Below are 121,896 nucleotides of genomic sequence, written 5' to 3'. Positions count from 1 at the left end.
AAAATTGTAATACAAGATGAATTGGCTAACTTGCTAATTGAAACCAAATTCAACTTAAAGTACGGGACACATAAAACGTTCTCAAGGATCAAATTGGGGGACAAGACAACTTTGCCAATGTGAGTCACTTGTGCTACGGATCCATTCGGCAATTCCACTGTGTGATTAGTGACAGGCCTCGAGGTGGAGAACATGTCGGGATCATAAATCATATGATCTGTGCAGCCACTGTCTAAAATCCAAGTGCTTTGTTTTCCATGAGAGTTGAGTGAAAAGGCTTTACCTGAGAGTTCTTCATGGGTTGTAGGATTACTAACATGATTGGCAGATGAGGATTTATTGTGTAGCATACTCAAGATTTGTTTGCACTCTTCAGCAGTAAACGGGAACTTCATCTCCTTCCTGTCTGTCAAACACGTTGCTACTTGATTCCCTTTGGAAAGCACTGCCCCAAAATTAGCCTCAGCCGCTGCTTTCTTCTTGCGGCAGTATTCTGCCGTGTGACCTTTCCAGCCACAAAATGCACATTTGAGGTGTGCCCGACAAGTCTTGGCAGTGTGGTTTGTCTTGTTGCACTTGGTGCACTTCAACTCATCTTTTTCTCCTTCGGATTCACGGTTGGCCTTCTTCACGGCAAACACAGCCGCATCCGGTTGTGTCGAAGCTTTTCCTGCTGTTACTTCCGATTGCTTCTCATGCCTTAGAACAAGGGAGTACGCCTTGTTTACTGTGGGTAATGGATCTTGCAGCAAGGTGTTGCTGCGAACACTTGCATATGAGTCGTTGAGGCCCATGAGGAACTTCATAGTTTTCTGTGTGTCCAAATATGCAGCCAGTTCCTTGACTGAGCCACAGGTGCAGATCGGAAAAGTGCAGAGAGAGTCACGGGCATCCCAGAGTCCCTTCAATTTCGTGAAGTAAGATCCCACAGACATACCTCCTTGCACACAATCATGAATCTCGTTCTCGATATTGAATAGTTGAACCACGTTCACATGCGAGAATCGCTCCTGCAGTTCCATCCACATCTGCCTGGCGTTCTTGCAATTGATAACGCTGCTAGCGATGTCTTTCGACATCGACCCTAGCAGCCAAGTCTGGACCAGATTATTGCAGCGATTCCACTGCTGCCATTCATGGAGATTCTTTCCACTTGGTTCTTCGATCGAACCGTCTACGAGTCCAATTTTGTTCTTGACCGTTAAGGCCATAGTCATGGATTGTTTCCATGTGCTGTAATTGTCTTCGACCAAGGGCTGCGGCACAAGAATAGCACCGGGTTGGTCTGAATGATGAAGATATAGTTGATGAGTGGGATTATCCCACTGGGTTCCTGAAGCCGTGCCTGATGCTTTGTCGTCTGCCATGGAGGTCGGCTAGGGTTTTGTTATGTTTGTTTTATTGCCCAGATCAATGCTCTAGTACCATGTAAAAGAATGATGTATAATTTATTTGATATGATTCAAGAGGCAGAACAGCCTATTAGTAGTTACAATAATGCCTAATATGGTTCCTACAATCAAGCCAAAACCATTCACAAATAAGGAAAGGAATTATTTACAATATGAACAAAGTCAACATTCCTATTCTAAGCTTGATCTTCTTCAACACAGTTTCTGTACATCTCATGTAATTTACAGACAATTATCGATACACAGCGATTTATTGTATTGTTTTTCCAACCACTACTCTGTAATCTGTATTTCTCTGAAATGCCCTAAGAAAATTGACTAAACTCAAGCCAACTCCTACCACCTTCTGCGTAATACTAAGTTCGACGTCCAAGCATAGATAGCTAAACCAGAACCTTTACTATACCCATTGTTCCCAAAATTGTTTTGGGAGTGATGGCAATGGCTTTGAAGAGCACCCGGGCGCCAATTGTCATTACACCAACTCTTGTACTAACGTCCTCTAGTGTCGTCATTGAGAGCAGCAATCACCGCTGCAAGGAAACCGATCCCCTTGTTTCTGCTTCAATACTTGTCTCTTCACTTCCACAGATCCACTTTCTAGTAAACTTGGCACCTCCAGCATCTGTCAAAACATTAGGATTATAACGAAGTTAAATGAAAGCCTTGAAGCATGCCTTGGGTGTAAGGAAATTATTCCTGCAAACTCGACAGAAAATCAATTGGCTCGTATGCCTGAAGTCGAAAAAATGCAAGCCTTTCCAAAAGTATATTACCTTCAGTGTGAGATCTTTAAAGCATTGTTGAACATTTTCTTTAGTTTTCGCACTGCATTCAAGAAACAAACCTTTATGCTCCTGTGCAAGAGCCAAGCCCTCTTCCCGAGTTACAGCCCTCTCATTTTCCTGGAAAGTGTTTAACAACAATATAGGAATCAGATATCAACAGCGGCTTCGAAAAGCATAAAAACGCCTATCCAAAAAGAAAGAGGAAGTATGGAATCCATGATTAAGAAACCACAGCACACACTTACCTTGTCAACTTTATTCCCTATTAGAATTTTGATACACTCAGGATTAGTGGAGTACGTCTCTACTTCCTTTGCCCAGATATTCGATAAGTTTGTAAAGGTTTCTCGCCGTGTCACGTCATACACTAAGATTGAAATCAAATGGCAAATCGGTCAGATTTTGATGCGTTATAAACTTTTAAGCCACCTCTATTGTGAAAAAAAAAAATGATATCAAAGTGCGACGAAATAGTATGTTTTCAATGGCCAAACACTTTTTTTCCGTTTTGATAATTAAAAATCACTCAAAAGATGTGCACTGCAATGTTTCCATAAACGCAATGACATACACGTACCAAGAATGATACCATGTGCACCTCTGTAATAAGAGCTTATTACTGTTCCAAACCTCTCCTGTCCAGCTGCAAAACCAAAAGAAAAACATTGACGATTAAACAAGGAGAATATTGTTTTCGATCCTGGAAGTCGAGTATCAAATCAACAATTCGCTCAAAAGCCAAGTAAAATCAATGTTTTAGTATTCAAAGAAAACTAAAGAGGAGAATCTATTCCCTTCTTGAAGTCACAAGGAAGTTGACAGAAAATAGTTAGGTCCATTTAATACCTGTGTCCCAGATTGTAAGCTTCAGTCTCTTTCCACCAACTAAAATCTGTTTGATCTTGAAATCCACACCTTCAAATGGTTGGTTAAGCACATCAGCACCAAATACAATGACAATCAGAAAATTAACAAACAAATAAAAATTCATAGTTCGCCTCAGAAATTCCACACGAGTTTATAGCGCAAACTTGTTTCCTATGCCTAATTTAGTCACAAATTAGTCTCCCTACAACACATATATGATCGATTTCACTACCAATACAACGACGAAGAGCAAGGCATATGCCAGAAACCTAACAGTTGTGTGGGAATCACAAGGAGTTCTGCTCCATTTAGGAAAGTGAGTAAAGAAATTGAAATCGGTACTCAGTAGATGCAAACCAGATAAAATTTATAAATGACCCCAACTACAATTGTATGATAAATGTTTTGAGGAAATACAAATCTAGGCAGATATACGTTCTAACTATATTTTAACCATGAATACAGAAATTATCTTATGCAAACCTTTGCTATTTCCCACGAAGTAATAAATCAACACCCCAATTCCTTTTTTTTTTTCTTTGTTTTTTTTTTTAGTGGTAACCTCCTCCCACCCCTCAGAACAAAGAAATAGAAGAAAAGTAGACAAATTAAACTTCATATACTAAAATTGTTTCAAAAAAATGCATGTCACCTTTATACTTCATACAAAAATTCAACATGTAATTTGCAACATTTTTCTAAAAATAATTTACACTAAACTCGTCAAACTGCGAAGAGGAGGGGAAGGGGGGGCGGGGCGGGGGAATATGAACTTAGATGCAAAGGGGAGTACGCTACTCTTGCCAACTAGGCAAAGCTCAAATCGTGATGTTATTTACAACATAAAGAAACAAAAATTGGTGTTTAAGAAAGAGTTAAATAGAACCAAATCAAGCACTTGAACATGTCACTGACTCATGAATTTCAAAAAGAACATGCAAGAATTAACCAACATCAAAAGAAAATCTTGGGAGATAAATTTAAAATAAAATTACCAATGGTGGGAGGCAAGTCCTGAACAAAATTGGAGATGAAGCTGAGAAGAAGGCTGCTCTTTCCAACACCAGAATCACCAGTCAGCAGAATCTTGAATGAATAATCATTATTGTTGTTCCCTCCTACTGGTGAAGAACCCTTCATTCTTAGATTCTAGTTTTAACTCAATTTACAGTCATAAATTTAAATAATAGCAAAAGCTTTCACTATTTCTCAACTTTTTTCTTGCTAAGCTAAGTGAAGGTGGTTCTGTTTTTCATAAACACAAGAACTATAGAGAGAGAGAGAGAGAGAGAGAGATGGAAAACCAAATGGGAAACTTCCTGAGGTAGGAGGAGGCAGGTGGATTTGGCGGGTAGCAGTGTGTAGCATACGTGTACACTGTATATAAAGAGACATATACATCTGCTTATGTTGTACATATAGCTGAATCCTATATAAAGTATGTAATAATGTATTAATCATCAGAATCTCTAGACATTAATATTTATTAACAAAAATTATTAAATCAAACTTTTTATCTAACTTTGTACACCTCACCGTATTACTATTAATATGTATTTCATGTGTTTGGATGTTGAATAAATAGATAAGAAGCATTGTAAGAATATACAAGTTTGTAACAATAAATGTCAAACGAATATACGTTCAAAACAATTGTAAGCTACATAGTAATGTACTAAAAAATACATATGGATAAATTCCATGAGAAAAAACAAAAAACTATTATAAGCAATCTTTTAATATATAATGTGAGAAAATTAAAACATTACAACCCAGTTTAAGAATCACACCAAACCAAAATGGTGCAAATCTACTTCAAGAGTGACACCAAACCAAAAATGACATAAGAGATCTGCGATGAATACAATACAATTCTTTTTCCTCTAAAAAAACAAGAACAATACTTGACTACTTAAAGATGAGTAAGAACTTCTACTCAAAATTTATCAAAATTGTTCGTTGTCAATTTATAAAACTTCATGTTTATAATCAGAACCGTTCATATTATAAATCATCCTATAAAGATTGCCTCTGCAAATAATCAATTAAAACTAAGGCCATTTAGTTATCAAACTGTTTAAAAACAAATGAACAAAATTGGTAAAAACATTATGAACAGTATATGTATTTACTATAATAGATTGACTAAACGACCTTAGTTTTAATTTATTTTTTGCAAAGATAATCTTTACAGTGTGATTTATAGTATGAATGGTTCTGATCATAAGCACAAATCTATGTGATTAAAACATTAAGAATTTTGAGTAAGAATTCTTACTCATTTTTTAGTAGCCAAGTGTTGTTCAAAAAAGAATACAAAACAATTGGCAGGGATGATGCCATGGCGGGACACGTGTTGAGCATGCAATGCAGCATGCAGCCAGCACGCAATCACACGTAGCCTGCGTAGCTAACGTACCCACACCATCGCCCTGCGCTTATCTTCATGTCAAATTCAATCTCAACGACCACCCCAATTGCTTTTCAACTCAATAACAGTGTCAATCGGGCTTGTTAAATTTATCAATTTTGATTTGGTGTTTCTTGCGTATCAGTATGTTTCACGGTTAGATTATTAGTCGAATATTCAGTCACTAGATTTACAAGAAAGAGATCTTCTTCGGATCTTTTCCATCAAAGTTATCGGATTAAGTAATTTGGATTTTTGAAATTTCATTCAACTGTGAAAAATTATTATAGCTTTTAAGGGATCAAAACAGGTGAGTCATTTGATGAAATTTCAAAAGTTCGGATTACTTAATCTGCTTGCCTTGATGAAAAAACTGAGTTTAGAGTAACACCTTATAAGCACTATTAAAATAAGTAATTAACATCAAGTACGCAATAATCTATTAATCAATGATTCAATGCACAAGTAAGCATTATAAACTTTCAACCAAAACCAACACTAACCAATGGTCAAAGAATAATAGATTGTTAAAAGAGGTCAATTTCTATTAATTGTTTAGAAAAAATTAACTTGTACGAAATACAACAAGAAGAAGCGCCCATGGCCTAATGGATAAGGCGTCTGACTTCTAATCAGGCGATTGTGGGTTCGAGTCCCACTGGGCGTGCAATTCCTATTCCTCCCTTTTTTCTTCTTTTCCTAATTTTCTTTTTTATTTCTTTTTTTTTTTTTTAATTTTTAAATTCTACAAAAATAGTTACCAATTTTGGTTTGCTTTGAGGGACACAAGAGAGGAGAGGACATCATCAGCATCATACAAGATTATTTCCAAATCATAAAATCATTCCATTCATCCGTTTAACCTCGTTTACAAAATCTACCACCCAAACGTACGAGATTCCACACAAAAGGAAAAGAAAAAAATGATCTAAACAGGACACACTACTCTTACTGCTACAATGTGTTTACGCCAATAACACGGGTTCCTCTATGTTAATAATCAGTACTTCCATGCACATTCGTCTTGCATCCATCAACCACCGGGTCAAAGTGCCTCGGAAAAACGCAACTCAGCAGGGCCAGGACCCAAAATCCCTTTCTGTTCACTAATCTTGCCCAGGCCAGGAGGCGGCTCTACAGGCACGCTCTTTTCATCATCTCTCCAGATAGTTGTCACTGGCACTTGCCACTCTCTCTGCATAATCAAAAAGCTTCCATTATAACTATCCATCTTATATCTTAAACAAATTGGTTGTTATGACTAAAAAAGTTTTGAGCATTCAGTGACTAGTAGATTAGTCATGATTCGTAGGCCCAATTTCTTCGTAATCTTAGCAAACTTTAAAATACTTGCCTCCTCATCTTGAATGTAAGTTACATCGTGCAGCACTGGTGTCATGAGCGGTGGAGTAATATCGGGGTCTGGCTTTTGGAATATAAATGTGGTATACAAACCTGAAAAGAAAAATAGCAACCAAATGAGAAACTACAAATAAAGAGAAACTAAGCAAGTTGCAATAGACAACAACGTAGAAAGAAAAGCATCACCTAATACATCATATGATCGAGGAAGAAGTCTTCCTCTAGGATCCACAAGGTTTGAACACGAACTCATTATCATACCTGCAAATTGTGCTCTTACAGCAAAAATCATATAGGAAAAAGAAAAATTCAGCCATGATAAGTTAAAAACAAAAGTAACGCGAAACGATTAGAAGTAATAAATATGGCTTGAAGGTTCTATTTGCAGGTTTCGTTAAAAACTACACTGGAATGCTTGTGATAAATTTAAGAAGAGAACAAGAATTCAAACCTGTTGTCATCATAAAATTCAGTTAAGTTTTGAATCTCCACATACTCGAGACCAGCTTCTCTGGCTAACCTAATAACATACAATAGAAGTCAATAAACAAGATCAATTGAAAATCAACATCTATGGCATTAAACTAGTAAAAGACAACCAATCAAAGAGAGTGCTTGAATCTGTATGCCACAGAGGTATCAGCTAGAAAACCATCTTAAAAGAAGGTTCCTCGATATATGCAAGTATTAAGCAAGAGGAACTTTGGTAACTGCAAGAAAGGAATATGTATGCCACACGAGAAATACAGCAGCCTGCATTCTTATCAAACTTTGAAGCAGCAATGAACCTGATGAAGCTTGGGAAATGAACCAAGACATGATTTTCAGGAGAGAAATCATTGGCAAATTTCAATTGGTATTTCTTTCCAAATATAGGAAACCTGAAAGTAGAACCACATTCACTCAGGAAAAAAGGGTTGAACACTAATTACCAAAATCATCCACGAAAACAAAATCTCAGAGTGACATGCTTAAAATCTCAAGCTTATACGTACTTCTCTTCCTCAACTTCAACGGTGATCATGTAGTTCTCTGATCTAATGCAATTGGGGACAATATTCGGTTTCATGCCACCACTTCTGTTGTGATATGCTTCAACATTCTTCTGGTACTTTGCCCTGTATGACCATAATGTCAAATTAGCAATAACTATTTCCCTGCCCCAAGGCAAAGATGTACCATGTAAAACAAGATCAATACATGTACCAATTTAACCAATTCAATGCTTCAAATAGAAAAAAAAACAATTAACCAACAGGTCTTTGCCAAGCATCTTCCATACCATATTGTAGATGAGTCAGGAGTAATACCGAAAAAATATCCCCTCGGTTTCAATAAGGATGACACATTAAGCAAAAGTTTCCTTGCTTTCTCCTCAGTTTGGAAACACAGCTGCAAGTGAAATGCTTTTAAGAAGGAACATGCAATTCTTAAAATATTGGAATAAAAAGGAAAAAAAAACATGACCGCTAAAATGGAAAGAAAATACCAATCTTTAAAAAATATATTAGAAACCTGCAAATTCTGCAAGCAGCAAACTAAATCAGCTGTGTTTGCCTTATCTTTCAGATGCATCTCCACGTCTTCCTGTCAAAACAATCCAATGTCAAAGAATGAAGGATTGAGGAGACCAAAAGTTATCCAAAGAAACTACAAGCACCTAAAAGTTTCAACCCACACATAAATTGCTGATCTAGATATTTCATATTAGATGAATCCTGGTTAAATGTCAATCAGCAACCATTATTTGATACAGCTTAAGCCTGAAACTTATGCCCAAATTTTATACTAACAACTAAGACAAAATTCCAATTGTTAGTTTATTGAGAAACAGTCCACCTCCAAAATCAAAACTACAGAAGCAGAGGAGAGAAATCTATATTTTCGATCAGCACACTTAATATATATGGCTAGTGATAATTTGGGTTCCAAACGATGAAAAAATCTGCACTTTCACATTTCATAGAAAACTCTTTTAGACACTGCTGAAAAGTTCATGGAGTTGAATTTATCTAATTTGCCGCTACAGCGAGTTATAAGATGCATGAGTTGCTCAACCATATGGCTTAAGAGATCAATTCCTTTCAAACTATAGATTTGGTACTTCATGTGACCAGTTCCAAAAATCGTTATCCTTTCATTCAAACCCTACTCCTCTTACAACATACATGTCACAGATACACATATTTCTTCAAAGTCTTAAAAATGGCAGACAGCAAAACTGAGATCCAATCATCTACAACGCAAGAATTATAAAAAGGAAGAACACCCAATTCATCCTAAAACAAACCCAAAAGAACCCTGGTTCGAGATTTTCGAGTCGACAAAGCAAAACCAACAAAGAGAAAGACCAAATCATGAACAAAGAAGGAGAGGCTAGGCTGCCTTACCATGCAAGGGTCAAGCTCAAAGAAATCAGCAGTGTAAGCCTTCCTCTGGCTCTCCCACGCTTCTCTTCTCTGGCTTATTCCCGAAGAAGAAACATCTACCAATTCCAACAGCAAGCTCCGCCAATGTTAACTCTCACAAACATACACACAAACAAAACAAACTTGCAAGAAACCAGAAATTGAACGGTACCGATCCCGATGTAATGGCCGATTTGAGCATCGTCCCATTTCTCGGCGTCGACTCCTCCGCCGCAGTACAATTCGCACACCTTCAAAAATCACCATGAAAAGTCACAGAATTACATATAGACACGAATATCTGCGAATTTGTGTGCGGAGACATTGAGATTTCTATAGCGGAGACGAACCGTGGCGTAAGGGTGGACGAAGATTCTGGTGAGTGCTGATTTTGCGAACTCGTAGAGCCGGTGGTGAGTCGACTCGGCCTTCGTGCCCCCGTGCAGACTCGTCATCCCTGCGAACTGCGAAGCTCGAGTCGCCGAAGCAGCAGGCGCACGCGGACGATTGTGCAAAAAATGAAATTACCTCCAAGCTCAGGTCCTGATTGGCAAATTAATTGGTTCAGAGTTTTGTTTTTTTTTTTTTTTTTTTGACAAATGATATTATGTACGTAGATGTGGAATGAGCAAGTCTCACAATGGACTAACTATAATAATATGGTTCAACTTCGTTTTTAACGAAAACCAAACTTAAGACCATTCACTACAAATGAAGATCATTAAATCGTAATACTAAAAACTAATTTGGGGTTGCTGTGCTATGGAAAAATATGTTGTTTTTAAAAATAAGAATAGAGCTGATTTTACTTTCTACCGTTAACATTTGTTTTTTATTTACCAAACAAAATTTTAAGCAGAACTTTTTCAAAAAGCTGCTTTTGAAATATATCAGCAAACCAACCCTAGGTGGCTAAGTTTGGAGTTTGTTTAAATTCAAAAAATTCGTTTTACGCTTAGGCCCTCTCTGACAAATAACAAGGAGTATTGTCATTGATATACTCATTTTTACTTCTTAACCTCCATTTTAATTTTTAATCATCAAATAATTCTCAAGTTTTATTCGTCGATTTCTTTTTATTTTAAAAAAATTAATGAAAAATGTTTAAAAATTTTAAATTTTAACTATAAGGATAAAATAAAAAGTAAAATAAATAATATCAGAATTAATTTTTTAATGTAAAAATATGATTTTTCGTTGAAGCAAACACTATCGAAAATTTTTCATTAAAATTTCCTCTTATTTTTTATTGTCAGATATTATAAATTATAAATTATAAATTATGTGAAAAGTAAAAAAAATGTGTGAAGCGCTGCATAAAAAAAAAAATATGAGCGGAACCGAGAGCTTAGTGGAAGCGGCGATAAGGGTATTGAACACAGCGGACCCGTTCGAGAAGGCCCGAGTCGGTGACTCGGTGGCGGCTCAGTGGCTGGGAGGGACCATCACTCGTGCGTACGATTCGTCCCTGGACCTCTCCGTGCCTGATCGACCCTCCAGGCTCAGCAATGTGCGTAGGCTTTTTATGATTACAATGTCGAATTATCTGTTTTTAATTATTTGCGGCGCCAAATGTTTGATGAAATTGCCGTGTGTGTTTTGTGGCTGTGCAGGTTAAGTTGGTGGCGCCGAGTTCGATGCCGAAGATTGGGAAAGGCGGGAGCTTACGGAGTAGGCAGGCCATAGTTCATAGCCTCACGCACACTGAGAGTTGGGCTATCGACTTGTCTTGGGTACTCACTCAGTACTACTAGTTAAATGCAATTTAGTATTGTTGGAATCAATAGAAAATGATGGGTTTGTGATACCGTATCAATGACATCCCTAAAGGTAGGAAGTGATTCTCCTCTAATGCGGGATGAATGCGGTAAACAATTGGGTGAACAATCTCGCATCCTTCATCCCGCATTGGAGAATAAATGCTGTAAATCAGGCTTCTCTCTCATTTTTTTTGTTTGGTGTTTCCGTTATGTTAGGATAACAACAATAACAAAGTCTTATCTCATAAAATAGAGTCGGCTGTATGAGTTCTACAACATCACTGCCCTTGGTTTTGCGCCTAAGTCTTTTTTTTAGCTTAAGTACTTCATATCTCACTTGCACTCCCTATACTCTGTCTTTGACCTACTTAGGCGAAAACTATTAGAATCCAACATTTCTGCCAAAAGTTAAGCTTCACATTTACTCTCTCTTGTATTTCATCTACACCAAGGGATATCATCTTGAATATGTCCCCGTTAACTCGTATATTAATACAAAAAGGTAAGGATTTAAAGTTGAGCCTTGGTATACTCCTTCTAGATCCTCCTAAGAATATCTCTTGGGGCCTATTATACGTTCTTTTCCAAATATATAAAGATCCTGTGCAAATCCTTTTGCATATCTTTACATTCATTACATCGATTTCTATAACAGATAGATTACCTCCGAAGTCAAGCACACATGCATGAAGTTGAATTGATTGTATGAGACTTGTGTCTCTTGTCTCAGTCTATGCTCAATTACTCTCTCCCAAAACTTCATTGTATAACTCATTAACTTAATATTCATTCAATTTTGTATTTCGCCCTTCTTCTTGTAGAGAGGTACCTAAGTGTTTTTTTGTCACTCATTTGGCATCTTTTTCGCTTTTAAAATCTTATTGAAAGTATTTGTAAGCCATGCTATACCCGTCTCTCCTAAGACCTTCTACACTTGGATAGTTTTACCTTCAGGACCCGTTGCTTTTCTATGCTTCATTTTTTGCAAAGCTACAACCACTTCCCTTTTTCTTATTCGATAGTAGAAAGAGAAAATTCTACATTTTTCCAAGTTACTCAACTCATCTTTGATGCACCTTACTTGTTTCGTTAGTTATACTATAATTCTAATAGCCTATTTGTGTTAAATATTGAATGTTGCAGGACATAATTGCTAGGTTCGGGAAGCAAGAGGCAATGCCGAGAGAGTTCTTCACGGATTTCGTGAAGGTGGCGCAGGACGAAGGTCGTCACTTCACTCTGCTGGCATCTCGCCTGGAGGAGATGGGTTCCTTCTATGGAGCTTTTCCAGCCCATGACGGCCTCTGGGACTCGGCAACTGCCACTTCCAAAGACCTAATGGCGCGCCTTGCAATCGAGCATTGCGTCCACGAGGCAAGAGGACTCGACGTGCTCCCAACAACCATCTCTCGATTCCGCAGCGGAGGGGATGACAAAACGGCTGAGTTGCTGGAGAGCGTGGTGTACCCGGAAGAAATCACTCATTGTGCTGCTGGTGTTAAGTGGTTCAAGTATCTCTGCTTGAGGGTGGGGGATAGCGGTTCGGATCAACGGAGCCTGACGAACTTGGAGGCTGATGAAGAATCTGAAGTGATTAAAAAGTTTCATGGAACTGTGAGAAGGTATTTTAGGGGGGTTTTGAAGCCTCCTTTCAATGAAAAGGCGAGGGAAATTGCTGGGTTTGGGTCTCAGTGGTATGAGCCTCTTACTGTCAAAGAGCAGGATACGCAGCATGCAAGAGAGACCATTGTTCGTTTTCTTGTTGATCAAGAAATGAGCTTATTTTTTAAGCAGTAATTGATTTTCTTTAATATATTTAAATTAATCAGATTTAGCAGCTTATCTAGCTTGAAGGACACTAATTGAATACCAAAAAGGATCATTGATATGAAGAATTACGATTTTAAATAGAAAAACTCTAAATATAAAAGAAAAATAAGAAAAAAATAATAAAACTAGTTTGAAGAGTTAAGGATGGGTTTGTGTTGGAAGCACTCACAGCACCATCTTCGCTTACCATTATTACATTGCAACATACAAGTCACTGTTTGTTCAAGATGACTCTAGTATATTATACAACACAACGCTCAAGTCACTGTTTGTTCAAGATGAGTCTAGTATATTATAAAATCTCGTACCCCTTTTTTGATCACCTGAATTGGTGGAAGTATTGGTCTTTTTATTGGCACTCATGCCTTGGGCTTCTAGTTCCACTTTCCTTCTATTTTTCATGTTCTATATTCCATTGAAGTGTTTGATCATGTTTGTTTGTTCTAGTCCTAACAACCACCCCCACCACCACCATCACCGTTCAAAGTTTAGGATTCATTGAATATGGCTAGTTACTTGACCCTTAGTTTTTTTCTCCTACACCGTCTTTTCTCTCTCCAAACACATGCCCTTTGGGTTTGGGGAGAGAAAATGTTTGTCATAAGTTTAGCCTTGATCTACGAGCATATGGTATTCAACCACGAGTTTAACCTTCGATTCCGAATACACAATTTTCGATCATGAGTATGATTTTCGGCCATGAGTTAATTTGGCCATTGGCCATTATTGTGGTCCTCGACCTTGAGTTCGTCTAATACGAGCATGCCCCCCACCCCAAAAAATTAGTGATATGAGTTTTATGCAAAGATTCGTTACATTCTTATATGCAAGATCTAACTGGTAATATTTTAGACTACTTGACAATACGTATCGTAGAGGAGAATGGTGAGTTTATGTTCAAACAATTAAGCAAATGCTCAAAATTTGACCAATTAAATACTAAACACAACGGACAGTTAGTTAAAATAATTTGGGGTATAACTGAATGCCAGTGCCACAGAAAAAAGGACCAAATTCTGCACATTAAGAAGGGAAATTTATTGTTGAAATATCGTCATATTTTCTCTGGCGATGTTTGTACATTATTCCCTCGTACTCGAGGGACGGTAACATTCGGAATTAGACGGGAAGTCATGCAAAAATTTTGCAACTACTCGTACCTCTGATAATTTTTCTGTGACGATGGAAGAAGGAAGTTGAAATTCTAGAAACCAAGATGGCACAACAAATGCGAAAGCACAAGCAAATCATGGGAAAAAAATATTTTGATTCTCTAGAACGATTTGAAAGAAACCTGTTACAGTGGTCATTTGGGCAAATCTCCTAGCTTAGGATGAGGCCGCGGCTTCTTTCCTGTCATCACAAAAGAAGCCTTCGGATATCACTGAAGTTTGAACGTAAAGCTGAGAGGAACGAACCTGCAGGATAGATTGGATAGTCTCATAAGCAAATGTGAAGAAATCAAATGCCTCAACACAAATTACATAACATTTCATATCTATTTTTGTTTTTGATGTTTCAGTTTGGAAGAAGATTGTAGCATTACATACCTCCAACTTTGCCATCAAAAACTCGATGATCAGCCGATAATGTCAAGTTCATTTTGGTGACAACTGCAGGCCTCTCAATTCCTATGGTGGGGGGAAGAAAAATTCACTTTGTTATCCCATTCCATAATGCATCAAATTTAGACTGCTAAATATCTTACCGTCGCTTCCTATTACTGGTTCAACGACTTTGTTGCCTCTGCCAACAGCAAGGATACTGGCCTGAGGTGGGTTTATAATTGCACAGAAAGTATCCACTGGAAACATCCCCAAGTTTGAAATGCTGCAGAACAAATGAGTAGTATTCCATAACTACTGTATTTGACAAAAGAACTATGGCAAAAAGCAACTAAGAATGCGACAAATTTCACCTGAAAGTTCCTCCTTGGAATTCATTTGGCTTAAGCTTTCCCACTCGTGCCTTTTCAGCTAGTTCCTTAACCTGACATGAAAATATCAACAAAAGTGAAATTTGAAGACATGTTAATATGATTATGACATCACTTCCAAAGGTAAAGATTCTAAACAAACAACATAAAAAATATCATAGACAAGGTTAGATTTTCAACTCAATATTCTACATAGGGATGAATATCATTAGACTTCACTGCAAATTTCTCAATACTCCAATTTTCCATAAGCATACAGAAAGCCAGAGGGGATCACACAAAGTAATGCGTTTCTTAAGTGCTAGCATCTCCTCGGAAACATAAAAGGAAACGGAAGTGACGGAATCAAGAATGGAAAAATGAACAAAAAACTCCTTCAATTACTGGAAGTACCTCTGCAGAGATTGCTGATATTGATTTCTGATCTGCATTCTTCACAATTGGAGTCATCAGGCCCTGCAACAATACCCAATCATATGAATGGACACTGCACAATACTATTTTTTGTTCGTATAAGCCTATAAGGTGCTGTATAATAGTTTAAACACTAAAAATCAGTAAATTACCTTCTCAGTGGCCACAGCAATTGATATATCAATGGAATCACAAAGAAAGACTTCTCCTTTTTCAGCATCCCAGTAAGCTGTTGGTATTAAAATAACAAATGTGTTATGAACGTCTACGATTGCTTTTTCACAACAAAAAAACGTCTAATATTGCTTACAAATCAGTTCCAGAATATGAAATTAAAATGAGAAACAAACTCATTTAATTTAACAAATTCCAATAACCAAATTATATAAGTAGAACAACAAATGAAAATTTACTTTAAAAAACTTCGAATATTAATGGAGGAATTCTCTAAAAGAAATATACTCAATAGAAGTGAAAGTGTCTGGCACCCAGTACCCAGAAAACATGTGATGCCAGCTCTTCTCAATTAATTTCCCTTAGAAAATTCTTTTAAAGATATGATTTTTAGGATGACTGTTTTATAAAAAAGAACACGTGCCCACCCCGACTCACCCCACAAACTGTATGCCTAGTAAGTTGTTTGCAGCAGAATATATGCTCATGTGCCATTACCATTTGCTTCAGGTACATTTCTCAGTGCAACAGCTACAGCTTTGATGACAATGTCATTAACTGAAACTTTAACATTATGCTGTTCTGCAATTAAGGGAACACATAAAAAGAAATGATTTGCTAGATTCACGAAATCTAAAGGTCAAGAATAAAAACAATTTGAAGTTCATAATCCATACCTATAAGATCCTTCCTAAGAGAAAGAAGAGGGTCCAGAAGAACATCTGAATGGAATAAATCAACAAATTTTAGGAAAAAAAAAAAAGAATGGTTGATAAATTTCAATTAACAAAAGGCTTCAAATAGTTACATGACCTGATGATAAATATAAGTGCGGTATGTTTTGTTTTGATTCTTGCAATCTAGTAGCTATCACCTGCAAAACAAAACAGATATATTCAACTACAACTTGAACAAAGCAGACATGTAACAAATAATATTTGAGACCAGGCTTATAGCAAAAAACCATCAATGCCAGCAAGGTGCAATCCAAATTTTCCATTTGATATGTTAAGTCAACGAAACCTACCTTGCGGATTTGACTATTGGGAAAATCTTCAAAAGAATCTGTCTGTTTTGAAGGCTTTGACTGTGCTGATATTGGAGCATGAGTACTTGACGCCTTTAACAACGATGGAGTTGTCTTTTCTTTAGATGAAACTTTTAAAGATCCTATTCCTGACTTGATTGCAGCTAAAACATCCCCTTTCAGCAATGTACCATGAGCACCTGATGCCTGCAGCGATGATGTATCCAATCCATGTTCTGTGACAAGCAACTTTGCTGCTGGACTGATCCTTAAAATACTGGTTTTTTCTGATCTAGTCACATCTCTAGTATCCTGACGGACTGGTTTTTCTTCTTTAACAGTTGAACCACTGCCAACAGCATTCTTTACAGTTTCCAGATCAGCTGCATCCTCAACCTTGACAGACAGACAGACAGAATCAGCATTCTCATGTCTTAAGACGCTAGGATAATTGGAAGTTAAGAAATTGGGAAAGCTTTTCATAAATTAACCATCTGATAGACAGAAATAATAGCCATATTACAATGGCATTAGATGTAAATTATCCTCAAGGGCGAATGAGAGATGGGTCTACAAGTATCTTTGTACTTACTGTTACTGCAATTGGTTGGCCAACAGCTATGTCCTTTGTACCTTCTGGTGCTAGTATCTTAGCCAAGTATCTACAACAAACATTTCATTAATAAGAAATTTTCAAGACCACCCACAAAAAGAGCTGCTTCATAAACAATAATATATTCATTTTTCTAAAGAGATTCACCAACGCAGAAGCAGAATGATCAGGAGATAATGTTTTAAAACATAATGTAAAAATGAAAATCCCCATTCCTCATGTTTCCTCCATCAGTTACTAGTTGGTCATTTTAATACTAGTTATCAAAAGAGATGGTTCCCAATCCTATTTAAAATATTGAACACATATGGGCTATGTGAATAAAACACTTCATCCAAGTAGCCGCTATAAGGCATTTCAGCTGATAAAGCATGCCTCTACGATTTTTGTTCAATTGAAATGTAGACTACAACCAAACAAATAATACAGTTGAGATCAAGTGACAATTAGCATAAGTGAAATTTCATGTGTTCTCAAACGGAAACTCCGCATGTGAGAGGAAAAAAATTAAAAAATTACCCCTCTTCAAGAAATTCATATTCAATGGTTGCTTTGTCCGTCTCTATCTCACATATTATATCACCCACTTCTATCTGTTAGACATGTGATCAAGAAAACAATTCATGTTGATACCGTCAAAATTGTTAATGAATTCAGATGAAAAGTATTCCAAAGAAAATTCAAAACCTTACATCAAATATAACTAACCTTATCTCCTTCTTTCTTTCTCCACTTAAAAATGTTTCCCTGGCTCTGAACAGACACACAGGAATAGCAGTATTAAGCTCCTCTGGGAGGAAATTCATCTATAATCAGAGCAGAAAAACTGATTGAAACTTCCTTACCATTGTTGGTGATAAAGCTGGCATTTCAACGACAATGTAAGGAGGAAGTTCGGATGTGTTTATGCCCATGGAACTTGTATCTTGTACCCCCTCTTCATTCTTGACATTCTGAGGTACTGGTATATCCTCTTTGACCTCAGAGCCACTGACCACATTAGCAGGGAGGTTTTGGATATCATCTGCATCCTCAACCTTGAAAATGCACAAAATGTCTCGACAACTAAGTGCTTGAGTTGTAATAAAAGTAAATGCTTAACATTAAACCACCAATTAAAGTGTGAAAGATATAGGTTAATAATTTGAATAAAAAGATGTGAGAAACCATGATGGAATAACAATTATTAAGCAGAAAGCATATGTGTTGCCAAAGTTTCAGATAGCGGAGCAAGTCAACTTAGCATTAGATTGGCTCTTACATTGTACTGTGGAATGTGATTATGGGCTTTAAAAATTTTCACTTTACAGGATTAGTTGGATAACGCTTGGCTCTCATTCCAATTTGCTCATAAGGAAATATGGAGACACGACCCATCGTGTGTTATGGACCTCATGGCTTGAAAGGAATGAATTTTCAGAGTAGGAATCTCAAAAATGGACTTAAGGGATCCATTAGCCTGACAACTCTTTGAATGGCCACGTAGGAAACCTGCACATTTATTGCATTCTTTATTTGAGTTTTTTTTTTTTTTTTTTTTTTTCATTTGTAGAACTATGTATACATCTTGTATAATTGGGTAGCGTCCTGTTTGACGCTTTTCAATTAAATACTTAAAAATAAAAAGAAATAAAAAACCTTATTACTAGATTGACTTGGGTGACTGTAATTTTTCACAAGTGAATTAAATTCCACCTCATAGGTTTGGGTGTGTGTAACTGGGCATGGGTCTCCACAAAAAAACAAAAATAAGGGGATCATGGTTATAGAATAATCCACACTACCGTTATTGCAATAGGCTGTCCCACTGGCACATCTTTTGAACCTTCAGGTACCAGTATCTTGGCTAGAAACCTTCCAAACAGAAGAACAGAATAAAGAAAGGTACTACCATACTAGTTCAAAACAAAATGCGCCAGAGTTGCATGATTCGAAGTTATAAAAAAGAACATTATAGAACATAACTACAGAGTGAAAAAAAGAAATGCTAACAGAACCCTTTGCAAAGTTTAACATCAAAGATGGAAAATAATGAAAAAAATAAAAAAAACACAGAAAAAATATTCTAGTAAAATAACAATTTCAATGTCTATGCCAAAACATTGGGAGTGAACATTGGAACTATCTAATGGATTACACCAAGGCTAAATTAGATCATGCATCATTTACTCCACAAATTTAAAGAGAATACAATATATAAAATAAGAATTACCCTTCTTCAAGACTTTCAAATTCAACGGTAGCTTTGTCAGTTTCAATTTCACAGAGTATGTCGCCCGGTTCAATCTGTCAGATTAAACAGAACTCAGGAACAGAATTACAGCGGCCATATTATTGTTAACTGCTCTGCCGTAAGAAAGGATATGTCCTTCTGTACTTACTAAACTGATCACATGAAACATGACCTAGAACCCTCATTTTATAAACTTTTTGGTAGAACTTACCTTGTCTCCTTCTTTCTTAAACCACTTTGCAATGTTACCTTGAGCCTACAAGTTAAAATGGTAAGTTAGTAATAGTCATACGAGAGACAGGTAACCTACCACTGCTAATAAAATTACGAGGGGAATTTGGCACATGCTTGAGTGAATATAGTTCCCACAACATTACCATTGTAGGAGACAAAGCCGGCATCCCAATAACAGTATGCAAAGGATCTGTGATATCAATCAACTTAGTGTTAAAAGAAAGTCATTCATAGATTTATATAAACATCATCCACATGATAAGATTTGGAAATTCCTCTCGGTCAATGATAAAAGGAAGAATGGCAAATAGGTTGCTAACCTCAGTTTTTTAATTTTATCTACCGACATCTTTTCAGTTTGGACTGAACTGGTAAATTTAGTCAGTGTAAGAGGAAACTCCGTACCTTGAGTTGAGTAATATTTGACACATGTCCAAGGCTGAAAATGATAAAAGCGTCCATAAATACTTTACCAAAGGGAAGCTGTGTGCTTAAATATACATTTCAGACACTAACCTTCAGCTTTGATGGTATATCATGAACTCCAGTGAACATGGACAAAGATGCTGGCCTGATCAATTTAATTCTCAGTGAAAGCCAGCACAGAGAGAAGATGAAAATAACTAGGGAAGCAAGGTATAGACCGAACCGACAAGACCTTGCTTGAATAAGCATGTACATGTACACTGTACTTGATAGTAGGCAAGAATACTTAGAAACAAAATATACATGTTTAGATGAAAATCTAAACCAGGGTTTATAGTTTCAACTGTAGATCCTAAAATGTTAAATGCAAACCAAATTCCCCTCTTTTGGTAATGAAAACAAGTGGTTATCTAAACGAGCCTTATGTCATTGAAAAATGGCAGGCCAGTAGTCCTCAATTTAAACATCTACAACTTAATGCAGTATAAATAACCATCCTCCCATGCTGGTGGAATAAGGGTGACAGAAGTATCTATCCATAGCTCAACCTTTGCCAAAACAGTGATGTAAAAAGTCAAGGACTACAGACCTTAACAGCGTATTATCACCAAGTGCAGTAGAATTTTGCAAACTGAAAGTTCTGCACCATCAAAGGAGAATAGAGATTATAGAGCTTGGACATGCAATTTGTACAAAAGGTACTATATTAACAATGCCTCATAAGCTACAACAGAATCCAGTGCCCAAAAGAGCAGAGGAATCAGCATCCAAACTTAGGTTAAAATCAAGGGCCAAAAATACGCTAGCACCATCTACTAGTCAGGAAAATAAAATGCTAAGATGATGCTTTAAATTATTTTCTACATGTTTCATATGATTACAGCATCATGAGCATCTCAATTATACATATTCTTCGCACATGTAATAGTAGTGGTGAAAATGTTTATTTCTAGTGTATTTGGTTGGTTCATCTTTCCGAAAGTCACAACGCTTAGGTATTGAAGCTAAAGAGCATGAGTGACCAGTTCAGGTAAGAATGCTGAAGTTCGGGACCAAAATTCTATATCACATTCAATCGGCAACTTCGTCAAACAGTCGGATTCAACAATTAACACTCTCCAATTATCAAAATCACAAAAACCCAATACCATTTCATAAACCGAGATAACACAAAATCATCAATCAGTTAAAAACAAATGACGTTTCCAAATTTTTTTTCAATCACAAAAGGTGTTCCTCAAGCTCAAAATGATAAGTATGTCAGTATTGAAGCCACCCCAACACTTGCCCACCGATCCCAGCACCCCAAATCTAAAAATTATCATAATTGCACTCCCAATTCAATCAAATACCAAATCTTTCAACAATTTCCCACCAACCCAATTCACAAAAATCAATACTTTACCTCAAAAGCCATTTCATATAATTCAGAGACGAACAAATGTATCGTAAGTGATTGAAAAAGAAAGAGAGAGAGAGAGAGAGAGAGAGAGAGAGAGGGTACCGAGTGAGTGATCTGGTGGACGAGGAGAGAAGGCGAGCTCTCAGCAGAGATGGAGCGCGGGAGATCACTGGGTGTCGAAGCCGCGAGAGCGCCATTTTTGTTTTCGTTTTACAGCGAGGCCCTTGATCTACCTTTTTCCTTTAAATTTTGCTCAATGCATATGTTAATTAGTGAAAGATAACTATCAGTGTGTCCGTTAGGACCATTTGGTACGTGGGACGGGACGGAACAGAGTAGGGTAAGACGTTCCGTTTCACATTTGGTGCGCCTAAAACGGGTGGAACGAGCTGTTCCACGGGACGAGTTTTGGGTGAATTTTCGTTCCACCTCACCCCTCTAGAACGACTCGTTCCACATCCGTGAAACACAAAATTATAACCTCTGTTTCCTTCTTCTTCCTCCTTGTTTTCATCCGAGGGCATCTTTGCTCCCGCTCCGTTCCGTTCCGTCCTGTCCCGTCCCGTCTCGTCCCATCTCGTTCCGTCCTGTCCCGTCTGCATACCAAACGATACCTTATTTTTGATGGGCTGCGAATTTTACAAAAGTCGATAGGAAAATATTTATACACGTACTCACTTGTAATCAAAGTAAATTATCTAATTAAAAAAAATAACTCACGTAATTACATATCTTTTTTTTTTTTTTTTTAAAAAAACTCTCATCTTCTTTTATTTTTTCTTTTTTTTTAGTACATTTTTACATTAAGGGAGGAAAGTTCAGTTAATCCACACTATGAACAACCTAATTTGGTATCAAATTTTTTAGTACATTTTTACATTAAGGGAGGAAAGTTCAGTTAATCCACACTATGAACAACCTAATTTGGTATCAAATTCGCTATTCACGAAATTCAAACTGAATATTTTCATTTATAAGTGAAGAAAAATATCATTATACTATAAAAAATTTAAAAAAAACTTAAAAAATGAATTGTAGGTAAGCATGGTGTGCTCCCTCTTTTAACGACTGTTGCAAACCCACATAACCTCCCTAACACACACTATACACATTTGTTTTTTCTGGTCAAATATAAACTTTTTTTTTTTTTTGGTTAATTTATAGGATTTCTCCACCTCAGTTATAAATTTTAATTCAAGGTGTTCACGGGGTAAGGTTTCCTGATAAGTAATCTCCAATCAAATGAATTAAATATAGTCTCATTCAATTACAGGTTGTATGATCATTCAAGAAATTAATTTTAAATGAACATTATCAAGTCATATTCATATACTATCTCTAACTAAAGCGACTAAACATCAGTAAGATAGTATGCAAGGTGAAGAGGATGTGAGAATGATATAGAAATGGAATAGGAATTTATAGAAAAAAATTAGAACTTTTTTTTTTTTTTTTTTTAATTCTGCCTTAAAAATATCTAACAACTAGCTAAGGTTAGCTAGCATTTGCCCTTCCCGGTCGTTGGATTTGAAAGTGCATATGTAGCTCTGCTGTTGGGCCCCAAAAAATGGGTTGGGATGAGGGCCAAGCTAGGCCAACTCAATGTTCTTTCGGCGGAACTTGGTTTGGTAGACTTTATTAAATTATAGTTCCACTATCCATGAAATATGAGTTATGCGACAATTCTGGTCATTTTTTTATTTTTGGACCTTTAGCATGGAAATGGCCTTAAATAAATGGAAATACACGAAAATAGAACTATTAAATTTTCAATGTTCTCTCCAAACAAATTGGTTCTCATCTTCGCTTGTCACCAGCAAATCATCCTCAATCATACCGAGTGACATGGACTGATACGACTTCTATTCCGATCACTTAAAGATGTCAAGTTCCTATCTAGTTATCATCTCACACATACAACGTTGGGTGCGATGTCTTACCTATGAATGCAAATCATATTCTTTTGGGTAGGTCACGGATTCATGATCATGATGTTACTAATTTGGGTCGACAAAATTGTTGTTCATTCTTTTTTTTTCTTTTTTTTTTTTCCTTAAAAAGGGACCAGTCGGTGACTTCACTACGGTAACCTTCTCTCAGGCCACCATCATGTGATTCACCAACGCCAAGAATCTAACCTAAGACATACCGTGAACGAGCCTAAAACTCATTCCCCGACCACGGCCACCTCGTGGTGGTTGAAAATATTTGTTCATTCATCCATGAAGGAAAGAAGATCACATTGAAGCCTCTTCAACCGAAGCCTATAGCTTGTTTCAAAAGCTAGTAGAGGAGGTCAGCTTAAGGCAAGTAAGTTAAAAGCTCTACACATCATTAAGCCAAGCATATTCATGAAGAAGGCAGAAGATATTCTATGTGTTTGCGCACTAATTCTGACATTTTTTGAGCAATGCAACAGTCTTAAACACATTGGAGTCGAGTTCTTCTCAGCCGGAGAGAATTGATGAGGACATCAACGTCAATCGTTTAGGGTTTACTGATGAGAAGGATGAGAAGGAAAGAAAATAATGCAGCCACTGGATTAAGGCTTTAGAGCTGATCTTCCTCAACTTTCATTAGCTTTGTTGACATATTACCTTCATTAGCCAATTCTTGTAACCATGTTGAGAGGCCCACTACACCATCGTCAGTCACCATCAATAAAAGAGGGAGGGAAGTTCCTGCAAAAAAACTCCAACAATCAAGTTAATAAGTGCTTGATATGATTGCAAGAGAATTTTAGAACAACTTCACACCTTTTTCTACATCAATGCTGGTGGGAGTATTGGCCTTTTATAGGCATTGAAGCCTTGGGTTCAATGGAAGTATCTTTTACTCATTTTCAATAGGGAGGCTAGTTGATAATTTCTGACTTCACACCTTCCAACTTTGACCTAAGTGAAACATAATAGAAGCACAAAAGTTCAAATTTAAGGAAAGAAATCAAGGGAAAAACTTGCAACAAATTTAAGAAAAGCGAACAAATGGGAAAAGCTTCCACTCTTAATAAAAACACAAAGATTGCTTGGTCACCAGGTAATCAAGAAATGCGTGGTTACTAGGCACCCACCTTAGATTGAATATCAAAAATGGAAAAGAAACAGATGTGCTTTTAGTGTTTTAATGTCGATCCTTGATACTAAATTTAAAGGTGAGTAATAATAAATCAACAACTATCGACCAAGAAAACATGACTCCCAAAAAAATTTGATTAATTTGAAGTTGAAGAAAAAGAATGGAATAGAAGCATTTTGTGCGCATGATTTCTTGGCTTTTTGAAGTGGAAAGATTATAAACCAACGAGGGAATAAATATAGATTTGTAACTATATATATCATGCATACGACCCACAAGAATCAAAATTACGCAACTAAACATTCATGCAAGTTGACCACAAACACTACTCTCCTAGCAAAGCAGGTCTGGAGTGTGTTGGAAAACACTAATGATTTTCGGGTTCGTATTCTAAAAGCTCGCTATTTTCCCAGGGTGATCTTCTCACTGGCACTCGTGGATCCTGTCCCTCGCGGGCTTTGTCTAACTTACTGGAAGGTGTGAATATCATTCGGGAGGGCTGTAAATGGCAGGTTGGTTCTCGCATTCGTATACGGAGTGATAATTGGCTTCCTCCTATCCGCTCCTCTCGCTTAACTCCTACAACGATTGAACCTTATTATCCCATCATTTCTAATCAGAGAAGTCATTTCCTCTATTCCTCTTCACCTTATTGAGAATGAAGACCGGCTCATTTGGCCTTGGATTAGAAATGGGGATTACTAAGTTATTAAGAGTGGATATCGGTGGGCCACCTAACCTCCCTAACACACACTATACACATTTGTTTTTTTTTGGTCAAATATAATTTTTTTTTTTTTTTGTTAATTTATAGGATTTCTCCACCTCAGTTATAAATTTTAATTCAAGGTGTTCAGGGGGTAAGGTTTCCTGATAGGTAATATCCAATCGAATAGATTAAATATAGTCTCATTCAATTACAGGTTGTATGATCATGCAAGAAATTATTTTTAAATGAACATTATCAAGTCATATTCATATACTATCTCTAACTGAAGCGACTAAACATCAGTAAGATAGTATGTAAGGTGAAGAGGATGTGAGAATGATATAGAAATGGAATAGGAATTTATAGAAAAAAAATTAGAATTTTTTTTTTTTTAATAAGTTCTGCCTTAAAAATATCTAACAACTGGCTAAGGTTAGCTAGCATTTGCCCTTCCCGGTCGTTAGATTTGAAAGTGCATATGTAGCTCTGCTGTTGGGCCCCAAAAAATGGGTTGGGAGGAGGGCCAAGCTTGGCCAACTCAATGTTCTTTCGGCCGAACTTGGTTTGGTAGACTTTATTAAATTATACTTCCACTATCCATGAAATATGGGTTATGAGACAATTCTGGTCATCTTTTTATTTTTGGACCTTTAGCATGGAAATGGCCTTAAATAAATGGAAATACACGAAAATAGAACTATTAAATTTTCAATGTTCTCTCCAAACAAATTGGTTCTCATCTTCGCTTGTCACCAGCAAATCATCCTCAATCATACCGAGTGGCATGGACTGATACGACTTCTATTCCGGTCACCTAAAGATGTCAAGTTCCTATCTAGTTATCATCTCATACATACAACGTTTGGTGTGATGTCTTACCTATGAATGCAAATCATATTCTCTTGGGTAGGCCACGGATTCATGATCATGATGTTACTAATTTGGGTCGACAAAATTGTTGTTCATTCTTTTTTTTTCTTTTTTTTTTTTTCCTTAAAAAGGGACCAGTCGGTGACTTCACTACGGCAACCTCCCCTCGGGCCACCATCATGCGATTCACCAACACCAAGAATCTAACCTAAGACATGCCGTGAACGAGCCTAAAACTCATTCCCCGACCACGGCCATCTCGTGGTGGTTGAAAATATTTGTTCATTCATCCATGAAGGAAAGAAGATCACATTGAAGCCTCTTCAACCGAAGCCTATAGCTTGTTTCAAAAGCTAGTAGAGGAGGTCAGCTTAAGGCAAGTAAGTTAAAAGCTCTACACATCATTAAGCCAAGCATATTCATGAAGAAGGCAGAAGATTTCTATGTGTTTGCGCACTAATTCTGACATTTTTTGAGCAATGCAACAGTCTTAAACACATTGGAGTCGAGTTCTTCTCAGCCGGAGAGAATTGATGAGGACATCAACGTCAATCGTTTAGGGTTTACTGATGAGAAGGATGAGAAGGAAAGAAAATAATGCAGCCACTGGATTAAGGCTTTAGAGCTGATCTTCCTCAACTTTCATTAGCTTTGTTGACATATTACCTTCATTAGCCAATTCTTGTAACCATGTTGTGAGAGGCCCACTACACCAGCTTCAGTCACCATCAATAAAAGAGGGAGGGAAGTTCCTGCAAAAAACTTCAACAATCACGTTAATAAGTGCTTGATATGATTGCAAGAGAATTTTAGAACAACTTCACACCTTTTTCTACATCAATGCTGGTGGGAGTATTGGCCTTTTATAGGCATTGAAGCCTTGGGTTCAATGGAAATATCTTTTACTCGTTTTCAATAGGGAGGCTAGTTGATAATTTCTGACTTCACACCTTCCAACTTTGACCTAAGTGAAACATAATAGAAGCACAAAAGTTCAAATTTAAGAAAAGAAATCAAGGGAAAAACTTGCAACAAATTTAAGAAAAACGAACAAATGGGAAAAGCTTCCACTCTTAATAAAAACATGAAGATTGCTTGGTCACCAGGTAATCAAGAAATGTGTGGTTACTAGGCACCCACCTTAGATTGAATATCAAAAATGGAAAGGAAACAGATGTGCTTTTAGTGTTTTAATGTCGATTCTTGATACTAAATTTAAAGGTGAGTGATCATGAATCAACAACTACTGACCAAGAAAACATGACTCCCAAAAAAATTTGATTAATTTGAAGTTGAAGAAAAAGAATGGAATAGAAGCATTTTGTGCGCATGGTTTCTTGGCTTTTTGAAGTGGAAAGATTATAAACCAACGAGGGAATAAATATAGGTTTGTAACTATATATATCATGCATACGACCCACAAGAATCAAAATTACGCAACTAAATATTCATGCAAGTTGACCACAAACACTACTCTCCTAGCAAAGCAGGTCTGGAGAGTGTTGGAAAACCCTAATGATTTTCGGGTTCGTATTCTAAAAACTCGCTATTTTCCCCGGGTGATCTTCTCACTGGCATTCATGGATCCTGTCCCTCGTGGGCTTGGTCTAACTTACTGGAAGGTATGAATATCATTCGGGAGGGCTCTAAATGGCAGGTTGGTGATGGTTCTTGGATTCGTATATGGAGTGATAATTGGCTTCCTCCTATACGCTCCTCTCGCTTAACTCCTGGACCAATTCCAACAATGGTCTCCTCCTTAATTGACACGGAATTTATGTCTTGGATACTTGATACCATATCACATCATTTCTAATCAGAGAAGTCATTTCCTCTATTCCTCTTCACCTTATTGAGAATGAAAGACCGGCTCATTTGGCCTTGGATTAGAAATGGGGATTACTAAGTTAAGAGTGGATATCGGTGGGCCATTGAGAAATCTTCGCATGGTTTATCTGCTCCTCCCCACTCTTCCCACCAGATTGAGACAAGAGTATGGAAATTGAATGGAAGCTTAAAATTGACAGGTGGTTTTCAGCTGTGAAGCATATTGATTCTACTCCAATCTCTCAGAATCACAAGGTGCTTGCTTATGTTGGGAGATATGGAAAGAAAGTTCACACGTCACCTGAGGGATCTCTTTCTTCTCCCATATGGACTGCCCTACTCCCCCTTTTTTCAAGATTAATGTGAATGGCGCCTGGATGACTCCTTTTCAGGCCAAGGTGGGTATTATCTTTCGAGACTCTCAAGGTTTGCTGATTGGTGAGGATGCAAAATGTCTAGTTCGGGCTTCTTCTGAAGAAAGAAACCGAGGCTGAAGCTATATTGGCAGGGATGGAGTTGGCTCGTGACCACCACATGGATCATGCGCCATTATCGAGAGTGATCCTAAAGCTGTTTTTGAGATTCTTTCTAAGCGCACGTGCAAGGGTTCTTGGCGCATCTGCCCTATCGTTGATGCATAGTTGGCCAACTCGAGGGTGAGCTCCTAAAGTTGGCCACGTTTGGTGATGGTTTTATCTCATGACGATTTACCATGCCCTCCCGTAAATGAGGTTTGAGGTTGGTGGCTTTGTCCCTCCATCCTCCTCTTTCGGTCGCCTTTTTGCCTTTTGGGTGGTACTTCCTTGTTTGGCTGAGAATCTTGCATTTCCTGTATATTTAGTTTGTATCGCATTTCTTCCATGCTGGGATTAGGTTGGCCTCTAGTGCCTCCTACAATGTGTTGGAATATTCATGTGGAAATTGCAGTAATATGCGTGGCCTTTCTATATTTTTATTGTGTTATTGTCATTACATTAATAAGAAAAAGGGGAGGGCCAGGGCTGGCTTTCTTATAAATGAAACAATGAAACTTACAGCATCATGACTTTTTATGGTCGTATGGTAGTAACAAATTTAAGTGAAGATGCAACAACACCATAATCTAATTAAACAAGAGGTGACAAGTGACTTATAGCTCAATTCGTTAAGAATTTTCATATTTGTACTCGAAGTCACAAAGTTCGATTGAATTTTGAAAAGCTAAAGCCAAAAAAACAAAAACAAAAAAAGTTGCTCATGACCATGCACTTTTCAATCAAGAAACACAAATTTAACATTTTCTTTAACAAAATAATTAGATCAAAGTCCATATATTTCCATAATATTGGTCAAGATGAATCTAAAGAGTAGTGTTTCAATTTTGAATGGTGGTATAACAGAAAAGTTATTAAAAAAATAAAAAAGAGTTGATAATTCACATCAAGTTGACCATTGATCATATCAACTGTGGAGTGAAGAAATCACTAAAAAAAATCTTAATCATTATTTTAGTAATGACAATCCACCAAAATTTGTGCTCTTAACCTTTCTTGCTGCTGCTGTTCTTGTTGCTGCTGCTTTGATGCAAACACAAACTTGGTTTCTCTGTGGTGATCATCTTCTGAAGGTGCTGGAAGGTTGAGATCCAAATCCAAATTCAACATACTTTGTTGCTTCTTCATGGGCAGCCTTGGCTGCTGCTGTTGTCGCTGTTGATGAGATTCAAAGGCCGCTGAGACTGGCGGAGACGTCAACGACAAGGTTGTGTTGGTGGCTCCAGTCGGCGCCCTGTGGCGCCTCATGTGGCCGCCCAAGGCCTGTCCGGACGTGAATTCCGCGCTGCAAATTGAGCACTCGTGGATTTTAGAAGAGGACTTGTTGGAGCTCAAAACCAAACCCCTATTGCTCAAATGGAGAGAAAGTGGAGATGAAGATGTCATGATGTTCTTGTTGTCGAAACTGTTGTTCTTAAACAATTGCGTATCTTGATCTTCATCCGACGGCAGCAATGACCCAATTCCAAAGTGTTTGTTTTTGTGATCGTCTCCTATATTCGCCTTCGGCTTTTTGTGGCTCGCCCTGTGACCCCCTAATGCTTGGAAAGAAGGGAACGTTCTGTTACAAGTCTTGCATTCATACACATAATACCCTGCCGCCCCCGCCACCTTTCCCGCGGGGGTAGTTGTTGCTTCCAGGAATCTTCGACTACTGGTAGTAATATGCTTGTGGGGTTGGTGTTGGTGATCGGGGGAGGAAGAAGCCGCCCGGGATTGGCCTTGCGCCAAAAGAATTAGGCAGTTTGCCATTTCCTCCTCTTCTGATGTGGTGCTGTCTTGGAATAATTCAGCTGATGTGGTGGGGGACAAGTTGGTACTATTGATGCAATCATTGTTATTTTCGCCGCCATCACCACCTTGACGGCCGCCGACGCCACCCTCGGGGGAAGATGAGTTTCTTGGGATGGCAAAAGGGATTGGGGATTGGGGCCTCAGGCGTTTTGTGCGCTTACCCTTCATAATATTAATATTGTTGTTGTGTTGTTCCTTGCACCCCAAGATCCTGACTTCCTCTTGATGATGATCACCACCTGCTGCTTCTGCTTCCATGGCTGGTTCCTCCTCCTCTACCCTCAAGAGACTTGGGAATTAGTGCTTAGAGAGAGAGAGAGAGAGAGAGAGAGAGATTTAATTGGTAGGGAGGAAGGAAGAAGAGGAATACTGTTATTACATTATATATATATATATATATATATATATAGTGAATATTGACATGTTGGAGGAAGTCACAATTACAAGGCCATACCCCAATACAACAGTAACTGTGAATTTAGTCTCCCCAATCTTTTGTTGAGCTTCCAAGGTATTTATAAAGGGAAACGATTTATACAGACTTCTTTTCTTCTTGTACGTTGCCATTTAGTTTTGTTCCTTAATTATTTATTAATTTAATCAATCTTACGGTCAGAAAAAAGAAACAAGGATGTGCACAAGGAAAAAGCGGGTATACAGAAGTCACTTTCATTTATAAAATTGAAATTGTTTTTAGAAATTGAAAAACCAACAAATAATTTTAGAGAGTGAGGTTTTAGTAAATGTGTGTGGGATAGATAGAGATTTAAGGCAGGGAAAGCCAAAAACAAAAACCAGATATAACGGAAAAGAGTTGCAAATTTAGAGAAGTGAGGTTGTTAAACGCAAAGTCCGTTTCATGCTCTCTTTCTCACACTTTGCCAACCACGCACTACTTCTTCACCAATTGCAAATTTGCAAACACAAAAACAAACAAACCAAAGCTAATGAGGTTCCACCATATACATTACCATGCACCTTCATAATCTAACCTACTCTCACCTCCAAAGCGCGTGTTCTTCATCTTCCAATTTCCCAACACACACTACCAAGTAATTGCCACCTAGGTAATTAAGCTCTTCATTCAAACAAGCAACTTGTACTAGTCCCACAAATTAGGTGCAAAGTCTAAGATTGTATTAAACTATTAATTAATAAGTGCCCTCAACTTGTTGATTGAGATTTAAGGAAGTATGACCTTTTAAATCACTTACCAACTGTACCAAATGTATGTTTTTGGCTTTTCCTTTCAGTTAGATGTTAATATTAAACTAATTAATTAATTATTGTTATGTAATCCCAATTCGACATAAAGACCGTTAATCCTTGATTCCTAAAAATTCAACCAAGTTAGGTTAGGTAGTCAAGACTTGAATATATATATTTGAGTTGATTGTGATATATTTTTTCTTTATTCTATAAAAATAATTTAAAGAGAAAATAAACTTAACGATATGGTATCTCACTGACTATTTCTTTTTCTTTTTCCTTTTTTTTTGGAATTGCTATTTGCACTTCAAATTTTTCATTTTACACTCCAAACTTTCTATATTTAGAAAGAAAAATACACCTGTGAGGAGTGTAAAATAAGATTTTTGGAGTGTCAATAACACTTCCTTTTTTTTTTTTATGTAGAGGAACTATATCACATATATGTAGAACGAGAGTTAATTATACAGTCTCCTTTAATAAAGTAAGAATAAGTGTTCTATTAATGAAACTTGTATCTGTATTGTAATATTTAATGACAAATAACGCATGCAAGCAAAATTTAAGTGATTTGTCCAAATATGTTAGAGAAGTAAGCACATTGCAAGTCTAAAACTTTTGCAAATGGAATTTCACATTAACATAGTACTATGTTCTTTGTGTTTTATTGATCAAAGTTGAAAAGGAGTACTATGTTCTTTGTGTTTTATTGATCAAAGTTGAAAAGGAATGGTGTTTGAGCCTAGAGCTTTGTTAGGCGCGTGTGAGTTTACACTCCCACACTTACTACTAACACGTCTTGTTGAAGATACTTCAAAATACAGGCTGCAGTTCCACATGTACATGTGTACATGTTATTTTAGTATTGAGAGAGAGAGAGAAAGAGAGGGAGAGGGAGGGAGGGAGAGAGAGAGAGGATTGGAATTTACAAAGTTTGTTGAAGGGAAGCAAGCAAAGCAAAGGCAAAGGCAAAGGCTGAAAGGCAAAGCCCCATTACTTTGCCTCAACGATTTGTGTAGAGACGATGATTGGAGTGCAAGCCTGGAACCACGGAATCTGCGGTGCTCCCCTCACTCCCACTCCTCTCAACATTTTACCATCTTTTTTTATATATTTTTTCTTGTATTTTAATCTATAATTTCTATTATCTATTCTATGTATGACAGTTTATGTTGTCAAGTGTTGTCATGCTTGCACGACCACATATTACATGCAATTTTTGAGTGTCTTCTTAATTTATTGTTGTTGGTTGTGAAAACAAAAACTTGGTTACACCAGTTTTATACACTGATTCATCGTCACGTAATGTGAGAGACAGACACCACCGATGTATGAAACAAGAATATGAGAGTTTTTCTCACATTTTGGGACTAAATTTGGCAACTTGTAATTTAACCCTCCTATATTTAAGGATTTTCTTTTCCTTTTTTAAGGGAAATTACATCCAACTAAATTTGAATTCCTCTAAATTCATGCTTCATGATGATCAAGATCTATGGGACAATTAGATGACAACAGAGATATATGGTACATCATTTTTGTCAGACTTGCAACTCAACCACTAAATATGTACTGTATTAGTGATCAATCAAGAATGGAAATTTCTCAATCACCATTCAAGATAATTAGGTACATTTTACCTTAAATGTCAATGAATCTCTTCATTTTCTGTGCCATGTAATAGTTTAATATCAGCCCCAACTTGAGAAATTTTCAATGCCCGGAATAAGGGGCAATACGCCGGCACCATACGTTATTATACAAGTGGAAATTTTTTATTCAAGTGTCCTTCCAGTTGTATAATAACGTATAGCATAACTTCCTGTATTCCGAGCACACTAAAAAAAACTCTCCCAACTTTTAGGCAACATTGTCACATCCCGGTCCGCATAGTAAGATATTGTTAGCTTTGGGTCACGCCCTCACGGATTTGTTCTGGGCTTCCACCCAAAACACGTCTTACTATAGGGAGGTGGACATGTACATATAAGGCACATCACCTCCTCTTCCCTAGGCGATGTGAGATCTTACAATCCACCCCCCTTAGGGGCCCAACACCCTTGTCGGCACACTTCCGGCCATGGAGTGGTTCTGATACCAAATTGTCACATCCCAGTCCGCATAATAATATATTGTCCGCTTTGGGCCACACCCTCACGGATTTGTTCTTGGGCTTCCACCCAAAACGCGTCTTACTATAGAAAGGTGAGAAATGTACATATAAGGCACATCACCTCCTCTCCCCCCGGGCGATGTGGGATCTTACAATCCACCCCCTTAGGGCCCTGACGCTCTCGCCGGCACACTTCCAGCCGGGGAGTGGCTCTGATACCAAATTGTCCCATCCCAGTCTGCATAGTAAGATATTGTCCGCTTTGGGCCACGCCCTCACGAATTTGTTCCTGAGCTTCCACCCAAAACGTGTCTTGCTGTAGGGAGGTGGGCATGTACATATAAGGCACATCACCTCCTCTCCCTAGGGCAATGTGGGATCTTACAAACATCGTCACCCATCTTCTTCGGTTCAATTGTTTTGGTTAAGTGTTGAGCATTGTTTGACTCTTCTCTGTGATAGGGTTCATAAATTGAAAATTAGTCTAGTAGTATGTGAAACTAATTGTTCAAATTATATGGGATGAATTTCGTACACATATTTTAAAGAGTAATGTTAGAAATATCATATATTTATATCACATTTGTGTATTATCTGATATGGCAAGCGAGGCATACAACTAACAATGTTACATCCCACATCGCTCAGGGGAGTGGATCATGTAAGCCTTATATATATATATATATATATATATATATATATTCTCATCTCTACCTAGCACAAGGCCTTTTGGGAGCTCACTGGATTCGAAGATCATCGGAACTCCAAAGTTAAGCGAGTTCGCGCGAGAGCAATCCTTGGATGAGTGACTCATTGGAAAGTTCTCGTGTGAGTTCCCAGAAACAAAACCATGAGGGCGTGGTTGGGGCCCAAAGCGAACAATATCGTGCTACGGTGGAGTCGAGCCCAGGATGTGGTGGGCGCCCAGGCCGGGATGTGACAATTTGGTATCTAAGCCAATCCTTGGCCGGAAGTATGCCATCAAAGACGTCGGGCCCCTAAGGGGGGTAGATTGTTACATCCCACATCGCCCAGGGGAGTGGATCCTATAAGCCTTATATGTATATTCTCATCTCTACCTGGCACGAGGCCTTTTGGGAGCTCACTGGCTTTGGAGATCATCGGAACTCTGAAGTTAAGCGAGTTCGGGTGAGAGCAATCCCAGGATGGGTGACCCACTGGGAAGTTCTCTTGTGAGTTTCCAAAAACGAAACTGTGAGAGTGTGGTTGGGGCCCAAAGAGGACAATATCGTGCTACTGTGGAGTCGAGCTCGGGATGTGGTGGGGACCCAGGTCGGGATTTGACAAACAATATCTAACAAGATCAAAAATGCGATTCAATAATATGTGATTCAAAAATGCGTACTCCCTAATAGCTTATTAGAGTCATTATACAAGTAGTCATGCATGTATGTTCCATCTGTTTTTAGTTGAAATTTGAAAAACTTTAGATTGCCTTAAATATCAGTTTTCTTTTTTGGAAAAAGCCTTAAATATCAGTTTTCAAGTCATTAAAAATATATATAAATCCAACAAATAAAAATGTCACCAAAATAAAGGAGGAAAATTAATAAAACAAGATGCCTTTTTATTTTCCTCGTTTTCCCTTTCTTTCGATTTCATGGGTTTTGACTTATACAATTCATACCACCATGTGCGAGGCAGCGAGTGTGATGTCTCGTAGCCTAAATCCTCGTTTTATATACCAAGCCAAAGATTAAAGAAAATGATTTATATGTCTTTGGTTGAATAATAAATTATTTTCCAAAGAAAAAAAGAAAATAATTAATATGTATTTTGTTTAAAATAGAGTAATTTTGCTTTTAAATACAAGTAGCACGAAATATAAATATTTTTGGAGTTAAGGGTAAGCTGGTTTGTTTCTCAAACTGCACTTCATGATAAAATTAATTAATGGAAACTAAACAATGCTGCTAATTAAATTTTAAATTTTCTTTTATCCAACAAAATATGAATTTTAAAACGTAGTAATATGGATAAGTATCTTTGTGAGTATTCTTGGGAACACTATTTGTTTGTAATCAATCAGTTCATGTGTGCTGTTGACCCTGCAGCAGCCAGTCATATTCCCCAAGTACTAAGCCGGTTTAGTTCTATGATTATCAACTAATTAATCCTGTTCTGCATATATTCTATGTAGAAGCTGATCATCATTGAGGTTCACTTAAAAATGTTGAAATGGATGGAAATAATTATGGTTATTAACAAACCTTATTTTAAATGCTTAAATAGATTTGAAGTAACTGATTACTAATAAGAAAAGAAAAATTAAACAGAAGTTATATGTTAAAGTGCTGAAGTCATTGATATTGTGCACCAGAATTATGATACAGCTTATCTTTGGGATGAAGATCTCTTCTTAGTGGCGAACTACTACTTGAAGTTGTTCAAGTTATAAATATATCGTATGCACTTTTATTAGTACGTATTCGAGTACCCTTATTTTTTAATACCAGATATATGAGGGAAAGACAATTGAACTTGGGATTGGTGTATGGTCGGGTGAATGCTCTTAATCATCTAAGTCATTATTGTAACATCCCACATCGTCTAAGGGAGTGGATCCCTGTAAGCCTTATATGTATGTTCTCATCTCTACCTAGCATGAGGATTTTTGGGAGCTCATTGGCTTTAGGTTCCATCGGAACTCCGAAGTTAAGCGAATTCATGCGAAAGCAATCCCAGGATGGGTGACCCATTGGGAAGTTCTCATGTGAGTTCCCAAAAACAAAACTGTGAGGGCGTGGTCGGGGCCTAAAGCGGACAATATCATGATATGATGGAGTCGAGCCCGAGATGTGACAATTTGGTATTAGAGCCAATCCCTGGCCGGAAGTGTGCCGACGAGGACGTCGGGCCCCTAAGGGGGGTGGATTGTAACATCCCACATCGCCCAAGGGAGTGGATCATGTAAGCCTTATGTGTATATTCCCATCTCTACCTAGCACAAGGCCTTTTGGGAGCTCACTAGCTTCGGGTTCCATCGGAACTCCGAAGTTAAGCGAGTTCGGGCGAGAGCAATCCCAGGCTGGGAAGTTCTCGTGTGACTTCCCAGAAACAAAACCGTGAGGGCGTGGTCAGGGCCTAAAACGGACAATATCATGCTATGGTGGAGTCAAGCCCGAAATGTGGTGGGGGCCCGGGCCGGGATGTGACAATTATTCAGTTAAAAAATATTGTTTAATTGAATGACTTAGGTTTAAGAATGTATATGTTTTTTATTCCATAATGTTTAAGAATGTACTTATTTTTTAAAGTAATAAGTATTTCATTAATTAAATAAACCGAATTCCATCATAGTTCTTTACCAGGCGAACAAACAACAAAACCACAACTAAAACAAAGAAAAAAAAAAAAAAAAAAAACATCACAACATAAAATAAACTCTTTTGAGGTACAATTCCTCAATCATGCGAGACCTACAATTAACCAACCGCAAGATAAACTCAGAAGGCCTTAGCCCTACGAGCTGAAATGAACACCGTCAAGACACACAAGGTAAATATTATACCATCACCTGAAGACTTTGCGACAAGAAAGCATGATTGTGGATCCCTCAAAGCACTGCAACGACCCCACAAAGGAAAGATGGGACCAACTTTGGTGATCTTGCAATCGTCGGCAAAACCCTGTTACGAGTCACCTCCAACAAAAGTCATACTTCCTCCACATAATCCTTGCCAAGCATGCAAACCACAAAAATCACCACCTCAGATTCGGCTCGCTTTAAGATTCGGGGTAGAGCAATAAATCACAACCGTTACAAAAACTCTCCTCCTCAGAAAGAGAGAATGACCACAACCACGATCACAAAGGCCCTCCTTTACAAAGCTAGATAGCGACCACTACCAAAAACAAAAACAAAAAAAGTGAAGGAAGGAATCAAGAGAGATTGCCACCGACCCCAAAACCAAAGACCGGAGTTGGCGTCAGCAGGTTTTTCTTTGGTCTTTTTTTCTCCTATTGCGGCTAGGGTTTGTCTCAGCCGCCTACCCCCGAAGAATTTTACCGTTTAAGAACGTATAATAACTAATGTATTTGTATGGGGATACTTCAGATTAAGGAGCGTAAGGGTTAGAGAAATGAAGAAGGGTGAAAGTTCAACTTTTAACTGTGAATTGCATTTCATTATCAAATCATTAGAACTTTTGACCCTTCCATTTGTAGAATACATGCACAAACGTCTTCCTTTAATTTCACTTTGGCAATTGGATTGGCCAAGCCAAGTCATGCATATGCTCAAAACTACCAATACATTAATTGAAATTTCAAGAAATGGGAAATATTGTTGTATTAATACGACTACTTGCCTTAAATACTGGTTTAGAAACTAATATGGCAATTATGTAATATAATTTATTACCAAAATCTACTTTATTATGTATGCATGTATATATGTACAATATCCGCAAAATCTACTTTATTAATAGATAATTAATTAATTAAAGTAATATAATTTATTACCATATATGTCAAGATGCCAAGCGTCAAGGTAGGTTTGTTAAGTTATAATTTATCAATTAATTCTTGGCTTGAAGAGTTATCTGGATGTGGTGTGGATAATATACGTTGTGTCCAGCACGTAAGATTCCAAAAACCAGCCTTAGACGAAATTTAAATGTAGAGATGAGAGTAGGGTTTGGTCGTCCTTGGAGAAGCAAGGGATCACTTTATTCTGCTGATCATGGGTTCCTCTCTCCTGTAAGGTTCCTCTCATGACTTCATTTTTACGTACTACTACAAGACAAGATAACCATACATATAATAATATCAAATTCCAACCATATAATATACATACATATGGTTCATATAATATTACACTATAGCTAGCTTGGACTAAGAAATTGCTTGCTAAGCAGGGAAATATTGAGCAACTACGCCAGTCAATAACCGAGTTTTCCATTTTTTTATGTTAATATTGTATATGCATACTATCTGTCTGCTCTACTTCACAAGTCACCCATGAGAGAGAGAGAGAGAGAGAGAGAGAGAGAGAGAGGGATTTTGTAACTTGTGAGCCACTCAATGGAACATGTTTGTTGCAACTAAGCAACCCAAAACACCAAAGTAGTTGAATAGGGTTTCAGTGTGTAACAGATGAATGAGATTGTATATCTATCCAGATATAAACTATTCAGAACACAAGTCACATGGTTTATTATTATTATTTTTTTTCAAAAAAAGGATCATGTTGGTGGTTTTGCCACGACAATCCACCTTTTCAGGAGCCGAGAAGATTCATGGAGGCATTTCAACCTCCCTCTGGCCACCATCATGCGATTCATCAATGCCAGAAATCAACCCAATAAAGTGTCGTGTGGAACACGAGCCTGTAATTCGTCCCCAACTATTGGGGCACCCCCGGTGGTTTAGTCACAAGGTTTATTTGCACAAGTCGACTTAGGCAGCAGAAAAACATAAGATTAAACAATATTGGGATCCACCAATTTAATTATCTATGTTATAGAGATTACAGACACATGTAGTGATCGTATATGCGCTAGAGGCCACTTCTCTCTCAGACACATGAGTCTCATCCATAATGTGCCATGCTTAATGCCACACTAATTACTTTTTACAGAGAAAGACATCCTTATTTCCCTCTCCCTCTCATGACAGATACTACAACAAGAAGCTCAACCCCCCTAATGTGTTTTTGCTGAGCTTGTGGATATGACTGATGAAACTAATTAATTAATATCTTTATTAAGAGATGTGTTCCAATATTCCAAATTTTGATACTATAATTAAGGGAAATTCTAAGATCAGTCGCGTTGGCAGTCGTGAGGTGATCTACTGATCCTATCACTCCACCATGAATGATTAGTAATAATAAAGTTTTTTTTTTTCGTTTTTGTTTCGTTTAGTGTTTAATTAAGATTGAATTAGAATGATAACTCATAAATTAACTACATTTGGAATTGATTATTACTCCTAACATAAATTAACTACATTTGTCACGGTCATTAATTACATTTGGAATTGATTATTAATTATTACTCCTAAGTCCTAACATAAATTAACTTCATCTTCCGTAGATCTGAATCTGAGTATGAATACGACATCATAATCTATCAGAACCATACTTTGCAGTTGGCACTTCTCTTGTACGTACTTCGTGATTCATGCCTCCACAGTGTACTGACCTAACCCAACTATTTTCTTTTCCTTTTTTTATTTCCTCCTTTCCCTCTGCATTAGTCATTTGCTTTCAGTAATACAGAGAGTACACGAAACCAATACTTCGGATTAGTTTATTTAAATACCTTTTTATATATTTTAACAAACGTATTATCTATCCTAAAGGGGAGTGAGTGTGTTTACCTTCATAAGGGATAACAATAATGTGGTTCACCAACTTTGCTGAGAATCAAATCTAAGACCTCTTACTTACAAGCGAAGAGAAATATCACTAGACAGTAATACTAAGTCACTTTTGCATGTATACTTAGCGGTGCTGACTTGCGAGTAAAATTATTTTCAAAAAAAAAAAAAAAAAAAAAAAAAAAAAAGTTAAAGTGTGAATAATTTAGAAGTATGATAAAAATTCAAGAGGAGCCAAGATGGTGTCACCAGCAGGAGACCAAATTTACAAGTATTTTAATTTTATTTTTTTTATTTTGAAAAAGGGGACACACTAGTGGCTTAACCACAGTGGTCCACTTTTTTAGGGGACGAGAAGACTAACAGAAGACGGGGCGTATAATTTACCAGAATCAAATATAGGACATGTCGTATGAAATACGAATCTAACATTTGTCCACAACAACTGGACCATCCGGTGGTGGTTGACCAAGTTTACAAGTTTGGTTATGTTAATTTGTGTATATTACACTATACGTGTGATGTTTTCTTTTAAAATTTGCATTATATCAACTTGCATTCATCTGTATATACGCCAAAGTCATTGTCCAAACTAATTTGAGTGGTACAATATGAAATTAGAGCGTGTTTACGTATCCGTAATCGGAATAAAAAGTCGGAATGTGATTCCGATTACGGGTTATTCTTGTCTACTAAAATTTGAAGGAATCAAACTGGATAGGGTCCACTCGAAAGATAGGAATTGAACTCCGAATTTTGGAGGAATTGAACTCATGAGTAGGAGGTGTCATTTGAGTTCCGGGACAAAGGAGGAATCCGGAATACAATTTTCTACCCATTATAACCCCATCTAATTCCTGAAAAACTCCAAATCTGCCACTCAAATCAACAAGCCCAGACCTCTCTGCCTGCCTCCCTTTCACCTCCCTGTGCCCAGCGAACCAATCTCAAGAATCCTAGGGCGTCTTCAGATATCGTAGTGAGCTGGTTGTTCTTTGGTTGTGGCATCGTGGTTGTGTGGGGATGGAGGTGCGACGCGCAAGAGAGATCAATGGATGCACAGGAAATGATGATGAAGGATCCACAGAAAATAAAATGGAGGAGAAGGAGGAAGAGAGTGGTGGCGGTAGCCGCTGGTGAGGACTGAGGAAGGATACTGGGAAGAAGAGAAATGACGTTAAAATTTAAGTTCCAAACGGTAGAAAACTTGGGCTGCTGGCTTGGGAAGTTATGGGGTGGGTATAAAAAATTAGGTTTGAAAAGTTCAAAAAAAAAAAAAAAAAAAAAAAAAAAAAAAAAAAAAAGTTTATAAATTAGTTTATAAAGAGATAGAAAATTCAATCATTTATGGGTTAAGATTGTATGAAAATTAAATTATACTAATTATCACATAAAATAATTCATTTAGACCAAGGGCAGTTTAGTAATCAAATGGTTTTGATTCCAATTCAGAAGTGAATTGGTAAACAACTTGTATGAAACCAACATCAATCCTATTCTGTTTCTAACAATTTGGTAAACACCTTTCATAGGAATCTGATTTTGATTTCTCCTCAATCCAATTCCACGTCAATTCAATTCATCCTCAATTATATTCCCCCCTTTTTATTACGGATTAGTAAACGAGCCCTTAGTGTTCACTATTGATTTAGAGTGGGAAAATAACACCTCCACCATTGTCATTCTCCAATTTCAGAATTAACCAAATATGAATTTAGTGTTTGAATATGATTTTCTTCTATTTATAATTTGCACTCACTCTCTCTTTGCTAGCTAATAGCTATGGGTTACTAATACATGGGAGTGGTGGTGTGGTGGATGTGATTTGAATTAAATGGAAAGATTATGACTTAATTAATTGTGATCTTGAAGTGTATAACAAGGACAAATTGGTAGAGGGCTGAAAACCAATATGGTGCATGTTGATTGCTCAGAAAGGGCATGAGAATACTAACATAGAACACAGGTTGCAAATTGGTTCATCAGAATACGACACGAGCTTTATTAAGCAGCACAAAACATGACCTTAATTAAGCTAAACTTGCTAATAAATCCAATCCAAAGATAATTTTTTTCATATTATTTTTTGGGAATTGTTATTGGCATTCTAAAAATCTCATTTTGCACTCCAAACTTTCCGTAATTTAAGGAAAAATATACGTGTGAGGAGTGTGAAACAAGATTTTTAGAATGCTAAAAACAGTTTCCTATTTTTCTCATTGTTTTTTTTTTATTTACTTTTGATTTTGGTGAACCTTTAAAAAAAAGACCATGAGCCATGAAACAGCCAAGAGATAGAGGAAGCCAAATGATTTTTTATCCATTAGATTGGCAAGTTGAAAAAAAATAATATTTTCTTAATTCGAAACAACCATTTCCCCTACTGTTGAGTCGTCCGCATTGTTAAAAAAAGCGAAAAAATATCCTCTTCGGATCTCTTCCTCCAAAGTCTATGTATCAAATGATCCAGATCCTTGAAATTTGATCTAACAGTAAAAAATTATTATAACTTTTAAATTTTTTTACTAACTTCTCTAATTTTAGCCGTTGAATCAAATTTCAAAAGTCCGAATCACTTGATCTAGAGGCTTTAGAGAAGAGATCCAGAGAGGATCTCTTTCCAAAAAAAACTGCTAATGTATCTTTCCAACAGGATCCTCTCCGGATCTTTTTAATGATGATCATAAGAATCTGTAAATCGTGTTCGTTCATCGTACATCATGCGTTCAATTTTTGTCAAGTACTGTTTTTTTTTTTTAATTTTAAATAAAAATATTTAAAATCATTTTTGACCGCACAATGTACAATGAATGAACACAATTCACAAATTTCCAAAATTCTCGAGGATCCGACAAGTATCCGAATTCCTTTTTTTTGGTACCATGACTGCATTTCCGTTAATTAGAAAACTGACCCAACTGTCATTACGCTGCTTTGAAACAGCAACGCAGTTCTAGGAAACAGAAATCACTGTTTTTTTTTTTTTTTTGGTCGAACATAAAATAAAATAAAGAGAGGTAGGAAAATGTTAATTTACTATGCTTTCTTGCTTTCAATTTGCCATGGAACAGACAACAGAGTAAAATATATGAGCGCATCGAAAACCGTTGAGTTACTGAACTAATATATGTATATATATACATATATATATATATATATATAGAATTATTAGAAATTATAAACAAAATAATAAAAAGAGTTTTTTTTTATAACTTCACTCACAAAATAAAACTCTCTTTGGATCACTAATCACTCTGGAATAAAATTGGAAAATAAGTTTGATTGGGTTTTGCCTCTCTCCCTCCTCAACTGCAGGAAAAAACCATGCTTTGGTCGACCATGGCACTCAACTCTTATGACATCCTTGGAACAACATGTCTACAGCTGAGCTACTCAAACTCGCCGAGGTTCAACAAACACAGATGTAGTTCTTGGGGGCACAGTGAAGCATCCTGAGGAACCATCATACGTAGATCTCTTAACTATTTCATCCGTTGACGTGACCTGCAACAAGTGGATATTTAAAGAACCAGTATAAAACAAATCAAGCAGGTTTATCTTTGAAGCAACTTCAAGTGATCTGAGCTCATCTGACATTCAGAATCTTTCTTCTAGGCTTGAGATGTTATGCAGAAAATCTCTGGCGCTCCCTTCGATTATGCCAAATTTGAGCAAAGAAACAACATGAAAAAACAGCGGTAATTGACGTCAATCGTTTACCTGCACAGGATGCAACTGAAGAGTCCTAGACCGAAGAGGGGGACTGGCAAATGACACCTCAGTTGGACACGCATTGATGATAACCACAATGTAAGAGAAACTGTGCAGCACAAAGGTTTGTCAAGTGAATTATTTTCCAATCGTTGGTATCATGGATAAATTAAAGTTAGAGATATTTATACCGACATTGGATCAAGCTGAGATAACCCTGGCACGCCTTCATGACCATCTTCAATGCTCATTACTATGACTCCAGGGACTAATGAAGGACCAGTGTTATGGAAACGTACCCGTTCCTGAACAGTGAATATTATGTATTAAAACTTGGGTGCAAATTTGGTTTATCTCTAAAATAAATGGTTCATCTCATATCTCTAAAATAAATGGTTCATCTCATAGCGTTTGCTATACAAGAAGCCCATCACTTTTTCTTGGTAAAATCAATTCCAAGAAAAAACATTACTATTGTAGTGGAACGTAAGTATAGATACGAGGCTTCTCACCTGAATAGCATTTGATGTCCTCAAACGAAAAAGTGGTGAAGAGTACCTAATATGTAACAAATTAGAGAAGTTCTCCACAGCAGCGAGGATGTGACTCTTCTGAGGCTTAAAGGATGGATCTGCTAATCTTGGTTGCATTCTGAAGAAAGAAAACATAACCATAAAAATTATGACTTGACATTTTATACCAGTCATTATAAACTTTCTGATGCCAGATACACCTTTCTACATCCCATGTCATCGTCACTAAGAAATACGCAGAATCAAATGATTGTGGAAACAGACGAGTGCTTACAGCGGCCAGCTGTGTTCGTTCTTCTCTTTTGGAGGAAGGCCAACACCCCAATTGTTAGAGCTATAAGTGAAGTCCAGCCTGGAAATCATACCAACAAACGTTATGCTTGAGAAAGACAGACGTTATAGCATGCATGGGTTACTCAATTAGAAAAGATGAAATGGGACTATAGGAGTGAGATTTATTCTTGAACACACAAAAGATCCAACTTGTAACTCGAAAGTAGCAGATAATGCAGAAGATCATATACTTATTCGAGCAGTTAGATATAAGATCAGCTAAAATTGTGAAATCTTATGTAACAACTATAACTAAGACTGTAACTTGGGAATGAGATTAGCAATTGACCTATTGAACCAATCACCAGAATTGTATGAGTCACGATCAAGTGATTTTGACCGAAGCAGCTCATCGCCGGCGTGGAAAAATGGTATCCCCTAAAATTAGGAAATCATTTATAACTGATTGGTCATACAATATCCCAAAAAATGAACAATATAAAAATGAATTAATAAACATTATAAATAATCCTAGTAGCCTGCCATTTCATACATGAAATTTTCGTTAAATCAACATTAAATACGATTTAAAACCTGTCCGAGTGCTATTATACTCGTCGCCAAGTGATTTATCCTGCATCTCTCCTCTAAAGAAATTTCCATCGAAGTCTACACGTAATGGATTGAGTTAGACAAGAAGTTACAAATCTGAAGTCAAACAAATACTGCAGAAGTACATGTACCTTCAGAGCCACAATGTCGAACAGAGTTTCGTTGTCATGAGCAGAAACATAATTGATCTGGAGAACAAACGTGGTTGTCAATTGTATGGTTTTTCTATGTTAATATTCGTCATTCTACCTTTAAAGCATCAATATGAAGTTATGAACAATGCATTAACATCCCGAGCAAAATGCATTAACCGAAGTTCATTAACTGCCAATACTCAGATTTGCTAAGCCCACTTGACAGCAGGTTCTCAACCTAGCATCTAAAATTATACATTACATTACATCGGTTAAGGGTATAAAATATGGCTCAGAAAACATCAAGTACCTTCAAACAGGTGGTGATAGGCACAAAATCACAAGAACCAAAATTATGAATCCTGATATAGATACTTACAGTTTCAGTAGGAGATAAAGTATATGCTACAGGTGTCCCGCCATAGGTCAAAACTTCTGCTCCTTTTACCTGAATGAATCATTGGAAATGTCAAGGTAATGCATTTCAGCTAAAACATCAACAGCGGATATTGATACTTATCCCTCTGGAAATTAATGTATACCTCTTTCCCTTCACAATCGGTTAGCACAAAATCCCTCAGGTTTGCAGCCATTCCAACCTGCATTACTGTACTTCATTAGATACGATCACAACTAAAAGACTAAAGGAATTATGGCTTATGAAACCTTTTGCAATATCACTGTTTTACAAATAAGATTTGGATCCAAAGTCAGTTAATATTTAAAATGGGATGACAATCAAAACTTCAAATAGATGAGAAAATGAAACGTAAAAGAAACTTCAAAGTGACCATCCCTAGAGAACTTCGTTTTTTATTGAAAATTCTTATCCCCTAGGTGAAGCGTATCAGTTTTAGTCTACCAATGCAGCTCATTCCGTCAATACAAGAACAATTTTCAGTTTAATTTCAGTTGGCATCCATCAATTTTCATGATTTCATTTGTACATGGACTAAGGAGACAAAGGAGTCCAGCATCGGGCCAAAAACAAAATGCTAGATATACAAAAATGCATTAAAATGATAAACCTGAATGTGATCCTTTGATTCAGCAAGCATGTGTTTTGCAACACTTTCCGGACCATGATCGTGACCATTAGGCTACAGAAGAAAATAAATCCATTAACTATGATGAAAACAATCATACAATATTCAACATAAGAGATCACTTTCACCCTTAGCATGAGTCAAAACTGTAGTGATATACATATTACTCCTTCAATGATGCAAAACAAGATATATGTGTAGAGTGATGGTCTTTCTCCGTATAGTCTAGCTCACAATGTTGATCATGCAAATTTCACTTCACCTTATTATGGTCTTAAGAGATTGCGGGACACATAACATGTCAAAATGTTTCAGTACAGAGCACCCACTATACTCATACAACACATATATAGCATATGCATGCAACTTATTAGCACACGAAACAAAATTCATAGTAGTCTCGCTAAATAATCAACTAATATATAAAGAGCTCATTTTAAAGTCATTATATACCTGCAAGAGTAGACCGGTCACAAATCCTTGCTGAAGAGGATGGCCAAATGGAGATCCACCAAGTATTGCATCCCGTATTCGATCATTAAAACTGATAGATAAATCAACACATAGCTATAGGCACTCACTAGGTAGTGAAGAAAGAAGTGGAAGAAAGGAAAATCTAGTATATATAGTTCCCACTGAGTTCGCATTTGACTAGAACAAGACATTCCACTACAAGGTTGAAGTTCAACCACCGTACATCTTTATTTGTGTCTCTTTTGAATCTCTTATAAGGAGAGAAAAACTAAATAAAAAGCAGGTGCCAGTATCATCCTTTCAACTGTCAGTAAGTGATAGACTATTTTTAATCAGACAGTCCTATATCATGCAATCCTATTTCCTAGTTCCTCAACATAACAAAAAGAAATGTTGGACCCCATTTAAAGGAAACGAAAAATAGTACCTCCCAATTCCAGTTCCACGAAGATTGGACTGTGACGCATTTATTCCACGTCCATTATTGGCAACTTCACCAAAATCCCATCCTTCGCCATATCTTGATAAAAGTGATAAAACAAGAATATTGAGCCAAAATCATGCTAAAGATTCAAGAATTGTAAACAAAACAACAGATCCATAGGGAAAATTCAAGCATCGATTTCCAAAGCTACAATAATAGTGTGTTAAATGAATATAGTGAGTAATTACATATAGATACTTGAGCCATCAACTCCATCCCTTTCCTTTGTTAGGCTGCAGAGTGCATCTTTTGCTTTCTCCTGTGCACAAATTAGTATCTTTTAGGCATTTGGCTATTGAACATCCACTCAATGGACTATGCTAACTGGCTGAGAGTATCATACCATTGTTCTTCTCATTATATGACCCATAAGATCGAACCGGAACCCATCAACCTGCCAAAAGATTCATATGATTCCAGAAACCACCTTTAAGACTTACAAGAATACATGCGATGATGCATACAACTCAAACCCTTTCAATCTAACAATAAATCAGTATACACTTTATAGATGAAACTACGTGAGGCTTCTTTGAGGTATTCAAGCACCATTTGACGAGTGACATCTCACCTTGTAATCAACCGCCCAGTGCAATAGATCATCAACAATTAAACGCTCAACCATAAAATGCTCACTAGCAGTGTTGTTCACACATGTACTATTCTCGATAAAGCCATCCGTATTTCTTCTTAAGTAGTATCCTGGAACAATCTATAAGTAAACTTTAAATCAAAACAGAAGAACGGAAATCATTCAGGAAGACTGTAAGGCAGGACAACAGTCTATATATGGTGGGATCTTATGAATAATAACAAGTCATAACCTTATCAAGAACAGAATTCACACTAAATGGCCCACTTTCGGACAAATGATTGTAGACAGCATCCAAGACAACACGAAGGCCGTAACGGTTAAGCGCCTGCAAGCAATATAACCGCTTTCCCATTATTTTTCACCCAAGTAAACAGGAGCCATACGAGGGGACACTAAAAGCAGAAAACAGGAAAGTCTGAGGAGAAGAGGGTGGGTGGAAGGGATGAAAAGAGAAATCAAGTAAATAAATTGCTAAACAAAAGGAAAGAGAATAAAGATCCAGTTAGGACAATGGAAGAAAAACTTCAACTGACTGCAGATAAGATAACTTGTTAATCTAGTATATCACAAGATGCATTAAACACAGAATTTGGAGAAGTGACAACCTAATATCCATACCTGGACCATCTTCCTGAACTCAATTGCACGGTATGTACCATTTGCATTACTTGCATAGCTTCCTTTAGGGACCCCCCAGAGAACAGGGTTGTACCTTCAAAAGACATAAAGATCAAGCCATCAAAAAGTACTTAAGCTAATAATGTAAAACAAACTGACAGAAGCATACCCCCAGTTATATCCATCATCATTTTGGATAGCTGTAATAAGAGCTTGTTGCTCATCCGAATCTGGAGCAAACTTTTCAAGTATCTTGAAATCTGGCCAATGTCACACAGAGGAATGGTGCAACCAAGCAAAAGTCAATTTAGCTTACATAAGACCACAACATTTTGTTTCTGAAACATCAATGTATATACACAACTCATACATCATATTCCGGTTTGCATCAACATCAATGGGAAAGGTTCCTTTGTATTTGAAGTTCAAATGGAAAGGACTGGTTGTTTTGCAATGCCTAAGCTCGTATATTCCCTTACCTACACTCTTCCAATTCTCCTTCTCATCATCAACCCCTGAAAATTGGTAGGCTGGCAGTAGATGAACATGAGTGATACCAGCATTTGATAATTTCTTCAAATGAAATGCACCCGCTGAATCCTTCAAGCAGTCAAGTACGTATTTTTAATTAGTACAGTCTTATAGAATTCCCCTTTCCTTTCATCCATCATGTAAGATCCACGTGGAATTGAATACTTATAGTTCTAAGTTAAATTAGTATGCTTCAGGCATACTTGGGTTTTAAATTAGTACGCGTCAGGCATACTTGGGTTACACCTCTTAATAGAATAATAGAACTACCTGCAAAGTGAAGGCAAGATATCCACCACGAAATTCAGAATGCACAGTCTGGTCATTGGCACTGCAATGGCAGCTGAGTATATTACGAGTGTAATGCAATACCAAAACAATAACCATATTTGGAGAAACAGACACAGATTACTCGTCAAAAGTTAAACATAGCATACATCACTTGAGATCTCTTTTTTTAGATAATTGGCTGAAAGTGTCATTATATGTTATTACCTGAAATCCCTGATGTGTAACTCATAAATACTTATGTCGGAGAAAGAAATTATATCAGGTTTCTCATCAGCCAATTTATCCCATCCTTCAGGTTTTATATCATCAGAATCAAGATTAACCAGCAATGTCCGCCTGCCATCTGATGAAAGCCTGCTCCAACAAAAATTAAAAGATATTAAATCTGGGAAATGTCAATAAGCAGGCATGTACATCAATGTTCATGACTAAATACATACTAGTGGATAGCAGTGATGCATAACTTTAGAATATGGAAACACCTTAGCTATTTTCCGATAACTGTTGGCTAAATTAGACAACCGGCATACCCTCTAGCATATGGATCGTTTGCATAGCACTTTTCAATTTTCAAGGTGCTAGGATGATATACAGACACTTCATACACGTAATAGCAGCCTTCCCAACTTTTTGGCCCTTTAATACACCAAACGCCATTAACCTCCTCAAGTTGCACAACTTCTTGGGGATTCCCCCCACCTAACGGTTCCTTATAGATGCAAACACATACTTCCTGTTTTGTAAAAAGAAAATGATTGCTTCCATAAGTAGAACTGAGAGGGCAACTCTAGTAATTAATAAAAAAAACTTTTCACATATAAGTTATATACCCGAGCCGTAGGCGCCCAAAGGTACAGTGACACTGATTCTTCTGAATAAAGTGCACCAAGGGGACCATTATACAAGAACAATTCATCTAAAATACCAGGTAACTGCAGACCAGTGGCATCACTGCACCTTCCATTAGCTGTATAATATGAAAACAGATAAACCATATATTCACTGGCTGAAATTAAGAAACTGCATATCGATGATTTATGCTGGTCTAGATTCGCACAAAACACACTCACGGTAATGACTATGTTCCGTCATAAAAAAATTGTGTTTTCAAGATTACCAAGCTTACAAAGCAGTGATCCCATCTGACTGAAACAAAGAAAGTTAAAATACTGATCCAAGATCAGAAAAAATTAAACGTAAATGAACAGCTTCTATATTTTGCAATATAGCACCACAAGTATTTAATGTTAAATTAAATGGTTTACCAGATGGACTGCTACAAAAAATTGTCAACCAATGAAACAATATATGATGTATGTCTAAAGGATTGGAAATAATTAGTCAGGATTCTGATGGGGGTGTTTCATTATATATTCAATCTGAAAGATAGAAGATAATACAAAATATGATGTATGTTTAAAGGATTGGAAATAATTAGTCAGGATTCCGACGGCGGCGTTTCATTATATATTCAATCTGAAAGATAGTAGATAATAGTTCTATGAAAAAGCAATGCAAGAACGCTAAACACTTTAAATGGTCCGAGAATAACTTTTAGCACAAACGGGTGACTACCCCAAAACATTAAATTACAAATAACTAAGAATATTCAAAACGTAATTCTTTAGAAATTGTGAGTTTTATCTACTTCAGCATTCTCAATCACATGCACACCCTCAACAAAAGGTAATTGATCAGAATTCGTTGTATTTCACCACTACTAGTCTAGGGAGACAAAATGGTTTATCTAAGGGTGCGTTGATAAAAAAAGGTAATTGATCAGAATTCGTTGTATTTCACCACTACTAGTCTAGGGAGAGAAAATGGTTTATCTAACGGTGGGTTGATAAAAACTGACTGGCAAAGAACAAATGCAAAAACATTCTTACCATCGAAAGTAGCAACTGCCAGTTGGCATTTGAGAAGACGTTTGGCATCCAAATCAGGGGGCACATTAAAAGCTCTGTAATCTTTGATATGTGGAAATTTTTCTTTCACCTAACAGAAATCATTTTATACATGGGTCAGTTCGAAGCAGTTTCAAAACTTCTCCAGAAGTTACACTAAGAAAAAATAGCAACAAGAGGCTCCATGAAACAGCTTCTACAGATTACATAACATAGTACATTATCCGGAAGCCCATGTTTATCTTCTTCAAGCTTTACTTTTATATCCTCACCTGCTAGCAAAGAAGTCTCATTACACTTAATTTCAAGATTTGAAATAACCACGAATTACATCACTCAAACTCGAAGTATGAGTCAGGAAAGTCCTTACCTAGAATTCCATCACTCGAACAAGATAAAGCCGCGGTTTTACTAGCAAATAAGTAGCAGGAACCATTTCCAACATCGACATTCCAGGCAATCATTGATTCACTAACCCAGAACGCCCTCGAATACAAGAAGCCACTCTGCAGCTGTTCACCCCTCTACACACATACAAGGTCATAACTTAGCATCAACACAAAAAATTGTTCGAATCCCCCTCCCTCCCGTAGTTTTGATTAGATTAGAACATCGCTTGAATAAAAGAAGAAAAAAAACAAGAGAATTGGATTCTATAAATTCATTCGTATCTACCAAAACAGTAACAAAGTTTAATCTTTTAATCAAAACCCACAACCAACTCGAACTTCTCCATCTTATTTTTACTCAAATTTATCATCTCGTTCCGAAATTCACGGAAACCCAATTTCGAAATTCCTAACAGGTTTTGGGAGCGAGAGAGAGAGCGGAAGAAACCTGCGAGGTCGAAGTGGGCTCCTCCTCGGCCGACATTGATAAGGAGGACGACGACGAGCACTGCAAATTGGGGTGTCTGAAAACCCTGGCGGAGCGGAGTGGGAGCGGCGGGAGAAGGGGTTTGCGCTCGGTGGCGAAACGGCGCCGTAGAGAGGATGAAGGACACGTGGCGGGGCGTTGAGGAGGGAAGTGGTGGTTGGTCGTTGGAGCCGTTGATGGTGGCCGGTAAAGAAGAAACGGAGACGAATATAACAAAGGCATCGAATTTTTAACCAATAAATAAATAAAATTCAGAGAAAGAGGGTGTGATTGTGAAGCTCTGAATTTTGCTGCTTTTCTTCAGATCTTCTCTGCCCCAGATTCTTCCATTTTTTGTTGTAAACTATTTTGTTGTCCGTTTTTCAATTACCGCTGACGATGTTATTTCAAAGATTTAACAAAAATTTACGGTAATATTTATTTTAACGAAAATTATATTTTTATAATAAAAATTTAATTTTAATACTATTTATTTTACTTTTTATTTTGTGTTTATTGTTAAAATTCAAAATTTTCAAGTGTTTTTCATTAATTTTCCTTATTTTAAATTACCGTTTCATTTTTGCTCCGGTAGGATAATGAGAGAAATTTTTCAATATCCTAAAAATATGATCCAATACACTCAAGTGTTATAAAACAAGTAGTTAAATATTTTTTTTTTTCAAATATCCACTTATATTATGACGTTTGATATACCAACGCGTGTTCCTAACATGTTGAAAAGTCTCTACAATGATAGACTTTACGACTATCTAGCTCATATAAAAATGAATTTTTTTATTTTTACTTTTAAGGAAGAAATTGTACTCTAAAAATTTGCACACGTCAATTGCACTTTACATGACAAACTAATGATTTTATTATGCCATTTTAGAATGCTAATAATGGTTTCTAAGTAATCATATTCGTTTTAGTTTCATTAGGGTTCGATGTAATTTTAGCTCGTAAAGCTACATGTCAGACAAATAAATAAGAATTTTGTATTTTGAAGAAAAATACTACACCCTAAAAATAGTTTCTAATGCACCTCTATCTTGTCTTCATTTCGAACTATCAATATTATTATGTTATTTCTGGAAAGCTAACATTAGTTTTCTAGTTATTTCATATCGTTTTCGCTCTGTTTTGATTATGTACTGTTTAACTAATGAATTTTAAGTACAACATGTGTGCAAAGTGTGTGATCAAATGCCAAATCACAAGGACTATAGATTGAGGTGAAATATATACAAATAAAACTGGCTACTTATCTTTAATCAAAAGTGGAATTGGACGAACATATAACAAAATAGCACTAACTGGTGGTTTATATACAACTTACTATCATTTTAGAGTTCTCATTTCTTGTTTTAATTAAAATTAATATTTGCTATCAGTTTTATTTCTGCGTAATTTTTTAAATTGATGTAAAAATAAATAAGAAATTTAACTTCAATTTTGAAGAGAAAATGTGATACGTTGTTCAATGGACCATTACCCCCTTCAAAACGTGTGGGACCAACTATTGTTAAATTTCTCACTGTGCATGTGAGTTCATGATGATCATATGACTCATGATCAATGGTTTCAAACTAAAAAAGCAATGTCCATAAACATTATATTATTTCTTCCTTTAATTTTATTGACTTGCTTCATTAGTCTAAACCAAACCCTCCAGTGGAGCAGTGAGCTTAGTTTCCTGCTAAAATTGTGCAGGCTATGAAGGTTTTCTTTATGAGAAAAGATCTCTAGTATCAATATCTCACGATATGTTGTCGATATTATTCCATTGTATCGATAGAAAATAATATTAATATAGCATAAATAAGTATTAATATGCGATTTGCTACAACAACAGTGCGACTTGAGAAAATTGCTATCGTAATACTGTTATTTGAGATCATTTCTCATTCTCTCTTTCTATTTTTAATTGATCGGGGGCATTATGGCAGACACTCACAGTGAAGGTGAATGGTGGGCGTGCATGCTTCAGAAAAAGAAAATTCTCTGGGAGATTTATGATTATTTGTCACAATTATTACGCTACTTTTATGTAACAAGAAAAAAAGCAAAAAAGTGAGAAGAAATAGCACGAGTACTTTTTAATTGGAGGCTATAGCTCCCACTAATTTTACATCGACTACAGAATTAGAGCAACTAAATTCAGAGAACAGAAGATTGAATCCCTCTGAGTTAAAGACTAAAAGCGAAATAGTTATTAGACGGACCTAAAGAAGCTATGAATTTTCATTTGTAAGACTTGTTTGAAAAATTCTAACTGATATGGATTGTAGCAATCCATTCCATGCTGCTGCCTTTGCATGTTTGACAGTATGAAAAGGATGTGCAGCCTTAGAAAATTATGTAACTAAAAAGCACAAAATGTTGGTCAATGGAGAACGGTCCTTTGGTGCTTGGTGTTGGGCGGAGAATCAGAACCAGAACCATCAGAGCTTACCAGACTTCTCTTGTTACTGAAACAACTAGTATTACTACTACTAATGCAAGAGTCTTGGTTTAGAAGTCGCCGTGGTGGAGGAGAAATGGCAACCGGTGGGATCTCAATGGACTTTAGTTGGGGAGGAGGGTGCTGCCACTGAGGCAACGGTCCAGCCAGGAGAAGGGTTTGAAGCAGAGGTCCGGCTTCAATCACTGCTTGAAGTAGCTTCCCTTTTTCCGGCAACGGCTTCTCAGCTCCCAATTTCAAAGCAGCCTGTGGCAGTGGCGGCGGTGATGACAATGGCACCGGCGGCATCTTAATAGGGTCTGCATTCGGAGATGGAACGATGATCTCGGAGTCAGAAGAGGCAAAGTGTTTGTTTGATCCATTATCCTCATTTTGTTGCTGCTGCTTTTGTAGCTCTTGTTGGAGCATGAGTTTGTCCAAAACTAGGGTTTGGCATTTTGCTTCTGCTTCATCTCTCTCTTGGAGGGCTTTGCTTAGGAGATCTTTGAGACGAGCAATTTCTTCTTCTCTTGTCGAAATCTTCTCTTTTGCTGATAAAATTGTCATCTCAAGCTCCAAAGTTGTGCACGAAAGAGAATGCTTTAGCTCTTCTATCCCCTGCAAAAATAAGAACATTACTTAGCCATGCCTATAAGAAAATAGAATTTGAGAAATTGAAAGCTGAAATAGTTATCAAACGAGCTCGAACGAGATCCGGTACCTCTTCCTGATAGAAGAATTCCCAGCTAAAGGGGCTGCACTGAACCTCCATTACTGGTAGTGTCGGTTGCTTACAAGTATGTAGTTTGGTTTGTAGTTCTTGTGATATATATGATGGACGTTGAACAAAACACTCAAGGCCAAAAGCATTTATAGAAGGTGAATTGCGCGCCGAGTGCATTTTCTGTACCCTACACATGCACACAAGGACTCAACTTTTGTAGGAATGTGAATGTGAATGTGAATTCTGCAGTTCGAGAGACCTTAAGTCTTCGTCAGCAGCACTTTTTGCCCGTAACTAAGCCGCATAGCATGTGCATATGTGAGTAACGTTGGAATTACCAGATTTGCTAATTACATTGTTGAACCCGCACTGTATATTTATTGGTTACATTACTAATCAAATCATTCGATAAAATTGATTGATATTGATATTGATATGATATTTGGTAAAGAACAAGAACATCTGGAATTATAACCAACAGACAAGTCATAAACCATTACCTCTGTGTTGGAGAATTTTCTTAGTCAGATAATATAAGTAAAAGAAAAAAGTCATATTTGAAGAATTAAAGCCAATTTATCGACAACACTTTTCTCATTTATAGTTTAATCTCAGGTGTTCTTTTTGACTCATACAAGGAGAATATTTTGTCTTTGTACGTATTTCATTTAGCCGCAACCCTTGCTCAAATTTAAATGTATTTTTTTTAGTACATCGATATTTTTATAATATGGAGATGAAGAGTTCGGTTGAGTCACATAATGGGTAACCTAGTTTGGTATCGAATTCGTCATCCACTAGATTCGAACCTAAGACATCTCACTTCTGAGCAAATTAATTGCTCTTCTCATACAGCTTCAATATCACATGATGAGGCCGAAGCATATTTTTAGCTCATGCGTCAAAAGGCATGCTAAAGCAGAGTTGTTAACCACGAAGAATTCGTCTGTGGATTAAGTCGCTTTCCAAACTTCTGCTCATATATATCCCACTAGACAACACTTGAGGTTAAAATTTTGAGTCTACTTATATTGGCAGTGGTGACCAGATCAAGAACAGTACAGAATCTTCATGGAATAGGATGTGTGATTTGTGGATAATTGCATGGTTTTGAAATTACTTAAAAAATTAAAATCTTGCAGATGATGAATGAAAAATTATTGTATAATATTATGACACCACAAATATTATATTTTAACAAAGGCACGCAATGTTCAAGTATCATATAATAACTCGTAAGAATGTTACGTACAAATGACAGCTCGATATTACTTATTAATTATTCATTACCTGACTTAACTTAACCTCCACCGTAATATCGTTGTATAAAAAGAAATTAGTGATGAACTCAAAATTGAAAACAACAATGACATGTATGAAGTTATGGTGTGTCCCAGAATTAAAATGAATTATTTTCTCCAACCACATGTCTGCAAAGATCTATGATACATATCTTGTTCATATAGTTCAACTAAAAGATTCAAGGAGCTGAACCAAAAGTAGTCTAAAAAATTAGGCAATCCCAATTCATCAACTCATCGTAATACAAATTGTTGGATTCTCCGGAAAATGGCAAAGGAGATAATGGTAGGGTTCTTGAAAAGATACAATCCTCCTATTTGATCCATTGATTCAGATTTCGTGAGCTCGTCGTATTGGAAGAGTTTTCCAACACTGCCTTGCGCGTGGGTCCTCCTACATCTTGCATTAGATGATGACTGAATCCACTCCGGACCTTAGTGTCCGGAGCTCAGGAATCAGAAAATCTTAGTCACACAAATTGAATCCGATGATTTTCATTAATTTATTTCATTGGCTCACTTTACACAAACCAATAACTCTGATTTCTTTTCCGCATAAATTAAAGGTTCAGATTTTTTTTTTATTCCTAAGTTCAGGACACTAAGTTACGGAGTGGATTTAATTCCATGATTGAAGAGTCCACATCTCCGATTCGTCATTTTTCATGGCTCACTTCTACCTTCACATGCACACACATGCACACACATGCAAAGTATATGGTATGTTCCACCAAAAATTAAACTATGAGAAACGTGGGCTCTCATTTTTGGTGCAATAAGAATGTGACACTCCATAAAAGATTTAAACATATGAATGCACTTCAGAGAAATACAAGACAATTATGAATCCTATTTTAGCAAAACAGAAAAATTGACACGACCAAAAGTGTGGCACATGGAATATTTTCAAATGTTGCGCTTTAGAGAAATATAAGACAATTATTAATTGTTTTTAAATGAAACAAAAAAATCGACACAATTGACATGAAGCGTGGTACGTGAAATATCTCAAATGTTTCTTTATATACACCACATAAAATAACACAATCTAAGAATTTTGCATTTGAAAGATGAATTGAACTAAAGATTGTCGGTCGTGTTGATTGATCATGTAACTTTAATTGATATGTAGGAGCATTCGAGACATTTTCTGTGTTAAACTTTGTTCTTATAGTGTCAATCCATTGATTTTTCCCTTTCAACAAATAGAGTTTGTAATTGTCCTATAACGTACATTTTCCCATCACTTTTTCTTAAATATTATGTTTCAACTAGTACAAATTTGAGTATCTTTCACTTTCTAAGTTGAATTTGTACGTAAAATTGTTAATGACACTTCAAACTTGTACGTAGAATTTGTACGTAGTTCTTCTCTATTCCTTAAGGAGAGAGATCTTCATTTTTTTTTTAAAAAGGATTAGTTGTGGGGCCAACACCATATCAAACTTGTAAGTGGCTCTTTATTACAGTGATGGAGATGAGTGTTGCCCTTGCACTACGACGTAGGTTCACGTTGGCTCTCCAATCTAACAAATCTATTGTTGACAACAAAAAAAACGTCACATCAAATTTTAACGATCCGAACCGTCTATTTTTTAAGTTATACCTCATAGATTATTCTTTCAAAATAAGAGTCAAATATAAATATTTGAGACATCTAATTAATTCAAAGAAATTGATGATCACTATATTCTAAGAAACATTAAAATTTCATCGTAACAATTAAATGAGCAAATGGTTTCGGATTGAATTAAATTTCTGCATAGATGATCTATGAATTGAGATTTACAAAATAGACAGTTATGATCGTTGAAGTTAGATGTGGAATGAGTTTCACAACTAATTCCTTTTTTTTTTTTTTCCAAAAAATAAGAATACCCTTTTTTGAAGGTCCTGTACATTTACATATCGAGAAAAACTACCATAACATGTGAAACTAGCTAAGGTTCAATTAAAATATGCATATTTGTTTAGCTTTTTCTCAACCTGGACTCACAATTCCAACTTTGAAGCATATTTTTTTGTTGACAAAGACAAAAGACAAGCTTTTTCCTCAACATGGTTTATTTACCTAGCTTTCTTCTTTCCCTATTTCGTTCGTGCAAGAACGCGGATTGGAGTTGTAAAGGATGATTTGATCATGATGCAAGAAAGAAAGAAAGAAATCACGAATCGACCTCTTTTGTCACTTGCGTCTCCTCTTTTGCATGTGAATACGTGATACACTCATATGCTCATTGGTGCTATGAGCCTTGTCAATGGCGAATAGACTTTCAAAATATAAGAACATATTTGGTACTCTACTTGAATCCAACTTTTTAAATTCAAAAATAATTTTCAAGTTTTAGACCTTAAAAACTTGTTTGGTGGAATTATTTTCAAAAGCTGAACCCAAGACTAACTCAAAAATATAACATATTCTTTAAAAACATAAAAAGTGAGTTTTTAGAGTTTTTAAACTTAAACTTACTCATTTCTTTTTTCTTCCTCCTCCCCTCTCACTTCAGATCCATCTCTCTCTTTTATTCTTTCTCTCTCACCCTTCTCTTTCTTTCTTTTTTTGCTTTTTTCGTCTCACCTCCAATCTGCTATCTTCATTCTCTCGATTCTTTTTCTCACTCCTCTTCCTCTCTATCACCTCCGGAACTCTCACTTTTTTCTCTTTCCTCCAATCATCTCTTACTTTCTTTCCTCCTCTATCCTCTTTCTCTCTCAGCCCCCATCTTTTTGGATCTCTTTGTCTAGTTTAAGTTGTAAGATTTAGAATTTTTAAATCGCACACCAAACAAGTTTTTTTGTCTTAAAGAAAATTGTTGTCAAAATTTTTTTTTAAGAAATGTTTTAAGAAATTATAAAAAAAATTTAAATAAGATACCAAACAAGTCCTAAGGGGCCTCCGAATTTTTTTAATCTAATATATAAAAGAGCATTCAATCTGAGTGTAACCGGAAAAAATTGTGCATAGTTAAACACGAAAACAAAAAAAATTAAGCTGGACCTACAATTACCTCTTTTCCAACCTTTCCATGTTTTTTTGGAAACAAAAAAAAAAAAAAAAAAAAAAACTTCCCACTTTTCTGTTTTTTTTTTTTTTTAAATTTTTTCTACCAATTTAATAATACTTTAGTGGCCCTTCAATTACAATTTAATTGATGATTTTGCAGCAAACAAGGCATGAAGAACCATCTTTAAGTGAAGCTTCAATGTTGTACTTTTTAAAGGTTTAGTTCATTCGGTTTCGTAAAATTGAACTGATTATTGATTATTTAGTAATGCTTATTTTTATAGCTTTATCTGCTTATTATGTAATGATATTTGAAAATTGATATTTAGCGTGATCTTTAAAGTTTGTTTCAGTTTTAGTTATTGCTTATAGCATCAATATATTGTAAAAAAAAAATTGGAAGACTATCTTAAAAAGACTTTCTTTATAAATTTCGCACAGGATCTCAAAATTTCAGAAACAATCCTGAGCCCTATACTCACATTATCATAACTTCATCACATTAATTTATTCAAGATTAGTCAGATCAGAGTATCTAACATGTACAGACAAAAGAGAAGGGGAAAAAAATTCATAAAATCCCTAAGATTAATTGAACAATTGGTAGGAAAAAATCAACAAAAATCGTATTTTCAATGATCACAATACCTTTATAGAGAGAAAGAGAGAGAGTCGAGTTTTTGATACAATAGTAGGTAAAGAGGAATTAAACATAGAACATCAAGTGCAATGGTAATACTCTTTAAAGCAAGTCCATCCTTAAAAAAAATACGCCAACATTCAACCTATTTAATTCATTTAGTGAATAGTGATAGTGTGACATCCCGTCCCGGAAATATCGAAACGCACATTTGAAATTACAATTTTACCCCTAGTTCGTTACTTTACGTGTAGTTTTGTGTTGTGTGGTGTTGTAGGACCACACACACACTCATACACCCCGTCTCACTCTCCCGTGTTTTCCTCTCCCTCTGTCTCTTTTCTGTCATTTCTCTCTCTCTCTCTCTCCCAAGCTCCGTTCTTCCTTCTTCTTTCTTCAAAAACGTACGGACGACACCCAAATCACCCAAACCTTGATGGATCGAAGGAACTAAGGACACCATCGAACTCGTGAAGCTCGTACGAGTGCAACCATACCATTTTCAGGTGAGAAATCCTTCGTTTTCGCGTCGATTCGAGGTAATCCGTTTTGAACACTGTTCATGCGAATTTAATCTAGCTTGTTTTTGGGATTTTGAAGCTCATAGATGTCTTAGTGAGGTCCCAAGGAGCCTCGGAGTACTTCGTTGGAGAAGTTTGGACGTCGGGATCATCGTGGTCAAAGTTGGCCGGAGCTTTCGAGGGGTTTTCCGGCGAAACCACGGCGAGTTAGGGGTCGAGACAGGTATGGATGTGTTCGTCTCGTCAATACCTTCATTTTGATATATAGTACGTCGAAAATGGTTAAGAAATGAAGAAGTTATGACAGTTTGAAATTTACCCAGAAATTCCGGCAAAACACTATTTCCGGCGAAACCAGTCCGGCGACGCGAGGAAGAAGACGCGCGCGTGGGCAGCGCGTGAACAGGGCGCGTGGGGGCGCGTGAGAGCTCTAAATTGAGTTCTGAAAATTGTCACGCGTTCGTGACGTCGTGTAGATCACCGTGGTATATTTATACACCCAAATTGAGTAACGTATGAGAAAGTTATGGACGAATGTTTGGTGTATGCGCGTTAAATAACGTCAATTTGGTTACTTTTTGTATAGGTGAAAATTATACAGAGGAAGGATGTAACCAAGCTAGGGGAGGTTCAAGGACCTATGAGACGTCGATGTGATCAGTGAGTGGGCAGTTATTTTTCAGTATATATATATATACGTATGCTTGACGTATTTCCCAGAAACGTATTTTAAAAGAAATACGAATTAATTATCCTGTCATATATGCATCATATTTGAATATGTGCATTACTATAATTATGCATACTGTTGCATGGTGCTGAGGAGGCCCAGGTAAGCTACGATTGAAATACTATCATCACATGCATTAGTAGTGGCATACATTTATATATGTGTATTGGTGCTGTGGACGCACAGGTAAGTGCCAGGTAAGTGGTATTCATGTTGTTATGCAGTAGTAGTTTGAGAGGATTAGAGAACTCATAATCTGCACCCCCGGTGTTAGTGCTCCCGTCCAGGGCCAGGGCACAGCCTTCACGTGTATGTTCACCAGCACCGCATGCTCGTCTTGGATCCAAGTTAGGTGCAAGCCTGTCGTGGAGACCACATTAGGTGGTTCCGACTTGTAGGTGACCCGCGATTTATCGCACAGCTTCACGTGATCGTAGCACTAGAGCATATATATATATTACACCCAGCCTGTCGTACAGACCACGTTAGGTGGTTCCGACTCGTGTGCAGATTCAGATATTGAGTTGAGAGTGGAGCTCTAGATGCAGCCGTACAGGTCACGTTAGGTGACTCCCGGCTGCCAGATTATATGTTATTGATGTGAATTACGCTTGAGTACTTACATTTGATTATGAGTTTCTGTTGTGGCATATTCTCGAGCATAAATGGCATATTGTGAAGCATGAATGGCATATTATAGAGCATGAATGGCATATTCTTGAGCATGAATGATATACCCTTGAGCATGTTGGCATATCTATACATACGTATATATGTTATTTTCTGGGAACCTATACTTGTTTTACGGCGAGGGGTTAGTATATGCAAAAAAAGAAAAGAAGGTTTTGAATGCGTTCGTTTTGCTGACCCACTCAATTTTGTTTTGCGCCCCTCCAGGTTCAAGAATTACAAAGGTGTGGTGACTACGAGGAAATTCAACGGTGTTCTGACAGAATGGACCAAATAAGGACTCACCTTCGGGTGTTGCATTTTAGAAGTAGTATATTTTTAAAGCTTCCGAACTGTGCAAATGGTTACGTCACTCTCACGTGACGGCCAGCATACCCTCCTTCGGGACGGGGTGTGTCAGTTGGTATCAGAGCCTAGGTTTCAATCTTGGACATCTTGAGAAGTTCTAGTGAATTCTGTCAGAACTACACCGCCTCGTAGCAAACCACGTAGTTAGAGGAACTTAGTCTCCCTGATTTAGCTATTAGGGGAAACTATTATGTTGGTGATTCAGTATATTATCAAAAAGGGACATTTTAAGATGGGTTATGAGTTGAATTTGAATCACCTTATGGAAAAATGATGGACCTAAGGGAGCAAAGCGATGGCTTAGTCATTTGGAAAAGACGTTTTGGATTATGCAAGTCAAAGGAATCTTCCTTTTGACAGAAGGGTTGAGACGACTACCTGGTTTGAGTTATGAACTTGTATCCTGGTGGAAACAGGAGTATAATTCGTTGTCACCAAAGGAAACAGCCGATTGAGAATTGTTTAAGGACTTGTTTAAAGAAAAGAATTATTTCCTTTGGCATCTTACGATGGTAGAAAGCAAGAGTTTGTAAATGTGAGACAAGGAAAGCTGACGATCAATGAGTATTATAGAAAGTTCTCAGACTTGCCTCGTCCCATTCGAATATTGCTGCTATTTTGATTGAAGTGTTATATTGTTTTAGGCTGGGTGGCATAAGGCAGTGGTATTTTGGGTGACCACTATCCATTGTAATTTTTATCAGGAGTATACAAGATGTTGTTGAGCCTTAAGGACTCTGAGAACATGTTCAGCGAGAGTAAAGAAGAATGATAAAAGAATGGGAATCAAAAGAGGACGATAAAGTTAATGATTCGTCATATCAAGAATATAGAAAGATTCGGAACTTCAAAAGAAGTGAAGCTAATTCTAGTTCTTTTGGCAAAGGTTTTAATGCCATTGACTAGAAGCGAAGTGATAGATGTATTGGTAATCCCAGATCTCAGAGACAAGGTGATTTTGGTAAAAGAAATGTACCTTTGGGCTGTAGGTACAATAATGGACACCTTTGAGAATGTAGGCGAGAAAGCAGTGGACGCTTTACAAGTGGATAGATGGGACATAGAACTGCAAATTATGTCCAAAGCCAACAGAATCCCTAGCAGTCTTCTTTGCCACAACTAGCGCCGATCCAACAAGTTCCTGGATCTATTAATTATGGTCAGTTAGGCAGTGGTGTACATGAGCGAAGTATTTACACTAATAGAGGTTGTGGGAGACAACAACAAGCCCAGGGATGTGTTAACCACACATCACTGCAAGATACTCAGAATTATTTGGATTTGATTAGGGGTACGATAATTATTCTTAATGACTTAGCTAGAGTCTATTTGTTAATAATGTAGAAATTTTACGTTATTAATGTTATTGCCTAGAAAGTAGTAATTAAACGCGGTTGAGACGTGTGTATGTATTTCCCAATGAGTGGCAAAATAGTAATATTACACCCTCGAGAGTTGTTGCTTACTTATCGAGACAACGATGATTTATCAGTATTGCGGGCTGCAGACCGTAATATTAATAATTTATTCGTGGATTCGTTAAGCAAGTAAACCGGTAGGTTATCCTATGTTAGTATCGTACTTATTTAGAGTGCTCAGTAATAGTAGAGTAGGTATTAATGCCAGCTACTTTTGTTCCATTAGATTGTGGATTTCGATGTTATTCTAGAGCATATTATGTTATATACATGATATGATGAGTTGATTATGAGTTATATATGCAGCCGAGGGCTGAGTTGATTAGAATGAAAGAGTATGAGCTATGTTTATAGCCGAATGTTGAAGTGATTATATGTTATTTTCCATCGGTCTGGATGACTAGAGATTACCTTTGTAAGTATGCAAAGTGGAGTGAGGCAGGCCGTTATTTATGCTGTGAGAGCAAAGAGATTATTATCAAAAGGCTGCCAAGGATATTTATATCATGTGGTGTTAAGTGATGTCACTTCTAGTAGCGTGGAAGAAGTGGGAGTAGTCAAACATTTACCTGACGTTTTCCCTGAGAATTTACCTGGATTGCCGTCAATTAAAGATGTAGAGTTCACTATGGATTTGTCTCCAGGTACAAACCATATATTATAGAATGTTGCCTTTTGAACTAAGAGAATTGGAAATTGGTTGATAAAGGTTCTTATTCAACCTAGTACATTACGTTGGGGGAACCCCAGTTTATTGGTGAGAAAGAAAATGGACGTTAAGGATGTGCTTTGATTATAAGCAGTTGAATCGAGTAACAATTGAAAACCGTTATTCATAACCTCACATTGATGGTTGTTTGATCAGCTTTGAGGTGGTTGTATATTTTCTAAGATTGACTTGAGGTCTGGATATTATTAGTTGAAGATTATCGGTGAGGATGCCCTTATGATAACTTTCAGGACTCGTCAAGGTCATTTCAAGTTTTGGTGATGCCATTCGGAGTGACGAATGCATCTACTACTTTATGAATTTGATGAATGAAGTATTCCAATGATATCTAGACCGATTTGTTGTTGTTGCTATTGAAAAGATTGATAAGACTAGAGCAAAGTATGCTAAACATCTTAAATTGGTATTGCAAAGATCGAGGGAACGTCGATTATATGCTAAGTTTAGCAAATGCTAATGTTGGATGAATCAAGTAGCATTTTTGAGATATATTATATCTGCTTCAGGTATTCAAGTGAATTCATAAAAGGTAGCAGAAATTGAGAATTTAGAACAACCACGAATTGTGATTGGGATTCGGAGTTATCCTAGCTTAACAAGCTATCATGGACGGTTCGTGAAAGATTTTTCAGTCATTGCTTTGTCATTGACGAGATTGTTGAGAAAAGAGGTTATGTATGAGTGGGAAGGAAATTGTGAGCAAAGGATTCAATAACTGAAGCATTTCCTCACTCATGCACGTAATTTAGTATTCCTAGAGAATAGTGGTAATCATAAATTTTTAGTGATGTTTCTTGAATGGTATTGGATGCATGTTGATGCAAATGTTAGGGTGATTACATACGTTTCACGGAAAAAGGAACCACATGAAATGAATTACCCTACTGGTGATTTGGAAGTCATGATTACCATTCTTGCTGTAAAGTTATGAAGACATTATTTGTGGTAAGAATGCAAGATTTTTACGAATCCAAAAAGTCTCCAATATCCATTACTTGGAAGGATTTTTGATATAAGGCAACGAAGGTGGATTGAATTGTTTAATGAACATGATTGTACGACCAGGGTGATCGTAAAATTGTTCTAGCTGATGCACTTGGTGAAAATACGGTGGTAAGAGTTGATGTCTGGCACGCTTGCCAAGATTGTCTTCTTGTGGATTGGAAATCAACTGAAGTAAAGTTGAGAATGGAAGTTTGAGAAGAAGTTGTAATTGTTAATTTTCAAGTTAAGTCTTTTTAGTAAGGTCGTACTCAAGACTCAAATGGTTAACGAAGAAAATTAAGAATCAACCAAGGCAAAGAAAGAAGGGAAAAAGAAAGATTGCTGAGTTCGAGAATAGGATGGTTATGATTGAACTTGAGGTGATAGTTGATCAATGTACCAAGTTAGTACATTTACTCCAGTGTTGAGTAACAACCACAGTACAACAGTACTTATAAGTTTTATGGAGAAGAGATTTGAGTTACGGAACTGCTGAGTTTCTTAAGTATGTTGGTTGCACAGTTTCCAAAGTAACGCCATAAGGACCGTGAAATGTGTCGATTTTTGTTGAATTGTGGAAGAAATACTTCTGGATAGAGAAGATTCGATCACGAAAGAGTTTTGGTAGGCCCTGAAACTATGGATGAGTCTTCTCAAAGTATTCAGGTGATTAAGTTTAACCTGAGAGTAGCCAGGAATGGCGAAAGAGATTAATAGTTGAACATGTCACTAATCGAGTGTTTAACGTAGATGATCTTATAATTTTGAAGTTTTCACTTTAGAAAAGTATGATTCGGCTTGGAAAGGAAAGCAAATTAAGTCCTAAGTACCTCGGACTTTATGTGATCATCGAAGAGTAGGTGAAGTTGCTTGATTTACTTCCAGAGTTTGTAAGAGCATGATGTGTTTCATGATTCAACATTTTTAGAAATTTCATCACGAAAAGAAATAGTGAGATTTGGAAAGGAGACAAAATAAGACTTAAACACATCGGACCGTTTTTGACCACTAAAGGAATCGATGAAGTTGCATACAAGTGGTGATGTCTTCAGAATTTGCTAAGGTGCATAATGTATTATATTTCGATGCGTTGTCACTAGGTGGCAGATTCGTCACATGGATTTCCGGTGCAACTATTGAGAATTAATCCGGATTAGACTGGTTGAGGAACCAAGGACGACATTGGATTGGAAAAAGAATGTATTGAGAATTAAGACAGTGTAATTGGTGAAAGTTTTGTGGAGAAATCAGTCAGTCGAGGAAGTTACATGGGAGACAGAAGATTGGATAAGGGATTTGTATCCTAGATTGTTCTTCGATCACTAGGGGTTATATTTGGTTGTTTTGAATTTCGGGACGAAATTCTATTAAGGAAGGTAGGTTGTGACATCCCGTCCCGGAAATATCGAAACGCACATTTGAAATTACAATTTTACCCCTAGTTCGTTACTTTACGTGTAGTTTTGTGTTGTGTGGTGTTGTAGGACCACACACACACTCATACACCCCGTCTCACTCTCCCGTGTTTTCCTCTCCCTCTGTCTCTTTTCTGTCATTTCTCTCTCTCTCTCTCTCCCAAGCTCCGTTCTTCCTTCTTCTTTCTTCAAAAACGTACGGACGACACCCAAATCACCCAAACCTTGATGGATCGAAGGAACTAAGGACACCATCGAACTCGTGAAGCTCGTACGAGTGCAACCATACCATTTTCAGGTGAGAAATCCTTCGTTTTCGCGTCGATTCGAGGTAATCCGTTTTGAACACTGTTCATGCGAATTTAATCTAGCTTGTTTTTGGGATTTTGAAGCTCATAGATGTCTTAGTGAGGTCCCAAGGAGCCTCGGAGTACTTCGTTGGAGAAGTTTGGACGTCGGGATCATCGTGGTCAAAGTTGGCCGGAGCTTTCGAGGGGTTTTCCGGCGAAACCACGGCGAGTTAGGGGTCGAGACAGGTATGGATGTGTTCGTCTCGTCAATACCTTCATTTTGATATATAGTACGTCGAAAATGGTTAAGAAATGAAGAAGTTATGACAGTTTGAAATTTACCCAGAAATTCCGGCAAAACACTATTTCCGGCGAAACCAGTCCGGCGACGCGAGGAAGAAGACGCGCGCGTGGGCAGCGCGTGAACAGGGCGCGTGGGGGCGCGTGAGAGCTCTAAATTGAGTTCTGAAAATTGTCACGCGTTCGTGACGTCGTGTAGATCACCGTGGTATATTTATACACCCAAATTGAGTAACGTATGAGAAAGTTATGGACGAATGTTTGGTGTATGCGCGTTAAATAACGTCAATTTGGTTACTTTTTGTATAGGTGAAAATTATACAGAGGAAGGATGTAACCAAGCTAGGGGAGGTTCAAGGACCTATGAGACGTCGATGTGATCAGTGAGTGGGCAGTTATTTTTCAGTATATATATATATACGTATGCTTGACGTATTTCCCAGAAACGTATTTTAAAAGAAATACGAATTAATTATCCTGTCATATATGCATCATATTTGAATATGTGCATTACTATAATTATGCATACTGTTGCATGGTGCTGAGGAGGCCCAGGTAAGCTACGATTGAAATACTATCATCACATGCATTAGTAGTGGCATACATTTATATATGTGTATTGGTGCTGTGGACGCACAGGTAAGTGCCAGGTAAGTGGTATTCATGTTGTTATGCAGTAGTAGTTTGAGAGGATTAGAGAACTCATAATCTGCACCCCCGGTGTTAGTGCTCCCGTCCAGGGCCAGGGCACAGCCTTCACGTGTATGTTCACCAGCACCGCATGCTCGTCTTGGATCCAAGTTAGGTGCAAGCCTGTCGTGGAGACCACATTAGGTGGTTCCGACTTGTAGGTGACCCGCGATTTATCGCACAGCTTCACGTGATCGTAGCACTAGAGCATATATATATATTACACCCAGCCTGTCGTACAGACCACGTTAGGTGGTTCCGACTCGTGTGCAGATTCAGATATTGAGTTGAGAGTGGAGCTCTAGATGCAGCCGTACAGGTCACGTTAGGTGACTCCCGGCTGCCAGATTATATGTTATTGATGTGAATTACGCTTGAGTACTTACATTTGATTATGAGTTTCTGTTGTGGCATATTCTCGAGCATAAATGGCATATTGTGAAGCATGAATGGCATATTATAGAGCATGAATGGCATATTCTTGAGCATGAATGATATACCCTTGAGCATGTTGGCATATCTATACATACGTATATATGTTATTTTCTGGGAACCTATACTTGTTTTACGGCGAGGGGTTAGTATATGCAAAAAAAGAAAAGAAGGTTTTGAATGCGTTCGTTTTGCTGACCCACTCAATTTTGTTTTGCGCCCCTCCAGGTTCAAGAATTACAAAGGTGTGGTGACTACGAGGAAATTCAACGGTGTTCTGACAGAATGGACCAAATAAGGACTCACCTTCGGGTGTTGCATTTTAGAAGTAGTATATTTTTAAAGCTTCCGAACTGTGCAAATGGTTACGTCACTCTCACGTGACGGCCAGCATACCCTCCTTCGGGACGGGGTGTGTCAGATAGACCTCAATGAACAGTAATAAGTCAAATGCATATTCATCCCTAAAAAAGTAGCCTATTCAATTATATTAAAATATTATTATTTTTTATAATAAAATAATAATTTTATTTTTAATTTCTAACGAGCAAGCAAGTAAACATCGAGCAACTATTTTGCTTTCTCATCTGCTTTCCATGGCTGCAATTGTTTCGCTCTCTTTCTCTTTAGATCCACATCAATACCACCACCACCACTGCCATCTCTTCTCCTCCACCCACCACTTCAAACCCCACCAAAACCTTCCCCTCACTCCCTCTACCTCCTCAACTATTCTCCCTGCTTTCCCCAAATCAGACCGTTTCGCCTTCAAATCCTTCTCCTCCCCATCTCATTCTCCCACCACCGTTGCCGCCACCACCACAGTTGTTGATTCCACTACTACTGATTCCACCAACACCACCACCACTACTGATTCCGATACTACTACTTCAACAACTTCGTCATTTCTCGAATACCCTCTTAGAACAGGTAAGTTTCTGAGCAGTGAAGAACTCGAGCAGCTCAAACTCCTCAGGGATTTCAGGTACTACCAGGAATTGGAATCTGGGTCAATGTGGGTTCTAATGATGAGGCCAGAGGAGTTGGACATCACCGTCGGGTTGCTCACCGAATCATTCGTGGAGTCGATGCTTTTGCCTCCGATGCCACGTAGGTGTCAGATGGACCGGTCCATGCCTCTATCGATCCTAGGCTGGCCTGGAGACCAGCTTGGGCTGGGTGCCAGCCTATCTGCTGGGTTGGAGTGGATTGGCTGGGTGTTGGGCCAATAATTTGGCTGGACGCCGGCCAAATGTTCCCCGGTGGAACTGCTCTTAACCACTTGAGCTATAAGCGGCTTTTGGGTATTTCAAGTTGAGTTTGTCAAATTTAGCCCATCATCTGCTGATGCTATTAACGGAAACTAGATTAGCATTAAACTTTACAAAGTTAATAGCTATTTCCTGAACCGAGAGTAATTTTACAAAACAACTACTTAATACCAAAAGGCACAACAATGTAGTTACTCTTCTGAGCATCAACCGACTCATTCTCTGCGCATCTTCACATTAACTGGAATTTCCTTGTATGACTGAATCCTCTGCGTTGCTCGGCGCAGTGGCCTGGCAGATGATTTTCGACATTCCTGGCCTTCAGATATGCGGTCAATGTATCCGCCATCCTCCTTTTTCACTGAAGAACAAGTCAAACCACTTTCATGAACCACATCGTCACTTAGAGAAGAGGCATGGACTCTGTCATCGTTGATCTCAAACGATGCTCCAGTTGCTTCCCGTTCTTCAGTTTTAAACTTTGTGGACTGCCTTGCCAAACGTCTATTAGGAAACGATAAATCATTTGTAAATATAGTGAAAATCTAGTGAAACATGTACCTGCTTAAGGAAATCAAAGTCAAATATAGACAAACCTTTTGTTTTCCGCCTTCTCTTTATCATGGACTGCTTCAGTACTAGGATCCTCTTTTTCCGCCATTGAGCATGTCGGAGCACTTTCATGAGCAACATTATGACACAGAGGAGAGACGGGAAACTCTTCGCCATTGGTCTCAAACAACACTTCAGGTGCTTCCTGTTCTTCAGTTTTTAACCTTGCAGATTGCCTCGTAAAACACCTATTAAGTAACCATAAAGCAGCTGTAAGTAATGTGAAAACTACTGAAAACACGTACTTTCCCAAATCAATCAAACCGTGCACAAACAAACCTTTTGTTCTTGGCCTTGGCCTTCCCTTTAGGTTGGAGTTCTTCATTCGTAGGATCCTTTTTTTCCCCCAGTGAACATGTAGTCTCACTTTCATGAACCACATTGTCACATAGAGGAGAGACGGGAATTTTGTAACCATTGGTCTCAAATATTTCTTCATTTGCTTCCTGTTCTTCAGTTTTTAACCTTGCAGACTGCCTTGTAAAACGTCTATAAAAAAATCATACAGCAATTGTAAGTAATATGAAAACCTACTGAAAACATGTACTTGCACAAAGCAAACATACATGAACAAACCTTTTGTTGTTAGCCTTCTCGTTAGCTTGGACTGCTTTAATTGTAGGAGCCTCTTTGTCCACTAATGAAAATGCCGTCTCACTTTCATGAACCACATTATCGCATATAGGAGAGACAGGAATTTTTCCACCATTGGTCGCAAGCATTTCTTCAGTTGCTTCATGTTCTTCAGTTTTAAACCTTGCTGCCTTCTCAAACGCCTATGAGGAAACCAAGGAGCACATATAAATAGAGTAAAAATCCACTGGAAACATGTATTTCATATAGCAATCAAACATACACAAACAAACCTTTTGTTGTCAGCCTTCACTTTAACTTCGACCGCTTCAACAGTATGAGAAGCCACAGCTGCATGCAAATTATATCTCAAGAATTAGCACAGAAACAATAGACCAGAAAAACAATGAGATGTCAACTTGGTATTTACGTGGGTTTTTTGGATGTCGTTCCCTTTTGGTATTACAAGGCCCATCCTCATTATCTGCTTGCAAGGACTCCCCTGCTTCAACACACTTAGTTGAACCTTCTACCTATGGGTAGTGAAAAGAAATATGTAAAGAATACAAGAGTCCAACAAAACAGATCACTCCTTCAAAGTTTAATTAAGAAACCAGAAGTAATGCGCTAACTACCTGATTTTCTGTACTTTGGCACGTTACTCTTTTCACTCTCCCCTACGAGCACCCGGTTTACAGTTCAACAACTAAGTCTATAACATTACAAAGCAGATTAAAGTCTTAAGTAGTTATACTCACCTCAGTCTCCAGTTTTCTCACATTCAGCAAACCATTTTTGCATCCAATTTCATGCTGAAGTGCTTTTAGCTAATAGTAAAAGCAGAATGCTGTTAGTTCATACTTCAACACTTAATATGAAATAGAAAGTGAAATCATACACTATTCTGACTTCACCAGTCGAAACTTAACTTACCCTATCTTTACCTGAATTGAGTTCCTGCAAAATTGGAGTAGAAAGTCGATTTTATATTGGTTGATGAAATTACCAGGTATCGGCAAGATTAGAATAATCTACAGCTAAAATATGTAAAGAAATACCCCTACGATCTGGCTATTTGCTTGGGCAAGTTGCAAATTTTGTTGTTGTACTTTCTGCAGATTGATTCTCAACTTCTGTATCTCCACTCTGCTCAATTCTATGATTTTGCTACCAAATGGCATTAAGAAAACCGAAAAAGCAAGACATGCCAAACCAGATTAGGAACATCAATGAGAGAAATACACAATGAGTAAAATAGATAGCCAAAAGGATACTTTCTGTCAGTAAGAAGTTTCGTCAGTGTCCTATTTTCCTGTAAACACATTCAACAAACCCAAAATTAGTTAAACCAACTACATCATCAACATACTTAGACATATGAGATTAAGAGAGATACAACCGAGACTGTACCTTCTGATGATTGTCAATATACTCTTTATTTGTATCTGAATCAAATTGCTGCTTCTCCTGTTGAACCGATGGTTTCGGCCACTGCTGCTGCAAGTTGCTAATATCAGCAAGCCTCTTCCGTGAGCTACTTCCAATCGACAATCCTTTAGAAATTTTCCCTCCCTTTGCCTTGTTGTCTGACATCCACACCAAACATTCTGTCATTTTCAGCAAAACCCAACCCCAAAAAATCCCAATAACTAATTGGCTACCAATTCTACCATCAAAACAAAGAAGATGTACACAAAAATTTCCAAATAACGGAATGCTCCTGCGGGTTGAATCGAATAGCTATACTGGTCAAAATTAAAAATTCCCCTTTTTTCCTACATTTCTCAGCAACCAAACAGAGCTTGAAACTAGTTATGCGTCTCAAATCCAACAAATTTCCACCATATCCTACACAAATGTTACCGGAGAAAACCTCGATAGCTAGCAATAACGAAATTTTCCAAACTTTAACGAACCCTAGCCCTATGAATCCCACACAAACAGCACCAGCATTCGTAATTGCAATTTGTCCTAAATTATGAAACCTCAAACATTAATTCTAAATCAAGAAATGAATTCATACAGAAAAATCAAACACTAGTTCATGAATAAACACAAAAAATAGTAGACTATCGATTTCAAATGACCTAAAGAGAATCAAATTCTGTGAAATTTACCTCCGGCGGCGCCGTTCTCCGTATCGAGAATGATGAGACCTTCCATCGTGATACCCGAGCTGAAACCCTAACTTCTCTCTCTCGATCTCGATATCACTCTCTCTCCTCTCACTTTCTCTCTCTAAAATTTCATTGCTTCTGAGACCGTGAGATTAATGGAGGGAAAAACGCCGTCGTCGATCCGTACGTATTGGATGAATAAGGAGTGAAACGGAAGGGACAGAGGGAAGGGTAGATTCGTAAATATGCGAGGCTCGGGACACCTGCGGCTTTCCAAAGCTAATCCCAGACCCGGAGCTATGGCTGATGGTAGCAATTAAATCTTATTGGGCCAATGGCCCAAAGCAAAGCCATTGGGCTAACCCAACTCCATTTGAGACCCAACATGGAAAAATGAGCGATATCCATCATCGTATGTATAGGTAATGTAGGAGAAATTCTAGGGTTCGACTACCTGGTCACATCACCCGTCCGATTGACCTCACAACATAGCAGCATCATTTGTATTTGGTCTCATCCAACATCATATTGATCTCACGTAATTGAGTGTGTTGTCTATACGAGCGGTCACACACAAGGACTCCTCGTGATGTAGGCATTGTTTAACGAAAATATATTAGAAAAAAATAAACGGGTTGTTTCTTGTCGAATTAACGGATTGTGAAAGGAATTGCTTGGATACATGATTTTGATTCTTGTGAGTCCTATGCATGATTATATATATTTCATAACCGTACATTTCTTCCTCGTTGGTTTAGAATCTTTTCCACTTCAAAGGGCCAACAAAATCATGCCACAAAATGCTTCCATTCCCTTCTTTTTTCCAACTTCAAATTATTATTATTGTTTTTTTTCGAAATAAATGATATTATTTACACTAAGGGAATGGGAGAGTTGGCTAAGCCTCACAATGGGTTAGCAATAATGTAATTCAAATTCGTCTTTAGCAAGAATCGAATCTAATACCTCTCATTTACTAGTAAAGAGGAATATCACTAGACCGTAGTACCAAGTGGCTCAAATTATTCTATTTAATTAGTAAGTTAATACATTTTGTTGTCTTTCTTAAATTTGAATTTTTGTGTTTCTGTCTTTTGTTTATGTTTTTTAACCAGAATAGTCATTGAGGTAGGCATAACTCCTCATTTTGTGATTTAAAATCAATATAAGTAGTCCCTAAGATTGTCTATCATTAATCATTTTGATTATTATGTAAAAAATCTCCATTAAATTGAAGAAATCACCCGTTTAAGTGGGGGGGGGGGATTGATTAGACAAAAGTATCCTCAATTTAACAAATATTTTATACAAAATGATTAACAGTAGAAAATTTCAAAGAACAATTCTATCGATTTTAAATCCCAAAAATAATTAAACCTGACAAAACCCTAACCCTTGCTTTTATGTGAAGGAAAACTTTTACGATGAGTCATGCAAAATAGCAAAAGCATATATAAACCCGCCTAATTTTTCGTCAGATTTCTTTATCTTTACATAAAGGATCGTACTTTTTCTCCCATAAAAACAAATACAAGTAGATTGAGCACAATACTTTTGATCCCAATCGCAACTTGCATCATCTCTTTATCTGATGGAAACCCTAACTGTATTCATACATGAATTAGACATTATATATTAACCTGCAGTCGGAGTATGTTTCAAGGTATCGATAAGCTTTATCGTTGTAGTTTAAATATGTTCTTTCCTCCTTTTCATGTATTTATTTGCGATTGCCATGCAGTAATGCATGACATACATTGATGATTCAACAAAAATTCTAATTCTAATATAGAAGGTAGAAGTTAAACTGTCACATTTGATAATTAAAAGAGTTGATATGTACAAATTATATACATTGTTTAATGATAAGACTTTACTCAATTTTTGTTGTTGTTTTCACTTTGTGTGATATAGAGAGGAAGTACATCATCGGCGATGAGGAAGAGTGGACGAAGGATGGTGAGAGAGATGTACAAGAAAAAACACACATAATTACTACTAAAAACCAAAAACTATTTTAAGTCGTTTGCATTTCCAAAATTTTGTTCTCTTTCATTTCTCCTTATTTCTTCCTTTCTCTCCCATCTTTGTTTTTCGTCCCTCTATTTGCCTATATACTTTCCTCATACCTCAAACACAAAAAAATAAAATCAAAACTTAAAAAATAAAATAATCATCAAACAAAATCGTATTTTCAACTTCTTAGGATCATTTTGTGGAATTGTATTGGGATTATTATGACATTATGAAAAGTATAATTATCTTGAGCATTTTTTTATGAGTATTATGAACATGTTTCTTATATTAATGCACCACTTTGAAGACAATAACACCATGAGCATTTGTTAAATTATTAATTTGTTAGAGAAAATAAAAATGTTAGTACATGCTTCAAGAAAAGACTAATTTAGCTACTTATGAAGACAATAACACCATATGTCATTTCTCATGCATAGAAGTGAGAGGGAAAAATAAAATTGAGGATAGGAATTAGTGGGAAAAAATAGAGGGAAATTTTTTTTTATTTATTTATTTTCAAATTTTTAATCATTTTTAAGAGTGAAATGACTTAACTACCCTCACATGTTATGTACATGGTCTCACTTAACAGAAATATGGATGGAATATATGAAAAATTAACGGTAGGGGGCAAATTGGCTAAAAAACTTAGTTTGAGTCCTTAATTTTCCAATAGAAAAGTTCAGGAGGAAATCAAAAGCTAGGTGAAAGTTCAGAGAATTAATTACCAGTTTACTCTAACCGAAATGCAATCAGGTGCCATTTACCTATCAATAATTAGTGGCCCTACGATGATGACATGCTTTTAATAATCAACGACTATGAGTTTACATTATCTTCAAAATTTGCATTTGTCTTGTCACCATTTATGTGCATCGTCGGAAGTCAACATTTACTGCCTAATTTCAAAAAACTCTATATGTTACGAATTATAATACTGTCTTTTTTTCCTTCTTTCTTTATCATCAATCAATCGTAGAAAAAAGAAACGAACTTTGAACATTTTCTAACATGTGAAAGAGCAGTATTATTGTCCTAAATTAAAGCTAGTTTAGTTTCAGTACTCTATTTTTTTTTATAGCAAATGTTATTATGTGGTTCAAATTCACCTTAGGCGAGAATCGAACCTAAGACTTTTTATTTACTAGTAAAGAGAAATACTAATTGACTGCAACACTACTACAAAGTGACAATTTCAATACTCTTTCTGAATTGAAGTTTTTGACAATATAAGAATGTTGCTAAAAGACACTAGGTGCTAGTCGAACTGCGGGCTGGGGACTGGCAACTAGGCGGCGACCTAGGCAGACTAGGCAGATTTAAGTAAATTTATTATATATTGCATAAATATGAGTCTATTTATACTTTAAAAACACACATAATTATATTGGGATATATAAATTGCAAAAAAACACTTTATGTATTAGTTTTCAAACGCCTAAGCAAACTAGACTAAGCGAACGCCTAAGCAAGCCTAGGTGTACTTTCTTAATTTTCAAACGCCTAAGGACTAATCCAAGCAGTAGCCAGGAGCCTAGTGCCCAGACAGCGCTAGACGAAAAATTTTAAAACAGTGTTATATATTAGTTTGCGTTTCATTTAAAACGATCACAAATTGGTTAAATGTGAATGTTGTACAAGTGGAAAATTAAAATAGTATTATAATATAGGGTTAAACTCTGTTTACTACCTTGAAGTTTTGTGGTTTTTAACATTTAGTACATCAAGTTTTTTTCGTTCCAGAGTCATACCTAAAGTGTTAATTTTGGAACAGTCTCATACATCCGTTAGTCAAACTGTTAAGTCTGCCATTAAGTGATGACGTGGCGCCTATGTGGACAATGACGGGGCACAACAAGTCATTAAGGTGTCCACGTGGATTTTTTTTTTTTTTTTTTCGGAGAAGGAGTTAAAAAAAATTCAAAAAAAAAAAGGCAAGCCCCATCTTCTACCTCCCCTTACCCTCCTCACCATCTTCTTCCCTCATCTCCCCACACCCTCTCCCTCCATTCTCTCTTCTGCAACCCGCACCCATTCCCTCCCTTCTCTCTTCTACAACTTGCACCACCCTCCCTTCCCTCCTCATTCCTCCATTATCCCTCCATTCTCTCTGCAACACGCAAGACCCTCCATTTTCACCTCTACAAACTGCACCAAATCTGCTTTGGGCCTCAAGGGGGTTCCCCGCCGGTCAATACCTGACGGATGAGGAACTTGGTGGTGTTGTGGGTGTCAATGAAACCCTCATTGCCGACGCCGATAGCTTCCATCTAGGTGTTGGGGTGGTAAGCGATGACGTTTAGGGTGCGGGGGATGAGGGAAGGAGAGGGTGAGGAGGGTAGGGGGAGGTAGAAGATGGGGCTTGCCCTTTTTTTTTTTTTTTTTTTTTCTGAATTTTGAATTTTGAATTTTTTTTAACTCCTCAAAAAAAAAAATCCACGTGGACCCCTTAATGACATGTGGCGCCCAGTCATTGTCCACATAGACGCCATGTCATCACTTAACAGTTTGACTAACGGATGTATGAGACTGTCCCAAAATTAACACTTTAGGTATGACTCTAGGACGAAAAAAACTTCATGTACCAAATGTTGAAAACTATGAAACATGAGGGTAGTAAACAGTGTTTTGCCCTATGATATATGTTTACTCTTTTTAAAATGGAAATATGTACAGCCTGATCAAAAAAGCACTTTTATACTTACATTCATATGGCTCGTTAAGCACTTTTCGAAAAAATATTTTTGAATTTCAAAAGCAATTGAAGTGTTTTCTGCAAGAATCACTAGTTATGTACTTGCATGAAACATGTTAAGTGCTTTTATAGTATTTACTTGCATTTTAACTAAGAATTAGCTCCCAAAATATTTTCACTTAAAGCACTTTCAGTAATTTTAAAAGCACTTCCAAACGAGCACATAGTCTCATATACTTTATTATCTTCTAGCCCCATTTTGCTTTTAAGAATATATTATGTTTGTAAGTCAGGTCTTTCAATTTGAAAATCCAATGTCGTACAGATTTTCATTACAACACATCAATGTGGTTCCTACCGTTAAAATTCGTTAAATTTTCTGTTAGTTTGATGACATGGCACACATAGAGTTTACATAGATAATAACTTGGTGCCACGTAGATAAAATAAAAAAAAATCGTTTAAAAATCTTACCCCATCTCCATCCGCCTATCCCTTTCCCTCTCCCCCTAGACCACCATCTTCCACAACCACCGACCAAAACGATACCATGACATAAAAAAAGTTTGGAAGAAAGAGAAGGGATTTCAACTAAGGGGTCCATATCCACGAATCTAGATTCTCGCCAGATCCTATGTATGTGGATCCTGAAGATCCATGAACCGTATTCGTTCATCATATATCGTACAGTTAGAAATCATTTTAAATATTTTTATTTAAAATTAAACACAAACAGTGCCTAACAAAAACGAACCACACAATGTACGAGTGAACGGACACGATTCACGGTTTTCTAAGATCCTCACCAAAAGAATCCTGTTGGCATATCGGCCTGGTTGCACAGAATCAATCTTGATCACCGGTCCTTCACCTCTCCTCATCATTCTACGAACCACAAGTGAACTGCGAATAAATTATTTTATTTGGTCACGTTATCAAATTAATAGAAAATTTAACAAATTTCAATATGAAGGATCACATTAATGTGCATGGATGAAATTCAATGACGAGATTAATTGATTTGCAAATTGAGGGAAGAAAGTGATCCGATAGATCAGTTTCTAAAATTATTTGTGATAAGGAAACTTTGTAATAATACTAGCTATAATGACATTCACTGGTTGAGGTTAATAGGTTCATAACATAATATCTCAAATTTTCTTCATCCTGTTGTCTTCCATTACACATACTTTCATGGTCACCGTTTACAGCCGGTTTATTTGAAATTTTGAACAAGATCAAATAGAATTTGAATTTATTTTCCCGGTATAAAGATGTATGCCGATTCTGGGGTATTTCGTTGAATACTTAGTTGGTTTATTGTTGTCAGCCAAATCAAGTTGCACACATGTCAACATATATCGACATATGTTGATGCAATCCGACGAGTGATATAGAGAGAGAATTTGTTTGGTGTTGTTGACACAATATGTCGAGATATGCTTAGTAGGCGTTACATCAAACACTTGGTAGACCTTCACATATATATTTTTTGAACTTCGTATGGTCTTAGTGTTCATCCGCCCCTATTAGAGAATATTCATTTTAGTTTTTTTTTTTTAATGTTTTACTATTTTCAAGAGAATGGAGAAGAGTTCGAAATTATTATATTAGGCCAAATCGGATAAATGATCCCTGTGGTGATAAGGTATTCGGAAGATAGCCCCTGTGCTAAAAAAACTTGGATTTAAATCCCTGTGGTGTACTCCGTTAGCAAATTTAGTCCAAAAGTGATTTTTCCGTTAACTATCTGTTAATACATGGGTAAAATTGTACTTTGACGTGTACACTTTCTTCTTCCTGCATCTCCCCTGCACAACCCCCAAACTCACTTCGCACAAGAGAAAAAGGAGAGACCATTTTCAATTTTCCACAGAGCTACCACTGCAACCATGGCGGCCACCGTGTCTCCGTGGGCCAAACTTGACGCTTGGGCCCTCACCGCCGATGATACATCGCCGGCGCTGGCGATGACATTTCGTTTGAGTCCAGGCACAGCTAGCTTGACGGCGTCATCTCCCTGCTGATGAAACAAAAATTAACCTGAAAAAAATATGTTTCGGTTCGGAGAAATTGAATGGGGAAATTATGATGAAGGAATGAGAAGTGAAACATGAATTTATTGTTGGTGATAGAGGTGTGGAGAATGTCGTTTCGAAACTCTTGGCCTGCAAACGGTGCAATGAATTTTGAAATTTAAATTCAAATTTGTTAAACATTGCAATAAAATCTTAGAAACGCAAAATTGAAGGATAATGAAGAAAGAGAGAGAGAGAGACAGAGAGAGAGACAGAGAGGAGAGAAAGAGAGAGAGAGAGTAAGCGTCTATTTGTTTCCTGAGAAAATCCTAACGGAAATGAGAAAAATCAACTATTACAGTTTTCCATTGGCCCACGGAGACACGGTGGCTTGCGGTGGTAGCTCTGTGGAAAACTGAAAATGGTCTCTCCTTTTTCTCTTGCGTTGAGTTTGGGGGTTGCGTAGGGGAGATGCAGGAAGAAGGTGCACACGTCAAAGTACAATTTTACCCATGTATTAACATATAGTTAACAGAAAAATTACTTTTGGACTAAATTTGCTAACAGAGTACATCATAGGGGTTTAAATCCGAGTTTTTTTAGCACATGGGTTATCTTCCGAATACCTTATAACTACTTGGATCATTTAACCGATTTAGCCATTATATTAATTTAAGAGAGGAGAGAGCTTCGAACTCGAGATGCATGAGTAGAAACTTAACACATGCATATGAGTTTTTAGGGTTTAAGGTTTAGGATTTAGTTATTTATATGGTATATGATCATAATAAACTAGATTAGGACTTCTGTCCAATTCATTTGCCAAATATTCCCAGATTCATCCTCAATTGCTTCTATTAGCAGGGTGCTTTTGATTGGTCTAATCTCTGTCCCATGTAGTTCCTACATCGAATTTCTAAGATAGCATTTCATCTACATTCGAGTTCGAATTCGCCTCACAATAATAAATTAGATTAATTAAAATATTGTGTGAATAAAAAATGTTATAATTTACCTTGGATTATCTTAAGCTTTTGAGTTTGACCCCAAAAAAAAAAAAAAGAAGCAAAACTAATAAAAAATGTTTGAAAACTTTGAATTTTAACGATAATGACAAAATAAAGGGTAAAATGAATAGTACCAAGATTGACTTTTTAGTTTAAAAATATGGTTTTTCGTTAAAAAGAACAGTACCTGAAGTTTTTCATTAAAGTTCCAAATAAAAAAGGGGTCCTATTAAGCTTTTGATTATTGTTCGCTCCGTGAGTTTGGCTTGCCGTCACTAAATTAAACCTGTAATCCATTTGGCGCCAATGCAATTTTTATTTAAAAGTATACAAAAAAAAAAAATTTATTTCGCTAAGTATGGTCAGTTGTATGAATCTTAAAACGACATTGAACTCAATTTTGCGGTAAGTATTCTGTTAGGATCAAGTATTCCATATCTTTTTTTAAAGTCTATTTTCAATTCTTCCTAAGTATTTCTCTATCCCTTTCGCCACGAGTCTATTTTATAATAGCATCTTCCGTTATTTTAAAATCATCATTGAATAGAAAAGGAGATACGCACTTACAAATTATGAGCATAGCCAAATAATATAAAAACAATTTTCTACGGGTTCACCCAATAAGATGCCCAACAAGAACAATAAAACACTCCAATGGAGTGCTATGCAAATAAAAACAAACTCCATTCAACAACCAAAACTATTTAATTTAAAAAAATTATAAATTGTGTTACAATATTCTATGAACTCAATCAATAGCTGATGACACTCCAATTTAATTTAAGGTTAAAAACATCTTTAATCGGAAAAAAGGTTCTAAAGATGAAATTTTGGCTCCTCAAACTGTCAATGCATGTAAATAAAAGAGTTAAGATTGGGAGTGATTTTCTAAATGGGTATCAGGTTCTAATTTTTTCACATTGCACTATGAGATTTTGAAATTGTATTAATTTACACCTTTTGTTTCTTTGAACATCAAATCATTCATTACATTGATGAATTTTTATGTCAGTGTTGTCCAAATGTGGCATACACGTTAATCATATAAGAGTGTTAAGCTCGCCACATTATCAATTTAACGAAGTATCATAAAATCAATATGATCGAAGGGTTCAAATTGATACAATTTCAATACATTAGAGTGTAATATAAGAAAATTGAAACTTCATAACTTATTCTAAAAGCACTTTATACATGAGGAGTGTAAAATATAATTAATCCTGAATAAAGGTACAATTTAAAAAGCCATATTAGCTTCTTCACCTGGAAATGCTCTTATTTGTTTATAGTTTATTTGTAGAATAATACTTTGCTACTCAAAATATGAGTACCTATTCAAATATATTTATTGCCGATTCATATAATTAGAACTATTCATATTATAAATTACTTTATAAAGATTGCTTCGGCTAAAAATCGATTAAAATAAGGTCGTCTAGTCATTGAACTATATAAAAATAGATGAATGAAATTAGTAAAAGTGTTACAAACCATCTATATATTTTCTACAATAGATTGACTAAGCGATCTTATTTTTAATTCATTTTTTGCAGAAATGATCTTTATAGAATGATTTATTATACAAATATTTCTGATCATAAATACAAAACTCTATGATTTGCACATGAAAAGTTTATATATAAGTTCCTATCCATCCTTGGGTAACAAAACATCATTGTTATTTGTGCAAATAAAGTTGGATAATTTAATTTTAAGGTTTATCTAAATTAGGGGTAGGCACGGTTCGGTTTGGTGCGGTTTTGAGTGAAACCCCAACCGAAACAGAAAATTTTTGCAATGCGGTTCGGTGCGGTTTTGAAGCCAAAACCGAAATGAAACCAAAACATTTGGTTTGTTTGGTGCGGTTTCAAATGGTTACGGTTCGGTTTTTGTGAAAAAATGTATAATTTAAAATGTACACCTATTTACGCATAATATGGCCTCATTTTCTACACAATATATTAACCAACCCACACCACATGAGAATTCTTTTCTTTACTGCTCTCCCCACTCTCTCAAGTACATTTGATCACATCAAGAAAATGGTAGGGAAGAATGATATATAATAAACTAGCTTAGCCTAGCTAGCTAATTGCACAAATGATAAATTTTGTGAGCAGTAAATAGCACCCCAAATGGAGTGCTATGGCTTATTATTTGAAGGATTGAAGATGACAAACTTGATGAGGGTTATAACTTGGGAAAAATAATCAACATGTACATATGTATAAATGTATCCTCATTAAATGAATCATCTTTCTAGTTTCAGCAAAGAGTTGATCTATTAATATAATTAAGCATTTTGTGTGTTAGGGTTTGGGTGTTGCAGAGCTTCTGTGAAAGGGAAGGATATTTAGAGTTTTTGCTGAAATCGAGAGGGATACAAGCAGCAAGCGAGAGCAGTGCACCGAGGTCATCGAATCTTAGATGAGTTTTGAGATAGAGAAAGACCGATGAAGATTGAGGGATAATTTGAAAGTCTGTCGAATAGGGGTGAAAATGGATGAAATTCTAGTGTGGCAACAAACAACCAATTAAAACATGACATCTAATTTGAGGTGCGGTTTTCCAAAGCCAAAATCGAAACCAAGCCGTTTCTTACATTGCGGTTCAATTGCAAAACCGCAAAATCAAACCGTTCGGTGCGGTTCAATTTGGTTCGTGTTTCGGTTTCGGTTTCAAGTGCCCACCCCTAATCTAAATGGAAGAGGATTCGATCTAGATCTCTCCCATCAAAGACCTAGGATTAAGTGATCCGAGGCGTTACAATTTGATCAAACAGCTACAATTATTATAATTTTTAGAGAGACCTCCTGTTTGTAGCCGTAAAATCAAATTTCAACAATTCAGATCATTTGATCTTAGACCTTAGAGATTCGGACCGGATCCTCTTCCTAACTAAATTCGTAGTAAAAGCACCGGAGGCATATGAGGAACAAAGGCAGGTCCTTTTGTGTAAACACAACATATTTGCTTCTTTTCATGAAAAAAAAAATATATATATAAATAAAATATCACTGTTTATGTGGACAAATTTGTTTGCGTTTTTCCCCAACAAAAGGGCGCTTTTCATAACAGCAGCTGAGCAGCGCCTCCGTTTTTCACCCGGCAAAAAAAAGAAGATTTTACTGAAAGCCTGCAAATTTGTAATCTACCGTTAATTAACCTCCAAAACCTTTTCTAATCACACCACGTAAACCGAAAAGGGTTCTTATCCACACTCGAACGAGAAAGAGATTAAAACTTAAAATGTCGGGAACAAGAACATTCGTAACTTTCAGCAAAGAATCTTAATCCCAGCCGAAAATCTAAATTTGGTATAAGGTCTCACCCTAGATTAGCACACAAGGTAAGAATGTAAGTTACTGAAAGAGTCTGCAAGGCAGAATTCTAGAGAGTACAGAGAGACTTTCTCTCTGCGACTCCGACTCCGACTGCGATGGCCTCCTCGGCTGTCCCTATCAGAACCAACGGCAGTAGCCATTCTTCCTTTCTTTTCAAACCCTAGCTGACACCGAAAGTTACCACATTTTCTTCCTTTCTTTCCAAATTTAATTATTGGAATAATCCCATTAATTTAATCATTGTTTATATTATATAAACCCACATCACATTTTCCCAGATTTGCAGCGTCCTAGGTTGTTTTTGTTATTGTTCAACAATGCTTCTTCCTACCAGCTGCATTCTCTTAATTTGTTTCTTTCTCTCTGCTCTCTCTAGAGCTTCTTACTCCTTCAACCTCTCCCTCCCTCACGAGCACCCAGACCCTGATGCAGTTGCTCATGAAGTTCAAAGGTAAAGACCCTAATTTTCCCCCAAATTACTCAAATCGCCATCTGGGTTCTGCTCATTTTTTGATTTTGCAAACTGGGTTTTGCTCATTTTTTTATTTTGCAAAAAGGGTTGGCTTTCGTTCCCTTTTTTCAGCTAGAACCCCCGTCTGAGTTTGGTACATTTTAATGTTTAATGGTCTGGGCCACTCTGTTTTCAATAATCCCAGCTGGGTTTTCCACAAAGCATGCATTTTTAGCTTTTAGCCCAAAACCCCAATCTGGGTTTTGCTAATTTCCCCACTAACTAAACAGGGCACTCTGTTTTTTCTGTTCAGGAGTGTCAATGCGTCTGTTTCCAGGCGCCAAAAGCTGTCCATTGACGTCAAGGACCAAAGCCAGTGCCTTGTCGGCAACCCAATCGACGATTGCTGGCGCTGCGAGGACTGGAGCAACAACCGCCAAAAGCTCGCCGATTGCGGCATCGGGTTCGGCATGGACGCCATGGGAGGTAAAGGAGGCCTGATCTACATAGTCACCGACTCGTCGGATTCCAACCCGGCCAACCCAACTCCGGGCACGCTCCGCCACGCCGTCATCCAAACCGAGCCCCTCTGGATCATCTTCTCCGCTGACATGACCATCAAGCTCAAATGCGAGCTCATCGTCAACAGCTTCAAGACCATCGACGGCCGCGGCTACAGCGTCCACGTCACCGGTGGCGGATGCATAACCCTCCAGTACGTCTCCAACATCATCATCCACAACATCCACGTCCACCATTGCAAGCCCGCCGGCAACACCAACGTCGCCTCCAGCCCCACCCACGTCGGCTGGCGTGGCGAGTCGGACGGCGACGGCATCTCCCTCTTCGGCGCTCACAAAATCTGGATCGACCACTGCTCCCTCTCGTTCTGCGCTGACGGATTAATCGACGCCATCATGGGGTCGACCGGAATCACGATTTCCAACAACTACTTCGCCCACCATGACGAGGTGATGCTGTTGGGCCACAACGACAAGTACTTGCCGGACTCCGGGATGCAGGTGACGATAGCGTTTAACCACTTCGGTGTGGCGCTGGTGCAGCGTATGCCGCGGTGCAGACGTGGGTACATCCACGTGGTGAACAACGACTTCACGCGGTGGGAGATGTATGCTATCGGCGGTAGCGCTAACCCCACCATCAACAGCCAGGGGAACCGGTACACCGCTCCTCAGGACCCGAACGCGAAGGAGGTAAGAATTGTAATTTTTGTAAAGTTCGTGCCTTTTGTTTTTGACTTGAAGTTTTGGGTTAGAGGGAAATTTGAAAGGTTAGCATATGATTGTTTCATGATTTGGGAAGTGGTACTTGGGTGCGTCTCACTTGCATGGGCGGCGCGTGGGTGGGTGTGTTTACGCGCTTCCAGGTGGCATTGGTTGTCACCTACATGTCAATCTGGGAAATGGGTATATGGTGGGATACATTATCCCACTTGCATTGGCGGTGCGCGTACAAGACAGTCACGCGCTGCCCGTTGGGGTGGCTTGTCAAAGCAAATGTTTACAATTCGTGATCGACTTGTAATACTGTTACAGTGAAAGTGTACTTATATAGCCACTGTGATCGTATCTCATTTTAACAAAATCTCAAATTTGTCTAACACTATCATTTTGAACACATGTAATGTGTAATTAACTTATAATAATGTTACACGACATCTCCATGCTATCGGCCTATCACAATGACAGAATCTCAGATTTAACTCCCACTGTCATACAAAATATATGTTATTTCGATTGTGATTGATTTGTAATATCGTCACAGCGATTGCTTTAATGTCATATGTTTCCTTCTTAAAAATGAGTTTTGGGTAAGAAAAGTTCTGAACTTTACGCATGTGAAATTGTTTGAAAGTGAAAATATTATTTTATAATAAGCTATTGACAGAGACAGTAGTGGCTGACAGTGGGCAGTTGTGGATGACAGTGGGCAGTTGTGGCCACCAGTTGATTTGGCTTGACTTGATGACAGTCAAAAGGTTAAATTATACAAGAAGTGTTATTAGCATTTAAAAATTATCATTCGACACTTTTTATAAATGTATTTTTCTTTTTTAATATAAAAAAGTTGAAATGTAGAATGTGATTTTTAAAATGCTAATAACAATTTCCATTCTATATGATAATTATGTTCGTGCGTGCTGTTCACAGGTGACAAAGCGCGTGGACACGAACGAGGGGGATTGGTCCGACTGGAACTGGAGGACGGAGGGGGACGTAATGGTAAATGGCGCGTTTTTCGTACCGTCCGGCGCGGGAATGAGCGCTCAGTACGCCAAGGCCTCAAGCATCGAGCCCAAGTCCGTGACTCTCATTGAACAAATCACGGCCAACGCCGGTGTCTTTGGTGACCCAAGGTACGCAGAATTACTACAACACCCTTCCCTTCTTTACTTTCTCAACTGTATTACTTGTCGCATTAACTCTCATAGTGAGGGTATTTAAGTCTTCCTACTTAAAATTGTGGGTGAAATGACCGGAACACCCCTGCATTCATGATACTTTCTTGTTTCCTGGCGTTTTGGTTTTGAGATCTAGGATTGTTGGATGTTACCATTGTAGGAAGCACTTTTGTTAAAAGCCTTTTATTACGTACTTACAAGTTAAAACGGTTCTCATAAAAGCACTTGAAGTGCTTCGTGAAACATCAGATAATAAGAGGATCATTTTTTATTATTTGAAAACGCTTTTAGCTGTTACAGGTCTATATACTGAGAATTAGTAGTACCATTAGTAGAAAGAGAAGGAAAGTTCGAAACTGTTCAAGAATAGAAAGATGGAGGAGTTTTAAACTCGAATCACACATAAATAAAAACTCAATATCCTAACCGTTACAATATTAAACCACATGCAAACAATGAGCAGGGTAACGAAGGGGAGATGAAAAGAGTGGGAAAATGGAGTTGGGTTTATACGTGTGCAAGTGATAACGCGGGGCCCATTGGGAATCAAGCTGCTGACATTGCAGCCTTGTCATTCTACTTCTGCTTTTCTGCTTGGCTATAAAGCACCCACCAAGTGCACAATTCCTATTAATTAGAGCTTATTAAAATACAAATCTGTTTTTTATTTCTTAATTAAAAAAATTAATTATGGCCTTGGGATTAGATGCAAGTATGTCCACCACCCTTGTTTTTTCCATTCGATTCGTTCTAGGTTTCTTTGGGGTTTGACCCTCTTATTTTACAACCCAAAAGAGCTGCAAGAGAAAGTGTGAAAAAACCTATTTTGCTATTGAGCAGAGTACAGAGTACAGAAGGAGAAAACGAGAGTGTTAAAAATACTAGCTTAGCCATTTCGGTATTACCTTAATACCAAAATTGCCCTTTGTGCTCGAGAATGTAGTGGCATTAGGGAGGGATGGGTTTGTCTTTGTGGGGGGAGATTGGTGCAACAATGTCAACAACTAATTAAGGGTGTCCCCATCATGAGAAGCTTGTGATGTTTAGATCAGTGCAGTGTAAGAGTGTGTAAGGGACGGAAAGGTACAAAAGTTTTGCAAGTGGGACTACTTGTTTTAGGGATGGCTTGGGCTGTAGGAGACCCGGGGTTCGTCATGTCTTGCTGTGTTCTGCATTGGGAAGGTGGCTCACTTATATTCCCTTCATCTACTTTTCAGGCCGAGTGTATTTTTGCTCACCACCTTATTTATCGCTATTGTGTTAGTTTAAATTTTGAAAGTTGTGTCTATTTATCACGTAGATTTCAAAATTTAAATTCATGTAACGGTGATAATAGGGTGGATTACATCTTCATCACGTGAGAGTAGTGAGCAAAAATATTTCATTTTTAGCCAGCGAGTGTGGGTTCCTTTTAGGAAGTTTTAACAAAAAGTCTGCGGTACTGTTCAATTTAATGAAAAACTACATTTTTACACTAAAAAGTCAATTCTGGTACTATTCACTTTACCTTTTATTTTGTCCTTATCATTAAAACTCAAAGTTTTCAAGTTTTTTTCATTAATTTTTCTTTCTCTTTATACAATTTCCATATGTATGGGCCCCATCCCACCAATGAGTTTTTCTTTCCTTTGCCATTGGACCCCTCCTATGATTTGATATAACCAAAATATAGATATGGACTGCGACCCCTTCTCCCTTATTCCCCTTTTTTTCGGTAAAGATTTTTTTTCCTTTCTTTTTTAAACAAACTGATCCTTAACTTTGATACCGTTCAGTCCTTTCTATAGCAAGTTGTAGTTAATTTTCAGATCAGAAATTATAAGGATATGGTAGTCAATGGACAAGTTGAAAACAGGGTCTTGGACTGACCCCAAATTACTGATCAACGAGCCGGACCAACTTAGGTCTACATTATTACGCGTTCATTGTGAGGTTAAGCCTCCTCCCTCTTCCTTAGCGTATATAACATCGTTTGTTAAAAAAAATAAGATGGAAGGGATAAATTTCAGTAGATTTCTCATCTGACTTTTCCCCGAATTGTTCTTTTGCTGCATTGTTTCCCTTTCCCTTATCCTAAAATGGCAAAAGAATTCCCACAGTTTGAGAAAGCTCCCCACAATAGGCCCTTCCTCTCCCATGTGACACCAACCCCTTTTCCCGATCTTAGACTGTTGTTTGGTGAATGCTGACGGCAGTCGTCCTCCGACACGTGAGGCAACTGTTCTTCACGTTCTTGGCCGACGTCACGACGTCTTAAAACTTGTTGCAGATTGTTACAATTTAGGGTTTGTTTTCATGGACTCTTCTGCTACACCAGATGTCATCATTCATGTCTTTTTGCTCTTCATTTGCTTATCCGGTTGTTTCAACCCTGTTGTGATGGTGTAGGGAGGAAAGCAGTCGCGTAACGAGCCCCGATGACGGGACCATCACCGATGGCGGCAGTGGAGGATCCAACGGCCACGGCAACGGCAATGACGATGACTTTTTTGGAATGATATTTGGGAACAGTGCTCGACCAAGCCCAAACACAATATTCTTGTCTCTTTCAATTATTTTTATTTTGTACTTTACCACCAAACATGGTGATGCTCTATTATCATTACTGTTGTAAATATTGGGTATGTTTGCCCACATGTATATAGTAAAGATTCATATGCTAAATAGTGAAGCTTTTGTAAGTTTTCAAAGTAGTTACTCTATAAATAGAGCATTGAATGTTCAACAATGAGAAGAACAATATATAGCAAAGATAAAGAAAAGTTAGAATATTTCCAGTATCCTCCTATTTCTCTTTAAGCTGCAATCTTTTTGTGTAATATTTTTCAAGAGTCTCACTCCTATCCCTAGTAAAGATTATTTCTTTAACTTTTGTCTATTTATAACACGTTATCAGCACAAGTCTCTAACCATTTCTCATTTCTCTTTGCCGAAAGAAAAAAAAAAAGTTTCCCTTAAGAATTTTATTGTTCTTCTTCTTCCTCTGCCTCAACTATTGGATATACCCTCGTGAAGAACTGTTTGTACCATGCTTGCTTTTAGTTCTTAACATAACAGTTACTTATATCTTTGATTTCTTGTTTGGTGTAGCTATTGACTACTAACCCAGTGTTTATTTATGCAATCAAAGATGATGCGGTATCATCGCCTATCTAGGACTGCAGATTTAATTTTATTGCAAATTTTAGGGGGAGCGGTATAATCACCCATGTTATCCTACATATTTAATTTTATTGCAATTTTAGGTGGTGTGGAATAGTCACCCAACCTGCTCTGCATATTTAATTTTGTTGCAATTTTAGGTGGTGTGGAATAATCACCCACCTTGCTCTGCATATTTAAATTTTATCGCAATTTTAGGTGGTGTGGTATAATCCTCCACTCTGCTTTGCATATTTAAATTTTCCTGCTGTTTAAAGTGGTGCGGAATAATCGCACATCCTATATTTGTTTAGATGAGAATGGTGCAGTACAATCCCCCTTCTCATTAATCATGTGAATCTCGAGCCTGAAATTTCGAGTACTTATCATTTTGGCCTGAATATCAAAATTTGTAAGAACCAGAAGTTCTAACAATATATTCCTCCATAATACATATTATTGCAAGTTCTTACACATCTCAATTTTCTTTTAGAAAAGAAAATGACGAACTTGGCAAAGCTGGATTTTGTTGTCCTGGACATTACTGGAAAAAACTACCTTACCTGGGTAATGGATGCAAGGATCCATCTGGGGGCAGGAAATCTTGAGGATACCATCAAGGAGGATACCAGTACATCCTCTCAAGATCAGGCGAAGGCCATGATCTTTATTTGTCGCCACCTTGATGAGGGACTGAAGAGCGAGTACCTCACAGTTGAAGATCCATTAACCCTTTGGAAGGCACTGAAAAATAGATATAATCACCAGAAAACGGTGATTTTTCCAAGGGCTCGTTATGAGTGGGCTCACCTAAGGATCCAGGATTTTAAGATGGTGGCTGAATACAATTATGCAATGTTCAGAATTAGTTCCCAGTTGAAGCTTTGTGGAGAAACAATAACTGAGGAAGACATGCTGGAAAAAACTTTCAGCACATTCCATGCCTCCAACATGCTCCTGCAGCAGCAGTATAGAGAAAGAGGCTTTACTAAGTACAACCAGCTGATATATGTACTTCTTGTAGCTAAGCAAAACAATGAGCTCTTGATGAAGAATCATTAGTCCCGGCCTACTGGATCTGCACCATTCCCAGAAGTGAATGCTGCTTCCCTTGAAGGGAATACCACATTCTCTCGTGGCAATAATTACAAACGAGGACATGGCCACAAGCGAGGCCGGTGGAATGGGAAAGGCAAGAACCATGGTGTCCAGTTTCACAACCAGGTTCCAAGGCATAATACAGGCCCAAGCTTTAAGAATGCAAATCGCCAGAAATGCAAGACTCATATGAACACTCCTAGAAATCCTAAAAGAGTTTGCCATAGATGTGGTGGCAATGGGCACTGGGCGTGTACCTATTGTACCCTAAAACATCTGGTGGATATGTATCAAGCCTCCCTCAAAGAGAAGGGTGTCGAGACCAATTTCCTCGACTAGGTTTAACCAATGGAAATACCTGATCCAGTGTCTAATTTATCAGGACAGTTGAACACAACCCACCTGGATGTTTCAGACTTTATTACTGAAAAAGGGAATGAAGTTTATGGGCCCGATTGAATCATTTATGTTTAATGTACTCTTGTTATTTGCACTTGTGGTTTAATGCTCGCATTTTCAATTCAATAAAAGTAGTATTCCAGTATGAATAAACTGTTTTTTAACTGTAATTTCTTTACTCAGAAAACATGGATAAAAATTATGGTTATTCTTAAAACAAGAGCAATGGCGGAGATTTTTGTCTTGCAGACTGTGCAACCACGCATTCAATACTTCGAGATCGAAAGTATTTCTTGAGCTTGGTACTTGCAAAAGTAAAGGTAACAACAATATCAGGGCAATCAGATGTAATTGAAGGCTCAGGAAAAGTCCAGATTATGTTACCAAATGGAACAATATTATTCATACAGAATGCGTTTTACGCTACTTAATCCACTCGAAATTTATCATACGTCTAAATGGACACCACATTGAAACAAAAGGTGTAGAAAATGTGGAATATTTATGCATTACTTCTAATGATATCCAGAAACGTATAATGGAGAAGTTACATGGTTTATCGAGTGGATTGTATTATACATATATAAAGACAATTGAGGTACATATTGTCATGAACCAGAAGTTTATAGATTCAAAAGTTTACATCCTTTGGCATGACCGTCTGGGTCATCCAGGATCCACCGTGATGCGTAGGATCATTACTAACTCTAATGGACATCCATTATTAAGTAGACACATTACTACCTCAAATGATATCCCTTGCAAGGCTTGTTCTCAAGGGAAGTTGGTAATTAGACCATCACAACTAAAGGTTGATGTTGAATCCCCATCATTTTTGCAAAGAATTCAAAGGGATATCTGTGGGCCTATTCAACCACCTTGTGGACTATTTCGATATTATATGGTTTTGGTTAATGCATATACCCGATGGTCACATGTTTACCTGTTGTCTACTCGAAATATAGCTTTTGCGAGACTTCTTGCTCAGATAATTAAGTTGCGAGCACAATTCCCAGATCATCCCATTAAGTCAATCCGACTTGATAACGCTGGTGAATTTACGTCTCAAACCTTTGATGATTACTGTATGGCACTAGGCATTGATGTTGAACATCCTGTTCCTTATGTCCATACTCAAAATGGTTTAGCAGAGGCATTTATCAAGCGTCTTCAATTAATAGCCCGCACTCTGCTCATGAAAGCAAAATTGCCAGTATCTGCATGGGGACATGCCATATTACATGCTGCATCATTGGTTAGATTGAGACACATAGCCAACCACTAATATTCATCTATACAACTCGTGTTTGGGCATCAGCCAAATATTTCACATTTACGAGTTTTTGGTTATGCTGTTTATGTGCCTATTGCACCACCACAACGCACTAAAATGGGACCTCAGCGCAGACTGAGAATTTATGTGGGTTTTAATTCACCATGTATCATTACATATTTGGAACCCTTGACAGGTGATATGTTTACAGCTCGTTTTGCTGATTGTCACTTTGATGAGACAGTCTTCCCGTCGTTAGGTGGAGAAAAGACCATTCCAGAAGAACGGCAATAGCTGACATGGGTTGTTCCCACCTTGTCTCATTTTGATCCGAGAAGCATTCAATGTGAAAATGAAGTGAAAATGATCGTTCATTTTCAAAGTATTGCTAATCAAATGCCAGATGCATTTAATGATGCTTTGAAAGTGACAAAGTCACATATACCAGCTGCAAATGCACCTGCAAGAATTGATGTTTCTGTTGGACAAAATAAAGTGGCAGCGAATGATTCATCTAGTGCACGCCTAAAGCGTGGTAGACCCCTAAGTTCAAAAGATTCAGCCCCTCAAAAGAGAAAGATGAGTGCACAATTGAACCCAAATGAAATCATTCAGGAAAAGAAAATGAATGATGAATCCATAATTCATAATTCTGTACTTCCAGAAAAAGAAAATGTCATCGATAAGACATCTGTCCCTGAAGAGACAAAAGTACATGAAAGCAAAGAAATGTCCATAAATTATGCATGTACTAATGAATTATGGGATCGAAATGAAATAATCATCGACGACATGTTTGCATTTGCAATAGCCACTGAAATTATATTAAGCGATAACATTGAGCCCCGCTCTGTTGAATAATGCAAACAGAGACAAGATTGGCCTAAGTGGAAATATGCAATCCAAGCAGGATTAAATTCCTTGGAAATGCGAAGTGTTTTTGGACTGGTAGTCCAAACCTCGCCTGGTGTAAACCCCGTGGATTACAAATGGGTATTAACAAGGAAACGCAACGAGAAAAACGAGATTGCAAGATATAAAGCACGACTCGTTGCACAAGGTTTTTCACAAAGACCTGGAATTGATTATTAAGATACATACTCTCCTGTAATGGACGCAATTACGTTCCGTTACTTAATAAATTTGGTGGTTTCAGAAAAAACTTGACATGCGACTTATGGATGTCATCATCGCGTATCTATATGGAAAATTAGATACTGACATATATATGAAAGTCCCAGAAGGACTTAAGTTGCTTGAAGCAACTAACAAACCACGAGGTATGTTTTCAATCAAATTAAAGCGATCATTATCTGGGTTGAAACAATCTGGACGAATGTGGTATAATCGTCTCAGTGAGTATTTGATTAAAGAAGGATATACCAACGATGTCATCTACGCTTGTGTGTTCATTAAGAAATCAAATACTGAATTTGCTATAGTGGCAGTATATGTTGATGATATGAACATCGTTGGAACCCCTGAAGAGCTCGATAAAACTGCTGAATATCTGAAAAGCGAATTTGAAATGAAAGACCTTGGGAAAACAAAATATTGTCTCGGATTGCAGATCGAGCATTGTGTTAATGGAATTTTGGTCCATCAATCAACTTACATTGAAAAATTACTGAAGCGATTTGGCATGGACAAGGCTTATCCACTTAGCACCCCAATGATCGTTCGTTATTTGGACATTAAGAAAGATCCATTCCGTCCAAAAGAAGAAAGATCCACGGCAATGACGATGACTATTTTGGAATGATATTTGGGAACGGTGCTCGACCAAGCCCAAACACAATATTCTTGTGTCTTTCAATTATTTTTATTTTGTACTTTACCACCAAACATGGTAGTGCTCTATTATCACTACCATTATTATTAACATTATTATAGGATTTAAAGAAATTATAATCATAATAAGATAAAGAAAAAAAATGCGAAGAAAAGATTTCTCAAATTGATTGATTGCGTGTGTGGTCCCCACATATAATGTATTTATCCGCATTCTTATAGGTTCCTTGGTGCTTAAGGTGACATAATTTTTGTGTTTTACACACTATCAAGTGAGTGATGTGTTTTTGAGTGTGCTTTTGACTTTGGAAGATCATGTTTTGGGTGTTTTGATTGGTTGAGATTTGGGTAGGCTTAGGCTTAGCTAGGGCAAAACTTGGTTAGGGACGATCGACCATGTTGTCTGTATGGCACTTCTCGCAAAAAGTATAAAATGATCGACTACGTTGTTTGTAGGATACCAATGACAAAAATTATAGAATGGTTGACTACATCATTTGCAAGACACTTCTCATAAAAAGTATAGGACCCTCTGTATTTTAGTTTCAATCGACTCCATGATAGTTTCACTCAATGTGAAATTTACCATAGTCAGACAGTACCAAATCTTCTCTCGTCACCTAGATTAGATATGTACGAAAGAAATGAAAAGGAGAAAATTATGGAGAGAATATATGAGGATAGGATATGGTTGGCTGAGATGAAAATTTCGGATGGCATGTCAAATTCAGCGGCTTCTCTTTTTTGCTTTTTTTGCATCGACTATTTTCGTTGAATTTTAGTGCTGCTTCGTTTTCATTGAGTCATAATAATGTAGTTAACATGGCATGTCTCCGTGTCTTCTGTTAAGCTAAAATCTAAAAGTGCCTCTCTGAGTGCTCTTCACATTCGTACAAAGTGCTTATTCTACGTTCGTGAATTGTGAGCTAGTAAAACAAAACCTGAAGTGCTGCTTTGAGCGCTTTTTTCACTTTCGAACAAAGTGCTTATTCTACCTTTGTGAAAAGTGAGTTAGTAAAACAAAACCTAAAAGTCCTTTGAATGCCTTTTTTTCACATTCGTGCAAGTGCTTACTCTTAACTTTGTGAATTATGAGCTAGTAAAACAAGTAAACAGAAGAAAATTACATAGCAAAGTAAGTCCAAAGTGATGAATTTACTACTGCACAGCTACTGCGATAATCGTTAAGAAATTCGAACCAAAATACATTTATAAGCTCGTCGACGAACAAGATATAACCGAGTCATTTGACGACGAGAATGAACACAGCCTAAGGTAAAAAAAGTATAATTAACAGAGTATGCACATAGCTTTTCCCTTTTGGGAATAAAGGAAAACAATGGCAAAATCTTTGCAAGCATTTACAGTATCTATATTTTCCTCCGTTACTAATTATTCGTAGGCTTCGTGGGACTTTTGACATTGCAACACATTCGCAAAACGCCATCTAAGTAGAAAATTTGAAATGTTTCTGCCCTATGTTTAGTTAACTAACCAAGACCATATCTTCACCTGCATTTGCCGCCACTGCTTCTATTCTCTTCCAAGTCAACTCCCGCTGCTCTTCCTGTTCTCTAGTTCTGGTTTCTTTCTCTAAGTACTGCTGCTGGCACTCTTCAAACAATTCTGCATCCATTTCCTGGAACATCCTTCGGACATTTCCTGTCAATCCATGGATCGCTTGGTTCCAGTGACCTTGCGTATTCTTCTCTAACGCTTCAAAGACTAATGGTAATATCACATTCCGGTTCTGAGAAATTAAAGTTACTATGTGCTCACTGTTCCACAAGTAAAGAGCCCGTTCGGCAACCTGCCACACATCCTTATGTTACAAGCACTTTTCAAATAGAACATTCATACAACAAACCAGATACACTTTTCAATTAAGCTTTCTTCCTCATTGCCAAGAAGATAATTTGTTGTGCGGTAGCAAGTAAGATGCATGTACCAATAGATTCCAACACATAATAAGTAGTAATACAGAAACACAATATCTTTATCAATTAAGGAGGAGAGAAAACGTGAAACTATAGACACTGCCTAGCTGTTATGAAAACTATGGACCAAGCAAATGTATTTGCTGGCTAGCCCGTCCTTGACCCGCTTTGGGAACAACAGTTCTTGATTAAACAAAGCACTCTAAGTTTTAATGGGAGCTTTAGATTCAAACCCATCATCCTTCAACAACCCATGAATAGTACCCTTACAATCCTTCAGAAAAAAAACCCATTTTATTATTAGAAGGGCCCAAACATGATAAATGGTTCATACAAAGACTGGAAAATTACAAGCATGGCACCACATTTAAAATTAAGCCCAAGGCCCCCACATCTTAAAAAACCAAATTAAAAAAAAAAAAAGAAAGATAAATAGCTTCGGGTTAATTGCTTATGGCCTTATGACAATAGAATTGTAGAACCTAAACGGAAAACAACCCAGCCAAAATATTATGATTTTTCTCATAAAACCCCTATAATCATTAGAGAAGAGCGCAAAAACAATTTCACTCTAAAATCTAGTTAGAGTTAGTATGGGTTTTTTTCCCTCCACTATGAGTCTCCACGGGGTTTTCTATAAAAGGTGTTGTGGGGATGGTAGTTTTATTAATACGTAATTCATAATCCACGATGTGATGCCCTGTTCATTACCATTTTTACACACTGGACTTCCAGATGGATGTAAACGAAAAAGAAAACTTGTATTTCTTTTAAAAAGACTAGCCACATGGTGAGATTTCTTCAAAGAACCTCTCCTATACTAACTAAATTTCCTGACAGCATAACTTATTATAAATAGCTATTGTATGTTGCAGAGGTGAATCATCAACCACTACAAGAAGGGGACACGAGGGGATGTTACTATCTAACACTGGCAGCAAGCTACACACAACTATGTATAGACACCCAAAACCTGTTCCAAAATAGCGGCAGAGATGTATCATAAGAAATTTCAACACTATTCGAGATGACCAACTTGGAATGACATACACATCTAAGATATTGGTTACTCATGTAGATATATATTCTTTACAAACAAGTTAAATAACACTTCGAATCATTTTCATTAGGTTTAACTGTTTAAGCAGTCTCGGTTGACAATGGAAAGAGGGAAAGAAAGCCCTCAAAGTAACGCTAATCATTATACAATAAACAGTTAATTCCCCTTCAACTTATTAACCTTTTTTGTTTTTTGTTTTTTTTTTGATAAGAACTTACTAACTTATTTCTGAGTGTCTGATGTAACAAAACTAATGATACATTTTTATCACATATTCGTTTATATCAACAACAATGTTCCAAAAATCACTTAAGAAAATAATAAGATGAGCAATCCAAAACCAAAATACACCTAAAGATAAAGATGCCTTCGAAAGCAAAATCAATTAAACGGCATCTACCATGCTACTTGTACCAAAGAAAAGAAAAAAACAGTCTCTTTTTTGTTCACCTGGAAATGAGGGCTATTAAGGCAGCGTCCAATCTGTCCAAAAAGCGGAAGCATACATCTTTGAAACTCTGTGGCCTGCGTAGCCTCCAAAACATCTTCCAACTCTGCGAGAAACAGAACCTCCTTTTGACAATTGGTGACCGGCCAGAACTTCAATAACCCCTTGATCACTGGTTCGGCCAACTGAGAATCCTTGTCTACAAACTGTATGATACAATAGGCCAACTGGTAATGATACGCCAATATGGATTTGGGTTTGTGCAGCGGAATAAGTGCCCTCGCTAGGAACAACTTATGCTCCTCTTTCATGGGCAAAGCAAATCCATTTATTATACTCCCTAGAATCTCCAAAAACTCACCAATCCCACAATGCCTCTGTGTCTCGAATATAAACCTATAAAACACATTGTTCATGGCCTTCCTAATAAAGGGTCTATGAACCATGAACTTCCCATAAATTCTATGCAAAAGGGTTTTCAAATACTCGCGTTCTCGGGGATCCTCCGAATCGAACAACTCCATTAACCTCAGCACAAATATATAATCAATGTAACGCTTGGCAACTTTAGCATCGGTTTCAGGGGAGGCAATGTACCTTAACAAAAGTTCATAGACAATTTGGAGGTGGGGCCAGGAGGGTTCCTGATAAGGTTCCTCGTCCGGTTCGATTAGGTCCGATGACGGCGGCAGGCACCGGAAGATGTTGATTGACACCATGCGGATGAGCTCCTCTTGCATTGGACCGGTGAGCTTGAGCGAACGGGAGTCGATGAAGTCGACAAGCTCCATTAGGGTTTGGCGCTTGAGCTCCTTCTCCCCAGCAGATTTGAGGGAACTGGAGAAGTCGCAGTAGAAAGAGCAGAGCTGGAGCTTTTTGAGGAGGAGGGCCGGGCGGTCCGAGACGGCGGCGTCGAGGAGGAGAGGGAGGGTTTCCATGAGAGGGGAGAGAGTGACGAGTCGTGACTCGGGATCGGTGGAGTCGGGTTTTGGGGATTTGCGGTGGCCGCGTTTTATGATTTTGGTGAGCATTTTTTATTTTATTGGGATTTTTGGGAAGGGATAAGGACGACCTAGGAGACTGGAATGGAGAGGAAAGTTAGGGTTTTTGGTAGGGGATGAGGAGGGATTTGGGGGAAGAGGGATTGGAAATCATTTGGGTGTTTGGGAGGTGGGAAAATTTACAGAGAAAGTGCGGGAAAGTTTTGAGTGGAGTTTGTGCGATTGAGGAAGTAGTTTGTGGTCACTCTTGCTGGAACTGGGGGAGTAGAGCTCGAGCTCGACCATAAATGGAATGTTTTTTTTATTCTCTCTCCCCCACTTGAGCGTGCAAGTATGGTCGACGCGTACAAATTTTTTACCATGCTCCGGTCTGCAGCATGCAGTAAGAATAATGGACGGTTGAATGCGCGGTTAAAGATTTAATTGTTAATGATGTAGCTATTAAGAATCTCGATGTTCACTGTACTCTGGTGTATACTAGAAAAACTTATAGGCGTAAAATGAATTCATTTGAACTTGCATGCTCTTGTTAAATTGTCTTGAATTTAGGAATGGCATGAGCATGAAACTTGTTTTATGTATTGGAGTAAAATGATCGTATCCAGGATTCGATTTTTGCAAGTGTTTCTTTAGAAGTAAAATCTCTCAAACATTTTAAAACGAACTCATTAAAAGTGAAAGTCTTAACTGATAGATTAGGACATGTTACCATATGTATATGCACGTAATGAGAATGGAGAGATTCCGTCTTATCACTTAATGTATTCATGTGAAGAGAGAACACATGAGAGACACTGACACCATAATATGTACGCTTGAGATCAAGAAAGGACAATTATTTATATCAAAATTAAGAGATCAGGAGAGGAGAATTACTTGTATCAAAATTAAGAATAGGGTGACGACTTTGACACTTCAATAGCACCCGAAAACATCCTCTAAGTGTGAGGGGTGATAGTTGGAGTGCGAAAATCATTTCCCGCAAAATTTTTGAAAGCACATTTGTGAAGAATAAGAGAGTGGGAGACAAAACTTGTCAAACAGATACAGAAACTTTTCAATGAGGAGCAGAGATTCACAATTTTCTGCCAAAATACTAAATCCTCACTAATAACTTAAAAATAAGAAGAAAAGAAAAGTGAAATTAAATCATCAAAAGACATCGTCATCGATTCATGTTTCGACAGATTGGAAGCAACAGAGATGACCCACAAAACCAACATCCAAGATTCTTAAATGAGTACTGTTTGATTCATAGAAAGACCAGACTAAATTAAGCAAAAACTAACAGACCAGCAGTAGGAGAGGACAGTAGGGGTGAAGTTGCTGGTTTAACCACTGTTCGGGCACTCCCTTGCGAAATGGCCAGACTGTCCGCACTTGTAGCAGCCACCGCCTCCACCACTGCCACGGCCACCACCTCCGCCACTGCCACGGCCACCACCACCATAGCCTCCACCGCCCTGGGAGCAGTCCCTCGCCATGTGCCCTGACTCACCACACTTGTAGCAAGCACCACTGCTACCGCCTCCACCGCCTTGGGGGCACTCCCTTGCCATATGCCCAGACTCGCCACACTTGAAGCAAGCACCACCACCGCCGCCTCCACCGCTACGGCTGCCACCACCATAGCTTCCACCGCCCTGGGAGCAGTCCCTCGCCATGTGCCCAGACTCACCACACTTGTAGCAAGCACCGCCTCCACCGCCTCCACCGCCCTGGGGGCACTCCCTTGACATGTGCCCGGACTCACCACACTTGAAGCAAGCACCACCTTTACTGCCGCCGCCGCCGCCCTTGGGGCACTCCCTTGACATGTGCCCGGACTCACCACACTTGAAGCAAGCACCACCTTTACCACCTCCACCACCCTGTGGGCACTCCCTCGACATGTGTCCAGACTCACCACACTTGAAGCAAGCACCACCTTTACCGCCTCCACCGCCCTGAGGGCACTCCCGCGACATGTGCCCGGACTCACCACACTTGAAGCAAGCACCACCTTTACCACCTCCACCACCCTGGGGGCACTCCCTCGACATGTGCCCAGATTCACCACATTTGAAGCAAGCACCACTGCTCCCGCCTCCACCTCTACCCCCAAAACCCCCTCTACGCCCACCATCTCCAAAACCTCCTCTGTCACCATCTCTATCACCGCCTCTACCTCCAAAACCACGTCCACCTCTCCAATTCCCACCACTTGAATCCCCAGGCTGGTCTCCATTCCCACCATCTGTTGAATTCCAACTGCTTTTACTGCCCCAACCAGATTTCTGATCTGCATCACCAGATCCTGAGTTCCAACTACTTTTTTTGCCCCAAGTTGAATCCTGGTTCCCACCGGTGTCATCAGATCCAGATTTCCAATCACTTTTCTTCCCCCAACTGGACTCTTGATTGCCACCAGTCTCACTAGATTGAGAATTCCAAGTACTCTTCTTCCCCCGACTAGAATCAAGATTTCCTCCAGTGTCGTCAGATCCTGAGTTCGAGTTGATTATCTTGCCCCAAGTGGAATCCTGGTTCCCACCTGAGGAAGCAGATCCGATGTTCCCATCGCTTTTCTTACCCCAACCAGATTCTTGACTGCCACCAGTCTCACTAGATCCTGAGTTCCAATTGCCCTTCTGGCCCCATTTAGAAACCTGATCTCCCCCTCCACCACTTTGTTGTTCATTGGCAGTAGATCCTTTGCCCCACTTGCCTCCATTGTTCCCCACTCCAGCAGCGGTTGCATCAGCTTGTTTACCCCATGAAGACCCTCCAGTTTGTTTACCCCATGAAGAATCTCCAGATGGCTTACCCCAAGAAGAACTGCCATCTTGTTTACTCTCGGTTGAACCACCACCTGCCTTACCCCAGCTTCCAGTCTGAACATTTTCAGCAGGCGTTGAGCTTTTCCACCCTGCATCGCCAACAGTTGGTTCATCTTTACTGCTCCAGTTCCCTGTGGCTTTATTCTGAGGCTTACCCCAAGCAGGCCCATCACTACCAACTGCATTTCCTTTGTCCCAAGATTTCTGTTGAGCCCACCCAGGGCTTGAAATATCACCAGATGGTGCATCAGACTTCTTTCCCCATGCACCCGCATCAACAACATTTTTACCTTTGCCCCATGAATCCAGTTGACCCGTCCCAGCAGGTTCAGCCTTCTGCCCCCAAGAGTCACTTTTTCCCCAGCCAGCACCTTGGTCATTGCTATCTGGGGCACCGCTGTCACCCCCAGTTTTAGCACTTGATTTCCCCCAAGAGTCGCTTTTTCCCCAACCAACGCCTTGATCATTGTTATCTGCTGGTGCACTGCTGCCACCCCCAGTTTTAGCACTTGATTTTCCCCAAGTATCGCTTTTTCCCCATCCAGCACCTTGATCATTGTTCTCTGGTGCACTACTGTCACCCCCAGCTTTAGCACTTGATTTTCCCCAAGTGTTGCTTTTTCCCCAGCTAGCACCTTGATCACTGTTATCTGGTGCACTACTATCACCCTCAGTTTTAGAACTTGATTTTCCCCAAGCGTCACTTTTTCCCCAGCCAGCACCTTGATCATTGTTATCCGCTGTTGGTGCTGCTGCTGCACCCCAGGATGAAGCTGTACTTGGAGCCGCCTTGCTCCCCCAAGAAGTATCATCATCTACAAGTTATGAAAAGAAAATAAATGAAGCAGCTTTGCCAAAAAAAGCATTGATCATCAAAGACGTTGATATCATTAAACTTCAGAACCGAACATACCTTTTTTAACAAGATTTGCACTAGCCCAAGAGTTACTGCAAGAAAGTGGTCATAAGCATCAGATTATACACAAAGGAATTTGGTAAAAAAAGCATCAAATAAACAAATAGAAAACTACGTCTTGTACAACATAAAATGAATTTCTGTCGGATTACCTTTCACCAGATGCTCCTCCAGCATTCCACCCACCACCCCCGGCTGATGCCCCTCCAGCATTCCACCCATCACCCCCAGCAGATCCCCCAGCTCCATTTGTCCAGTCTTCAAATATAACAAGCACCACAGGTCAGATTTTTAAAGGTCAAAAACAACATATATGCATAGTTGCATACAAAAGTGATCCCCTTTCCAGCTATGTGGCATGTTATGTTGAGTTGACTAGATTTAAGTATGGAATGAAGGTAGAAATTGCTTCCAGAAGATGCATACCATTTGAGCCTCCTTCAGTTCCGAGCAAATCAAATGGTTTTAAACTGGACTCCGGGTCCTCACTTTACAGAGAAAGAGACATTAGCACACTTAGAAAATACAATTAAGTATGAAAAGCTTGGCATAAATGATTAATTGACTAAATATAATTACCCAATCAGCACATTAGAGCTCTTTCCACGAACTTCAGAAATATGCTCTTTTGTAACTGCATAACAATGAAACAACAAACTTATGACAGCCGTAGAATTGCATTCAATGATTAAGCAACCAAACTCCCTGCAGTAATCAAAATGATATTGACCAACCTGTAAGAACCTTTTGCTGAGAATCAAGCTTAACAGTAATATCAGCGCGGCGTATAGCCAAGATGCGACAGAGGTATCCCTTCAATGGACCCACACGGATTCTTACAGTTTGACCAATTGAGAACATTCCATCTTTATCACCCTGACTGACTGCATTAAATAATTAATCAACAGGAGGCAGAAAACTTGATATTAACAATTGAAAACTTAAATCACAGCACTAGCACTCATACTTACAGTTACTATCCCTTTCTTGCCATGGCTTTTTTGGCGAAAGCGGTGATTTAGGAGATGACATGAAATCTCCAAAACCCAGAGCACCTGAATCCCCATCCTGAATGAGGAAGAAATATCATTACCAACGCCTTCATGCTAAAATGTAATATACCATACACTCAAAGAACAAAAGAAAAAAGCTTCCTACCTTTTCTTTGCAAGAATCAATGTAAAGCTTAACTTTCTCACACATTTGGGATTTTGAGCAAAAATAACCACCATTTTCTGTCTCGTTCTCATCATACAAGAATATGGTGCCTCTATAGATTTGCTTAACAATACCCTGCCTACCCTGCAAAATTGGGACAAACTAGTGTAAATATTCCAGACTATGGAGCCATATGTACCTCAGTAAACTAATTTTTACGTTCTAAGATAAATGATCTCAAGTTAGTGCCAAACCTCCAAAGGTCCTTCCAACACTTTGACAGTATCACTAACGCATATGGCCTTCATGTGCCGATCTAATGCCGTAAATTTCATATCAGAAAGAACATTCTTTAACTCACGCTTCTGAACCATCAGCACAATAGGTCCTTCCACCCCCTCTTTCAGAATCTAGGACACACATCACAGAGTGTTAGTAGTATTTTAAAATATCTGAGAAAACAAACTAGATTTTGTACCTTGTAGCTATCATCTTTCTCCATGCCTATTACAAGACCAAAATCTTTCCGGCTGCAATAGAAAATAAGACCAGTAAAAATCATTTCAATGTACATAAGCAGTTCATGGAGGATCACCAAGGCCACATAAGTTCGTACAGGACTCACCCAAAACAAACAAGATCATACAGTTCAAAGCCATTCCCACTGGACACTGAAGAACCCTTTCCTTTCCCCATAGACGCTGATGAGTCCTCACCCTTTCCCATAGAACCTGATGAACCCTCTCCTTTCCCCTTAGACCCAGATGAACCCTCTCCTTTCCCCATAGTCTGTGATGAACCCTCTCCTTTCCCCATAGACCCTGATGTGCCCTCTCCTTTCCCCATAGACCCTGATGTGCCCTCTCCTTTCCCCATAGACCCTGATGAACCCTCTCCTTTCCCCACAGAACCTGATGAACCATCTCCTTTACCACCGCCTTCTTCAATTTTGATGGTCCGCCTTTTCTTTTCTGTTGTACCATAAAGCTCTGTAAGCCAGTCCTCGTCCTCATTTTTGGTGTTCTCAGAAGGAGTGAATTTCAGTAGCTCTTCTTCTGATGGCATAACACCCCAGAAGCTTAATGAATCTATTGATACTTTTTTGTATACATATCCATCCTTGAACATCAGACCATCAAGAAATTCAAACTTCATGCCACTTTCACGATCAGTCCTGTACTGGATGAGAGGGCGGAACTCCCTACATGCAAGATAAATAAATAAATAAACATTCTATCAGAAGCTAGCAGGAAATAACGAACTACTAGTCAATGATCTGTTTCATACTCGAGTTCGTTTGAGCTGATCAATCTTGGGGCAGCAGCAGGCCTTTTCTTTCTAGTACCTCCTCCACCCTATAGAGTGAAAGGAATCAATACATACAGAATCTTAAATCATATTCAGATTCTTAATGATCTGGATTCTAAAGTTGCAAACACACAAAGACGTCACATATCCAAATCCAAATTAAACAAGCATTAGAGGAAAGATATTTAAAACAAAAAAACCGTTACCAACAAACAGAAAGAGGAAAGCATGTGAAAAAGAGGAAAGATATTTATTACAAATTTTGCAGCCATTGCTTGAAGATCAATTCTGGGGATCAGCTTTACAGTCGCTCTTTTTCGTAAATCGTTCACAAATACAACCTTCAGAAAAAAAAATCCAGATAGCGGAAATGAGTGTCAACCATTAAAGCAACCCAACCAGCCCAAGCTGGGACAAATTATACCTGTGCCAAATCACCCTTGTAGTTCCCATTCTTCACACGGGCCCACATGCCCGCAGTAATTCCATTGGATTTAGTCCGAGGAGACAGCAAATGAGAAACTTCGTTATTTGGAACTGGCATTACTCGGGACGGGTATATACTACAAATTCCTTTACATGCCTAAGAATATCAATGAAAGTTCAGATACTAGTATATTAAGATTAAGAATAGTATTGGCCAAACAAGAAACTTTTCCTGCACTCACTAATAAAAAGATCAACTTTCTATAACATCCAAAGGAAAGATCACCTCATTAATATCAGATTGCTTGTCAGCTTCGATGAAAACAAAACCCTTGATGTGCTCAACAGCAAATGCAGAAACAATCTGTAGTTTGGTACCTAGCGATCGGAAGTCAACAAACTTCTGCATCATACAGAAAGCTGAATGCCTCTCCCGGCCAACCTACATCCCAAAACATTTGACTGAGGAAAGATGGTCGTTCTTTTTAGAAGAAGAAAAAAAAAAAAAAAAAAAAAAGGGAAGATGGTTTTTCGGACATCTCAGAATTTTTCTACAACAAAAAAAATTCAATGTCATACCATGCATTTCACTTTCCAGATGATTGGATCCTTAACAGTAGGCAGAACATTTCCATCAACAGACCTTTTGTTCTCATAATTATCTTCAGCATAGGTTACATAGCTGGAGCCACTCCTGTATCGTTCTTCCATCATTTTTTCAAATTCTTCACCATCCAGATCCTCCTCTTTAGGGACGAATGGAAGGTTATGTGCTTTCCCTGGGTCATTCTGGGCTACAGGTTCTGTTTCAAATTCTTCTTCCATAAAATCTGTAATCAATAATTTCAAAAGAAACTTCAGAGTGTAAACACAGATTTCATAGGCAAAATGCACATACTCAGTTATCATGCTACTTGTATACACCAAAGACATATATTACATGACTATAACCCTGTAAATTTAAGCCAAAATTTCAACTTAACTTCACAACGAGGACAAACAGATGACTATTATAGGCACATATGTGTGTGTGTGTGTGTGTGTATTCCATATAACACAGCACGCAACTAAAATAGTGCATACTTAACGACATCTGCACAACAATGTCCAAATGCACAGAAGTTTCATTAGGCGAAATCGGTATCGACCCAATAATTCGAAGAAAGTCCCTCAAAGCCATTATTTACTTTATGGTCAGCAAACATGTTTAAGAAATTAAGCAATCTAACTACACACTTAAAATAAAAAATTGAAGCTCCACAAGCAACCACAAAAGCCAGAAATTCAAATATACAAAGGAAATGCAGGAAATTAATAAAGGTTTAATCTGTCAATACGCACAAAGCAAGCTCCAAAAAAAAAAAAAAAAAAAAACCCATTTCAAAAACCCTAGAAATCCGAATCCAGATGGAAAATGCGCGACCATAAAAGACATCAGAGACAGAATATACCGTCATCGAAGTCACTCTCGTCGCCGTCGTCGGCTTCGTCAGCGACGTCTTCGAAGAATCTAAGGACGCCGGGGTTGCTCCTCTTCCGGCCACCACCGGACTTGTCGTCGTGCTTACGCTTCCCGCCGGAAAATCCGCCTCCGGCGGCGATCCCCTTACCCTTCGACGCCATCACAATGCGAAGGTTTCAGAGAAGAAGTGCCTCAATCGCAGGCAGCGAGAGAGAGAGAGAGAGAGGTGCCACTGACGACTGGTGAATTGGGCCTCAAAAGCTCTTCAGCTCTTTCAAGTGTAGGTGGCAGGTGGGGAAATGGGACTTTTTGCGATTTTACAGTTCTGTCCTCTGTGTCTATGTTTTTTATGACTTTGGCGCGTGGGTATTAAAGTCAAATTAACTTTATGCTTGGCCAATTGTCGAAACAAGTATTGTTGCTAGTTGCTACAAATTTGGATTTTCCCTTTCGAAAATATGGAAAATTTATTAAAAGAATTGTTTATGAATCTACAGAAGGACGAGTATAGCCTTCACTCACATTTTTTGTTGGTCGAAAACGGGGCATAAATAAAAAAATAAAATAAAATAAAAAAATAAAATAAAATAAAATAAAATAAAAAAATGATTACATAAGAATATAACATGATCACGATACTTCAATTATATCAACAACTAAAGACAAGTTTGCTCACAGAAGATTAGACCCAAATTGCTTGACAAATTCAAAGAAGCTAAATCACCAATAACAAAATTATTTTTACAATAAATATATCGAATTTCACAAGATCAGCTTTAATGCCTTCACTTGCCCTTTTTGTATGATTTTCCAAAAAATGGAAATTTTCATCATGGCTTCTTTACAAAAATAATTAACAAGAAAAGTGTTTGGATATAACTGTGAGGCATTGTCAATAGATCCAACCATTTCTCTTGGGAGACCAACTCCAACCAAAGTTGCTAAAACCCAAAATTTAGCATCAAGTAATGAAAAACACCCCGACCCGAGCCCAATTGGAGCTAAAACCCCAAATATATTGAACGTACAAACCCAAATTTGGGAGCCCATTTCGGGAAATATGGGGATAGGATCCTCGCCGGACCCAAACCCTCCGGATCCTCCTTCTTCCTTCTTTTCTGCAGTTTTGCTTCTTATTCTTCTTCTCCTTCAAATATTCTTCTTCAATAATCCTTCTTGTTCAATTCTGCTTCTTCTTCTTCACTTCTTTTTTTTTGGCTTGTTTACAGGGAAACTTCTACACACTCAATTTTATACAACCATGACCGTTGACAACTATTACGGTATCAAACCTTCAACAACAAATGTTGGAGCATAGGATTAACACCTAGTAGTAGGTGGTTAAGTTGTGACAATACGACCATGTGATGGACGCTGTTGATGCTTCATTACAGCTTGACCTCGAAGCAGGCAGGTGGTGATGTAAACAGTGGCAGATACGGCAATGACACACTGCACGAAAGAACTGCACCACCCAGACGTCACAATGGCAGACCGGTCAAGGCAAAAAGTTAGAGGAATACTTGGTTGCAGTGATGCAGATAGGACTCTCTTGCTGTGCAATATCACCAAGGGCATATGGGACTCGGTTGTTAAGAAGACTTAAGGAGGTCAAAGCAACGCTGCTCAAATGAGAATGGACATTGCTGAACAAGAATGTTGTCCACTGTCTGCTCCCCAAAGCAATTCGACCTCCGCCACTCTGCCTCACATGAGAAGTCATCGTTGTTTTGTGTGTGTTTTCTGTTTTTCTTTTTCCATTTATATGACTCGATGTTTGTATGGAGCTTTTTAGAAATGCTTGGTTTTATCCGATTCTGTTTAAAATCTGATAAACTCATGCATCTCATATGTGAAGAACTTGGTGGACAGAAGCCTTAGTTTTCAAGCTTATTCACAAACACTAACAATAATATCCGATGCCTTCTCAGTTCTCACTGCTGTACGTGTTTAGCTCATTGATCGGTGTCCTTAATATCGCTATCGACATTTGAGCCCATGCAACACGTAGGAAGTCCGCCATTCCACAGTTCTTTTTTCCTTTTCTGGTCATGCGATATTCTAATTCTAACTTGTACAAACTAACAAACGCTTCTCACAAGATCTTGTGTTTTTAAGGACATTCATAACTCGCGCATACAACCAAACAACCAAAACGCCACACACAAGATCAAACGCATGCTAAGAACACAAGAAATTATAACCATTGACCAATTGTGGAAAAAAAAATTCCTGAAGTCCTTAAAAACACAGAACTATAAAATAGGTAACGAGCAGAACTTATTGGCCTCCGAAGCAACAACTTTATTTTTGTGCGCGTGCGCTGCTTGTTCCTCTGGAGTTGATCTACTTGTTGCTGTCTTCTCCGACCGGTCCGCCCTGTTGGAAATTATATATTATATATTATAGTATATAATTTTAATAATTGAATGAAAAATATTGTTAACCAATTTCTTAGAAAGGTTATGTTGTTTAGTTGTATTCCCTTTATAAGTGATGTATACTTATAGATGAAAAGTTACATCTCTTTGATAAGTAGAAATTGGATTATATATAAACCTATGAAACCATTGATATTAAATATAGAAAATTAGAGTTAATTTTTACTCTTGAGAACTCTCATGTTTTGTGAGTCAAATTCCGAGTCGTGTCTTGAGAGTACGGAATATATAAAGTTCGTCAGAGTTCGAAGATTGAAGTGCTTTGACTTCGGATTATAGATTGTTGAATACTGGGAGATGGACGCCTACCGAACTACAAGCACAAGAGTATGGGCAAAATTCTATCTTTAGGACATTGCATTTATGCAAGCCTCAATCTCCAAGTTTGTCAGTTATTCTAACTTTTTCTCTAGTTGTTTATATTAATCTCATATATAATTGATGTCGTGAATTTCTTTATGATTATTATCATTGGAATTATATTGTTATTTTTCATATTTTCTAATATTCCTCTAACAATCTAAAGATAGAATTTTATTTGGAGTAATTAGAAAAATATGCGATTGTAAGATGTATATGCAGTTTACGAGAAAAGCAAAAGGGAATGTAAGCATTAGTCTTTACTTGATTCGTGCCTTTTGCATGGTGTGATTTTAAAATCTGGCAGCTATTAAGGCAATAAGTCAGTACCTTTTGGTAAAGAAAGACTGAGAGACACAAATGAATGGCGTGTCTGTTTAATACTTGTGTTTCATATACACAATCATGTTTGTAACTCATTTGAGGTTTTGCGATTATATGTTTTGACTTGATTGATAAATCTTTGAATAAAACTGAACATAAATATATGATAGTTAATAGTGCAGATTAGTATCAATCCGTCGGATAAGGTCCTCTTCAAGGAAGGGACTTCATCTAAATTTGATGCATTTAATTGATATACGTGCGGCCAAGAACTTGTGGCAGAAAGATGAGAAATGGCGAATCAGTTTTTATATTCAATGGATTTAGAACCGCCAAACGGTTTGGCTAGCCATGGAGTTTGACTCATGCAGATACTCGTGTCTGTTGGTGGAAACATACCAGTATGTATAAATTAAAATACACAATCTCTTCAGTTTGGGTCCGTGATGACAAAGCCAAGGTGAATAGGTATGGTTGTTTATAATTGGTATGATTGTTTGATTTCGATGATGAGGACTTAGGGGTTCAGTCTCGCTTGCGCCTATTAAAAATGGTTTTTTAACCATGTTGTTATGAAGTGTCCTACAAGATAATCAAATTGATATGCAATAGTACATTAGTTTAGAGAATCCCATTATTTAAAATGGAAGATGGAGTGGCTTCATGATCCAGACAAATCATGTCTTGATAAGAAAGATGCAAACCATTGCATATGCTTTGACGAAGCCATATATGGGCTTGATATGCCGGCTGATGTTTTTTACAGAAAAAATATGAAAAGGCATTTGGTGGTGAACCGAAAACAAACGTTGCTTTCCATTTGAATGGACGTATATGTAGCCAAGCAGTATTGTGCTTGTGGTGGCAAGTTCAGAAAATTAAAGTTTTTTATTTTTTTTTTTGGTCTAGGAAATTAAAGTTTGGTATCAATCAAATGGATTGATTTGCATATGCCACATGTTTCCATCCCATTTCAGAGTAGTGGTTGTGAATCATCTTTCTTTGCAAAAGAGAAGGTTTTTTTTATGACATTATACATATGGCACTGAGCTTGTTGTATACCGCAGATGTGCGAGGGCTTCAAAGCCATAGTGATACGGAAATATGAATGTTTGAGGTTTTTGTTTCCCAATTAGCTATAAGGTCATAATGCAATCTTTAATGTTGTGGCTGGGCATCTACGGATATAGGCTGTATGATATGCAAATTCATTGATTGAAGTAGCACATATATAGAATGATGAGCAGTTCCTGATAAATGAGTAACATGTGAAGGCAACTACAAAAATGAGTCTTGCTCATAAGCCATGTTAGCCATGAATAAAACCAAAGCCAATTCCTTGCGAAGAATTACACACTAAAAGTGTGGGGGTCCTAGTCAAAGGAATGATGAGAGTAAGCATATAAAATTAAATTAAACATGATGATGCTTATTAAGTAAGCATATGAATTTTGAGGACTTGACATTTCAAACAATGTCAAACAACTACTCTCGTATGAAATATAATTTCATCAGATGGATTGTGCACACCATTAAAATAGTCAATCTAGTAGCAGATCCAATCATTAAAGGTTAGACTAGAGAGTAAGTTGATCATCGAGGGGAATGAGGCTAAAGCCAACACAACTAATGAATCAGCCGAGCGGAAACCTAACTTAGTTGATTGGAGGTCCCATGGTCTAAGTTCAATAGGCAAACTGGTTGGGCATGATTCAAAGAAGTTAACACACTATATACCTCATTCCTATGATGGAAGAAGTGTGTTGTTTGCAGAAGTTTAGGATGTATATTTATACTTAATGACAATGATATTTTATAAATAAGAGGAATATTGCAGAGTATTCTTAATCAGTGGTCATCTATGTGAGAGTAGAAGTGAGTCGCTTCTATGAGTATGAGATGGCTAAATTCTCTAAAGCTCTCATGAATCCGGGATTTGTTCAGGACCAAAATGAACACAACCGTATGAACCAGAATATATTAGGATTAGTGATGTGTGTTGCTTATTGTCTCGGTTTACTACTGTGGTGAACAGTTCAAGATTCTATATTCACTGCGTCACCAAGTAAGTCCGATAAGTATTCACTAGGGTAGGTTCAAGTCCAAAAGACACCTCTCCCGATGCATCTCTTGTCCGCCTGTACTCTCAAATTCTTCCTAATTTTTCATTCATGTGGGGGATTGTTGGAAATTATATATTATATATTATAGTATATAATTTTAATAATTGAATGAAAAATATTGTTAACCAATTTCTTAGAAAGGTTATGTTGTTTAGTTGTATTCCCTTTATAAGTGATGTATACTTATAGATGAAAAGTTACATCTCTTTGATAAGTAGAAATTGGATTATATATAAACCCATGAAACCATTGGTATTAAATATAGAAAATTAGAGTTAATTTTTACTCTTGAGAAATAGGGTTTCCCCACTTTGTTTCTCTCATGTTTTGTGAGTCAAATTCCGAGTCGTGTCTTGAGAGTACGGAACATATAAAGTTCGCCAGAGTTCGAAGATTGAAGTGCTTTGACTTCGGATTATAGATTGTTGAATCCTGGGAGATGGACGCCTACCGAACTACAAGCACAAGAGTAGGGGCGAAATTCTATCTTTAGGACATTGCATTTATGCAAGCCTCAATCTCCAAGTTTGTCAGTTATTCTAACTTTTTCTCTAGTTGTTTATATTAATCTCATATATAATTGATGTCGTGAATTTCTTTATGATTATTATCATATGAATTATATTGTTATTTTTCATATTTTCTAATATTGCTCCAACACGCCTAACTGGTCTCCATTCCAGAGGATTCCTACCCACCTTGATAGTAAGCCAATTCACAACCTAACATACAGATGGGTGATCTGAAATTGGGAGTAAAAGGGCAGACATACTGCCGTAGCCAACTGGTCTCCATTCCTGAGGCTTCTTACTCTTTATTTTCTTAAAAGAACTTTGTCTGCATGATTGCCATTTTCTCGAGCTATTACGTTCATTGCATGCAAGGATTCGGTAGGCTAAATTCCTCCAGGCCAGGCAAACTTATTATCCCATTTCTTATTTTCAAAGGATCCAAATCAGGTGCTACGTAGCATACGTACTGTAATTGGAAGGGAACCCTAGAAGCACGAGAAGAGTTATACTTTCAATTGGGAAGCTAAAGTGAAGTATCTCGAACTAATCACACGTAAACTAATTAAAATACATGATAGCACAAGATATGCTTTGGATATTCTCATCTTAATCGTTGGAGCCAAAATTGCGCTCCGCTGTGGACGGAAGGGCTGAGCAAGTTTGGCTAGTTGCAAAGAAATAAATAATCGCAGTCAACATGAGGTACCAGCCAGAGACTCCGAAACGAGTTTTAGACTCAAGTAGTGGGTAAGAGAATGAAAATAGTGCGTATTAGCAAAGACGAACTTTAGATGAGTGTATTTATACCCAGTCGGGAGATAGACCTATAGAATAATGATTCCATTAAACCAGGAGAATCCAAGAAATATCTAAGACCACATATTGTTTTCTCTTTGAAGTGTGATTACGTGCATGCCAATTCCTAGATTGTAAGAATCTCTAACAAGAATGGTCAATCTCAGCGAAGTCGGTTGACTTCGCCTACTTTTCTGAAGTACAACAAGATGTGATGGCATCGTTGGTTCGTTGAAGCAACTCAATCCAATCAAAGATGTTGAGTCCATAACCAAATTTTTGTATATGTATTCCAATCTGTCTTACTCAGGTCAAACAATAAACGCCCTTCAAAGACGGGAATGTGAAATGTGAAGAATGAGTTCCGCTTGCTTCTTCTCTGGTGAAGAACCCTTTATGATATGTGATAGGAGCATTTTTATGCGACTTAATTGGCTTGTTCTCATGCATTTATGTTGTTTTTCCTTAGTTAGTTTAAGTGTTTAAAGTCATTTTCGTGCAATTTCAGGTTTTAGTGTCAAAGTATGCAAAAAGAAGCAATTTGGAGCATTCTAGAGCATTTTTGGGCCAAGATTGGATAGTGCAAGCATGGAGGCATGAGGATGGACGAATTTGAAGGCTTGAATTCAGTTAGGGAGCTGCAAGGGGGCCTAAAAAACCTTATTTCTAGAAGGCTTTATCTATTCACACATGGTGCCTAATTTCTAGCTTGTCTCCTAGCCGTCCTAGCTTGTCTCCTAGCCGTCCTAGCTTGTCACTAGCCGTCCTAGCTTGTCTCCTAGCCGTCCTAGCTTGTCACTAGCCGTCCTAGCTTGTCTCCTAGCCGTCTTAGCTTGTCACTAGCCGTCCTACCTTGTCTCCTAGCCGTCCTAGCTTGTCACTAGCCGTCCTAGCTTGTCACTAGCCGTCCTACCTTGTCTCCTAGCCGTCCTATCTTGTCTCCTACCTTGTCCAAGCTACACACATATATCCTTTAAGTGTTTCATGTATAGAATTTCTGGTACAAAAAACCTTTTGGTTTCAACTAAGTTCAAAAACCTTTCCTAGCCCTATAAATAAGGCTTTGCAGCAAGGCACTTGGGGAATCACTCATTCACCCAATTTTCGTCCATTCATCTAGCCACACCACTCTACACATCCTAAAATCCTAGAAACACAATTCCAGCCAAACACTACACCTTGCCGTGCCTATCCTCCATCCAATTCCATAATCCCTGATCCTAAAACACATCCCAACCATCCCATCCACCTTTGTGCCGTAGCAAGGAGAAAGAAGGAAAGACTCTTGGATGCTCAAGCTTCGTCGTTGGTGCATTCTAGGTGTAATTCGTTTTATGATTTCAATGTTTAATTTATTTTCCTTTCATTTTGCTATGAACATGAGTGGCTAAACCCCTATTGGTTAGGGGTGATTTCGAAGCCATAACTATGTGTGCAAGTTGATTTGATAAATTCCAGTTATGAGTTCTTGAATCGTGAATGCAATTGGCTTAACTGTGCGAGTAATAACGTATTTGTGTTTGTTAATTAGGGGTCGACACATAATTGGCTTGCATGAATATGATGCTAGAATATAAGTTTGTTTCACATAATTGTCACACACTTATATTCACAAGTAGTGAAGGTTGCTAGTCACAATCGCGTTAAGTTCAATTCCTAGCATAAGTGTCATGATGTCATAGTCACAAGTGCTTTGTCAATGCTTATAGTTTTCATTGAACGTAATGATCTTTGATTGTATCTTTATTATGATGTCATGTAAGGAACTTTTGAAGAATGCTTTGGGTTGTCGTATGATGTCATCCAATTCAATAACACAAGGAAAACTTGAGAATTAACTAGTGATGTCACGGTTAATTTGGGGCATTGTCATTCATAATTCTATGAAGGAATAACTGGAAATCAAGTCATTTGCATACTTGTCATGTGTGGAGAAAGAACCCCTAACTAGTCCATCATCCATTAAAAACCCCAAAAACATTTCAAAATCAGTTTTACTTTGCAATCTGTTTTCTCAACTTTAATTTCGTCCAAATCAAATCCTCCTTTACTTTGAAGTCTCAATTTAGTTAGAAATTATTTTGGTTCATGTTTTTAAGTGTTTTGAGTCAAGTTTTCAACCAATTTCGTCCAAATTAGTGTAGGTGCTTAAAACTGCCCAGAAAGTGGTTTTTAGGCAGTTTTGAGTCTTCTAGTTGCTGTTTTGAGTTTTTGTTTTGTTTTAGTGTTTTAACTTTGGTTTTTCATTCTTTGAGTCCAACTTAGTGTTTTTAACTTTGTTTTGGAGTTCTTAGGTCAGTTTTCAAGAGTTTAGCAATCCCTCCTAATCCCCGGTTTTGAACGATCCCTACTTACATACTTTGCTACAATTGTCAGAAGAGGGTTTAATTTGTGTGCTTAATATATTTCGCATCAAATTTTTGGCGCCGTTGCCGGGGATTAGCAACTTTGCTAAATCCCTTGGATTGTTTTTGTTTCATTTATTTCACTTTGTTTCTGATTTTGTTGTAGTTTCTGACCTATTTTTGTTTCTTGTTTTTTTAGGTACTAGTGCATGACGCGGAGTTCTCAAACTGTGCATGCACATATCTTAGACTTTAACGACGATTTTGAACGTGATTTGAGAAGAAAGAGGAGGCATCCCGAACGTAGTGAACCTAGTTCAAGTTCAGAGGCCGAATCTGAGTTTGAAGAAGTGGAAGAAGAAGTTATGGCAGCAGACAATCGGACCATTAAAGAGCTTTCAGCCTCAGGGTTGGCCAATGCCGCACCATTATGCATTCAATACCCCGCGGCTGCCCAAGGCAAGACCGATGAATTCGAGTTGAAGTCAAGCTTGTTGCACCACATTCCTAAATACCATGGGCTTTCCATGGAAGATCCAAACAAGCATCTTAAAGAGTTTGAAGTAGTTTGTTCAAGCATGACTCCCGTCAATGTTGACGGAAGTATTTTGAAGATGAAAGCTTTTCCGTTCTCTTTAATGGATAAAGCTAAGGATTGGTTATACGAGTTGGCTCCTGGCACTGTCACTTCATGGGAGAGTATGAAAAGAGCGTTTTTGGAGAAGTTTTTCCCAACTTCTCGCATCATTCTTCTTCGTAAAAAAATAAGTGGAATTCAACAAGATGAAGGTGAGTCTTTTCCTGCATACTATGAACGTTTTAAATCATTTGTTGCTTCTTGTCCACAGCATCAGATGAAGGAGGAGCTACTTTTGCAATACTTCTACGAGGGCCTCCTACCATTAGAACGTCAAATGCTCGATGCCTCGGCAGGTGGAGCATTAGTGGACAAAACACCTATGGCTGCCAAGACCTTGATTTCTAATCGAGCGTTGAACGATCAACAATACGAAGGAGTAGGCCAAAGAGGACCCCCACGGCAACATGTTCATGAGGTAAGTTCTACTTCCGACATTAATTCACAATTGGCTAATCTTACTTCTATTGTGTCTCAGTTGGCCGAGGGCATGAAGATGCAAGGACCAATTGTATGTGGCGTATGTTCTATGCATGGACATGCCTCTGAAAAATGTCCACAGTTGATTGAAAATGGTGGATGGGAAAGCGCCAATGCAATTGGGTTTCAAGGCCAAAACCAACCAAGGAACGATCCTTATTCCAACACATATAATCCCGGTTGGAGAGACCACCCAAATTTCAAATGGAGGGAGCCCCAACAATCTCAAAACCAAGGAGGCTTTAGGCAACAACCCCCTGGGTTCTTTCCCAAAACCTACGGCCCACCCCAAAATCAAGCCCAATCCGGCCCAAGTGCCTCAGGTACGTCTCTTGACAATGATGCACTTCTTAAGATACTAACTAAGTTGTCTAATGGGCAGGACGATCAAGCTAAGGCTATGCAAAACCAAGACAAAAGGGTGGATCAATTGGAGAAACAAATGGGGCAAATTGCCGAGTTTATGGGGCAGTTTCGTGAACAAGGAAAGCTCCCTAGTTCCACCGTTCCAAATCCAAAGGGAAGCTTCGAAATTGCAAAGGCCATAACCTTGAGAAGTGGAGAAGAGATTGGGGCAGATCCTACACCATCACAATCAGGTCCCAAAGGTGATGAAAACTTGCAAATTGAAGAGGAAGAATCAAGCAAACCCACGGCAAAGGTGGGAGAGTCTTTGCCGCAAGTTCCTAGTGCCCCAAAACTGTCTAATTCGGCCAAAAAGGGTAAGAATGTGTCAAATTCGGTTTCTACTAATGCTTTTCCTTCGAATGCTCCTTTTCCTAGTAGGTTTATGCAAACAAGGAAGGAAGAAGCTGAAAAGGACATCCTTGAGACATTTAGGAAAGTTCAAGTGAACATACCCTTGTTGGATGCAATCAAGCAAGTCCCTAGATACGCCAAGTTTTTGAAGGAGTTGTGCACCACTAGGAAGAGGATGTCGACCAAGGAAGTGGTAAAAGTAGGTGAGAATGTGTCTGCCATCTTGCAACGCAAACTACCTCCCAAATGCAAAGATCCGGGTAGTTTCACCATTCCTTGTGTCATAGGTAACACTAGATTTGAATCTGCCATGCTTGACTTAGGTGCCTCTATAAATGTTATGCCATATTCCATATATGCATCTATGAACCTAGGAGCATTGAAAAAGGATGGTGTTATCATACAATTGGCCGATAGATCTAATGCCTATCCAAAGGGAGTTTTGGAAGATGTTTTGGTGCAGGTTAATCATTTGATCTTTCCGGCGGATTTCTATGTCCTTGAGATGGATGAATCGGATCATGCACCCTCGCTGCCCATTCTACTTGGAAGGCCATTCATGAAAACGGCCCGGACTAAGATTGACGTGTTTAATGGAACTTTGTCCATGGAATTTGATGGGGAAGTTGTTAATTTCAATCTTTCCGATTCTATTAAGTATCCTAGTGAAGATCATTCATGTTTCTCTATTGATACTGTTGACTCTTTGGCGCAGGGATACCTTGAAGATTTGAATGATGATATGCTTGAAAAAGTCATTACAAGTGGTGTAGAAGTCAAAACCAAGGGAGCAACATCCATGCAACCCCACGGCACAAATACACTATCCTATGCCGTGCCTCCTAGTGAGGATTTTCTTGAAGTAGTTGCTGCCCTTGAGTCATCACCAATACATGATGGTAAGTTTCCTAACAAAGAGTCCATTCCCATTTCGACTAACAAGTTGCTTCCATCCATAATTCAGGCACCTATCCTTGAACTCAAACCTTTGCCAAGCCATTTGAAGTACATTTTCTTGGGAAAAAATGAGACACTGCCTGCCATCATATCATCATCCCTCACGACACAAGAGGAGGAAAAACTCATGCATGTGTTGAAGGAGTACAAATCTGCCTTAGGATGGACATTGGCCGATATCAAAGGTATAAGCCCCACAACTTGTATGCATCACATATTTCTTGAGGAGGGGACCAAACCAACTAGAGAGGCTCAACGCCGTCTTAACCCTCCAATGATGGAAGTTGTGAAAAAGGAGATAATCAAACTTCTTGATTGTGGAGTCATTTATCCTATCTCCGATAGTCATTGGGTTTCACCTATCCAATGTGTGCCTAAGAAATCCGGAGTGACGGTTGTGGAAAATGCCGAGAATGAGCTTGTACCCATGAGAATCCAAACCGGTTGGCGTGTATGCATCGATTATAGGAAGATAAATGCCACCACAAGGAAGGACCACTTCCCATTGCCGTTCCTAGATCAAATGTTGGAAAGGTTAGCGGGTCATTCTTTTTATTGCTTTCTTGATGGATATTCAGGTTATAATCAAATTGTCATTGCCCCGGATGATCAAGAAAAGACCACTTTTACTTGTCCCTTTGGAACATTTGCATATCGACGCATGCCATTTGGTTTGTGCAATGCCCCTGCCACGTTTCAAAGGTGTATGGTAAGCATATTTTCTGATTATGTTGAAAGGATTATTGAGATATTCATGGATGACTTTAGTGTTTTTGGTGATTCTTTTGATAAATGCTTGGATAATCTCACTTTAATCTTGAAACGTTGTGTTGAAACAAACCTTGTTTTAAATTGGGAAAAATGCCATTTTATGGTTAAACAAGGTATTGTTTTGGGTCATATAATCTCTGAAAAAGGAATTGAAGTTGATAAGTCTAAAGTAGATCTTGTACGCTACTTACCCTCTCCTACTTCGGTTAGAGAGGTTCGTTCTTTTCTTGGTCATGCAGGATTCTATAGACGATTTATCAAGGACTTTTCCAAGATTGCACAACCCCTATGCCGCCTCCTCCAAAAAGATGTGTCTTTTGAGTTCAACGAGGCATGCGAGAAGTCATTCAAGCATCTCAAAGAGCTCCTAACCACGGCACCCATCATAACTCCCCCGGATTGGTCCATTCCATTTGAATTGATGTGTGATGCCTCGGATTATGCACTTGGGGCTGTTTTGGGTCAAAGGAAAAATAAACAGTCACATGTTATTTATTATGCTTCCCGCACTTTAAATGATGCTCAATTGAATTATTCTACAACCGAAAAAGAACTCTTGGCGGTTGTATTTGCTTTAGATAAGTTTAGATCATATCTTATTGGCACTAAAGTAATTGTTTTCACTGACCATGCAGCCTTGAAGTATCTTTTCACCAAAAAGGAGGCCAAACCAAGGCTCATTCGTTGGATGCTCCTACTTCAAGAGTTCAATATTGAAATTAGGGACAAGAAAGGTTGTGAAAACGTCGTGGCTGACCACTTGAGTAGATTGGTGCGTGAAGAAGAATCCCTCCCCATTTCTGAGACGTTTCCGGATGAACAACTTCTGTCCATTGAGGTAAGTACCCCTTGGTATGCCGATTTGGTCAATTTCTTGGTGACTAAGCAAGTTCCTAACACCCTAAGCAAGGTCCAACGTGATAAATTGATACATGATGCAAGATTTTATGTGTGGGATGATCCATATCTATGGAAATATTGCCCAGATCAGATTATTAGAAGATGTGTGCCAACTTCTGATTTTAACTCAATTCTAGCATTTTGTCATTCTTATGCATGTGGAGGCCATTTTGGTACCCAAAGGACAGCTCGTAAAGTGTTAGAATCTGGTTTTTATTGGCCTACATTGTTCAAAGATGCTAGAATGTTTTGCTTAACATGTGATAGATGTCAAAGAACAGGTTCTATTGGTGCAAAAGACCAAATGCCGCAAACACCCATCTTCAATGTTGAAATCTTTGATGTTTGGGGTATTGATTTCATGGGTCCTTTTCCTTCTTCATTTGGTTTCACTTATATTTTGCTTGCGGTTGATTATGTTTCTAAATGGGTAGAAGCAAAAGCTACCCGTACTAACGATTCTAGAGTGGTTTCAGATTTCATCAAGACTAACATTTTCTCTAGATTTGGGATGCCGCGGGTATTTATAAGTGATGGAGGTTCACATTTCTGCAATAGGACCATTGAGGCACTCTTCAAGAAGTACAATGTCAAGCATAAGGTTTCAACACCTTATCACCCACAAACAAGTGGCCAAGCCGAAGTATCAAATAGAGAGGTCAAGCAAATCTTGGAGAAGACCGTGGGGCCTAACCGGAAGGATTGGAGCATGCGCTTAGACGATGCACTATGGGCATATCGCACTGCCTATAAAACACCCCTAGGGATGTCTCCATTTCGGCTAGTTTATGGAAAACCTTGTCACTTACCTGTGGAGTTAGAGCATAAGGCACATTGGGCCATCAAAACGTTCAATTTGGACTTAGATGCTGCTGGAATGCATCGGAAGCTCCAATTAAATGAGCTTGAGGAACTAAGGAATGAAGCCTACGAGAATGCCCGCATTTACAAGGAAAAGACGAAGGCGTTTCATGACAAGATGATTAGGGGCAAAACCTTCACAATTGGGCAGAAAGTTTTACTTTTTAATTCTCGTTTACGTTTATTTCCAGGAAAGTTACGTTCTAAATGGATTGGACCTTTTGTTGTTACTAATGTTTTTCCACATGGTGCAGTTCAAGTCCAAAGCTTAAGGAATGGGGTGGAATTCAAGGTCAACGGACATAGATTGAAGCCATACTATGAGAATGCCGTGGGGCAGGTTGTGGAGGAGATCTCACTCCATGCC

At 37.9% G+C, this 121,896-nt stretch overlaps 12 protein-coding genes and 1 non-coding gene across 14 annotated transcripts; 4 read left to right on the top strand and 9 right to left on the bottom strand.

Annotated features, from left to right (window-relative positions):
• Positions 1-1,616: 1,616 nt before the first annotated feature.
• Positions 1,617-4,321, bottom strand: LOC137721577 (ras-related protein RABC2a-like). Its single transcript, XM_068460670.1, has 6 exons — positions 4,063-4,321; positions 3,047-3,115; positions 2,778-2,843; positions 2,446-2,567; positions 2,189-2,317; positions 1,617-2,037 (listed from the first exon to the last, which is right to left on the bottom strand). Exons 1-6 carry the CDS (start codon positions 4,205-4,207, stop codon positions 1,924-1,926), a joined length of 645 nt encoding a protein of 214 aa, XP_068316771.1. The 5' UTR covers positions 4,208-4,321; the 3' UTR covers positions 1,617-1,923.
• A 1,750-nt stretch (positions 4,322-6,071) lies between these two features.
• TRNAR-UCU (transfer RNA arginine (anticodon UCU)) lies at positions 6,072-6,144 on the top strand. Its single transcript has one exon. It is a non-coding gene; the product is annotated as a tRNA-Arg (tRNA).
• A 158-nt stretch (positions 6,145-6,302) lies between these two features.
• On the bottom strand, positions 6,303-9,760 carry LOC137720362 (mRNA cap guanine-N7 methyltransferase 2-like). The gene is made up of 11 exons (XM_068459422.1): positions 9,598-9,760; positions 9,420-9,498; positions 9,230-9,324; positions 8,355-8,426; positions 8,122-8,231; positions 7,835-7,957; positions 7,628-7,720; positions 7,291-7,359; positions 7,026-7,114; positions 6,832-6,932; positions 6,303-6,672 (listed from the first exon to the last, which is right to left on the bottom strand). Exons 1-11 carry the CDS (start codon positions 9,700-9,702, stop codon positions 6,523-6,525), a joined length of 1,086 nt encoding a protein of 361 aa, XP_068315523.1. The 5' UTR covers positions 9,703-9,760; the 3' UTR covers positions 6,303-6,522.
• Positions 9,761-10,571: 811 nt separating this feature from the next.
• On the top strand, positions 10,572-13,019 carry LOC137720363 (uncharacterized). The gene is made up of 3 exons (XM_068459423.1): positions 10,572-10,757; positions 10,861-10,980; positions 12,151-13,019. Exons 1-3 carry the CDS (start codon positions 10,578-10,580, stop codon positions 12,802-12,804), a joined length of 954 nt encoding a protein of 317 aa, XP_068315524.1. The 5' UTR covers positions 10,572-10,577; the 3' UTR covers positions 12,805-13,019.
• An 824-nt stretch (positions 13,020-13,843) lies between these two features.
• LOC137720846 (dihydrolipoyllysine-residue acetyltransferase component 1 of pyruvate dehydrogenase complex, mitochondrial-like) lies at positions 13,844-21,542 on the bottom strand. 2 transcript variants are annotated; one of them, XM_068459953.1, is made up of 22 exons: positions 21,399-21,542; positions 20,484-20,534; positions 19,985-20,039; positions 19,874-19,907; positions 19,612-19,658; positions 19,446-19,490; positions 19,214-19,287; positions 18,786-18,855; positions 17,847-18,038; positions 17,710-17,754; positions 17,521-17,594; positions 16,981-17,050; positions 16,389-16,784; positions 16,175-16,235; positions 16,039-16,083; positions 15,860-15,943; positions 15,340-15,416; positions 15,167-15,229; positions 14,756-14,826; positions 14,546-14,667; positions 14,388-14,468; positions 13,844-14,255 (listed from the first exon to the last, which is right to left on the bottom strand). In XM_068459953.1, exons 1-22 carry the CDS (start codon positions 21,491-21,493, stop codon positions 14,197-14,199), a joined length of 1,911 nt encoding a protein of 636 aa, XP_068316054.1. In that variant the 5' UTR covers positions 21,494-21,542; the 3' UTR covers positions 13,844-14,196. The 2 variants fall into 2 exon arrangements, with proteins under 2 accessions (XP_068316054.1, XP_068316055.1); XM_068459954.1 differs by lacking the exons at positions 19,874-19,907; positions 19,985-20,039; positions 20,484-20,534; positions 21,399-21,542 and adding an exon at positions 19,789-19,856.
• A 7,576-nt stretch (positions 21,543-29,118) lies between these two features.
• On the bottom strand, positions 29,119-30,460 carry LOC137719505 (zinc finger protein ZAT5). The gene has a single exon (XM_068458553.1). The coding sequence runs from the start codon at positions 30,360-30,362 to the stop codon at positions 29,265-29,267; it is 1,098 nt and encodes a 365-aa protein (XP_068314654.1). The 5' UTR covers positions 30,363-30,460; the 3' UTR covers positions 29,119-29,264.
• A 12,476-nt stretch (positions 30,461-42,936) lies between these two features.
• LOC137720922 (pullulanase 1, chloroplastic) lies at positions 42,937-52,184 on the bottom strand. Its single transcript, XM_068460042.1, has 28 exons — positions 51,818-52,184; positions 51,351-51,504; positions 51,200-51,252; positions 50,963-51,071; positions 49,904-50,040; positions 49,604-49,806; positions 49,278-49,427; positions 49,053-49,113; positions 48,731-48,851; positions 48,421-48,511; positions 48,252-48,345; positions 47,863-47,958; positions 47,610-47,750; positions 47,382-47,432; positions 47,227-47,297; positions 46,982-47,074; positions 46,534-46,624; positions 46,063-46,134; positions 45,577-45,633; positions 45,414-45,482; positions 45,032-45,088; positions 44,883-44,957; positions 44,638-44,726; positions 44,290-44,367; positions 43,995-44,133; positions 43,678-43,787; positions 43,492-43,591; positions 42,937-43,275 (listed from the first exon to the last, which is right to left on the bottom strand). Exons 1-28 carry the CDS (start codon positions 52,076-52,078, stop codon positions 43,165-43,167), a joined length of 2,934 nt encoding a protein of 977 aa, XP_068316143.1. The 5' UTR covers positions 52,079-52,184; the 3' UTR covers positions 42,937-43,164.
• A 1,737-nt stretch (positions 52,185-53,921) lies between these two features.
• Positions 53,922-55,211, bottom strand: LOC137721560 (uncharacterized). The gene is made up of 2 exons (XM_068460657.1): positions 55,003-55,211; positions 53,922-54,899 (listed from the first exon to the last, which is right to left on the bottom strand). The coding sequence occupies exons 1-2, from the start codon at positions 55,198-55,200 to the stop codon at positions 54,225-54,227; spliced, it is 873 nt and encodes a 290-aa protein (XP_068316758.1). The 5' UTR covers positions 55,201-55,211; the 3' UTR covers positions 53,922-54,224.
• A 14,220-nt stretch (positions 55,212-69,431) lies between these two features.
• On the bottom strand, positions 69,432-73,271 carry LOC137720921 (SHUGOSHIN 2). Its single transcript, XM_068460041.1, has 13 exons — positions 73,072-73,271; positions 72,365-72,540; positions 72,229-72,266; positions 72,013-72,121; positions 71,888-71,911; positions 71,713-71,781; positions 71,590-71,631; positions 71,385-71,487; positions 71,244-71,305; positions 70,958-71,157; positions 70,661-70,870; positions 70,366-70,569; positions 69,432-70,273 (listed from the first exon to the last, which is right to left on the bottom strand). The coding sequence occupies exons 1-13, from the start codon at positions 73,115-73,117 to the stop codon at positions 69,985-69,987; spliced, it is 1,572 nt and encodes a 523-aa protein (XP_068316142.1). The 5' UTR covers positions 73,118-73,271; the 3' UTR covers positions 69,432-69,984.
• An 11,073-nt stretch (positions 73,272-84,344) lies between these two features.
• On the top strand, positions 84,345-89,808 carry LOC137720791 (probable pectate lyase 13). Its single transcript, XM_068459901.1, has 4 exons — positions 84,345-84,605; positions 84,919-85,819; positions 86,777-86,982; positions 89,416-89,808. Exons 1-4 carry the CDS (start codon positions 84,472-84,474, stop codon positions 89,639-89,641), a joined length of 1,467 nt encoding a protein of 488 aa, XP_068316002.1. The 5' UTR covers positions 84,345-84,471; the 3' UTR covers positions 89,642-89,808.
• Positions 89,809-90,669: 861 nt separating this feature from the next.
• On the top strand, positions 90,670-91,230 carry LOC137719752 (uncharacterized). The gene has a single exon (XM_068458781.1). It carries the CDS (start codon positions 90,670-90,672, stop codon positions 91,228-91,230), a length of 561 nt encoding a protein of 186 aa, XP_068314882.1.
• Positions 91,231-96,005: 4,775 nt separating this feature from the next.
• Positions 96,006-99,347, bottom strand: LOC137720619 (serine/threonine protein phosphatase 2A 57 kDa regulatory subunit B' alpha isoform-like). Its single transcript, XM_068459707.1, has 2 exons — positions 98,177-99,347; positions 96,006-96,539 (listed from the first exon to the last, which is right to left on the bottom strand). Exons 1-2 carry the CDS (start codon positions 99,203-99,205, stop codon positions 96,216-96,218), a joined length of 1,353 nt encoding a protein of 450 aa, XP_068315808.1. The 5' UTR covers positions 99,206-99,347; the 3' UTR covers positions 96,006-96,215.
• A 950-nt stretch (positions 99,348-100,297) lies between these two features.
• LOC137720055 (protein RNA-directed DNA methylation 3-like) lies at positions 100,298-107,537 on the bottom strand. The gene is made up of 17 exons (XM_068459059.1): positions 107,254-107,537; positions 106,382-106,632; positions 106,089-106,244; positions 105,801-105,959; positions 105,634-105,717; positions 105,356-105,423; positions 104,694-105,269; positions 104,547-104,598; positions 104,323-104,478; positions 104,069-104,212; positions 103,882-103,978; positions 103,645-103,794; positions 103,490-103,544; positions 103,337-103,398; positions 103,063-103,168; positions 102,908-102,942; positions 100,298-102,809 (listed from the first exon to the last, which is right to left on the bottom strand). The coding sequence occupies exons 1-17, from the start codon at positions 107,423-107,425 to the stop codon at positions 100,507-100,509; spliced, it is 4,626 nt and encodes a 1,541-aa protein (XP_068315160.1). The 5' UTR covers positions 107,426-107,537; the 3' UTR covers positions 100,298-100,506.
• Positions 107,538-121,896: the final 14,359 nt, after the last annotated feature.

Source organism: Pyrus communis, chromosome 16 (assembly GCF_963583255.1).
Source record: "Pyrus communis chromosome 16, drPyrComm1.1, whole genome shotgun sequence".
Taxonomy (NCBI): Eukaryota; Viridiplantae; Streptophyta; class Magnoliopsida; order Rosales; family Rosaceae; genus Pyrus; species Pyrus communis.
The sequence above is the reverse complement of the archived record's forward strand: the minus strand, read 5'-3'. Positions and strand labels throughout refer to the sequence as shown.

Excerpts from the sequence above, each read along its gene's own strand:
- LOC137720791 (XM_068459901.1), top strand. The coding sequence starts at position 84,472 with ATGCTTCTTCCTACCAGCTGCATTCTCTTAATTTGTTTCTTTCTCTCT. Across the intron at positions 85,820-86,776 it reads AGGACCCGAACGCGAAGGAG|GTGACAAAGCGCGTGGACAC; the intron begins GTAAGAATTGTA and ends TGCTGTTCACAG. Across the intron at positions 86,983-89,415 it reads GGTGTCTTTGGTGACCCAAG|GGAGGAAAGCAGTCGCGTAA; the intron begins GTACGCAGAATT and ends GTGATGGTGTAG.
- LOC137721560 (XM_068460657.1), bottom strand. The coding sequence starts at position 55,200 with ATGTGTAGGGTACAGAAAATGCACTCGGCGCGCAATTCACCTTCTATA. Across the intron at positions 54,900-55,002 it reads AATTCTTCTATCAGGAAGAG|GGGATAGAAGAGCTAAAGCA; the intron begins GTACCGGATCTC and ends TTATTTTTGCAG.
- LOC137720055 (XM_068459059.1), bottom strand. The coding sequence starts at position 107,425 with ATGGCGTCGAAGGGTAAGGGGATCGCCGCCGGAGGCGGATTTTCCGGC. Across the intron at positions 105,424-105,633 it reads AAGCAATGGCTGCAAAATTT|GGTGGAGGAGGTACTAGAAA; the intron begins GTAATAAATATC and ends TTCACTCTATAG. Across the intron at positions 103,169-103,336 it reads AACTGAAGGAGGCTCAAATG|ACTGGACAAATGGAGCTGGG; the intron begins GTATGCATCTTC and ends TTATATTTGAAG.
- LOC137720846 (XM_068459953.1), bottom strand. The coding sequence starts at position 21,493 with ATGGCGCTCTCGCGGCTTCGACACCCAGTGATCTCCCGCGCTCCATCT. Across the intron at positions 16,236-16,388 it reads CCAATAGTCAAATCCGCAAG|GTGATAGCTACTAGATTGCA; the intron begins GTAGGTTTCGTT and ends TTTGTTTTGCAG. Across the intron at positions 16,084-16,174 it reads GCACTTATATTTATCATCAG|ATGTTCTTCTGGACCCTCTT; the intron begins GTCATGTAACTA and ends TATTCCATTCAG.
- LOC137719752 (XM_068458781.1), top strand. The coding sequence starts at position 90,670 with ATGACGAACTTGGCAAAGCTGGATTTTGTTGTCCTGGACATTACTGGA.
- LOC137720922 (XM_068460042.1), bottom strand. The coding sequence starts at position 52,078 with ATGCCTTTGTTATATTCGTCTCCGTTTCTTCTTTACCGGCCACCATCA. Across the intron at positions 47,298-47,381 it reads ATATAATGAGAAGAACAATG|GAGAAAGCAAAAGATGCACT; the intron begins GTATGATACTCT and ends ATTTGTGCACAG. Across the intron at positions 44,958-45,031 it reads TCGACATTGTGGCTCTGAAG|ACTTCGATGGAAATTTCTTT; the intron begins GTACATGTACTT and ends CATTACGTGTAG.
- LOC137721577 (XM_068460670.1), bottom strand. The coding sequence starts at position 4,207 with ATGAAGGGTTCTTCACCAGTAGGAGGGAACAACAATAATGATTATTCA. Across the intron at positions 3,116-4,062 it reads GGACTTGCCTCCCACCATTG|GTGTGGATTTCAAGATCAAA; the intron begins GTAATTTTATTT and ends AACCATTTGAAG. Across the intron at positions 2,318-2,445 it reads TAGGGAATAAAGTTGACAAG|GAAAATGAGAGGGCTGTAAC; the intron begins GTAAGTGTGTGC and ends AACACTTTCCAG.
- LOC137720362 (XM_068459422.1), bottom strand. The coding sequence starts at position 9,702 with ATGACGAGTCTGCACGGGGGCACGAAGGCCGAGTCGACTCACCACCGG. Across the intron at positions 9,499-9,597 it reads TCGTCCACCCTTACGCCACG|GTGTGCGAATTGTACTGCGG; the intron begins GTTCGTCTCCGC and ends TGATTTTTGAAG. Across the intron at positions 7,721-7,834 it reads GTTGAAGTTGAGGAAGAGAA|GTTTCCTATATTTGGAAAGA; the intron begins GTACGTATAAGC and ends TTCTACTTTCAG.
- LOC137720619 (XM_068459707.1), bottom strand. The coding sequence starts at position 99,205 with ATGCTCACCAAAATCATAAAACGCGGCCACCGCAAATCCCCAAAACCC. Across the intron at positions 96,540-98,176 it reads TTAATAGCCCTCATTTCCAG|GTTGCCGAACGGGCTCTTTA; the intron begins GTGAACAAAAAA and ends GATGTGTGGCAG.
- LOC137720921 (XM_068460041.1), bottom strand. The coding sequence starts at position 73,117 with ATGGAAGGTCTCATCATTCTCGATACGGAGAACGGCGCCGCCGGAG. Across the intron at positions 72,122-72,228 it reads AAACTTCTTACTGACAGAAA|CAAAATCATAGAATTGAGCA; the intron begins GTATCCTTTTGG and ends GCCATTTGGTAG. Across the intron at positions 71,632-71,712 it reads TGAGAAAACTGGAGACTGAG|GGGAGAGTGAAAAGAGTAAC; the intron begins GTGAGTATAACT and ends GGGTGCTCGTAG.
- LOC137719505 (XM_068458553.1), bottom strand. The coding sequence starts at position 30,362 with ATGGAAGCAGAAGCAGCAGGTGGTGATCATCATCAAGAGGAAGTCAGG.
- LOC137720363 (XM_068459423.1), top strand. The coding sequence starts at position 10,578 with ATGAGCGGAACCGAGAGCTTAGTGGAAGCGGCGATAAGGGTATTGAAC. Across the intron at positions 10,758-10,860 it reads GACCCTCCAGGCTCAGCAAT|GTTAAGTTGGTGGCGCCGAG; the intron begins GTGCGTAGGCTT and ends GTGGCTGTGCAG. Across the intron at positions 10,981-12,150 it reads GGGCTATCGACTTGTCTTGG|GACATAATTGCTAGGTTCGG; the intron begins GTACTCACTCAG and ends TGAATGTTGCAG.